At 39.9% G+C, this 118,001-nt stretch overlaps 1 protein-coding gene and 1 pseudogene across 2 annotated transcripts; both read right to left on the bottom strand.

Annotated features, from left to right (window-relative positions):
- Positions 1–31,327: 31,327 nt before the first annotated feature.
- On the bottom strand, positions 31,328–104,640 carry LOC119512376 (zinc finger protein 252-like). 2 transcript variants are annotated; one of them, XM_037807001.1, is made up of 6 exons: positions 104,370–104,640; positions 101,472–101,547; positions 100,961–101,087; positions 100,173–100,286; positions 61,764–61,852; positions 31,328–31,538 (listed from the first exon to the last, which is right to left on the bottom strand). In XM_037807001.1, the coding sequence occupies exons 2-6, from the start codon at positions 101,505–101,507 to the stop codon at positions 31,410–31,412; spliced, it is 495 nt and encodes a 164-aa protein (XP_037662929.1). In that variant the 5' UTR covers positions 101,508–101,547; positions 104,370–104,640; the 3' UTR covers positions 31,328–31,409. The 2 variants fall into 2 exon arrangements, with proteins under 2 accessions (XP_037662929.1, XP_037662928.1); XM_037807000.1 differs by lacking the exon at positions 104,370–104,640 and adding an exon at positions 103,939–103,965.
- LOC119512274 lies at positions 63,791–64,820 on the bottom strand (annotated as a pseudogene).
- Positions 104,641–118,001: the final 13,361 nt, after the last annotated feature.

Here is a 118,001-nt window from a genome sequence, read left to right as displayed (position 1 = left end):
CAATTATTCATCAAAAATCTGCCTACAAATAAAAGCCCAAGACCAGATGGCTTCAAAGGGGAATTTTATCAAACTTTACAAAAATAATTGTCACCATTCCTGCTCAAACTGTTTCAAAAAATTGAAGAAATAGGAACACTGCCTAATTCATTTTATGAAGATAATATCACTCTAATATGAAAACCAGATAAGACATTGTGAGAAAGGAAGACTACAGGCCAAAGTCCCTAATGAATATAGATGCAAAAATTCTCAACCAAATACTTGCAAATCAAATCCAAAGACACATTATAAAATTATACACCAAAACCAAGTGGGGTTAATTCCTGGCATGCAAGGGTGGTTTAACATAAGAAAAGGAATCAATGCAATAAAACACATTAATGAATCAAAAGGGAAAAATTAAGTGATCACCTCCATAGATGCTGAAAAAGCATTTGACAAAATTCAACATACTTTTTGATCAAAACACCTCAAAAGGTAGTAATTGAAAGAAACTTCCTTAATATGATAAAGAACATAATATAAATAACCCACAACCAGCATAGAACTCAATGGTGAGAGACCGAAAGCCTTCACCCTAAGATTGGGAATGAGACAAGGATGCCCACTGTCACCACTATTATTCAACAGTGTGCTACATGTTCTAGCCAGAGCAATTCACTAAGACAAAGAAATAAAAGTTATCCACATCAGAAAGGAAGAAGTAAAACTGACATTATTTGCAGATGATAGGGTCTCATACTAGGAAAATCCTGATAAATGGACAACACATCTACTTGACCTAATAAACTAATCAAGCAGAGAGGTGGGATACAAGACTAATGTGCAAAAGTCAGTAATGTCCTTGTACACTAGTAATGAGCAAACTGAAAAAGCAATAAAACAACTTCATTCACATAGAAAATTAAAAAAACCAAGTACCTAGGAATAAACTTAACCAAGGATAAAAAAAGACTTCTACACAAAACTTTACTAAAAGAAATCAAGGGAGACCTAATTAAGTGGAAGGATATTCCATGTTCATGGATGGGAATGCTAAACCTCATTAAGATGTCAATTCTACCCAAACTGATCCACACACGCAATATAAATCCAATCAAATTCCAACAACCTACTTTGCAGACTTGGAAAAGCTAGTTTCAAATTTATTTGGAAGGTAAAGGGGACTCAAATTGCCAAAAACATTCCAAAAAGGAAGGATGAAGTGGTAGGACTTACACTTCCTGATTTTAAAGCCTACTGTAAAGCCACAATGGTCAGAACAGCATGGTATTGACACAAAGATAGACACATTGATCAATGTAATCAAATCAAGGGTTTGGAAATAGACCCCAGATCTATTGTCAATGGATTTTTGATAAGGCACCCAAATCCACGGAACAGTCTCATCAACAAATGGGGCTGGGTGAATTGGATATCCATATCCAAAAGAATGAAAAAGAATGTCTACCTCACACCAAATACAATAATTAACCTAAAGTGGATTAAAGACCTCAATATAAGAGACAGCACCATAAAACTCTTAGAAGATAATATAGGGAAATTTCTTCAAGATAGTAATAGGAGGTAGCTTCTTAGACCTTAAACCCAAAGCACAAGCAATGAAAGAAAAAAAAATAGATAAATGGGAAGTCCTCAAAATCAAAAGTATCTGTGCTTCAAAAGACTTTGTCAAAGAGGCGAAGAGGCAACCATCTCAATGAGAAAATATATTTGGAAACCATATATTTGATAAGAGACTGATAATCTGTATATATAAAGAAATCCTACAACCAATGACAATAGTACAAACAGCCCAATTATAAAATGGGCAAAAGATATGAAAAGACATTTTTTTCCAAGAAGGAAATACAAACAGCTCAAAAACACATGAAAAAATGTTTATCTTCACTAGCTATTAGGGAAATGCAAATCAAAATCAAAATGAAATGTCATCTCATACCTATAAGAATGACTGCCATTAAACAAACAGAAAACTACAAATGCTGGAGAGGATGTGGAGAAATTGGAACTCTCATTCACTGATGGTGGAAATGTATAATGGTACCGTCATTGTGGAAGAGAGTTTGGTGGTTAATCAGAAAACTAAATATAAAGTTATCCTACTATCTGGCAATTCCACTTCATGGCATATAACCAGAAGATCTGAAAGCAGTGACATGAACAGACATTTGCACAGTGATGTTTACAGTGGATGTTGTTCAAAATTGCCAAGAGACGGAAATAATCTAAGTGTCCTTCAACAGACAAATAGATAAAAAAAATGTGGTATACTCTTATGATGGAATACCATGCAGCAGTAAGAAGGAACAAGGTCCTGACCTTAAGGCAACATGGATGAACTCTGAAGATATAATGCTGAGTGAAATAAGTCAGAAACAAAAGGAGAGAGTTTGTATGTTACCACTATTATGAACTCTCTAAACAATGTAAAATCAGTTTCTTATAATATAGAATATAGGGGACCTAGAGATTGACAGATGCTAGTGAAGGGGAATGATAACCTAATGTATTCAGATATGTTAATAATGGTGAATATAAAGGTGTGGGAATGGATAGGGGAGATGATTGTTCATTAATGAGATTGTAAGGGTCAGAGTTGCATTGAAGTTGAACATGATTGAAAGGGGATATTTAAAAGCTTGTATCCCACAGACTAGCAGAACAAATATAAATAAGTGCTTGCATGATATACTTATAAGGTATGACAGCCATACAAGAGTTAACAACAGAGTGATATATGAGAAAAACTACCTGTCACATACCGCAAACTATAATAAGAACACCTTACTAGTACCATACAAATACTGGTGATGAATAATTAAAGCTGATAAGAGCTTTAGGATGTTTGGGATCATGAGAATTGTTTGAAATGGAGAATGTTGATGACTGTACAACTAGGTGAAGATTATGAAGATTATGTAAGACATAGATTGTTTATCTTGGACAGAACATATGCTATGTGAAATTAGGAACCCCCTACTTAATAGTTCAAGCCCTTAATCTTGAGGCTTGCTGTTGTGAAACTGATGGCTGTGAAGGGGAGGCTAAGCCCACCTACAATTATGCCTAGGATTCACCAGAACCTCCTTTGTTGCTCAGATGTGGTCTTCCTCTCTCTAAGCCCAACTCTGCAAATAAATTCTTTACCCCCTCCCCCTTATGTGGAGCACAACTCCCAGGGGAGTGAATCTTCCTGATGATGTGGGACACAACTCCCAAGAATGAGCCTGGCCCCGGTATTGAGGGATTGAGAGTGTCTTTTTGACAAAATGGGGGGAAAGAATGTCAACAAAGTAATGTTTCAGTGGCTAAGAGATTTTAAATAGATTTGAGATGCTACCCTGGAGGTTGCTACTATGCAAGCTTTAGCTAGATACTATGCAAGCTTTAGCTAGATACTATGCAAGCTTTAGCTAGATATGCCAAATGGCCACAGTATGACAAACACAAATCAACATTAGTACTGAAAACCATAAATATTACCTTGGCTCCTACCTGAGATTCTATGAAAGTTTCTCTCACTAAGTTTATTTTTCAGAAACTTAAATCCTCCAGAGTTTTCCTATGCCAGATCAGTCCCAAAACCCAGATGTAACAGCCTTTTCAAGGACATCAACCAGATGTGTCCCCCTTTCCCATAATGCTGACACCCCTTTTTAACATGAACAAATTAGGGTGGTTGCATCCCTAAGGATTGGGGAAGTGAGTAAGCTACAGGAAGTGATAGCAGCAGACAAGATAGTATTTAACAAACATCATGAGTACTGAAACTTTATATAATTATTTTTCTTGGTGTAAATATGTATGCAGTCAACTATGCAATGCTCTTGAAAGAAACCAAAGAAAATCTAAATAAGTGAAGAGATATTCCTTGTTCATGATGGGAAGACTCAAAATTGTTAAGATGTCAAATCTTGCCAGCTTGGTCTACAGATTCAATGCAATCCCAATATATAAATCTCAGAAAACAGTTTTGTAGCTGTATAAAAGCTATTTCTAAACTTGGAAGAGCCTACACAACCACAAAGAATAACAAAGTGTTCTCACATTTCCTGATTCAAAAACTTGCTGTAAACATACAATAATCAAGACAGCATGATAATGGTGAAAGTATAGACCCATATGTAAGTGGAACAGAACAGACATCCCAAAAAATAGACCTATGCAAATTCAGTCAACTACTTTTGTCAAAGGAGCAAAGACAATTTAATGGAACAAGGATGCTCCTTTCAAACAATGGTGATGGAACATGTGGGTGACCATGTAGAAAAAATGAACACGGACATAAACTTGACTGATTATACAAACACGATTATCAAATTGTTTTTAGACTGAAATGTAAGTTGCAAAACTATAAAAACTTTTGAATAAAATATAGGGAAAAAATCGATGTGACCTTGGGATTGGTGACAACTTCTTGTATACAACCAAATATCACAATTCATGAAAGAAATTGATAAGGTGTCTTTATTAACATTAAAATTTTATTCTCTGCAAAAGATACTATTAATAAAATGAAAATATTAACCATATGCTTGGATACAAAATTCACCATATATCAGAAAAAGGCCTTTTATCCAAATACGAAAAATTAATCATAAAAATCTACAAGAAGAAATAAACCCAATTAAAATTTGGTAGCACAACATTGCACTGGTGGTTAATATAATTGAATTGTACACTAAAATGGTTAACATGGAATTTTTAAAATATATTACAACCATAAAAAGTTTTATAAAACACCTTGTCAAAGAAAACATACAAATGGATAATAGGCAAAGAAAAAATGCTTAACATCACTTAACATTGTGCAAAAGCAAACAAAACAAAGAATAAGAGGCAACCACACACCTATTCAAATGGCTAAAATAAAAAAAAAGAGAATACTAAGTGTGTTTGCAGGATATACTGCCACTTTAGTAGACCATTTGACATTTCTTTCAAAGCTAAATATGGTCTCACCATTGAATCCAGTAACCATATTTACACAACGGGTTGGAAAACTTGTTCACACTAAAATGGCATCTTAATATTTACAGAAGCTTTACTTATAAATGTCAAAAACTTGAAAGAATCATTTTATCATTCAATAGGTGAAAGAAAACTGTGGTACATCAATACATTGGGATACTATGCAGTGAGAAAAAGGAATGAGCTAGTGAGCCAAGCAAATGTAATGGATGAACGATAAATGCATATTGCCAAGTGAAAGAAGCCAGTTTGAAAATGCTACCTACTGAATGGTTCCAACAATATGACATTCTGTAAAGGCAAGTTGTAGAGACTATATAGGCACACTTTGTTTCATTGCACTTCACTTTATTGCACTTCATAGATATTTTTAAAAATTGACTGTTTCAATGGTGTTTCAAATGTTCTTTTTTAATTTAATTTTTATTATTTTTAGTTTTTGAGGGGTAATGAAAATGTTCAAGACTTGATTGTGGCAATGAATGCACAACTATATAATTCTATGTGAACAGTTGATTGTACACTTTTGATGACTGCATGGTATGTGAATACATCTCAATAAAATTAAGTTTAAAAAATTAAAGGTTTGTAATAACCCTAGGTCAAACAAGTCTATTGGAGTAAATTTTCCAACAGAATGTGCTCACTTCATCTCTGTGTCACATTTTGGTAGTTCTTGCAATATTTCAGCCATTTTCATTGTTTTGATATCTATATGGTGATCTGTGATCTTTTATGTTCCAGCTGTAATTAATATGGGGCACCATGAACCATTCCCATATAAGATGGTTAATTTAATTGGTAAATGAAATGTGCATTCTAACTCACCATCAACTGGTGTTTCCCATCTTTCTCCCTCTCTTCAGGTCTCCCTTTTCCCTGAAACACAACAATCATGAAATTAGGTCAATTAATAGCCCACAATGGCCACTACATGTTCAAGTGAAAGGAAGGGTCATGTTTCTCACTTAAAATCAAAAGCTAGAAATGATTAAGCTTAGTGAGAAAGACATGTCTAAATCCAAGGTAGGCTAAAATCTAGGCCTCTGGTACCAAACGGTTAGCCAAGTTGTGAGTGCAAAGTAAAAATTCTTCAAAGAAATCAAAATTGCTACACCAGTAGCACACACAAATGATACAAAACTGAAGTAAACTTATTGCTTATATGGAGAAAGTTTTATTGTTCTGTATATATGATCAAAACAGCCACAGCATTCCCTTAAACCAAAGCCTAATCCAGAGAAAGGTCCTAACTCTCTTCAATACAATGAAGGCTGAGAGAGGTGAGGAGGCTGAAGAAGAAAACTTTGGAACTAGTCTTGGTTCATGAAGTTTAAAGAAAGAAGCTGTCACCATAATATAAAAGAACAAGATGAACAAGCATGTGCTGATGCAGAAGCTGCAGCCAGCCATCAGAATATCTAGCCAAGGTAATTGATGAAGGTAGCTACACTAAAGAACAGATTTTCAATGTAGACAAAAGAGCCTTCTGTTGGAAGGAGATGCCATCTCGGGATTTCACAGATAAGAAGAGGAATCAGTGTCTGGCTTCAAAGCTTCAATAGATGGGTTGACCTTATTGTTAGGAGATAATGCAGCTGTTGACTTTAAGTTGAAGCCAGTGCTCACTTACTCCTCCCAAAGCCTTAGGAACATTAAGAATTATGCTATATTTACTCAGTCTGTACTCTATAAGTGGGACAGAAAAAGCCTGGGTGTCAGAACATAAGTTTACAACATGGTTTTAAGCCCACTGTTGAGAACTACTGCTCAGAATAAAAGAGTCCTTTCAAAATATTACTGCTCACTTACAATGAACCCGGTCACCAAAGAGCTCTGATGGAGTTGTACAATGAAATTCATGTTTTCCTACCTGCTGACACAACATCCATTCAACAGCCCATGGATCAAGAAGTAATTTCAACTTTCAAGTCTTATTATTTAAGAAATATATTTTGTAAGGGAATAGCTCCCATAGTGATTGTACTGATGGATCTGGGCAAAGTAAATTGAAAACCTGGAAAGTATTCACCATTTTAGATGGCATTAAGAACATTCATGATTCATGAAAGGAAGTCAAAATATCAACATTAACAGGGGTTTGGAAAAAGCTGATTACACCCCTCATGGATGACTTTGAGGGGTTCAAGACTTCAGCAGAGGAAGTAACTGCAGATATGGTGGAAGCAGCAAGAAAATGAGAATTAGAAGTGGAGCCCAAAGATGTGACTGAACTGCTCTAATTTCATGATATGGCTTTAACAGATGAGGAGTTGCTTCTTACGGATGACCAAAGAAAATGGTTTATTGAAATAGAATTTACTCCTGGTAAGGTTGCTGTGAACATTGTTACGACAACAAATGGTTTAGAATATTGCATAAATTTATTTGACAAAGCAGCAGCAGTTATTGTGAGGATTGGCTTCAATTTTGAAGGAAGTTCTACTGTAGTTAAAATGCAAATAAAACAGCATTGCATGCTACAGAGAAATCTTTCATGAAAGAAGAGTAGTTGATACAGCAAAATTCATTGTTGCCTTATTATAAGAAATTGCTGAAACACCTTAACCTTCAACAACCAATGTGCTGATCCATCAGCAGCGATCAACATTGAGGTAAGACCCTATGCCAGCAAAAAGATTATGAACTGCTGAAGACTCAGATGGTGTTTAGAATTTTAAGCAAATAAATTATTTTTGTGTGTAGAATGTAGTTTGTTTTTCAAACATTATTCTATTGCACACTTAGACTACAGTATATTATAAGCATAACTTTTATATGCACTGGGAAACCAAAAACTGTGTGATTTCTTTATTGCAATATTTGTTATATTGCAGTAACCTGGAATCAAACCCTCAATATATCAGTATATGCCTGTAGAAAGATTAGTGGTTGCCCAGGGTTTGGGGTAAGGGAGCGAGGGATGAATAAGTGAAGCCCACAGGATTTTTAGCAACTATGAGATTTTATCTGCTCTTCTCTTTCCTGATTTTGGTTACTCATTACATTTCTTTGTGTCCTCTGCTCTCTGATGGTTTTAGAACTATGGTGTTGCAATAAAAATATAAGTTGCTTGATGCTTTCTATATACTATCTGGAAGCAAAATTTCACCATCAGAAATTTTAAACCTAATAAAAAACCATTTATTGAACAGTGTTGCTTTTATCATATTATTTTAGCAACTACAGGAAGTTCATAAACTAAAACCTTCAGAATAATATGTAGATTGAGATAGCTTTCAATTGTGAATCCAATTTGTTTTTTGCCACAACTTTCAGAAGTACATCTATGAAATTTTTAAGTACAAAGAATCTCAGATTCAAAAATATGCTTCACTTAATATGAAAGAATATAGCCCATTAAGAAACATCAATGTGAGAAGGGGCATAGATTAAGAAGGTCTGCTCTGAGGTGGGAGTAAGTATACTCTGGTTGTGGAGCTCCTACAAGGTGGCTGTGGTAAAGTACTGTGTGTGTAGTACAAGATGAAAAAGATTATTTCTTGTAAGAGAAGATGGGCATCTCCCTTCACAGTTGTAACTGTATCAGTGTCAGTCTGAAAATTGTATTTTATTCAACATCTTGGATTATTCCCATGGACCAAGTTGAGTTCCATCCTCAGGCAAAGGCCAGATCTTTCCACTAGAAGAGGGGAAAGTGGGCATATTCGGAGAATTTCATGCTATTTGTTCAGTTTTTCCTCTGAAGGGCAGTGACCCTTTATCATTTCATTCCATTTCTCATTCAATTCCCTTGGTCTTTGTTACTCACTATTCACTAACAAATAGAAAATTTGTCAGAAGCTGAGGACTGGCCACTGATTGTGTTCCTCCACTGAAGCGTATTTGTTCCTGATGTGATATTTCATATTTCCATGCTACAACCTTGATCTCTTCAAAGCTCCAAATATAATCCCACTTGGGTTACCAGGAAATCACAGTTGTATAGGCAGCCACAGGTGAGCCTGAACATAAGCAGAAACAGCAGGTGAATCAGAGAGCAGAACCCAGCAGCCCAGCCCTGGGCTGAGAAGGATTAAGAAGGCCAGTGTGTTCAGGAAGCACAAGACAAGAGTCTATGCTTGAGATACTGGAGGATAATTCCCAGAGAAGAGTCTTCACCAGACTCAACATTGAAGAAAATAGAAAACAACAGAAGTATCAGGAGCCCAGGAGCCTCCTCTCCACTTCCAGACTCCTCTGTCCAGTATCAGACAATGGGCCCTGGAATTTATCTCAACTTCTCACCTGTCCAACCAATCCCCAGTTGAGGCTCTTGATACAACACAATGGGACACCTATGACATCATCCTCATCCCTCATTCCCTTTGGAGTGTTCTAGAACTACCCAATCCTTCTCCCTAACCCAGAGCCACTCTTCCAATGACCCTACAGCCCCCTACCAGCTTCCACCTCCATCTTCATTCATCCATAAGTTCTAGGTCCTCTATATAATCAGGAGATGTCCTACAATTCACAGAGAAATAATTGGGGCTTAAAGAAAATGACTTGTCATGATCCCAACATTTGTTAAAGAGAGTACTGTCCTCAAGTCAGGACACAAGGCTGTACAACCTCCTGGGGACTGCTGTTTCCTAAAAGCTCAGGGAACAAGGATGAGCCTCTGTCTGAAGCCAAGTGGAAGGGCTGATTGTACTCTGCACGTGAAGTCACAGACTCACCTCCTTCCAATACTGACCTTAACCTAGCTATTTCTAAGCCCTGCCAAAAGTTTTCAGACTGTAGTTTTCATGGTGATAGTAAACAAGCCTGACTACCACCTTTGCCATGACATCCATGTTTTTTCTCTCTTCATCCCCTCTTATAAGTTGATAAAGCATGAATGCATAGATTCCAGATGTAATGAACTGGAACAGGAAATGGAGCACAAGTGAGGGCCAGGGAGGGGGCTTTGGGATCCAGGACATAAAACAATGGAGCTCCCTTGTCAGGGGCTACAAACATCAGGAACAGGAAGCAGCAACTGGGAGGATGAGGAATTCGTGTGTAGGGAGTGAACTGTGCAGAGGGAACCCAGATATTCAGATCATCCCAGGCAGCAGAACTAGGGGAAGGCTTCAGTAGAAAGTGGGGCACATTCCAAGCAAAACTTTCTTGTATCCTTTTCCTGGAAAGGTGTAGTCAGCCTGGACCATATAGGCTTTCCCAGACAAGGGCAGTTGTGAACAGTGAATGGACTGAGTACTACTCCCAAGAACAAGGTCAAAAGGACTCAATCATTATAGTAGGACTGGAAAGAGGATCTTTCATTTTTATTCATTATCTTTAAATCAAATTATTCATCCACATAGTTTAGAGGGCTACATAGTTCCAGAATTTGTTATTAAGAAAACAGCACCTCCATGTCCTTCATCTTATGTCCTTCTTCCACAGGAAACCATTTTCATAGTTTGACCTTTCTTTTTTTCTGGGTGCTGCCACCTCCATTTCATCCCTGTTTGTGGTCTTGCTCTCTTCTGCCTCAGCCCTGGGATGTCTACATTTCTGTCATGTTTGTAGAGATTATGAGTTCATTACATTTAGTCATTTGGAGCCAAATTTTCATTTTGATCATATATTTCATTTATTCTGGTACATCATTTTCTCATAAGTGTTCTAGGTAAATGTGGGTTTTTTCTTTTCTTGTGCTCTTTCATTTCTAATATTTTTTTCTTTGTATTAAAGAGTTATCTTAAGCAGTTTTTTTTAAAGAAATGGTTATGTTTACCATAAAAAATGAAATATCAGACATAGTAGAGCTGTGCTTTCAAATGTGGTAGCCATTAGCTAAAATATATTGGCTTTTTCAATTTAAATTTCAGTTAATCTAAAAATTCAGTTCCACAGTCGCACTAGCAACATTTCAAGGAAATGTATAAGAAAATCTAAGATAATAGAATAATTGACTATCAAAGACCAGTTCATTCACAAACATATAAACAAATAGAATGGTATCAATAACTCTGATTCATTCTGTGCACCACATTCAGCATATTCTCTTCTCTCATCCCTAGACAAAGATTCTATCTTTAATTTCATGATTCTCAGTTATTTACTGTTCTTTAGAAGTTTATCATATTTGTAAATCCCCTAACAATGTATTGAATTTTAAACATACCATCTAACTTACACATAAATGATTTTATGCTTTATGTCATTTGGGCCTTATTTTTACTGCTGAATATTTCATTTATGATATTCTCCCATGTAGCTGTATATACCCATAATTTTTTTCTGTTCAGTTTTTTATAGTATTCCAAGGAGTTTTTGTGCCACAATCTCTTTCTCCATATTTTTAACATTTTGGTTGTTTTCAGGTTTTGGAAACACAATAGTAATTCAAACAATGCTTGTTTACAAGACCAGTTGATATATACCCTGGCACATTTGCAATAAAAGCACCAGCATGCATACTGAGGAGTGGAATTGATGGATCTCAGGGTATACCAACATAAAGCTGTACTAGATGAGAGCAAACTGAATTCCAACAGTGTTGCAGCAATGTACACCTTCAAACAGTTTAAGAAAGCACACTTTTTCTATAACCTTGAAAATACTTGCTATATCTAATGTTTTATTCTTTTCTTTTCAGTAGCCAATATCAACAGGATTTTCTCCATTTCCATGCATCATATGGTTTCCTGCATATAAGTCCTATTATCAGTAGATTGACAATGTGATTCCCATTTGTCTCTTGTTTTTATTTTTTTCTCAGGTACAAAGTCCAAAGACTCTCCCATTCAAACCTATGAAAATTTTTGCCACTCATTTAAGGAAGGAGTTTTGGCCATGTTACTCAGGATGTTGTCCACCTATTCAAAATGTAATTTGAGATTGTACTGATATCTGATTCCTCCTCCATTTTATCTCCACTTTCTCACTTTATGTTCAATTTTAAACACTTATCAATAGTGCAGAATTCCATATAAGTCTCTTAATTTAAGAAAGGTTTACCTTTTCACTTGTTTCCCAATTTTTTTCTGTTTGTTTTTGTTGATTTTGGAGAAAATAAATTGAAATGGCAAATTTATGTCACTATCTCCCAGCCTCAATATCCTGGGTAGCATTTTAACATTTTGAAAAACTAGACTTATCAGTCAAATACCAGACCTACCTATTATTGCAGTATTTCCAAATATGGCTCCCAAGCATCAATATTTTTCTATATTTTTAAAATGTCTCCAACTATTTGTGACATGCAGCCCCATGTAACAGCCAATGAACTAATGTCTGTTTGTTCTTAATTCAAATTATCCCTGTTATTTTTAATTGGGAAATCATTCTTTATTAGAAAACATAATGCTATTCTCAAGTATTTTTATGAGTTAGAGAATTTATTTACATTCTTAAATTCTACTCAAATCTTTTTGTAGGTATGTAAGCCTTGTTATTTATTTAATAATTCCTTAGAGGTTGTACTTTTCATTCTGTACTTGGAAGGTCTCTGTAATTTACTTTCTGGTACTCTCACTTCACTTGCCCAAATTGGACTTAGTGTGGGGCTCTATTCACAACTGTACTTGCAGTGGAGGATTCCCAAACCCACCCCTGTTTTCAGCTATCTCCCAGACAAGTATCAGGTCACCCACTGCTCTTTCCCTCCAGGTTGGGGGTGGCACCAGGACCCATGGCTGGAATTATAGTCTCTGTTCATGCTTCCTCAGACTCTTTGTCCCTCCCTGACCTAGGCCTTAAGATATCCTCCCCTGACCTCTGTGTGCCCAAACAGTTGATTTGCTCAGTTTCTGCCTGGTTACTTGCTGCTTTTGGGAAAGATTCTCCCATTCCCTTGCTAATCCCCCATTTTGGCTACTTCTCCTTGTTACCCTTTTATATTCCACACTCTCTAGTACTTAAGTCCTGCCCTTGGTTCCTGTGGGCTTGGGAGCTTGTGTCTTCATATAGGGCAGGATCTGTCTCATGACTGTGAGAGGTTGTATAGTCTATGTCCCCAGTGGGAGGTGGGAGGGACCTCAGCTGCTTCCTTTGGGCATTTTCCAAGCTGCATAGGACTGAGTGAGGAGGAGAGGAGAGGACTGGCTGGTCTGGGATGAAGATTTCCTACCCGATATTTTTCTGTTTTTTTGGATTCAGTGTTTGTGGGGTACTTCTTCAGACTCTACCTGCCTCCAGAGAACAAGTGAGAATTGTTCTTTTTTGATGAATCTCTGGGGAAAGGTTTTCATTAGCCATTTTGTTGCTGTGTTGATGACATCACCCCTGGTGATGTTTCTGAACAATGTCTTCCACTTATCTACCCCACGTGAATTCTGAGATATGCAAAGCAGAGAGCAGTCACCTTGATTCCTTAGATCTGGAACAGGGAAAAGGGTCCCATGCAGGGAGGATATGCTTCACAGTCTTCAAAACTGCTTCTGAGCCATGTAGGTACTGGATCAAAGGTTAATAAAAGCACTACAGAGTTTCCTTATCATCTTAAGGTTGTCTTCTCCCTAATTCAGTATTAGCTTGGTTGCTTTAAATCATTGACTGATTACCAGAGTTCTGGAAAAGCTGTTTCTGCCAACATATTTTTAAGTGTTTCTCTGGGGGAATGGGAGTTGGAGGTGCTTACTGTACCATTTTATTGATATCTGTCTGTACATATTTTGGTACCTGAAAATATAATTTGAAAAATCCATTCATTTTAGTTAATTTCCTGTGTCTTCTTAAAAAGTATCCTTGGAGGCAGGGCAAGATGGAGGACTGGTGAGCTGTATGTTTTAGTTACTCCTCCAGGAAAGTAGGTAGAAAGCCAGGAACTGCGTGGACTGGACACCACAGAGCAATCTGACTTTGGGCATACTTCATACAACACTCATGAAAACGTGGAACTGCTGAGATCAGTGAAATCTGTAAGTTTTTGTGGCCAGGGGACCCGCACCCCTCCCTACCAGGCTCAGTCCCGTGGGAGGAGGGGCTGTCAGCTCCGGGAAGGAGAAGGGAGAACTGCAGTGGCAGCCCTTATCAGAAACTCATTCTACTGATCCAAACTCCAACCATAGATAGACTGAGACCAGACACCAGAGAATCTGAGAGCAGCCAGCCCAGCAGAGAGGAGACAGACATAGAAAAAAACAACATGAAAAACTCCAAAATAAAAGCGGAGGATTTTTGGAGTTCTGGTGAACATAGAAAGGGGAAGGGCAGAGCTCAGGCCCTGAGGCTCATATGCAAATCCCGAAGAAAAGCTGATCTCTCTGCCCTGTGGACCTTTCCTTAATGGCCCTAATTGCTTTGTCTCTTAGCATTTCAATAGCCCATTAGATCTCTGAGGAGGGCCCATTTTTTTTAAATCCTTTTTTCTTTTTCTAAAACAATTATGCTAAGAAGCCCAATACAGAAAGCTTCAAAGACTTGCAATTTGGGCAGGTCAAGACAAGAACAGAACTAAGAGAGCTCTGAGACAAAAGGCAATAATCAAGTGGCTGAGAAAATTCACTAAACACCACAACTTCCCAAGAAAAGGGGGGTGTCCACTCACAGCAATCATCCTGGTGGTCAGGAAACACTCCTGCCCATCACCAGCCCCATAGCCCAGAGCTGCCCCAGACAACCCAGTGTGACGGAAGCGCGTCAAATAACAGGCACACACCACAAAACTGGGCATGGACATTAGTCTTCCCTTCAACCTCAGCTGATTATCCCAGAGTTGGGAAGGTGGAGCAGTGTGAATTAACAAAGCCCCATTCAGTCATCATTTCAGCAGACTGGGAGCCTCCCTACACAGCCCAGCAACCCAGGACTGCCCTGGGGGGATGGCACTCACCTGTGACATAGCACAGTCATCCCTCAACAGAGGACCAGGGGGTGCACGGCCTGGAAGAGGGACCCACTCACAAGTCTCAGGAGCCATACGCCAATACCAAGGACTTGTGGGTCAGTGGCAGAGACAAACTGTGGCAGGACTGAACTGAAGGATTAGACTATTGCAGCAGCTTTAAAACTCTAGGATCACCAGGGAGATTTGATTGTTAGAGCCACTCCCCCTCCCTGACTGCCCAGAAACATGCCCTATATACAGGGTGGGCAACACCAACTACACACGCAAGCTTGGTACACCAATTGGACCCCACAAGACTCACTCCCCCACTCACCAAAAAGGCTAAGCAGGGGAGAACTGGCTTGTGGAGCACAGGTGGCTCATGGACACCACCTGCTGGTTAGTTAGAGAAAGTGTACTCCACGAAGCTGTAGATCTGATAAATTAGAGATAAGGACTTCAATTGGTCTACAAATCCTAAAAGAACCCTATCAAGTTCAGCAAATGCCAAGAGGCCAAAAACAACAGAAAATTATAAAGCATATGGAAAAACCAGATGATATGGATAACCCAAGCCCAAGCACCCAAATCAAAAAATCAGAAGAGACACAGCACCTAGAGCAGCTACTCAAAGAACTAAAGATGAACAATGAGACCATAGTACGGGAGACAAAGGAAATCAAGAAGACCCTAGAAGAGCATAAAGAAGACATTGCAAGACTAAATAAAAAAATGGATGATCTTATGGAAATTAAAGAAACTGTTGACCAAATTAAAAAGATTCTGGACACTCATAGTACAAGACTAGAGGAAGTTGAACAACGAATCAGTGACCTGGAAGATGACAGAATGGAAAATGAAAGCATAAAAGAAAGAATTGGGAAAAAAATTGAAAAAATCATGGACCTCAGGGATATGATAGATAATATGAAACATCCGAATATAAGACTCATTGGTGTTCCAGAAGGGGAAGAAAAGGGTAAAGGTCTAGGAAGAGTATTCAAAGAAATTGTTGGGGAAAACTTCCCAAATCTTCTAAACAACATAAATACACAAATCATAAATGCTCAGCAAACTCCAAGTAGAATAAATCCAAATAAACCCACTCCAACACATATTCTGCTCACACTGTCAAACACAGAAGAGAATGAGCAAGTTCTGAAAGCAGCAAGAGAAAAGCAATTCACCACATACAAAAGAAACAGCATAAGACTAAGTAGTGACTACTCAGCAGCCACCATGGAGGCGAGAAGGCAGTGGCACGATATATTTAAAATTCTGAGTGAGAAAAATTTCCAGCCAAGAATACTTTATCCAGCAAAGCTCTCCTTCAAATTTGAGGGAGAGCTTAAATTTTTCACAAACAAATGCTGAGAGAATTTGCTAACAAGAGACCTGCCCTACTGGAGATACTAAAGGGAGCCCTACAGACAGAGAAACAAAGACAGGACAGAGAGACTTGGAGAAAGGTTCAGTACTAAAGAGATTTGGTATGGGTACAATAAAGGATATTAATAGAGAGAGGGGAAAAATATGACAAACATAAACCAAAGGATAAGATGGCTGATTCAAGAAATGCCTTCACGTTTATAACGTTGAATGTAAATGGATTAAAGTCCCCAATTAAAAGATATAGATTCGCAGAATGGATAAAAAAAAATGAACCATCAATATGTTGCATACAAGAGACTCATCTTAGACACAGGGACACAAAGAAACTGAAAGTGAAAGGATGGAAAAAATATTTCATGCAAGCTATAGCCAAAAGAAAGCAGGTGTAGCAATATTAATCACAGATAAAATAGACTTTAAATGCAGGGATGTTTTGAGAGACAAAGAAGGCCACTACATACTAACAAAAGGGGCAATTCAACAAGAAGAAATAACAATCGTAAATGTCTATGCACCCAATCAAGGTGCCACAAAATACATGAGAGAAACACTGGCAAAACTAAAGGAAGCAATTGATGTTTCCACAATAATTGTGGGAGACTTCAACACATCACTCTCTCCTATAGATAGATCAACCAGACAGAAGACCAATAAGGAAATTGAAAACCTAAACAATCTGATAAATTAATTAGATTTAACAGACATATACAGGACATTACATCCCAAATAACCAGGATACACATACTTTTCTAGTGCTCACGGAACTTTCTCCAGAATAGATCATATGCTGGGACATAAAACAAGCCTCAGTAAATTTAAAAAGATTGAAATTATTCAAAGCACATTCTCTGACCACAATGGAATACAATTAGAAGTCAATAACCATCAGAGACTTAGAAAATTCTCAAATACCTGGAGGTTAAACAACACACTCCTAAACAATCAGTGGGTTAATGAAAAAATAACAAGAGAAATTGCTAAATATATAGAGACAAATGAAAATGAGAACACAACATACCAAAACCTATGGGATGCAGCAAAAGCAGTGCTAAGGGGGAAATTTATAGCACTAAATGCATATATTAAAAAGGAAGAATGAGCCAAAATCAAAGAACTAATGGATCAACTGAAGAAGCTAGAAAATGAACAACAACCAATCCTAAACCAAGTAGAAGAAAAGAAATAACAAGGATTAAAGCAGAAATAAATGACATAGAGAACAAAAAAACAATAGAGAGGATAAATATCACCAAAAGTTGGTTCTTTGAGAAGATCAACAAGATTGACAAGCCCCTAGCTAGACTGACAAAATCAAAAAGAGAGAAGACCCATATAAACAAAATAATGTATGAAAAAGGTGACATAACTGCAGATCCTGAAGAAATTAAAAAAATTATAAGAGGATATTATGAACAACTGTATGGCAACAAACTGGATAATGTAGAAGAAATGGACAATTTCCTGGAAACATATGAACAACGTAGACTGACCAGAGAAGAAATAGACCTCAACCAACCCATCACAAGCAAAGAGATCCAATCAGTCATCAAAAATCTTCCCACAAATAAATGCCCAGGGCCAGATGGCTTCACAGGGGAATTCTACCAAACTTTTCAGAAAGAACTGACACCAATCTTACGCAAACTCCTTCAAAACATTGAAGAAAATGGAACACTACCGAACTCATTTTATGAAGCTAACATCAATCTAATACCAAAACCAGGCAAAGATGTTACAAAAAAAGGAAAACTACCGGCCAATATCCCTAATGAATATAGATGCAAAAATCCTCAACAAAATACTTGCAAATCGAATCCAAAGACACATTAAAAAAATCATACACTATGACTAACTGGGGTTCATTCCAGGCATGCAAGGATGGTTCAACATAAGAAAATCAATCAATGTATTACAACACATTAACAAGTCAAAAGGGAAAAATCAATTGATCATCTCAACAGATGCTGAAAAAGGATTTGACAAAATCTAACATCCATTTTTGATAAAAACACTTCAAAAGGTAGGAATTGAAGGAAACTTCCTCAACATGATAAAGAGCATATATGAAAAACCCACAGCCAGCATAGTACTCAATGGTGAGAGACTGAAAGCCTTCCCTCTAAGATCAGGAACAAGACAAGGATGCCTGCTGTCACCACTGTTATTCAACATTGTGCTGGAAGTGCTAGCCAGGGCAATCCGGCAAGACAAAGAAATAAAAGGCATCCAAATTGGAAAAGAAGAAGTAAAACTGTCATTGTTTGCAGATGATATGATCTTATATCTAGAAAACCTTGAGAAATCGATGATACAGCTACTAGAGCTAATAAACAAATTTAGCAAAGTAGCGGGATACAAAATTAATGCACATAAGTCAGTAATGTTTCTATATGCTAGAAATGAACAAACTGAAGAGACACTCAAGAAAAAGATACCATTTTCCATAGCAACTAAAAAAATCAAGTACCTAGGAATAAACTTAACCAAAGATGTAAAAGACCTATACAAAGAAAACTACATAACTCTACTAAAAGAAATAGAAGGGGACCTTAAAAGATGGAAAAATATTCCATGTTCATGGATAGGAAGACTAAATGTCATTAAGATGTCAATTCTACCCAAACTCATCTACAGATTCAATGCAATCCCAATCAAAATTCCAACAACCTACTTTGCAGACTTGGAAAAGCTAGTTATCAAATTTATTTGGAAAGGGAAGATGCCTCGAATTGCTAAAGACACTCTAAAAAAGAAAAACAAAGTGGGAGGACTTACACTCCCTGACTTTGAAGCTTATTATAAAGCCACAGTTGCCAAAACAGCGTGGTACTGGCACAAAGATAGACATATAGATCAATGGAATCGAATTGAGAATTCAGAGATAGACCCTCAGATCTATGGCCGACTGATCTCTGATAAGGCCCCCAAAGTCACTGAACTGAGTCATAATAGTCTTTTCAACAAATGGGGCTGGGAGAGTTGGATATCCATATTCAAAAGACTGAAAGAGGACCCCTACCTCACCCCTACACAAAAATTAACTCAAAATGGACGAAAGATCTCAATATAAAAGAAGGTATCATAAAACTCCTAGAAGATAATGTAGGAAAACATCTTCAAGACCTTGTATTAGGCGGCCACTTCCTAGACTTTACACCCAAAGCACAAGCAACAAAAGAAAAAATAGATAAATGGGAACTCCTCAAGCTTAGAAGTTTCTGCACCTCAAAGGAATTTCTCAAAAAGGTAAAGAGGCAGCCAACTCAATGGGAAAAAATTTTTGGAAACCATGTATCTGACAAAAGACTGATATCTCGCATATAGAAAGAAATCCTACAACTCAATGACAATAGTACAGACAGCCCAATTATAAAATGGGCAAAAGATATGAAAAGACAGTTCTCTGAAGAGGAAATACAAATGGCCAAGAAACACATGAAAAAAATGTTCAGCTTCACTAGCTATTAGAGGGATGCAAATTAAGACCACAATGAGATACCATCTAACACCGATTAGAATGGCTGCCATTAAACAAACAGGAAACTACAAATGCTGGAGGGGATGTGGAGAAATTGGAACTCTTATTCATTGTTGGTGGGACTGTATAATGGTTCAGCCACTCTGGAAGTCAGTCTGGCAGTTCCTTAGAAAACCAGATATAGAGTTACCATTCGATCCAGCGATTGCACTTCTCGGTATATACCCGGAAGATTGGAAAGCAGTGACACGAACAGATATCTGCACGCCAATGTTCATAGCAGCATTATTCACAATTGCCAAGAGATGGAAACAACCCAAATGTCCTTCAACAGATGAGTGGATAAATAAAATGTGGTATATACACACGATGGAATACTATGCGGCAGTAAGAAGGAACGATCTTGTGAAACATATGACAACATGGATGAACCTTGAAGACATAATGCTGAGCGAAATAAGCCAGGCACAAAAAGAGAAATATTATATGCTACCACTAATGTGAACTTTGAAAAATGTAAAACAAATGGTTTATAATGTAGAATGTAGGGGAACTAGCAATAGAGAGCAATTAAGGAAGGGGGAACAATAATCCAAGAAGAACAGATAAGCTATTTAACATTCTGGGGATGCCCAGGAATGACTATGGTCTATTAATTTCTGATGGATATAGTAGGAACAAGTTCACAGAAATGTTGCTATATTAGGTAACTTTCTTGGGGTAAAGTAGGAACATGTTGGAAGTAAAGCAGTTAGATTAGTTGTCTTTTTCTTACTCCCTTGTTATGGTCTCTTTGAAATGTTCTTTTATTGTATGTTTGTTTTCTTTTTCACTTTTTTTTCATACAGTTGATTTAAAAAGAAAGGAAAGTTAAAAAAAAAAAAGAAAAACAAGGAAAAAAATATGTAGTGCCCCCTTGAGGAGCCTGTGGAGAATGCAGGGGTATTTGCCTACCCCACCTCGATGGTTGCTAACATGACCACAGACATAGGGGACTGGTGGTTTGATGGGTTGAGCCCTCTACCATAGGTTTTACCCTTGGGAAGATGGTTGCTGCAAAGGAGAGGCTAGGCCTCCCTATGGTTGTGCCTAAGAGCCTCCTCCCGAATGCCTCTTTGTTGCTCAGATGTGGCCCTCTCTCTCTGGCTAAGCCAACTTGAAAGGTGAAATCACTGCCCTCCCCTCTACGTGGGATCAGACACCCAGGGCAGTGAATCTCCCTGGCAACGTGGAATATGACTCCCAGGGAGGAATGTAGACCTGGCATCGTGGGACAGAAAACATCTTCTTGACCAAAAGGGGGATGTGAAAGGAAATGAAATAAGCTTCAGTAGCAGAGAGATTCCAAAAGGAGCTGAGAGGTCACTCTGGTGGGCACTCTTACGCACACTTTAGACAACCCTTTTTAGGTTCTAAAGAATTGGGGTAGCTGGTGGTGGATACCTGAAACTATCAAACTACAACCCAGAACCCATGAATCTCGAAGACAGTTGTATAAAAATGTAGCTTATGAGGGGTGACAATGGGATTGGGAAAACCATAAGGACCACACTCCACTTTGTCTAGTTTATGGATGGATGAGTAGAAAAATAGGGGAAGGAAACAAACAGACAAAGGTACCCAGTGTTCTTTTTTACTTCAATTGCTCTTTTTCACTCTAATTATTATTCTTGTTATTTTTGTGTGTGTGCTAATGAAGGTGTCAGGGATTGATTTAGGTGATGAATGTACAACTATGTCATGGTACTGTGAACAATCGAAAGTACGATTTGTTTTGTATGACTGCGTGATATGTGAATATATCTCAATAAAATGAAGATAAAAAAAAGTATCCTTATGATTTGAGCACTTTTCTATTACTGTATTATACATTAGTGAAAAGTTAACTTAAATGACAAATAGCAGCTAAAATGTGTCATCACTCAAGCTTGAAGCTGATGGTAGTGGAGATAACAGGAGACTCACAGTTCAAATGACATCAAAGGTTTTATGACCTAAGACCTAAGAATAAGATTCAGAAGATCCTCAAAACTGACCCAGGCATAACACGCCATTGATACGTTCACACCTTGAAGACTTTGCACTTACAGTCAGCTCTAAGATACCATTTCTCAATTTAAGAAGAAAACTAAAGGTAGAAATATGTATGAATGGCCTCTATGAAAGATAGAGAACAGAAAAATAACACAATAATATGGCAAGAATTACTTGGTCTCAGAGATGTAACCCAAACCAAATAACTATGTTAGTAAGATGAGGGCAGATGAAAAGTTTGCAGAGGCATGGTGGGGTTGGGTTCCATGATAGATAAAAATGCATGCATGTTATTTAGAAATATGGAAATAAATGCCCCCATGAAACTGCCTTTTTAAGTTGGAAGTGGGTAATTATAGGGAAGGGAAAATGGTGGTGGGGAAGATAGAGACAGCACATTGCTCCGTGTCACCACAAACATATCTTAGTTTTATACTTTTTGCACAGATAATTTTGTTAAAATTTTAAAATAAATGAAGAAAAATGATACAAAATAGCATATGAAGTAGGTTGTTTGATTAATTATATTGATTTGTATCTGCAGCATTAGCAGGGAAAAGTGCAAAAATAAAGGAATACAATAACAGCCTGAATAAGTAAATTTTACTAATTGGTCCTCCACAACAATTTTTGTCCACTTTTATACTGATGAGAGTAGAGATAAATATAGAGCTAGAGATAACTATGGATAGCAGCACTGACTAGAAACACATATAAATAAGGTATGAAAAATTAGAGAAGGAAAAATAGTAAAAAAGTATCAATTAATTATTGGTATCTATGTTCTATAAGAAATAAACCACAACTATTAACAATAATATTATAGTTTTTTAACCTAATATTTCAACATGATTTTTTTAATTTGTTTTCATGTTTCACATATTTAATATACACCCATGTTTGCTGTGGTATATTTGTCATTATATATTATTATTTTTAATTTGAATCTGCCCATTCTAAGATAACTGCTTCCATGTCAGATATTTTCCAAATTTTTTTCCTCCTTGAGGTAGGTATGCCACTGTGTTGTTTCATATCTTGGCCCCTGAGCTCATTCCCTGCCAATCTCTTTATCATCATTTACCCTGTATGTGCTGGTTTGAATCTAATATGTAACCCAGAGAATTCATGTTATTTTAATCCAATCTTGTGCGTGCAGATTTATTGTGGGTGGTATCTTGTAATTATATTGTTTCCAAAGAGATATGACCCACCCAATTGAGGGTGAGACTTTTTGATTAGATTACTTCCATGGAGTTATAACTCCACCAATTCAAAGTGAGTCTTAATTAGTTCACTGGGGTCCTTACGAAAGCTGACACAGACCCAGATGCTTGGAGATGCAGACAGAAAGATGTTTGGAGATTCTAAGCTAAAAGATGAAGCCCACAGTTTGCCCCAGAGAAGCACAGACACTTAAGAGAAAGCCACTGGAATCAGAAACTAAAAGCAATGCAGCCTGGTTGCAAAGGACCAGCATCATGCTTACCCAGATGGCAGAGGTATTCTGGAGGAAATCAGACTTTTCCTCAGAGAAGGTATCTACATTTTCATACCTTAATTTAGACATTTGCATGACCCTTGAACTGTAACTTTGGGAAATAAAAACCCCCATTGTAAAAGCCAATCCATTTCTGGTATTTTGCATTCTGACAGCTTTAGCAAACCAGAACACTGTAGATGTATTTGGAGGTGATAGAAAGCAAACCCTAATCTGTGTCAGAATGTGGTGAGTTCAAGAGGGGGGAGGGAAGGGAATAGCAGTTGGGAAGAGAGCCTGCAGCATGCAAGACCCTAGCCACTCACATGTGGCTTCTTAGGCTTCAAGGAACACTTCAGGTCAGGGCTCCACTGGAAGCCACTGGGAATATATGACACTGGAATTGGACTGGAATCCACTAGTTCTGGGGGGAAGGGAGCATTGGCATGATTACCTGGGAACATAATTCCCCACCGATTGCTGTGATTCCTCATCCAACAGAATATGTGGCATTGGAATCAGAGTTTAAACTCTGATTTAGTTCCACCCAATAATGCATCACTGGATGTGAAAGCCTGGGAAATTGGGGAGAGATAAGGGATTATCTACTCTGAGCCCAGCAAATAGTTTAATAGCTTGCCTGGCTCTGCTCCTAGCTCTTTACCTCTGTTCCTGTGATCATTTACACAGGTATTTTTCCTGATGTCCAAGCAACCTAACTTTTCTGAAGTGGCTGCTCTGTCTCCCTCTTCCTGGTAGCACCTCTTTAGCTTCTCCATGGTGGTGAGGAACAGGATAGACTCAAACAGGATGGTAGGGTCTCAGTCTACACTGGTGTCTGGAGAGAGCAGAGGGGAGAGAGGACATCCCACCTTCAATTTAAACATCACATCCTTGATTCTCATGAGCCCATGATCATGGAGATAATCTCTTCATTTATGCATGGGGAAATTGAGGCTCAGAGAAGAAGGGATGTAACTATGTTCACATGCTGAGTCAGAAATTTCATCAAGTACCTCTCTTAGGTCTGTTAATAACCTAAGCACAGGGTAAAGGTGGAATAGGAAAACAAGTCCATTTTCTTCACCTTGCAGTAACTTGAGTGTTAATCTTTATGTTGCAAAAAGGATATGGGGAATAAGAAGGGAAGGGTTAAGGAAATCCAACAACCTTGACTCCATTTAAGCTATCATGAGGAGTAAGACCACAGCAGTGGCAAAAATCACTGATGTCAGATATGTTCCTGGATCTCCTTGGGCTTCTGTGACCATGGTAAATGTCCCACAATGGTCACTAGACACCCAATAAATAATGGAAATCATTTATCTCCAAATACTATGTGTAATAGTCAGGGTTCTCTAGGTAAATAGAACCATCAGAAGATATCTATAAATACAAGATTATCTAAAAGTGTCCCATGCAACTGTGGAGATGCATGAGTCCAAATTCCATAGGGCAGGATGCATGTGTCCTACTCTGTAGGGCAGGCTGAGAACTGGCAACTCTGATGAAGGTCCTTTATGAACTCCCCAAGAGAGACTGGCTGGCCAAAGAAGAAATGAAAGTTCTCTCCTCTCCCTTAAAAGTCTTCAACTGACTAGGTTAAATCCAACTGATTGGATTCTCTCATTCTGAAGACAATCCCTTATTTGACCATAGATGTAATCAGTCATAGATACAATCAATTGATGGATGATTCAATAAATCAGACCTCTGGCTTACTAATCAGTCATGAAATATCCTTGCAGTAATGGTTAGGCAAGTGCTTACTTGACCAGACAAATTGGCACCATCAGGTGGCCAAGTAAACATATGAACCTAACCATCATAATCCACTACTTGTCACCTTGGCAGCTATACAAATCACCTTAAATGATACTTAATCTCTAAATAGAATAAAATATCAGACATGTTTTGCCTAACAGTACTCAGCTATCCTGCATATAACCAGAAATGCACTAAATCTCTCCAGAACAGGGTACAAGTCCTTGGGTAACATTCACTCTTTAGTTGATATCCTATAACCTAAATACTATAAAAGGAACAATACAACTATGTCATATGATAAGGGGATAAGTTAGAGGAGAAAACAAAGATATTTGCTTTATGGACAAATACAAACATACTCATAACAAAGCAAGGAAGAAATATTCATACCATTTGTATCAGTTAGGGTTCTCTAGGGAAACAGAATCAACAGAATATATCTGTAAATATGAGATGTTATGAAACTCTCACACAACTGTGGGGATGCATGAGTCCAAATTCTGTAGGGCAGGCTGCACAAGTCCAAATTCCATAGGAAATGTAGCAAACTGGCAACTCCAATGAAGGTGCTCAATGAACTCCTCAGGAAACATTTCACTGGCTAGTGGAATAAGAAATGAAGGTCTTCTTTCTTTCTCCCTTAAAACTCTTCAACTGATTGGATTAAATCCAGCTGATTGAATTCTCTCATTGTAGAAGACATGTCCTTCATTGATGTAATCTTTCCCAGCTGCAATTGATTGATGATTTAATAAACCAGCCTTCTGCTTTATTAACCAGCCAAAAATGTCCTTGAAGTAATGGTTAGGTCAGTGCTTGCTTGACCAGACATCTGGCCAAGTTGACACATGAACCTAACCATCACAGCCCCTCCCTTGTCAACATGGCAGTTACACACATCACCTTAAACCATACTTTATATCTTAGTAGAGCACAATAATAGACATATATTTTACTTAGCAATACTCAGCTCTCCTGCATACAATAAGAAATGTACTAAATTTCTCCAGAATAGGGTACAAGTCCTTGGGTGACATTGACTCTTAAACTTGACTTCCTTTAACTTAAATACTGCTAAATGAACAATACAGCTTATGCCATTTGATAAAGGGATAATATAGAGAAGAAAACAAAGATATATGCTTTATGGAAAAATACAAACACACTCATAACAAAACAAGGAGGAAATATTCATTCCATCATAGTCCTCATTTCTGTAACTGGTCACGTGGCCATAGTTCATATTTATCACGACCTTCTTCCACTACCCATTCCATGTTCCCTTTACCCTCAGCAAGGACTTCAGCTGGCCGTGGTTCTTTCCATGGTGGGGTGACCCAAACCTTCATTCCTGAAGTTTCTTGGCCATTGGTAGTCCTGCCTGGATTGGGTTGTTGCAGTTTTCCATTGACTTTAATCACAGGTCATGGTAGTACTAAGAGGCATCCTAGTGAACATCCCATATTCAGGGAATCCCTTCTTTATCTCCATTATGTAGTTGCAGGCCTATTTACCATTGATAGTCAGGATCAATCAACCAAGTCAGTAGACTAAATCCCTTCCTTGCCTGTTGATTTAGAGCCATGAGAAGCCCAAAGTGGCCAGGTGGCAGTCCTAACTTCCAGTTCAATGGAATCATAGTTGTGTCTCCCAGTGAGAACACTCCTCCTTTTGGAAATAAGACTTGTAGACCAGCAGAGCATAATACTGCAGGGACAGGAAGCAGAAATTTTCCTAGTAGACAACTAACAGTGATAGCCACTCCCATTTCCACCCACTGATTCCTGGACCTGTGAATCCTGGCTATGGGAGAAAAAACACCATAAAGTAGATGCTGATTCAGAGCATACATAGCCTCATGGAGAACACTGCCCCAGCATTTCTGGATATTTCCAACTAGTTGACACCATAATTGAGTCTTTAAAAGGTCATTCCACTGTTCTATCAACCCAACTGCCTCTGGTTGATGGGGAAGATGGAAAGACCAAAAAATTTAATGAGCATGTGCCCATTCAGACACTTCTTTGGCTGTGGAGTAGGTCCCACCAGGAATATGGTATTGCTTCTGGTTTACTATTTTGCTAGGCAGAGGCAGTTCTAGTGGCTTCTACTTGGCCTTTCTTACCATAATAGCCCTCACTCCATGAGACAGGGAACCTATGTGAGGATTCTGTCAGTTGCTGAGTATTTCTATTCCAAATATGCATTCCAGAACTGGGGAAATAACCACAGAATGGGTTCAGAGACCCACTGGACCCACTGTGAGAATGACCTGAGCTAAAACTCCATCACTCACCTGACCTCCATAAGCCCCTACTCTGACTGGTGGAACAGAGTGATGTTTTGGGTCTCCTGGAATTACTGTCACTTCTGAACCAGTGTCTAATAATCCCTGAAGTATCTTATAATTTCCTTTTCTCCAGTGCAAAGTTACCCTGGCAAAGGGCCATAGGCCCCCTAGGGAAGTCTGGGAGGAAGGTTAACAGTATATATTTTTGGCAGTGTAACAGTATCCTTCCCCAGGAGTATTCAGACTTCCCCTCATTCAAGGGGCTCTAGGTCTGTAAACTGTCACAATTCTGGGAATTGATTAAAGGGCATGACTCTCTGTTTTTGTAATTCAAGGTAGAATTTTGTTCACTTGACCTAGAATTCTTCTACTTATACAGATCAAACAAGAATTTAGTAGACTCCCCATCAATTTTCCTTCTAGGTCCTCCATGATCTACTAGCTCAGGCCATAAGATGCTGTGAATCAGATTATTTTGACTGCTTCTTTGAGTCTCTTGTCCATTATGTAGCTGTACCCACTAGTCATTGGCAAATGACTGCTGCCACATGGCTTTTGCCAACTCAGGATCCAATTATCCCTATGTGTTTAAGGATTCCAGCTCAGTGACAGCAGTTCCCACAATAATATCTGAACTACAGAGAAGAGTACTATGGAGCTCTTCAGGGATGATGGAACTAGCCTCACAAATTTATTCCTCACAGTTCTGGTAAAAGGTTGCTGTCTGGACATTTCTGGGGTGTGTGAGCAGTCCTTCCAAGATAATCCACTGTAACATTTCAATCTTTCTAAGCCTTTGGATACCCTCCTCTACATTATCCCAGGGCAGTTCTGGCATTTCTATCTCAGGAAATGTTGGCCACCTTTTGATCCATGTTTCAGCCAACAAAAGAAAGAAACTCTTAATGACCTTTCTTACCCCTTGAGCTAAAGCATTGAATGCAGAATCTCTGCTTAGTGGGCCCATATAAAAAAAATTCAGACTGATACATCTTTATATTCCTTCCATTATCAGATACCATTGATATACATTCCCCCACATGTTCGCCTAATTTCTGTCTATATTAGTTGGAAAATTCATGCAGTTCTTTTGGAGTATAGTGTATTTACACATGGGTTATACTTTTTACCTCACCTTTTAGGCCTTTTGTGACTTCAGTCAAGTTATAAGTCTTGAAGAAAGGGGCAGTGATGGAGTGGACCAAGAAAAGTATTAGAGGTATCCTTCAAGCCAATTACTTCAGAGCATTCTGTTGCAGTTTCATCTGTTGAAACAGGATTAATTTCTCCAGCCAGAGGATTAAGTGTTGTTTCCCCAGGGGAGGTGATTATATGCTTAGCAGCACTGAGCTGTTAATTTCTTAAGTGGAGGTTGAATGGCAGGTTTCTCAGGGAAGGCTGGAGGTCAGGAAGCCATTTCCTCAAGGCAGGCTGGAGGTCAGGTGGCTGTCTCCTCAGGGTAGGCTGGAGATTGGGTGGCTCTTACCTCAGGGCAGGCTGGAGGTTGGGGGACTGTTTCCTTAGGGCAGACCATTAAATGTTTATCTAGCAAAGACTTAGCAGGATTGAGGGTTCCAAAATCCCCACTGCCATCATTATGAACCCATATGTCCCCATCCCAATTTTCAGGATCTCATTATTTTCCAATCAATGTCTTTGCCTTAACAGCAGACACCCTGTGAGATTGAGATTATAGTATTTGTTGTAAATCTGCTACTTGCACAATGAGATTATGGGTCTGGCTTTCAGAGGTCTGAAGTCTGCACCCACAGGAAACAAGATTTTTTCAGAATACATATAGAATCTTTCACATCTTTCATATGGCATTTAGGTTGTAAATGTGAAGCCTTCACCTCCTACCTTTCTCTTATAACTCTATCCAGTGTATCTAAGAACTAGCAGTCAACATCAACATGTCTCTTATGCCCACATACTTCTGTTGTCAAAAACACTGTCACTAGAGTATGATTAGGAGAATCAAATTGTGATATTTTGTGAATTTCCATTGCCAACTCATGCCATGGTCTTTCAGTGCCACCTTGATTACTGAAAATAGAGTCATTAGTGCTTTGAATCTAATCAGAGTAGGAAACCAATTGCACAAGCTCATTTTAAGATCCTGCTTCTCAAGAAGCACTCCCAGTACCAAGCTGTCTTAGTCAGGGCTCTCTAGAGAAATGGAACCAACAGGAGATATCTGTAAATATTTGAGTTTATAAAAGTGTCCCATGCAACTGTGGAAATGCACAATTTCAAATTCCAGAGGGCAGGATGCACAAGTCCAAAATCCATAGAGCAGTCCATGAGCTGGCAATTCCAATGAAGGTCCTCAATGAACTCCCCAGGAGAGGCTGGCTGACCAAAGAATAAATGAAATTTCTCTCTTCACCCTTAAAAGTCTTCAACTGATTGGATTAAAGCCAACTGATTGGATTGTCTCATTGTGGAAGATGCTCCCTTAGTTGATCATAGATATAATCAGCCATAGATGCAACAAATTGACTGATGGTTTAATAAACCAGCCTCCTGGTTTACTATCCAGCCATGAAGTGTTCTTGCAGTAAGGGTATTTGCTTGACCTAACCATCACACTATGAAAATCCTACAAAATATTATCTATAGATGTGTCATAACATATTTGTAAATATACCCAAACTGGAAAAATTCCAGGTTTTCAGCAATAGGAAAATACATAAACTACCTATGCTAATTTGTACAATTGGATAGTACTAAATTATAGAAAGAATGAACTACTATACATGAATGAAACAAGCTTAACCCAGCAGATTACATACTGTATGACTTCACCAATATTAAATTTTACAACATGCCAAAGTTTTTTATGGTGGTTAAAAAGTTGTCTTTGTAGCTGTCAGGTTTGACTGGGATAGAAATGAAGGGATTCCTTGAGTGAAATTCATATTTCATAACTATATATGTGTTTGGATTATATAGGCACATACATTTATTAAAACTCAACAGTTAAGATTTATATGCATTTCCTTTATGTAAATTTTAAGCAAAATCAATAAACTTTAGTAATATAAAACCTAATGATGTGCATTCTGAATTATTTGGGGAAATGTTATAGATAAGAACAACTTTCTTTGAAATGAATAAAAATATGATGGGTTGACATCATTTGCAGAGGTGGAGAGATATGATTAAAAAAACTGCCTGCCAATATTAATTATATGTTCAGTGATGTGGGATGATGTTCTTAGGTATAGGTATATTATTAATTCATTTTCCATTATTTTTTGAATTTTCTTAATTAAATTTTTTGGGAAAACTTCATTAGGACAATCCTACCTGTTTTACAGAACTTCTTGTGCAAATTGGATATAAAGGATCAGGGTGTTTTGATATGTTTGGATCAACATACAAATGGGGAAGAAAGCCTGTTAAAAGAATGACCAATCCAATAATGAATCATTCTTTGGTATTCCAAATTCCTTGAAGGCATGCCAGAAAACTCCTTCTTCCGATGTTCATTCACACTCCCACCCCTAGTTGCATGGACAGGTAGAGGCCTTCTTTACACAGATAAGAGGGAAGTACAGAGTACAAGGAGCATGTACATGACCATGTGATAGATGTATTTTCCTCTTATTTTTCCTGGTAAGGTAACTGTCAATCTCACAGGAGACAGAATTTTTGTTGATTAATCTCCCAAGAATATACTATTAGTGTGGACTCACATTTCCTTCATCTGCTTTGCTGGAGAAGGAAATGCATTAAATGATGCTGTGAATGTTGAACATACCTTTCTCTCTGTTATTGTCAGCAGAATCAGAACCACTGCAAGGACTCTGAGTTTTGTTCTAAGGTTTCACCTACATTTTCCCCAGTGGATGGTGTCCCATGCAGTGATCATGTGTCCAGATTTTTCAAGTGTTTATCAACTTCTTCCTGTCTGTCTGCTCAATTCTCTTTTTGGATTGAAAGAAGTCTGGCTTTGTTGACAGTTAAAGAATTGGTCTGAGAAATACCTGTTAACTTTCTCTTCTGAGGTTTCCTTGTCTACTCAGGTATTCCACATAATATTCTGCTGCACATTTCTGCCTTTCACATACACATTTCAGTAGCTCTTCTCAGCCAAAAGTCCCAGGGCTTTCTGTTGATTTCCTTTCTGATAAGGGTCACTGAGCTCTTGGTGTTGCTCATCTTGTTGTCCCTGCTCTATGATATGTAGATTATTTTATTTCCTTCCTAACCCCAAAGAGTCTCAGAGGTGTTTTTCTGCTTTTCCTTTAGCTGCCAAAGGGTAAAGAAGCAGTAGTTGTGAGTCTCTGTGTTCCTGAGATCCAGGAGAGTGGTGGGTCAGCTTCCTCAGCAGGGTCAGTGTTGATGTCATCTGGAAGTGGGGACAGGAGAAGGATATTAGGGGAGGGGAAGCTTACAATATGTGCTCAGACCTTATGTCCATATTGGGACCTTGGCCCCTGGCTTTTATGCTGACCCCAACCTTCAAGGCATTCTCCAGCTGAGGGTTAGGAGGTGTCACAATGGGTGTCTGTGACATCATGCTGGTCCTATCCCATGTGATTCCCTGCCTTACTCTCTGAACAGAGGTCTTTCCCATCCAGAGTCCTCCCCTTCTCCATCCCACTGATTCTATCATTTTCCAGTCTGGACATATCCACAATTCATTGGTGAATTTACTGGGGCTCAGGGAGAGTAACCTCTCTGGATCACACTGCCACCTGGAACCATGGCAGTTCCCAACCTCATATTCCCAGTCCAGATTGGAGAGAATAACAGGGGCCACAGAAGACCAGTAGAGATATGCTTAAGCTCTGGGGGTAATTGTGGCCCTTTCTCTAATGCCTTAGACTGTCCCATGCATGCTGTGGTTCTGTGGTAATGCAAACAAACCTCAACAAACAATTCTTTATTTTCAAAAAGTATGGATAAATTTTCATATTAGTTATTTGTTGGCCTTAGGTAATAAAATTGAAGGAGGGGAGAAAGAATATGGCAGTGTAGAGAGGAATGGAAGTTAGTCCCCCTGGAACAACTAATAAACAGCCAGGAACAACCAGAAAATAACCTGGAGTAAATGTGGGGGGACAAACATGACCATCCACTCATCATACACCAACATGAATTAGGAGGAATGCCCAAGATTGCAGCATAAAATCTGTAGTAAAAACTGCAGATCTGAGCTGGGAGACCACTCCCCCCATGGCCTGAACTGCAAAGTCTCTCTGCTCTAGAGAGCATCACTCTCACAAACTGCAAAGCCTTACTGTGCTAGAAAGCAGAACTCTCCAAGCAATTGAATACAGCTCAGCTGAGCTCCAACTGGGTTTTTAATTAGCACATGCTAAATACAAGTTATGAATCCCTAATAAACAGACAGAGGCTTTTGACAACTGACCTTGGAGAGCTTAAGGACCTCTCTGGGAGGGAGGGAGAGCCCAGAAGACTGGGTGCTGTCTCTGGTTGATGGGTGAAACTGAGGGGGACTGCAGACTGCTCCAGAAGGGGGTCTTTCTGTTCTTTATTTGGCTTAGTGGAGAAAACTTCAGCCATTTTCAATTCCAAGTGCTCTGACCCAGACAAGGGTGTAGATAACAGAGTCAGAATCTATTCAAATGCTAATGGACACCCCTCAGGGGGTGTATCTTCCCTAAGAGAAAAGAGGGGGTGCCAAGTTCTACTACCTGCCTTCCATTCAGAACAAGACCCTAGAGCCTAGGGAAAAGCAGCCACAGGCCCAACCTCCTTACACCAGTCTGGAGCTACAGGCAGACAGGTGCACCTGCTGGGCAGAAAAACACAGTGACTTGAGGCCTCATTGGGTGCATCAATATTCTAAGACACCCTCAGGGAGACCTGAAACTTTTGCCTCCTTCCAAGACCTGAACCTGTTCTGTTCTAGGAAAACCTGACTGGGGTAACCAAGGAGGCCAGATGCCTAGACAACAGAAAACTACAACCTACCCTAAGACAAATGAAGCTATGGCCCAGTCAAAGGAAAAAAAAAAATTATACTTCAACTGAGATACAGGAGTTTAAATAATTAGTGCTGAATCAGTTCAGAAAGTTTAAGGAAGATACGGCAAAAGAGATGAAGCATACAATGAAAAGACTGGGCATACATAAGGTAGAAATTGAAAGTTCAAAAAAACAACTGACAGAATCTATGGAGATAAAAGGTACAACACACAAGGTGAAGGACACAATGGATACATACAACAGCAGATCCCAAGAGGTAGAGGAAAACATTCAGGAACTGGAGAACAAGGCACCTGAAAGCCTACACAAAAAAGAACAGATAGAAAAATGAATGGAAAAATACGAGCAATGTCTTAGGGAACTTAAGGACAAAATGAAATGCAGAATGTACATGTCATTGATGTCCCAGAAGGAGAAGAGAAGGGAAAGGGGGCAGAAGCAATAATAGAGGAAATAATCAATGAAAATTTCCCATCTCTTATGAAAGACATAAAATTACAGATCCAAGAATCACAGCATACCCTGAACAGAACAGATCCAAATAGGCCTATGCCAAGACACTTAATCAGATTATCAAATGTCAAAGACAAAGAGGGAATCCTGAAAGCAGCAAGAGAAAAGTGATCCATCACATATGAAGGAAGCTTGATAAGACTACATGTGGATTTCTCAATAGAAATCAGGGAGGCAAGAAGGAAGTGGGGTGAAATATTTAAGATACTGAAAGAGAAAAAGCACCAACCAAGAATCCTATATCCAGCAAAACTGTCCTTCTAATATGAGAGCTTAAAATATTCTCTGACAAATAGACAATGACAGAGATTGTGAACAAGATACCTGCTCTACAGTAAACACTAAAGGGAATACTACAGACAGATAGGAAAAGAAAGGAGTAAAAGGTTTGGAACACAATTTTGGGAGACAGTAGCACAACAATGTAAGTACACTGAACAGAGATGACTGTGAGTATGGTTGAAAGAAGAAGGTTAGGAGCATGTGGGACACCAGAAGGGAAGAGGAAAGATAAAGCCTGGGACTGCATAACTCAGTGAAACCTGGGGTGCTCAATGATTTTGATAAAAGGTAAAAGTATGTTTTTACATGAGATATAACAAATGAATGTCAATATTGCAAGATGTTAGAAATGGGGTGGGATTGGGGGAAAAATACAATCAATGCAAACTGGAGACTACAGTTAACACAAACATTGCATTTTGCTTCCTTTAATGTAACAAAGGCAATACATCAAAGCTAAATGCATATGAGGGGGACAAAGGGCAAGGGTATGGGAATCTTGCCATTGGTGATGTTCTGAGTCTTTATTCTACTTTAGCTTAATGCTATCTTTCCTATTGTTGCTTCCTAGCTATCATATATTTTTTTCCTCTCTTTCTTTTTTTCTCAGATTTATTTTTTTAATTTAAAAATTTTTTATTTATTGAGATTGTTCACATACCATATAATTATCCAAAGATCTAAAGTTTACAATCAATCAATTGCCCCCAGTACCATCACACAGCTGTACATCCATCACCACAATTATTTTTTTTTAATTTTTAGAACATTTTCATTACTTCAGAAAGGAGATACAGACAAGAAAAGGAAACTCAAATCCTCCCATACCCCTAACTACCCCCCTTCCATTGTTGACTCATAGCATTAGTATAGTACATTTGTTACTGTTGATGAAAGAACATTAAAATAGTACTAATTGTAATTGGTTTGCAATAGGTATGTTTTTCTGTATATGCCCCTCTATTATTTTTTTAAATTTCAGAATAGTATTTAATTTTCAGATATTTATAGTCATCTTATTTGATATCACAAAATAGTGGCCATGTTATAAATTTTACAGATAAGGATATTGTTGCACTATTTTCACCATTACATAGGTTGCAGAATAAATCTGAATACAGATCAATACTTCCCCTTCTTCCTCTTTTGTATATTTACAAACATGCTGACACATAACCTTTGCTATTCAAATTATTTTTATCTGAACCAAGGAACTAAATGCATTGAGATAATTTTGTCTGGTTTACAGGAATTCTCACTGTAAACTGTACAAGCTTAGGGATAAGAGAGTAAATAGATTTTTTTTGCCAAATCCTCTATGTGGCAACCCATCGCCTGAGCAAATCAGGCCTGCAGAACTTTGGTGCACAGCAGTCTGCATGACCTAGGCAGCTAGATGTTTAACCTATTGTCTTTCTAAGCCAGTAAAGAGATGATAAAGGGTAAAGTGACTTTAAAATGTAACTTTATGCAAGGAGGCAGGAAGTGAGAGGCTCTTAGTCTCATAAAAAGAGCAAAATGTAATTGTTCAAATCTTATTCTAGTCCTTCCTGCACCACCCCTCAGGTCAGAATGACCTGTTCCTGCATCTATGCTCCCCCCACCCTTAGGAAAACCTTTGTCTTAAGCCCTTATAAAAGGCTTTCTGCCCTTTTTGGTTTGCTCAGTCATCTTCCTTGCAAATGTGATGACTGCCTGGCCTGAGAGAGCCGTCATGATCTCTCCATGACTTCTCACCCTATAAGTAAGCCCTGAATAAAAGTTCATGTATCAGAAAATTCTCACTGTCTCCTTTGGCCTTTGGACCGGCATGGGCCTCTTGGGCTGTGACACTCTATCTGAACTCAGAAGCTAACTCAGGAGTTTGCTGGGCTTTTATGCTTTGTGTATCAATGTTGTGTAGAACATTTGGAAAATTTCCCCCAACAATTTCTTTGAAAACTCTTTCTAGAGCTTTACATTTCTCTTCCCCTTTCTGGGACACCAATGAGTCTTATGTTCAGATATTTTATTTTATCTATCATATCCCAGAGGTCCATTTTGATTTTTTCAATTTTTTTTCCCTAATCTTTCTTTTGTTCTTTCATCTTCCATTTTGTCATACTCCAGGTCACTGATTTGTTGTTCAGCTTCCTCTAGCCTTATACTGTGAGTATCCAGAATCTTTTTAATTTGGTCAACAGTTTCTTTTATTTCTGTAAGATCATCTATTTTTTATTTACTCTTGCAATTTCTTCTTTACATTCTTCTAGGCTCTTCTTCATGTCCTTTATATCCTGTGCCATGCTCCTGTTGTTTATCTTTAGTTCTTTGATTAATTGCTCCAAGTACTGTATCTCCTCTGATCTTTTGATTTGGGTGTTTTGGTTTGGGTTATCCATATCATCTGGTTTTTTCATATGTCTTAAAATTTTTTGTTGTTTTTGTCATTTTGGCATTTGCTTAACTTGATAGGGTTCTTTTAAGATATGTATGCTAAGTCAAAGGCTTCTCTCTAATTTGTCAGATCTACAGCTTGGTGGCATACACTTTCTCTAACTAACCAGCAGGTGGCATTTGCAAGCCACCTATTCCCCTCAAGCCAGTTCTCCCCAACTTGTCTTCATGGTGTGTGGGGGTCTGATTCTTATGAGGTCCAATTGATGCACCAGTTTTGCATGTGTAGTTGGTGCTTTCTGCCCTGAATGTGGGGTGTGTGTCTGAGCAGTTAGGGAGTGAGGTTGGCTTTAACAATTAAACCAGGTGTTCCTGGAGATTTAAGGCTGTTCCAAGAGTCTAAATCTTCAGTCTTGCCACAGATTGTCTCTGCCACTGACCCACAAGTCCTTGGTATTGGAATATTGTCCCTGATATTTCTGAGTGGTTCCCTCTTCCAAGTCATGCCCTTCTAGGGCCTCTGCTGAGGGAAGGCTTGCTACATTACATGTGCATGATGATTCAAGGGAAGTTCTGGCCACAGGGACGTGCAGGGGTCTTCCCCACCTGCTTTCTTTGAAGGTGATGTTGAAAGTCATCCATAATAAAGAAAAAATTACCTTTGTAAACTATTTCCTTAGTTAAAATTTGCATAACACTTAAAAACTTCCATTTAGTTATATTGTCCTCTTCATTTACCTCTATGAATTGAATGATCCTGAAATAATCAATAATTTATGTTAAATATAAATCTACAATAGCTATTTTAGCTAGGTAGGTTAAATACTCATTCTTACATCTTAATTACATTCTGAGGAAGAAAATGTAGCCCAATAATTAAAAATATAATGAGAAAAACAGGTGATTAGACTACAAAATAATAGAATCAGGGAACTACCTGTTCTCACAGATAAAAATAAATTTGCATTTTGGGAAATGCTCTATGAAAATGCCCCTAGTGACAAGTACCAGAATCTGCTGAGAGACTAGCAGCACTGAAGGAGGATTTCAACCACAAAAAATGGCAACATAGAATCTTTGTCCACAAAAGGACTCTCCCAAAGTCTGGTACCAATATTACATCATGCTTGGGGAAAATTGTGGGGAGAGAGTAGGTCTGTACAGATCAAATAATACTGTTCTCTCTCCCCAGAACCTTGTTGCATATCTCCACTCTCCATGTTCTGATTGTATGATATGTAATTGTCACCTCTGTCCTCACCAGGAATTCAGTGTCAGAGTTAGGCTGCAGAAATAGATTCAAAAAAAGATGGATATAAGGGGGGCAAGATAGTGGAGTGGTTAGATGTGGAATCTAGTTACTCCTCTAGGGCAGCTGGTAAATAGCCAGGAACTGTTTGGAACAGCTGTGTTTTGGGGGAATTCTGTGACCAGTTATGTATCATACACTAATGTGGAATGGGTGGAACAGCTGAGGTGCCAGCAAAAAAACGTTTCCCTGGCCAGGGGGCCGGCACCCCTCTCCATGAGACATGGCAGACTGTCTTGGAGCTGGTTCCTTGTGGGAAAAAGAAACACTCTATGCTGGGAGAAAGGAGAGGGGCTCAATCTGGCCATAATTGCAGAATTAACAAATTCAGACTACTGAATAAAAGCTCCAAGCACAGGTAAACCAGGAGTGGGCAAGCAAGGAGCCAGAGGAATCCATCTCCCAGAGAGGAGGCAGAGCTGACAACAACAGCAAAACAAAACAAAAAGAAACTAGAGGCTTTTTGAATTGGAGATGTTCAGAATACTGGAAAATGGCTGGAATCCAAGAAAAATGGGCACATAGAAATGGGTACCAATCTGGGCTCTGTCTCCAAAACCCAGGGAGCTGGGGTCTGGCTCTGAAAGTTTTTTCCTTTCCTTTTCCTGTTCCTTTTCCTTTTCCTTTCCTTTCCTTTTCATTTTCCTTTCCTTTTTCCTTTGTGGCTCTCTGACTCTTTATCTTTTTATTTTTCAATAGCCCATGAGATCTCCTGCTTCAAAACTACCCCAGGCAAGGGTGGAATTAAGAATTAAAGTCTGAGAGTAATTATTCATGTAAAGGGTTAATAGATGAAAGGGCTTATGTTCAAATAGTCCAGACCAGGACTGACAAAACTTAGGGTCTGGGGAAAGGCCTTGAAAAGGGATTTCTTTATCCTTTTTTTTCTCACTTTCTTTTTTTTGAAATAAATATTCCAAGTAGCTCATTATAGAAAACCTCAGATATTTGCAGTTGGCCCCTGGACCCTGGCAAGGGCAGAGCTAAGATAGGTCTGAGAGACAAAGAAATTAGTCTCGTGGTGGAGACAATTCCTTAAAGGACATAACATCCCCCAGAAAATGGGGCAAGGCCCAGCTGAAGTGGCTGCCCTCCTTCAGAGAACTCAGACCCCAGGGACTGGAAAATGGAAATCAGCTTGAGTCAGCCACACCCTGGGAGGGACAGGGCTTGTGGAGAATTAAAGGCACCTGTGGCAACTCTTTACACTGGTGGGTAGCTGTGGGCTGACAAGTGCCACCTGCTGGACAGGATAGGAAAAGCACAGTCTAGAGGCTTCACAGGATGGTCTGTTCTCAGGGAAAATCCATACCATCCTCCTGAGACCTGGGCCTGCCTTGACTGGTAAATTCTGATTGGGATTGAACAGATCTGTGGAGACACTCCCACAAAAAGGTTACGCAGAGGCAGAGCAAGAACAGAAAAACAAGAGCTGAAAAATTCTGATCAATTAAACAGAAACTATGTTAGAGGTCAGGAATAAGTTGAACTAAATGCCAAATGATAGAGAACAAAGCTAACCAATAAGGAAACACTAGGTAAAAGAGAGAAAACAAGCTCCAGAATAAACTAAATAAGAAAATCAGATGCCTAGACAGCTAAAAATAATGAGCCATAGTAGGAAACATGAAGATACGGATCAAAGGAATAAACTAACACTTCAACTGAGATACAGTAATTGAAACAACTAATAAATCTAAATCAATTCAAACATCAAATCAATGAGTTGAGGGAAGATATGAGAAAAGAGATGAAGTATATAAAGAAGACATTGGGTGAACATGAGGAATTTGAAAGTATGAAGAAACAAATATGAGAATTTACAGGAATGAAAGGCAAAATAGAAGAGATGAAAAACACAATGGAGACTTACAACACCGGATTTGAAGAGGCAGAAGAAAGGAAAAGTGAACTAGAAAATAGGACATCTGAAATCCTATACACAAAGGAACAGACAGGGAAAAGAATGGAAAAATATTAGCAGGGGCTCAGGAAACTGAATGACAACATGAAGTGCAGGAATATATGTGCCCCAGAAGGAGAAGAGAAGGGAAAGGGGGCAGAAAGAGCAATAGAAGAAATAATCACTGAAAATTCCCCAACTCTTACGAAAGACTTAAAATTATGGATTCAAGAAGGGCAGCATACCCTAAACAGAACAGATATCAATAGACCTACCTCAAGACACTGATCAGACTGTCCAATGTCAAAGACAATAAGAAAATTCTGAAAGCAGCAAGAGGAAAGCAATGCATCACATACAAGAGAAACTTGATAAGACTATGTATACATTTCTTCACAGAAACAATGGAGGCAAGAAAATAGTGGTATGATATATTTAAGATATTGAAAGAGAAAAACTGCCAACCAATAATTCTATACCTGGCAAAATGCTCTTTCAAACTTGAGGGTGAGATTCAGATATTTTCAGACAAACACTGTGAGAGTTTTTGAATAAGAGACCTGTGCTTTAAGAAATAGTAAAGGGAGTGCTATAGGCTTATAAGAAAAGACAGGAGAGAGAGGTTTGGAGAACTGCATAGAAATGAAGATTTTCAGGAAGGGCAAAAGGAGAGAGAAAAAAAATAAGATGTGTCATGTAGAATCCAAAAGACAAAATGGTAGAAGAAAGTAAAGGCTTTACAATAATAATACTAAATATTAATGGATTAAAAATCCCAATAAGATATAGACTGGTAGAATGGATTAAAAAACAAGACTGAGCTATATGCTGTCTACAAGAAACTCATTTAGACAGAAGGATAAAAATAGGTTTAAAGTGAAAGGTTGGAAAAAGATATTTCTTGCAAAAAAGAACAGAAAAAAGCAGCAGTAGCTATATTATTATCAGGCAAATTAGACTTCAAGTGTAAAACAATTAACAGAGACAGAAGGACCCCATGTATTAATAAAAGGGACAATTCATCAGGAAAACATTACAATCATAAATATTTATGCATTGAGCCAGAGTGCCCCAAAATACATGAAGCAAATACTGAGAATGCTGAAGGCAGAAGTAGATACCTCTACAATAATAGTTAGAGGCTTCCATACACCACTCTCATCAATGGATAGAACATCAAGACTGATGATCAATAAGGAAACAGTTGTTGAATTGTATGATAAATGAGCTAGGCTGGATAGACATTTATAGAACACTACAACCCACATCATTAGGATACACATTTTTCTAAGTGCTCTTGGATCAGTTTTTAGGATAGGCCACATGATGAGTAAAAAAGCAAGTTTCAACAAATTTTTTTAAAAAATGATATTATACAAAGTACCTTCTTGGATCATAATGAAATGTTGGAAGTCAACAACAGGCAGAAGGTCAGAAAATTCACAAATATATGGCAGCTAAATAACACACTGGGGAAAGGAAAAAATTACAAGAAAAATTAGTAAATACATTGAGGCAAATGAAAATGAAAACACAACACATCAAACTTATAGGATGCAGCAAAGGTGGTGCTGAGAGAGAAATTTGCCCTAAATGCTTATATTAAAAGAGAAGAAAGAGCAAAAATTGAAGAATTAAATATTCACTTGGAGGAACTAGAGAAAGAAGAGCAAACTAACCCCAAATCAAACAGAAGGAAAGGAATAACAAAGGGTTGCACAGAATTAAATGACATTGAGACAAGCAAGACAATAGAGAGAATCAACAAAACCAGAAGTTGGTTCTTTGAGAAAATCAATAAAATCACTGGGCCCTTAGCTAGGCTAATGAAAAGAAAAAGAGTAGATGCAAATAAACACAAACAGAAATGGGAAAGGAGTCATAACTACTGAACCTGCAGAAATAAAGGAGATAATTAGAGGATACTATGAGCAACTGTGTACTAATATACTAGACAACTTAGATGAAAAGGACACTAAAAAAAGAAAAATAGAATGGATACAAATAAACACAATTAGAATGGGAAAGGGGACATAACTACTGACCCTGCAGAAACAAAGGTGATAATGAGAGGATACTATGAGCAACTACATGCTAATAAACTAGACAACTTAGATGAAATGGATAACTTCCAAGAAAAGTATGAACAACCACCATAGACTCAAGAAGAAATAGATGACCTCAACAAGCCAGTCACAGGTAGAGATTGAGTCAGACATCAATGAGCTTCCAAGAAAGAAAAGTCCAGGACCAGAAGGCATCCATATGAATTCTACCAGCATTCAAGAAAGAATTAGTACCAATCATGCCCAATCTCTTCAAAAAAAAATTCAAGAGGAGGAAAAGCTACCTAACTCATTTTGTGAAGCCAAGATCACTGAAACACCAAAGTCAAAGATACTGGAAAAAAAGGAAATTATAGATCAATCTCTTTAATGAAAATAGATGTAAGAATCCTCAAAAGAATACAATTTGAATCCAGCTGCACATTAAAAGAATTACACAGCAAGTGTGATTTATTTCAGGTATACAAGGCTGGTTCAACATAAGAAAATCAATTAATGCAGTAGAACAAATCATAAAGGTGGAAGAACCACATAATCATCTCAATCAATGCAGAAAAGCCATTTGACAAAATTCAACATCCTTTCTTGATGAAAACACTTCAAAGGATAGGAATAGAAGGGAATTTTCTCAATTTCATAAAGGCAATATATGAAAAACCCACAGCTAACACAATACTCAATGGGGAAAGACTGAAAGCTTTCGCTCTAAGAACAGGAACAAGAGAGGGATGCCCACTGTCACCATTATTATTCAACATTGTGCTGGAAGTTCTAGCTAGAGCAATTAGGCAAGAAAAAGAAATAAAAGGCATCCAAATTGGAGGAGAAGCAAAACTTTCACTGTTTGCAGATGATATGATCTTATATGCAGAAAATCCAGAAAAATCTACAGCAAAGCCACTAGAGCTAATCAGTGAATACAGCAAAGTGCCAGGCTACAAGATCAACATGCAAAAATCAGTAGTTTTCCTATACACAAGTAATGAGCAACAGGAGGAGGAAATCAAGAAAAAAGTTTCATTATCCAAGACCACAAAAGACCTATACAGAGAAAACTACAAGAAACTGCTAAAAGAAACCAAACAGGACCTAAAAAATGGAAGAACATATCATGTTTATGGATTAGAAGAATAAATATAATTAGGATGTCAATTCTACCTAAACTTATGTATAGTTTCAATGCAATACCAATTACAATCCCAACAACTTGCTTTGCAGAAATAGAAAAACCAATAACCAAAATTTTCAGCAGGGTGGGATGCCCAGAATAGCCAAAAATATCTTGAGAAAGAGGAATGAATTGGGAGGTCTCACACTACCTGACTTTGAAGCATATTACAAAGCTACAGGGGTCAAAACAGCATGGTACTTGCATAAAGATAGATATACCAACTAAAGGAATATAATTGAGTGTTCAGAAGTAGATCCTTGCATCTATAGACAATTGATCTTTGATAAGGCAGTCAAGCCAAAGCAACAGGGACAGAGCAGCCTCTTCAATAAATGGTGTTTGGAGAACTGCATATCCATATCCAAAAGAATGAAAGAGGACTCCTATCTCACACCTTATACAAAAACTAACTCAAAATGGATTAAAGACCTAACCATTAGAACTAAGACCATAAGACTTTTAGAAGACAATGTAGGGAACTATCTTAAAGATCTTGTGATAGGAGGTGGTTTCCTAGACCTTACACCCAAAGTGAGAGCAATCAAAGAAGAAATAGATAAATGGGATCTCCTCAAAATCATACACTTTAGGACATCAAAGGACTTTGTCAGAAAAGCTAAAAGGCAGCCTATGCAATGAGAGACAATATTTGGAAACCACATGTAAGATAAGGGTTTAATATCCAAAGAGATTCTACAACTCAACAAGAGAAAGACAACCCAATTAAAAAATGGGCAAAAGACATGGACAGACACTTTTCTGTGGAAGAAATACAAGTGGCTCAAAAACATATGAAAAGATGCTCAACTTCACTGGCTATTAGGGAAATGTAAATCAAAACCACAATGAGATATCATCTCATACCTATCAGAATGGCCATTAACAAAACTACAAGTACTGGAGAGGATGTGGAGAAAGAGGCACACTTATTCACTGTTGGGAATGTAGAATGGTCAGCCACTCTGGAAGGCAGTGTGGCAGTTCCTTGGGAAGCTAAGTATGGGATTACCATATGATCCAGCAATTCCATTACTAGGTATATACTCAGAGGAACTGAAAGCTAAGACACAATCAGACATTTGTATACCAATGCTTATAATGACATTATTCACAATTACCAAGAGATGGAAACAGCCCAAATGTCCATCAGTGGAGAAGTGGATAAGCAAACTGGTATATACACATGATGGAATATTATGCAACTATAAGACAGAACAAGTTCACAGAACATATATCCTGGAAGAACCTTGAGGATATGCTGAGCGAAGTTAGCCTGAAACAAAAGGAGAAATGCTGTATGGTCTCACTAATACGAATTAACATTAAAGAGCAAATGTTGCAAGTTAAAAGCTGAGAACACAGGTTATCAAGAGATAGAAAGAGGGTGGAGATCAGGCATTTGATGCTGAAGGACTGTAGAATGTTCAACATGATATGTATAGATCCAGAAATGGATAGTATAATACTGTATGATGGTAGCACAATATTGTAAATATACTGAACAAGATATCTGTGACTAAGCCTGAAAGAGGAGGGCTGGGAGCATGTATGACACCAGAAGGAGAGGAAGGCAATAAAGATTGGGACTGTATAACTTAGTGAAACCTAGAGTGGTAAATGATTGAGGCTAAATGTACAAATATAAAAATGTTTCTACATGTGGGAGAACAAATGAACATCAACCTTGCAAAGTGTTGAAAAAGGGATGGTATTCGGGAAAAATATAATGAAAGCAAATTGCAGTCTCGTTAATAGTAACATTGTAATATGCTTCCATTAAATGTAACAAAGGCAACATACAAAGCTAAATGTCTATGAGAGGGGGATTTAAGGAAGGGGTAAGTGATTCTTTGTAGTGTTGTTGTCTGACATGTTTTGTATGGTATTTTAATTTCTTAAACATTTTTTATTATTTAAACAAGTTTTTGGAGTAATGATTATGTTGAAGTGCTGACTGTGGTGATGAATGCACAACTACTTGATGATACTGTGAACAACTGTACACTGTGGATGATTGTATGGTATGTGAATATATCTGTAAAATTCAGGGAAAAATACAAACAGGGATACAAGTGCTGGAGAAAGCATGGAAAGAGGGATGCACCAAGGTACTGTTGCTGGGGAAGTAGAATGGTATAGCCTATCTGGAGGACAGTGTGTTGGTTCCACAAGAAACTAAATATGTGGGTGCCATAAAGTCCTGCAACTGTTTATGTGGTATATACTTGGAAGAGCTGAGAACAAGGACATGAATGGACATCGACACACTGGTGTTTATGGCAGCAATATTCACGATTTGCAATGTATGGAGGTGGCCTAAGGGTACATCACCTGATGAACAGAATGGTTAATCATGGTTTATGCATACAATAGAATATTGTGCAGCTACAAAAATGAATGAAGCTGTGGGACACACAACTAGGTGAATGGATCTTGAGTACAGGATTTTGAGTGAAGTATACCAGCAATGAAAATACAAACATAATAATGCCCCACTAATATGCACTATGTTTAAACTCTGAGAATTGAATCTTAGAGCACAGTTTAACAGAGGAATGCTTATTGTAATTGTCCCTAGATTGTAAGCTCCTACATCAGTCATATCTATTCCAAAGTTGTAATGCTTTTCTCCAAATTCTAAGATGCTGAGCCTTTGTATATAACTTGGTTGGTCTCTGGAACTTTGGCTATCTGTGTGAAACCTGAAAGTCAGAGCTAGAGCTTGGCAGCTCTGAATGTCAGTATTGCCTCACACAACAACTGTTAAAAAAACTGAAAGAGTTCAGACTTCAATTAGAATTATGAATGATGGAAATCTGGTTAGGATTAAGGTAAATAAGGCCAAAGGGTAAAGGACAATACTGTGTTTTAAAGCTTCAACTTCTGTGTGAGACCAAAAGAAGAGATTTTTATTTGGTGCAGGATCTATATTTTCTACAGCACACTAAATAATTTAACTTGTACAGTCAGTTTATTCAAACACCATAATTACATGGAACTTTGAATAGGACATGTGGTCTGGTAGGTTTTACAGGTTTGTGTGAAATCTCAATACATCCCAAAGCAATTTCAGCATAGAATAAAATATATTTTCTGGGCATCCCTGAAGAACTGGAGAAAAATGCAGAAATGTTGGACTTTCCCACCTGTGTTATTACTGATATTCACACAAATTTTGAGGACTAACAGTTTAGTAGGTTGAGCCCTCAATCTTAGGGCTTGCCTTTATGAAGCTTGTTACTGCAAAGGAGAGCCTAACCCTACCTATAATTGTGCCAAATACCTCCCCCAGAGAACCTCTTTGTTGCTTAGATGTGACCCTCTCTCTCTCTAAGCTCACACACCAGGTGAACTCATTGCCCTCCCCCTCTATGTGGGATATGACTCTGCGGGGTGGAAATCATCTATTTCTTCTTGAGTCAATGTTGGTTGTTTATGTTTTTTCTAGGAAGTTGTCCATTTCATCAAAGTTTTCTAGTTTATAAGCATATAGTTGCTCCTAGTATCTTCTCATTATCTCCTTTATTTCTGCATGATCAGTAGTTATTTCTCCTTTCCCATTTCTGATTGTATTTTTTATATCTGCTTTTTTTTGTTATCCTAGCTAGAAGTCTGTCAATTTTATTGATTTTCTCAAAGAACCAACTTCTGATTTTGTTGACTCTATTTTCCTGTTTTCAATTTCATTTATTTCTGCTCTGTTATTTCTTTCCTTCTGCTTGCTTTGGGGTTAGTTTGCTGTTCTTTCTCTAGTTCCTCTGGGTGAACAGATAATTCCTCGATTTATGCCCCCTCCTCTTTTAATATAGGCATTTGGGGCAATAAGTTGCCCTCTCAGCACTGCCTTTGCTGCATCCCGTAAGTTTTGATATGTTGTGTTTTCATTGTCATTTGCCTCAAGGTATTTACTAATTTCTCTTGCAATCTCTTCCTTTGCCCACTGGTTTTCTAAGAGTGTGTTGTTTAGCCTCCATATATTTGTGAATTTTACAACCTTTTATTTGTTATTTATTTCCAACTTCATTCCCTTATGGTCTGAGACAGTGTTTTGCATAATATCAATATTCTTAAATTTGTTGAGACTTGCTTTGTGGCCCAACATGTGGTCTATCTTAGAGAATGTTCCATAAGCACCTCAGAAAAAGGTGTATCCTGCTGTTGGTTGTAGTGTTCTATAAATGTCTGTCAAGTCTAGTTCATTTATCATACAATTCGACCTCTACATTCCTTTATTGATCCTCTGTCTAGATGTTCCATCCATTGATGAGAGTGGTGTATGGAAGTCTCCAGCTATTATTGTAGAGGTATCTACTTCTTTCGGTATTCTCAGTGTTTGCATCACGAATTTTGGGGCACTCTGGCTTGGTGCATAAATATTTATGAATGTTATGTTTTCTTGATGAATTGGCCCTTTTATTAATATATAGTGTCCCTCTTTGTCTCTTTTAACTGTTTTACTTTTGAAGCCTAATTTGTCTGACATTAATATAGGTACTCCTGCTTTCTTCTGGTTGTGTGAAATATCTTTTTCCAACCTTTCACTTTCAGGTGATTTTTGTCCTTGTGTCTGAAATGAGTTTCTTTTAGACAGAATATAGTTGGGTCCTGTTTTTTTTAACCCATTCTGCCAGTCTATGTCTTTTTATTGGGGAGTTTAATCCTTTAACATTCAGTGTTATTTCTATAATGGCAGTACTTTCTTTTACCATCTTCTCTTCTGGATTTTATATGTCATATCTTATTTTTTCCTTGCTCTCCTTTTACCCTTCCTGATAATCTTCTTTTCTATATTCTTCTGCAAACCTCTCTCTCCTGTCTTTTCCTATCAGCCTGTAGTATTTATTGTAGCACTGGTCTCTTATTCACAAACTCAGTGTCTGTTTGTTTGAATGTATTGTAATGTCCCCCTTATTTTTGAAGGACATTTTTGCTGGATACAGAATTCTTGGTTATCAATTTTTCTCTTTCAGTATGTTAAATATATCATACTACTGTCTTCTCACCTCCATGGTGTCTGCAGAGAAATTTGTACAGTCTTATTGAGCTTCCCTTGTATGTGACAGATTGCTTTTCTCTTGCTGCTTTCAGAATTCTCTCTTTGTCTTTGACATTGGAAAATCTGATCAAGTGTCTTGGAGTAGGTCTCTTGGGATCTATTCTGTTTGGGGTATGCTTTACTTCTTGAATCTGTAATTTTCTGTCTTTTATAAGAGTTGGGAAATTTTCAGTAAATATTTCTATTATTCTTTCTGCCCCTTTTCCCATCTCTCTTCTCCTTATGGGATACCCATAACACATATGTTTGTGTGCTTCATGTTGTCACTCAGCTCCTTAAGACCTTGCTCATATTTTTCCATTCATTTCAACATCTCTTCTTTTGTGTGTATGAATTCAAATACCTTGTACTCCAGTTCACTGATTCTTTCTTCTGCCTGTTAAAATCTACTGTTGTATCCCTCTATTGTGTTTTTCATCTCCTCCATTGTGCTCTTCATTCCCATAAGTTCTGCCACTTGCTTTTTTAAGTTTATGAATTCTTCTTTATGGTCATCCAATGTCTTCTTTATATCCTTCATCTCTTTTCCATATCTTCCCTCAGCTAACTGATTTGATTTTTGAATTGACTTAGGAGATCTATTTATTTGTTCCAGTTCCTGTATCTCAGTTGAAGTGTTTTGTTTTGTTTTTTTTCCTTTTGATGGTCCATAAGTTTGCATTTCCTAGTGTGACTCATTATCTTAAGTTTATTCTGGAGCTCACTTTCACTCTTTTACCTAGGTTTTTCTTGTTGTTTGGCTTTGTTCTCTATCCTTTGATGTTCTGTTCAACTTATTTTAGACCTCTAACTTAGGTTTTACTTAGTTGATCAGAATTTTTCACCTTTTGCTTTTCTGTTTCTTGCCCTGCCTCTATATAGCCTTTTTATCTGAGGAGATACGGTCAACCCTAGTCAGGTTTTCCCAGTCCAGAGAGGCCCAGGTCTCAGGAGGTGGGTATGGAGTTTCTCTGAAAATGAGACCCTCCTGTGAGGCCTTTAGTCTCCGTGCTTTTCTTATCCTGTCCAGCAGGTGTCACTTGCCAGCCCACAGCTCCCTCACCAGTGTAAGGATTTGTGGTGTCTTTAGTTCTCCTGCTGACTCTGACCCTGTTGGGGACATGGGTGACTGAAGCTGGTTCTGATTTCCAGCCCCTGGGGTCTGAGCTTCTTGGGGGAGGGCTGCCAATTGAGCTGGATGATGCTCCCCTCTTCTTAGGGAAGTTATATGCCCTTCAGGGAATTCTCTCCCCTGCTAGACTCCACTGCTTTGTCTGCCAGAAGTATTTCAGCTCTCCATTTCCTGGGTTCAGAGGCCAGTTGCAGATGTCAGAAAAGAGGTACTTATAATAGTTATTTTAAAAAGAAAGAAAGAAAAAAAGGAAAAAAAGAAAAGGAAAAAAAGAAGTCATTTTTAAAGACTTTCCCCAGCCTGGAAGTTTTGTCAGTGTCAGAATAGTGTATTTAAAGATGCACTTTGGGCTATTATCTGGATAACTACTCTCCAACAACTTTAATTCTGCCCTTGCCAGGGGGCTATTGAAATGTAAAAAGATAAGTCAGAGAGCAAGAATGGAGGGGCAAAATGTGGAAAAATAAAGCAGCCTTTTTGGATACAGTGAATGGGTGCCCCCTTGTAATGGCCCCCTTGCCAGAGTCCAGCCCTTCTCTAGCAACACCAGCTCAAAAAGTTAGTTTGTTAATTCTGCAGTTGAGGCTGGGTTGAGCCCTCCTTGCTCCCAGATTTTTTTTTTCCTTTCAGGGAGGCAGCTGTAAGACAGTCTGAGAGGTCTGGGCAGGGAGGGGCACCAGAACCCTGGTTGGGGGAACTTACTGATTTTGCTGTGATCTCAGCTTTTCCCTGCATCCCAGACTATGTATGATGTGTGACTGGTCACTGAAGACCCTGAAAACACTGTTCCACCTGTCTCTATACTCTTACTTGAGTGGGAGGTTGCTTGATGAAGCCCAAATCCATTGAATCATGACCTGATAAGGCTCAGGTCTTTTCTAATGGAGATTATAGGTTTGAGGTGTAAAGAGACAAACCCATGACAAAAGCAACCTGTTTCCATGTGTGCATTCCCAGGCCTGCACACATGATAAGGTGCTTTAATTGCAAATCTAGGAAAATGTATTGCATCTGAGGTCTCAAACACCACTGGGAGGGTGGTGATTCAAATTTGCAAAATGTGATTAAACTAAGTGCAAATTTCTCCCTATTAACTGCAGTTACACTCCGGGAAAACTGAAACATCTTAAAACCATGCCTCCCCCTCTCCCTCAAGTTCCAGATTCAAACACTTATAGAAGGCATTTCACCCACACAAAAGTCTTTGGGAATTACAGTTGTGCAAGAGGCAGAACCATGCTTTGTTGTGTGAGACCACAGAACCCCTGGCCCTGCACCCTGAAGACACCTATTGCGAACAATCAACTGGGGCCCACAAATTTTCTTATGCCCCTTTGGGGCAGGTTGCACCATTAGGAACCAGATATTTTATAGACTACATGATCTCAGTTAGAATCATCATATGCAGCTGAATAACAGGAAAAATAAAGGGACATTTCTGTTGGCCCAAGTGGGATCCCCATGAGCAGCGCACCTGCTGTCTGGGAGAGTGTGTGGGACGTGACTGTGCTCTGGCCCCAGGCTGCATGAAAAGCAATTGGGGAATATCCGGGGAGGGGGTCACCTAGAGATGAAGCCCTGTGAGACAAGGTGCCTACCACACATCTCCAGTTAAGGAAGTGGAGCTTGGAGCCTGGGAACCTAGAGGCAGAGGCCCAACCCCAGTCAGTGCTAGGAGTCTGCCACCTCCTTTGGGGCAAAGGAGGCCCACAGAGTGGGATATGTGGGCTATACAGGGGCAAGGCCAGAGTGGGGGGCACTGGGAGTTGCTGAATGCCAATGTCTGAGGACGTAGGGGAAGGTGAGTGTCTCCTAGGAGCCCTACAAGAGGGGAAAGGTGCATCTGGAACCCAAGGACAGATCTGACTCATGCCTCCCCTCTGCAACCTAACAGGAGACCCCCTACCATCCCTGCACTGCCTCCAGACCTACATGCACCCCCTTGTCCCCCACCCACCCCAGGTCTTGGTGCAAGCTACTCCTTCCACCAGGGAATGCCACTCCTTCCAGGTCTTGGACTAGACTTTGCATCACCCATAAGTCATCACCCCAACTTACATCCTTTAGCCTGAGTTCTGCCACCAGGCTATGTTCCTGATTAGAGATCAGATATATAGGCACTGACCAGGCAGCTTCCTCACCCCTCCTAGAAAATGCCCTGCCTTAGAGAAAAAATTTTGTTTAGTCTGCCTCTTCTCTGTTCCAGTCCCAACAGCTTTCTGAATAAGGTGTGATGGTGCTTTCCTGTTTCCTCTAAAGTGTGTGGAGGTCAGTCTGGAGCAGGTGCTCTTTTTTCTTTAAATTCTCCCAAATATTTAGTTATCTCTTCTGCCTTCAATACCACTTTTTTCTCTAAAAATATTAAAGTGTGTTCCCAAACATTTGTTTCCTTGTCTATCTTGTAAGGATTATGCTTACAAGATAAGGGGATTCCTGATAAAGAGGAAGATTAAATTGGAGCTGCTGGAGCCAGAGATAAATCACAAGGGCTTTATCCTTGAAATCTGAGGTAGAGCTTTGAGGAGGAAAGTCTTGTTTCTGCATACTCACACAGAAAAGTCAAGAAGTTTAGAAGGAATGGTTGTATTGACCAGCAGACCTTTTTTTCTGCCCCGTTCAGCATTTCCTGTTCCTCTCATTGGCAATTTCAGAACTTTGCAATGCTCAAAGCATAAATCCTGCCACTTCTAAGGTATTTTCTATCTTCCTATATCAATTGGAAAAAGGTCATCCTTTGTGAACCTCTTAACTTCATAACTTTCCCCTTTCAAAGACATCTATGTTTTAACTCATATCTGCTGGGTTTTCCCCCTGTCTCAGGGGGTATTTCCCCTGTCCTCAGCTAATTCCTATGCTTCCACTTTTTTTTTGAAGGCTAAGGTATAATTCACATACCATAAAATTCACCATTTTAGAGTGTACCATTCAGTGGATTTTAGTATATTCACAATGTCATACAACCATCACCACCATCTAATTCTAGAACATTTCCATCACCTCAAAATGAAACTTCATACCCATTAGCAGTCACTCCCAATTGCCACTTCCTGCATCCCCTGGCAACCATTAATCTATTGTCTGTCTCTATGGATTTCCCTATTCTGGATATTTCATAAAAATGGAATCATGCAAGGCATGGTCTTTGTGTCTGGCTTCTTTCACTTTGCGTATTGTTTTCAGATCATCCATGTTTTAGCATGTATCAGTACTTCATTCCTTTTTATGGTTGAATAATATTCCTTCATATGAATGTACTTTTAAAAATCCATTGACCAGTTAATTGTCATTTGGGTGTTTCCATATTTTGGCTATTATGAATAATGCTGCTTGAATATTCATGTGCAGGTTTTTTTGTGGACATATGTTTTCATTTATTTTGGGTAATACCTAGGAGTGGAATTTTGCTGGGTCATATGGTAAAATAACTTTAACTTTTTGAGGAACTGCCATACTGTTTTTCATGGTGGTTGTACCACTTCACATTCCACAATGTATGAGTGTCCCAATTTCTCCACATCATCACCAACATTTGTTATGGTCCTTTTTAAATTATTATAGGCATCCTAATGAATGGGAAGTGGTATCTTGTGGTTTTGATTATTTGCATTTCCCTGATGACCAATGATGTTTGAGCATCTTTTCATGTGTTTATTGACCATTTGAATATCTTCTTTGGAGAAATGTCTATTCAAGTCCTTTGTCCATTTTTTACTTTGGTTATTTGTCTTTTTATTGTTGAGTTCTAAGACTTCTTTATATATTCTGGATATCAGACCTTTATCAGATATATGATTTGCAAATAATTTCTCCCATTCTGTAGGTTGTCTTACTTTCTTGATGGTGCCTTTTGAAGCACAGGAGTTTTTGAATGTTGATAAAGTCTGATTTCTCTAATGTTTCTTTCTTTTATTGCTGGTCTTTTAGTGTTATAGCTAAGAAACCAAGGCCTAAGTCATACAGATGTACACCTATGTTTTCAACTCATATTTAGGTCTTTGATCCATTTTCAGTTAATTTTTGTATATGGTATTAAGTTGGAGTCCAAATTTATATGTGCCATGGCCATGAAGGCTTGCATCTTATGGACCCTCTTTCCATACACACCTTATGGTATCTCAGTATCTAACATAAATGCTTGGTGAAATGTGGAATGAATGAATGCATATTGGAATCACCAATAAATGAGACTTGTCTTGTTCTCCCAAGTGTGCAGAGGGCTGGGGAAGGAAAACCAAGCTCAGAACTCATTTAATGAAGGATAGCTAGAGGTCATGGTAATTGCTTCTCCTCACTTGTTGCCTACTACATTCCAGAACATGTCCCTCTACACCTTAATTCTCACCAAAGTCCTATGAGGACTATGGCGTTTTTCATTTTCCTCATTACAGTGACCTGATTTTCATTCATTAGATATTGTTTGGACAAGAACTATTCCTTGAAATTCATCCTACAAATACAAAATTTTCTCCCTTAGTCTGACTTAGGCATTCCCATACATTCCCTACTTCCTCTTTTAGCCTATTTCCCCTGCTACCTTCAATTTTCTGTTGACTCTTTTCCTTCTCTTGACTCAACTTACTCTGCATGGCCACCACCCCACTCACCACACTGGTTAACTCAGTTCTACTCTCCCTTACCTTCTACTTACCTCCTACTACTTAGGTTGTAACGATGATATTGAAAAAGACCTGCCAGCATCACATACTACTAAGACATCATTAAGAGAAATCAGGATCAAGCCTTGTTCATGCCAGGCAACTCAGGCCAAGTTTCAATCAAGCAACACAGTTCTGACCTAGTTTATATTTGGAATGCAAGGACATTAGAGGATTTGCTTTCTGAGATATGTAGTGGCTTAAATCACAAAACCAATGACATACACTAGGTAATATTTAAATGGTACACAAAATTTGACTATTTGATCTTTGTGCCTTTTAAAATTATTAAAAATTTTGTGAGACAGTGTTTCTGAAAGCTCAGACCTGTGTTGATTTTTCCTGCTCTCCCCAACAATGACTGGAGTCTTGGCCCATAAAAAAAATCATTTTTATACTTGGTTTCAAAATAAGCCCTGTGTTCATTCACAGCTGTTTATTTTTTCTTTCATTCAAACTTGGAATTTCTTGTTTTAAAGGCTGAAAAAACAGGTAATTAAGACTTTGTTCTGAGCAAAATGCTTTTGAAGAAATGGAGTCACAGGGAGTCATTTCAGAAAGACTCATAGAGCATATTTCCAAGAACCAGAGTTCAGAGGCATGTATGAGCTCCAGGACAGGTTAGAGAGACATTGCAAAAAACAGGCAGGCAATAGACCAAGGAAATATTTTTTTCCCAAAAAAATAGGGTTCAGGCCATTACAATGGTCCAAAAGAAAACTGACAAAAAAAAAAAATGCAGGAACGTAGTGAATTTAGGAGAAGCTTCAAATGAACCCTGTTAGATTCCAGATAATTCCTACACGAGAGAGACCTTATTAATGGGATAAATGCAATCAGAGTTTCAGCCAAGTGACTGGAGAGCAGAGGTTCTGATCCACAGCTGCAGAAATCTAAACCCTTCCCTAGGACTAGTCTCCCCAAAGCCAGAGAGGGTGGGGCAAGGGCAGGGGGGTGGAGGTATGAGTATGTGGAGAATGAGCAACTGATGATTGGCTTGTTATTGTCAGACTACAAAATTTTCCAATCTGGGGAATGTAAAATGGCATCCCATTGTGATGTAGTTTTGCATTTCCATGATTACTAATGAGCTTGACCACATTTTCATAAAGCTTGGCTATTGTTAGACCTCAGGAGGTTGAGAAGCTTTGGTAGGTTTTGTAGCAGAGGCCAGTGGTGAAAGCTGACCAGAGAGCTCTTTCCATCACAGGGCTTCAGGCACATGTGGTGGCAGAAACCCTTGGGGCCAGGTGCTGATACAGCCCCCACACTAGGGACAGGGCATGTCAGCAATTCAGGCCACTTCTTCAAGTGTTGGATTCCTACCATGAAAGGTGAACCCCAGTTCTTCTCCAGAGCCTGGTCCCCCATTTCAGGCAGCTGAGATCTGAGTTTAGATGCCCTCATCCAAGGATCTCCATGGACTGCAGTAAGACAGTAAGACACACACACCCACTTCCACTATACCTCTTCACTCACTCTTTCCAGGCTACTCCACCACTTGAGGCACCTAGCCCAATACTCTTTGAGATAAGACTTGGCCATGCCAGGGCTGATACTGCTGGGACCCTCATGTTCCTCCTGTACCCAGGCACCTGCTTTGTGCTCCCTGGAGGCCCGCAGCCTCCATGGGGTGGAACCTATCCCCCAGTTCTGGAACCTCATCCTCCTAGAGCTTTCCACTGGGTGTTCACAGTTCCTGCTGATGGAACAATGGGTTCCACTCTAGCCCTTTCCTGTTCCCAAGGCCCATCAGTCCTGTGGCTGTCTCCTCCCCAGGTCATCATCTATAGCATTTTCCAATTGCTCAATACTTCAAGGAATTGCTCTTCACCCACATGTTACAGTGACCCTGTATGGAGACAGCCAGCTGGATGGGGTTGATAACTTAGATGGACCAGAGTCCCTTCCAAACCTTGCATCCTTGGCCACGATATATACTGGAGTCCTGCAGGTTTATCAGCACATGAGTTGACACATGGCCAAAAATTGGCCAGGGTCCTTTCCTTAAAAAAGGAGTCAAACAATAATTTCCTGGGTTTATTCTGACAGGTCTCTCCAAAGAAGCAGATATGAACCTAGGAACTGTGGGTGGCCAGTTTTGGCCCACTGGACTGGGGAAAACATGTCTGCAGGGAAACAAATTACTGAGTAGGATGCAATCCAGGTGTGGTGAATTACAACATCTTTCCCATCCCTGACTCCAGTTGTTTAATGGCCTGGGGTTCCATGGGACATCCCAGAATACTTACAGAAAGTTCTCCCTTTTTTGCTTATTTAATAGGCTTCTGTTACTGAAAACTACAAGGCCTAATACTCACAAAACCCCTCCAACTTCAATCCTGCAGTGTTCCCTTGGACTCAACTTAGAATACATAGAAGAGGTTGCATATTTACAGCGTTAAACTGTAAAAACAATCCTGCTGTCTGGAGAGGTAGGACATCAGAAATTAGGATCAGAAGCAGGAACCTGAGTCCTAAATTTCTTATAGTTCCCCAGTGATACCAAATACCTCTGACTCCTACAAGAAAAAAGGCAATAATGGAATCCATCCATTACCATTTAATGCCTGTAAACATAAATATAAAACTCAATCCAACCTCAAGAATTGGTGACAAAATGAAATACCAGCTACACACGATAACCAGTAGGTTTGGCAACACAGAACTATGCACACAAATTAACACTGAAATGCAGAGGATCTTTGACAGCAGAAAAACCACATTTCAGTCTCTTTCTGAGACATCTTCAGTTCTGGGTCAAGAGCTAGGGGTGGAGGTTAAGGTCATGGATCAAACTAAAGAGTCCACCAAACAAAGGCATTAATAGAAGTGTCACAAAGCTGACAGATGGAGAAAAAAATGAAGTAACTCACAATCAGCACCTGCCTCCAGAGCACCCAGTGTCTGGGCCTTCAGAGATGGGGCATCCTTTCTCCTTACAGTAAATGCTGGTCCAAAGGCTCTTGAATCTTTATTTAATAGTCACATATGCTGGCAATACTCAAACACCAGAATTAAAATGAATTAAAACCACTGTGGAGTAAACATTTAACCTCCACCCCACAGACAGACTAGGGTCCTGCTGATCCCCATGACTCACCAGCTTCTTCTGTCCTGATGGTTGTCTGCTAGGACGATTTAGTGCTTGGTCAGCTCCTGCAGTACATGTCTAGAAAGGTAAGGGCCCTTTCCACACCCACAATATCTCTGGCTCTCACATCCAGTCATGTTACAAAAGTAAGTTCATGGATGGCTGACCATACAAACTGCTGTACTAGTTCAATGAGTAGCAAGTTAGTAACATCCAAGGCTCAAAGCACTAATCATCAGTTTTTTATAATAATCCCATGTAGCCTGTTGTGAGAATTACTGATACATAAAGATCTGATAGGAGACTTCATCTACCTGCTACATAGCACAGGTAAGAGAAAACTATATTACCTCATTAGAACAACATATCTATACCCAGAAGAACTCAAAGCAGGGACATGAACAGACATTTGCACACCAATGTTCATAGCAGCCTTATTCACAATTGCCAAAAGATTGAAACAATCCAAGTGTGTATCAACCAATGAATGGATAAAATAAATGTGATATATACATATGATGGAATACTATTCAGCAGTAAAAAGGAATGAAGTACTAAAACATACAACATGGATGAAATTTGAGGACATAATGCCAAGTGAAGTCAGACATAAAAGGGCAAATATTGTATGATTTCACTAATATAAACTAATTAGAATATGTAAACTCAGTCATAAAACTTAGACTACAGGTTACCAAGAAATAGAATAAGGTTAGAGGTAGGGGTTGCCTAATAGGTATGAGTTGAACTTAAATGTATGGAAATGGATAGAGGTGACAGTAGCCTGTTATTGGGATTATAAATAGCTGAATTGTAGGTGAATATAGTTGAAAGGGGTTGTTTAGTCATTTATGTCACCAGAAGGAAAACTAGAGGTTAAAATATGGGATTGTGTAGCAGTGAAATTTGTGGAAGACAATGTGTATGATTAACACTATACATATAAATAAGTTCTTTCATGAGCTAGTACAAATGTACACACTTGTACAAAGAGTTAATAACAGAGTGGTATATGGGGGTAAAGTACCTCTTGCAAACTATGGACTATAGTTAACAGCAGTATCTTAATATTACTTCAACAGTAACAAACGTACCACACCAATTCTAGGGGTCTATAATGGTGGGGAGGTGGTGTTGGTGGTGGTAAGGGGTATGGAGTGGTTTTGGATTCCTTTTTTACATCTGTTATATTTCTTTTTGGAGTAATGAAAGTGTTCTAAAATTGTGATGATTGTACAACTAGGTGATGATACTGTGAGACACAGATTGCATACTTTGGATGGATTACATGGGATGTGAATATATCTCAATAAAACTTGCAGTTAAAAAAGGAATAGAAAGTCCAAATCATGAAAAATTCATTACTTACTTACGCTAACCTGATTCTTATACACCAAGTACCATTCTTTATAACAACCCAGATTTTAACTGGCCCTCCTCTTCTGAGGTGTTTTGCATGCATGGCTTACAGCGTATTCATCAAAACACTCTACCACTTTCAAGTTGTCAGATTTCCATTTAGGGGTTCATATCTACAACTGTTCTTACAGATGGTTTTTGCTGAATTTATCATGTATATTACCCTGTTTCTGTCCATTTTGATGCTAACCTTTTTTCTGCCACTAAGAAGTGGAGGAAAATGCTGTAGAAGTTCTTGCAGAATGTGAGTTTTGAGGGTAATGAGGTGAAACACACACAAGTGAATTAGAGCAGAGGCACAGCAGGACAAGGGGCAGCAATTCTGCAGACTGTACTTGGGAGAACAGAGCTGAAACTGTGATACTTATCAACACCCCCAGGCATCTGGTGGGAGAATTAAAGGACACACTGGCTAATCAATATTGCTCCAGAGGACTAAAAATGCCTTTAAAGCATGTTGACAAGGAGTCACAAATTCAGAAATACCCTCCACAAAATACAAACATATCTATCTACAAAAAGCTGCTAAAAACTATGACCCTGTCTCATCTGGAGTCCTCTCCTTTGAGCGGAAGGACCTGCCCCTCCCTCACCATACTCTGCTTGGTGCTGGGTTGTCTAATAAGAGGAAACTTGGAGGTTACTATAGGTGCTACAATCCCTAACCTCTCCTTTAGAAACTGAAATTAAATACACTGACCTTGGTTTTAAGAACAGAACCTATATGTATTGTCCTATGTCACTACGTATCTCCTTAGTCCCTATTTCCCTCCAAATTCACAGGGGTTTATTTTTTTTCCAGATTATCTTTTAGAAAAATGAATTTTACATATGTCATCTCCTTAGTATGATCTCAATAGCTTGAATGTACATACCAGTCTTGACTCATTCTTTAACAAACTTTCACTTGTATTTCTAAGGTTTTTCTGCTGTGTGAATTATCTGATGTTGAAAGGGGTACTTTTTGGTGAAAGTTATCATACCCTTCACAACAGAACAAAAACATTTTGAAGAGGCCCAAACAAAAATAAAGAACAAAACAAAAATTTTAACTCCCTCACACTTGAAAGTGCAAGCCTATATGAGGTTAACAGAGATTATAAAAAAGGGAAGAAAAGGCAAGTAAGTGGTCAAATGAATTATGTAACTGCACTTTGAAGTTTGGTGCTATAAAAACATTATATAAATAGTTATATTTAAGTGGTACTTGTTTAAAGCACAAGCAGAGAGCAACCCTTGGAATGTTTACCACATAATTCAGAAGCCTACCTTAGCAGCTTATTGGGAAATGGTTAACTCCCTTAAGAGCTGATCATCCAAAATGAGTCATAAAGTGATTTCTTTGTCCCTCCCCAGTATAACTCTCATAATGTAAAGCAGTGAACAATTTATCCAATAAAGCACTCTCCCCTATGAACTTTATGTTGAATAAAAGCTGATTGTGCACTAAAGAGTTCCCCACATTTATTACATGCATATCACATGTGAATTTCATGAATTTTCTCATGGTTAATAAGAGTTATTCCCTGACTGAAAGTTTTTCCACATTCATTACATGTATAAGTTCACACTTCACTGTGAATTCTCTGATGCCGAATAAGGTGAGAGTTTGTCGAAAGGATTTCCCACATTCAGTGCATTCACAGGGTTTCTCTCCAGTGTGAATTCTCTTGTGTTGAATTAGGGATAGGCGGGCACTGAAGGACTTTTCACATTCATTGCACATGTAAGGCTTCTCTCCAGTGTGAATTCTCTGGTGCTGAATAAATTGTGAATGCTGACCGAATGCCTTGCCATACTCACTACATTCATAAGGTTTCTCACCAGTGTGAATTCTGTAATGTTGAATGAGAGAGGAATGAACATTGAAGGCTTTCCCACAATCACTACACTCATAGGGATTCTCTCCAGTGTGAATTCTTCGATGGCGGATAAGGTGTGCACTCTGGCTGAAAGCTTTCCCACAGTCACCACACTCATAGGGTTTCTCTCCATTATGTATTCTCTCATGCTTAATTAGGGTAGAAATTTGTCCAAAAATTTTCCCACACTCTTTACACTGATAAGGTTTCTCTCCAGTGTGACTCCTCTGATGCTGAATAAGGTGTGAGCCCTGGATAAAGGCTTTTCCACATTTATGACACTCATAGGGTTTCTCTCCATTATGTACGCACTGATGTTGAACCAGGGAAGAAAGCACACTGAAGGCTTTATCACATTCATTACATTCATAGGGCTTCTAACCATTGTGTGTTCTTTGATGATGAATAAGATTAAAACTCTGACTGAAAGCTTTTCCACACTCATTACATTTATAGGGTTTCTCTCCAGTGTGAATTCGTTGATGCTGAATAAGATGTCCTTTTTGACTGAAGGTCTTCCCACACTTATTACATCCATAAGGCTTCTCTCCAGTATGAATTCTCTGATGCTGGATAAGAGATAGTCGAGCACTGAATGATTTTCCACACTCATTGCAGAATATGGCTTCTCTCCAGTGTGAATTCTCTTATGCTGAGTAACTTGTGAGCGCTGCCAGAAGGATTTCCCACATTCATTACACCTATAGGGTTTTTCTCCAGTGTGAATTCTCTGATGCACAATAAGTGTCCGGTTCAGGCTAAAAGATTTTCCACATTCATTACATTCATAGGGTTTTTCTCCTGTATGAATTCTTTGATGTTGAATGAGAGATAATCGTGCACTGAAGGCTTTGTTACACTCATTACAACCATAAGGTTTCTCTCCAGAATGAATTCTCTGATGCTGAACAAGGTGTGACTGTCTACTGAAGGCTTTCCCACATTCACTACACTTGTATGCTTTTGTTCCACTATGAATTCTCTGATGATGAATCAGATTAGAACTATGGCTAAAAGTTTTCCCACACTGATTACACTCATGAGGTTTCTCTCCAGTATGAATTTTAAGATGCTGAATATAAGATGAGCATGTACTAAAAGCTTTCCCACATTCACTACACTCATGGGGTTTTTCTCCAGTGTGAATTTTACAATGCTGAGTAAAGTATGAATGAGCACTAAAAGCATTGCCACATTCATCATATTTGTGGGGTTTCTCACCAGTATGAATGCTTTGGTGTTTGCTAAGGATAGAGTGCTGATTGAAAATCTTCCCAGATTCTTTACACTCATAGGACTTCTCTCCAGTGTGAGCTCTATAATGCTGAGTAAGTGTTCTGTTCTGGTTGAAAATTTTTCTACACTCAGTGCACTTGAAGGGTCTCTCTGGACTATTAATCCTCTGATTCATACTAAGAATTGAACTCTGTCTAGACACTTTTGCAAAAGCATCTGTATGGCAGGCTCTTTCTCCTAGATGTATGCTTTGAAGGTTATTTGGGCATTTATTTTGTTGGACTTTTTCTACACATGATGCAATCTGATGGAGATTTTCCCCTCTAGATACACTAAGATGTTTGACAGGGTTTGAGTCTATAGTGCAGTTTTCCCCAACTGCACTGAATTTCTGGCCTTGAATTTCTATGAGGGTTTTCACATGTGTCACTGTCACTAGTCTGAAACTTCTCTTCTGGGAGGATCCCTTAACTCCTTCTGCTGCAAATTTTTCCCAGTAATTCTGTAACTTTCCTTCAGTTTTACTCATCTCTTCAAAATTAGGTTCCCTGGAAATATTCCTTACTTGTTTTGATTGTTCTCTCTGTAATTCCATTTCTTCAGAAATTTCCTGCTTTGGAGTTGAATCCTTTTTTTCTATCCTGGAATCATAACCTGAAAGAATGAAGATAATATGAGTCACTTATGCTTTATTTTGGGACACTTAGAGCAGAAATGGGAATATTTATATGAAACAAATATGTCCTGGATTCTTGGAATTAAAAAAAGAACACACTGGGAAGTGGAAATAGAAGAGAGGAAAGGGCAAGAAAAGTATGACACCAAAACAATGAAAGTTGTTGTGAGAAAGAAAGAAGGGAAGGAGGGAGGGAGAAAACCCAAGGTCAAAGGCTTACATCTGCAAATAAGATAACCAGGCACAGATGGAGCATGAACAGCAGAGCATAATCTGAGGGAGAAGAGCTCTCAGGGAGGTAAGGAGGTCAAGAAAGGAGTGGAAGAAGGGAGTGAACTTGGAAAACCAACACTTTGGCTATTCATGTCACTGCTGCATACCTTATAAACAAGGTATCTTTGTGTGGCTTATACATAATAGGTATTCAAATAATTGTTGAAAACTTATAAATGGCTCATGATGAATGAAGTGTAAAACAGAGTAATAGGTGATAGGAAAAATGAGCTGATCTGGACAACCTGGTTTCACAGGAGCAAATTAGGAAAAATAGAGAAAAACAGACACACAGAAGCAACCTACTCATTAGAATAGCAGAGATAGCACAAGGCAAAAAAGCCAAATGTGTCCAAAGTCCCACCCTATACATTACCAGTGAACAAAAATGCCTAGAAATTTGTGAAAACCATCATATATCTTGATTCTGAGAGACCTAATGGAAGTAAGTTTACCAAAAAATCACCAAGTAGCATGGTTTCAAAGATTGTGGGAAGGACAATCAAAGTCAGAACAATGAGAAGGTAGGTCTGTTTTGAGATATCAGGAAAGCAAAATGGAATCACCTTTTCTTAAATAGTGACATTACTAGAGCTGTAACAGGGGGCTACTTTTATAGGGTTTAGCCAGATCAGGGACACTGAGCTGAAAATGTTAGTTTTATGGGGTCTAAAATTGGACTAAGCAGTCTATTTTAATAGACTTCTGTGAACTACTCACATTACTTCACAGGAATTATTTTTATTATCCAAAGTAGGAAAAGGAAAAATAAATTTAATAATTCACTTTACAAACCCAGCAGCAACTTGAAGGGGCTGTTTCAGTGTGTTAGTCAGGGTTCTACAGAGAAACAAAACCAACAGAATGGAGATATATATGAGTATTATAGGAATCAGTTCATGCTACTTTGGGGAGTGGCAAATCCAGATTCCAAAGGGCAGGCTACAAGTTGGAAACTCAATGAAGGTGAAGCTGAATTCTCCAAGAGAAGCTGCAAGTTGGGAATGCCCATGAAGGAAAAGCTGCTATCTGGTGTACAGATGGAAAGTCTTCTTTCAAATTGCTGAAATTATCAGTTCTCCCTTTAAGGCCTTCAACTGAAGAAACTTCTCTCATTGCTGAAGTCAATCTCCTTTGTTGATTGTAGATGTGATCAACTGACAAATGATTTCAATCCACAAAATACTCCTACAGTAGCATTCAGGCTATTGCTTGCTTGACTAAACTACTGGACACCATAATCTAGTCAAGTTGACATGTAAAACTGGTCATCAAATTCTGGATGATTAAATCTGAATTTCTGTGGTTTGGACATCTGAGGAGTCAGCTTCCTTAAGGTCTCAGGACTAGAGTCTGAACAGACGATCCTTACCAAAGGTACAATTTACCAGGTAGGAAGCAGGATAAAGAATGTGAAGAAAACAAGAAGCCACAGAACAGAGTGAACTGCAAATCAAGAAGCAATGTCTCACACTCAGGTACAAAAGCCAAGCCTGCTAGAAATGGCTCATGTTGCACTTGAAGGCAATCTGGGACCCAGGAAGCTGAGAGAGTGGTCACTGTCATCTCTCTCCTGGTTTGCACTGATATAACTACTGGTGTTTTAATCAGTAACATTACATAACCAGACCTCTTTTGAGAACTCAAGATTTTTCCATCTCTTCATATAAGAAAAGATGCATAAGAAACTTAAAATAGGTATAATTATGTTTTTTGACCTTAAAAATTACCGTTCTAGCTCCAGCTCCAAAGAAGGCACCTTTAATTCCATACAGAGAAGGATGGGTAGCTCCACCTGTGCATCAGGATGTCATTCTTGCAGGTGTGCAGCAGCATCTTGGTGCCTATGTCCTTTGCATACTCTTCCATGTCAAAGTCAATGTTGTCATAGAGCCTAAGCTCTTTGTTAGTCATGGGGGCCACAGCTTCACTGATGCCAGAGATGAGGATTGTCCCCTTTTTATCTGAGAGCCCATCAAGGTAATGGGGTTTGTCATGGTTTTGTGCACTAAGCCCCCAAACAGATCAGAGTGGAGGTCCCTGTCACTGCGCTCCATTTCAATGAAAAAAGCCTATTTGGCACAGGGCTTCTTCTATCCCAGCCAGTAATTGTCAGAGATGCAGACATAGTCCTCATCCTGAAAGGTGTCCTTCCAAGCAAAAACCAAGTCATCCAGGCCTTAGGAACCAGATTCTTCTGTGCCTTCCAGGCAAAATCTGATGTTGACAGAAACTTCCTGATTTGTTTCTGAAAGACTTCCAGGGCGTTCATCCGGCCAGGGACTGGCCCCTTATCCATGGCTGAATCTCTTCCATACAATTTCCTATTTTGCTCCACCAAGGTGAAGGGCTTGCTGTTCCAGCCATCTTCTAGGGCTGTGGACTGCACATCCATGTGCCCATAAATACACATGGTCTTCTTTGCATCTGAGTCCAGTTTGCCAAGTTAAATGTAAGTGGGATCTCTGAGCCATTAGGCATCCCAATATTTATTAGCTCCCTCGTGCCACCCAATTTCTTGATGTTTGCAGCTGCAAGTTCTATCTTCCTTTTGAATTTACCTCTCTTCTCAGGCAATGCAGACACACTCTGGATGGCCACCCATTCAGCAAGTTTCTTAATGTAGCCAACCTGATTTTTATCAGTGTACTAAAACAGGCCAGTGAGGACCAACAGTTTGCAACCAGGATTCCATTACCACAGAGGAAATAGTCACTGCAAGGATCCCACAACGTCAGATCCCATTTCTAAGGCCATAAATCAACACAGCAAACAAGGCATGTGGGAGGAGAGATGATAAATTCAGCTTAATAAAATTGCTGATCTTAGTCCTCACTCAGACTCCCAGGAGGAAGCCCCACACAGGACTGAATGCTCTCTTCCTGTCATTAGCAGGATGGGGCTGCTGGACACTTACAGGATGAACTGGTTGAACAAGGGCCAGGCTCCTCCCACCCATAGAATCCCAACCAGGGCTGTCCCAGGGCACCACACTGTGGATCTCCAGGGCACAGGTGGGACCTTCAGGATTTGGTTCCCATTATGGAACCCAACCCTGACCTAACCCACCTGACCCACAGACCAAAGCACTGGCTCTGCCCCAATGACAGGTGTCCACTGACCCAGCCCAGTCATGGCCAGGAACACAGTGCCTTGGCCACTGCTCACAACCTCATGCACAGCATGACCCATGCCATCTCCTGGGACCCTTCCTGTGCAGAACTGCTCCCTGGCCCAGACAGACCCTGATATATATTTTTTTAAAAAAACAGCAAACATTTTATTGATTTAATTGCAAGAAAATATAAAATTCCATCTCTAAAAAGTAACAAATTCAAAAGCAACTGTGAAAACAAGTTTTGCTGGATGCCCATTGAATAGTTAATATGGTCAATAATTCTTACACATCAAAACTCCACAGGAGGAGAATCTAAGATGGTGGCTAAGACAGGGTACCTCCATGAAAAATACTAAATAAAAGCCATAAAGTGACCCAGAACACCAGTTCCAGCGATGCACCAGCCAGACAAGGTCTGCTAAATCCACAGGGACCTTGCATTTGGTGAAACCGGGAGTCTGCATTCTGAAGCGAGTAAGCTGGCGGAAAGTCCAGCAGCCACGCTGCGGTGTGCAGAAAATGCAGGTTGGCATTTGGAGACAGACTAGTTCTGTAAAAAAAAAAAAAAAAAAAAAAAAAAAAAACAACCTGGGAGCGGCTGCAGATATGGCAGTGAGAACTGCGCAGTGAAGCACTGCAGGAGCATGCTGTAGCCAATGCCTCAGTGTCTGGCATGGAGAATACCCCTCCCCACACCTGCTCCTGATTGTCTCCAGGCCAGGGAGATAGAGGGGAGTCAAAAGGAGAAAGAAACCATGCTCCTTGCAGATATCTCCCTGGGGGGCTTCAGACACTCCTGCCCAGGGACAGAGCCAAGTCCCAGAGACCCACCAAGAGTGTTTCCCACAATGCCATGCACATGCCACAATATCGGCTGTGGACAGTGGCCTTTAGTGAATGCATAGCTAATTGTCCCAGAGCTGGGAAGGTGGAGCTGTGCAAAAAGGGGGAAATTAACACACTCCATTCAACCATCTTTATAGCAGGCTGGGAATGCCCCTGCATGGCCCAGCAGCCCAGGGCTTCCCTGGAGGCTGGCATGCACTTGTGATGTGGCACAGCCTTCCCTCAGCAGAGGTCCTGGAAGAGCACAGCTTGGAAGGGGGACCCACTTGAAAATCCCAGGGACCCTACACCAATACCAAGGACTTCTGTGCCAGTGGCAGAGACAATCCATGGTGAGACTGAAATGAAGGCTTAGACTCTTGTAACAGCCTTAAATCTCTGGGAACACCTGGGAGGGTTGATTATTAAAGCTTCCCTGTCTCCCTAACCACCCAGACACATGCCCCACATTCAGGGCAGACAGCACCAACAACACACCCAAACTTAGTGCACCATTTGAACCCCACAAGAATCAGATCCCCACATACCACAAAGACAAAGTCAGGGAGAACTAACTTGAGGGGAATAGGTGACTCACAGATGCCATCTGCTGGCTAGAAAAAGTATATGCCAACAAGCTGTAGACCTGAAAAATTAGATATCGGTATTACATCCAGAAAGAAACCTATCAAGTAAAGCAAATTCCTAGAGGCCCAAAACAACAGAAAACCTTAAAGCATATGATAAAACCAGACAATATGGAGAACCAAACACCCAAATCAAAAGATCAGAAGAGACACAGTACTTGGCACAATTAATCAAAGGCCTAAAAGCAAACAAGAGCATGGCACAGGACATAAAGGAACTGAAGAAGAGCATGGCACAGGGTATAAAGGACATAAAGAAGACCCTAGAAAAGCATGAAGAAGATATTGCAAGAGTAAATAAAAAAATAGAAGATCTTACGGAAATAAACCATTAGCCAAATTAAAAAGACTGGATACTCATAATACAATATTAGAGGAAGCTGAACAACAACTCAGCATCCTTGACAACCACAGAATGGAAAATGAAAGAACAAAAGAAAGAATGGGGAAAAAATCAAAATGGATCTCAGGGATATGATAGATAAAATAAAATGTCCAAATTTAAGAATCATTGGTGTCCCAGAAGGGGAAGAGACGGGTAAAGTTCTTGAAAGAGTATTCAAATTAATTGTTGGGGAAAACTTCCCAAACCTTCTACACAATATAAATACACAAAGCATAAATGTCCAGCGAACTCCAAATAGAATAAATCCAAATAAACCCACTCCAAGACATATTCTGATCAGACTGCCAATACTAAAGAGAAGGAGCAAGTTCTGAAAGCAGCAAGAGAAAAGCAATTCACCACATACAAAGGAAACAACATAAGAGTAAGTAGTGACTACTCAGCAGCCACCATGGAGGCAAGAAGGCAGTGGCATGAAATTTTTAAAACTCTGAGAGAAAAATTTCCAACCAAGAATACTTTATCCAGCAAAACTCTCCTTCAAATTTGAGGGAGAGCTTAAATTTTTCACAAACAAATGCTGAGAGATTTTGCTAATAAAAGACCTGCTTTACTTCAGATACTAAAGGAAACCCTACCAACAGAGAAACAAAGAAAGGAGAGATATAGAAAAATTTAACAGACATATGTAGAACATTACATCCCAAATCACCAGAACACACATTTTTCTCTAGTGGTCACAGATCTTTCTCCAGAATAGACCATATGCTGGGACATAAAACAAGCCTCAATAAATTTACAAAAAAAAAATTGAATATATTCAAAGCACATTCTCTGACCACAAATGGAATACAAATAGAAGTCAATAATTTTTAATTTGTAACTCCACTATTTACTTCCTACAGGATATAAAATACATAAACTCTAATGACAAATCAGTGGCTTTGGACTCAATGTATAATATGTAATTTCTGACAAGAACTACATAAAGGTGGGGGAATGGAGTAGTATAGCAACATAGTTTGCATGTCCTATTGAAGTTAAGTTGGTATCAAAGAAAAACAAGATTGTTATAGATTTAAGAGGTTAAATTTAAGCCCCACAGTAAGCACAAATAAATTAACAGAGAATATGACCATAGAGATGAAAAGTAGAGTATGGGTTATGAGAAGTGGGGGAAGGGGCAATGGGGAGTTAAGAAATGAGTGTAGGTTTGCTGTTTGGGCTGAAGGGAAATTTCTGGTAATGGATGGTGGGAAGGTGATAGCATTACAACATTCTAAATGTAATTAATCCCACTAATGGAATGCTAGGGAGGGGTTGGAATGGGAAGATTTAGGCTGTATATATGTTTCCATGTTTGAGAAAAAAAAAAAAAGAAAAAGACAGCTTAAATAGGCAATGATAATTGAATGCCAAGGATGATCCTGGATGGGATCTGAGGATGGAGGAGAGGAGGCTCAAACGGACACAGTTTGGACGTAAGGAAAAAAAAAAGGAAATATAGAATGTAAGCTTTTTATCAATGTTGAATTTCTTGAACTTCTTAGCTGCGCTTAATGGGAATTCATACAAGAATGTTCTTGTTCATGGGAAATGTATATGTGAATTATACTGTTTGTTCAGGGGTGTGTGCAGCCTGCTTTCATATGTTCAGAATACAGAGCAATAGATGATGGATGATAGGGAGGGAGGGAAAGAAAGAAATGGTGATGTGACAGCATGTTGAAGTTGGTGGATCGAGGTATCGGGGGAGGGGGGTCAGGGTATGCTGGAGTTCTGTGTATGGGTTTTGTATTGTTTTTGCAACTGTTCAAGTAACTTTGAATTTATTTCAAAATAAAATTTAAAAAAAAAATCTCCACAGGAGTCTGTAGCATAAGCTGTCCTTGTATCTCACAGTTAGCATTTGCAGAACTTTTTGGTTCTAGTAGTTAGCTCAGGGCACCCAGTCTTCAGAACAGTCATTTTCCTCTTTATTATGTAACTAACTCCAGACCATTTAGAATTTCTGCCATTATGGAAACTTCTCTGATCGTGTCTATTGAGCTGAGTTTCTCATGGGCAGAGGCTCAAGGGGGTCACCGCTGTCACATTCTCCAGGCAGCTCAGGACAGAAGAATGGATGCAAAGGCTCCAAAGAGGAGAGCTATTTGTATAGACAAGGGCATCATTTCTAAGATCAAAAAACTTGGTATCTTCCATCTCTATATCTAGGAAAATTCCCAAGCGGTCAAGGTCAGGATTGCAGAAATTCTGGTCTGTGGGAAGGAACTAGGGTAGATAGCATTTCCCTTCATGCTGATGATCCAGAAGCCAAGCTCAGAGGATAAATTGCTTTTCTCCTTTCTGTTCAGATTCCTTGCAGATGCCTAAAGTCCACTCCTTTCTCTTCCCCAGTTCTACATCACAGTAATGGTGGCCAGAGGAGGAATGTGGACGTGCGCTGGACACAGGCCATATGGGTGAATCTCTCACGATGTTCCAGTAGGTTGTGGCAGATCTTCCCACACTGGACACTCCCTAGGTCATCAGAGAGGATGAGGAAGGAGTTGGTGGTGGCAGCATCTACGTATACTCTTGGGACTACAGGATTTCATCACTTAGGTGCAAACTTTGCACCAGTAGGGGGCCATGATGCATTATGAGAAGAGTCAAGGCTTGAATTTGCCATTTTTCCAGAGGGGGTCTCTCATTTACTTCTCGACACAGAGGGCAGGCTAATTTGGAATCCCCCCATCTAGCATCCAATTTTGAATGCACTTATAACAGAAGGTATGCACACAGGAGAGAGAAATGGGATTGGAGAAAAATTCCAGACAAACAGAACATGTTGCCTCCTCTTATATACTTTTAGACATGATTCTGAAGGTCACTTTTCAGCAGTACACAGAACCAAGCTGAAATTGCCCTTTATTAGCTTCTGGAAGTGATTGTGAGCCTTCTGTTTTTCAATTAACCATAATGTATCTTGTCTACAGACTACTAGGTGAGGTCTTGTCTGTATTGAGCACAGCTTCTCTCTGTGGAAGCTGACTGAACTTCATCTTTAATAGGCTCCAGGAACACAGTCTATGCCCCTTCCTTTTCACATCATCTACCATTCAAGGATCGATTTCCATGTCTTGAGCTGGAGACCTTCAACTGAGTTCCTGATGGTCCATTGTCTCTATTTTTCCAGATCTCTGCTCCTCTCAGCAATGAACTAGAGCTGGTACACTGACCTTTTTAAATGCCCAGGATGAATAATCCACCCCCAATCAATCCTGATTGTTAACTAAACCTAATCACATAAATGTAATCAATCCTACTCTTTTTAGTGCATGACAGTGGCATTAAAGCACTCAAAATATCATAGCACAGTTTTCCTCTTTGAGTTAGGCTAGCAAGCCTGAATATGAATGAGATTCTCTAAATTTAGAAGTGAACTTTATTTTTTTATATTTTCCCATTTTTTTATTGTGAATTTCAACATATATACATAACAGTGACAACTTTCAATGTATGATCTCACAAGTAGTTAGAGAGCAAATCTCAAAGAATGTCATGGTCACAGTTCCACAACTTCAGCCATTTACATTATTGTAAAATATAACATACATACAGAAGGGTGTCATCTCTTGATGTGTACCTCAACAAGCAGTCATACAGGTAATTTCAAAAATTGTTATGAGTTATAGTTCCACAATTTCAGTTCTTTCCTTGTTATGCAATACAAGGTATATACAAAAAGGTGAAGACCTTCAAGGCACAATTCAATGAGCAACTATAGAGCAAATCCCAAGGGATGCTATAGGCTACAGTTCCACCATGTCATTTACCTCCTTCCAGCCCTTCCAACACCCCAGCATCCATATATATATATATATATATATATATATATATAATTATATAATGTTTCAATATTCATAGACCTTTGTTCAATCTTATCTTGTTTGCTGCTACTCCCTCATTTCATTTAATCTCTTTCTCCATCTTCAGGGGTGTCTAGGCAGTGAGTACCCTAACTTGTTCATATTAAAAGGGAGTGTCAACAATATGGGGAAGGGGGCCACATCTGATAGTTGATCTTAAAGATGCTGTTGCCTATGGGTTTTAGGACTTGCCTGGTATAGGAACACTCTAGTGGATTTAAGTTTCTGAAAGATAAAACTTAATGACTGCATGTGAATATATCTCAATAAAACTGAATTTAAAAAGAAATTAAAAAATAAACATCTTTTATACAGTCTCAGGTAGGGACCTCGGTATTTGGGGACTACTTTTGGTAAGGGCATGGCATCCTGTGGTCAATTGGAAGGTCTAGCTGGAGCTTGCACAAAAAACCCCCAGGATAGCCTCTTTACTCTATATGGGATCTCTTGGCCACTGTGACTTCAGCGTGTTACCTCTTTTTCCCCCTATTGTTCATATATGCATTTTCAATCCCTCATTGCCAGGGCCAGGCTCATTCCTGAGACTCATGTCCCACATTGCCAGGCAGATTCATTAAGCTGGGAATCATGTCCCTCATGGTGGGGGGTGGGGTGGGAGTTAATGAATTTATTTGCTGAGTTGGGCTTAGAGAAAGGCCACATCTGAGCAACAAGGAGGTTGCCTGGAGATGCTTCTTAAGCATAATTATATGAGGGCTCAGCCTCCTATCTACAACCCTAAATTTCACAAGAGCAAGTCTCAAGTTAAGGGCTTGATTTATTAAGCAGTGGGTTCCTAACTTGACTTAATATATATTCTACCCCAAGAGAAGAAGTCATAGTACTCAACTTTAAAAAACAAAATGCTTTATCATACAAATACAGAAATGTGCCATTGAAACCTAATCAAATCATGGCCAATGTCATCAGTGGTGTTGATGTCTCTGATATGATTAAGAGTAAACAGAATCTTACCCAGCTTTCATATCCTTTGACTCAGCAATTCTATTCTTGGAGGTAGTTACAGGACAGGATAACAAAGATATTGGCCAGTTTAAGCCTGTTGTCCTAGAGTAATTATTAATAATACTCTCCTTTTATTCTCAAAAGTGTAATTTGGACAAGAAATTATATAGTATTGGCATTGGAAGTAGAAGGAACAGAAGTCATAAGAGAGGAAGGCTAAAACACAGTTACCAGAAAAGGGGGTTGACAGAGTGGTTTAGTATCATTTGTCCCCTAATATAGTTTTAACACACACTAAAAAGAATACAAGATAAAGGAAACTGATCAATCTCTTGCAAATGCTCCTGATACCAATATCAGAAAAGAGTCAATCTCAGTTTGCCTTCATGTGGGAAAGATCACAATTTACATGTACTATAATTACATAAGATCATTTGAATTCATTACCTTACAGTCATAGGTTGATTAGGAGGGATTTGAACTTGCTGCAGGTCTCAAATATAATAATACATTACACTGATGATATTGTATCAGAAATGGAAGAGCAAGCTAGGGCTGATTTAAATGCAATTGTGAGACACATGATCAAGAGGGACTGGTTGAAAGTCTTAGAGATAACCTTCACAGGAGTCATCCATGACGTTGTATGGGGAACTAAAAGTAAATTGCTATTGTCTCCCCCTGGAACTAAGAAGGAACAGCACCTGGTTGGGTTGTTTAGATTTTGGAAGACACATTCTACATCTGGCTGCTGTCCATAAAAGTATGTGGCCATATTTGAATGGGGGCTTGAACAATACCAGGCTCTGTTTACATTGCAAACAGCAGGGGCTCAGTCAGTGCCTCTGGGCCCTTATGAGCCACATTCAGATAGCATATTGGAAGCATCTGTAACTCATACTTTTGAAGACTGGAGCTTATGGTAAAAACTCATGGGTGTGGCAGAAGAAGATGGTGGCATAGAGAGGAGTAGAAGCTAGTTAGTCCCCCTGAAACAACTGATAAACCAGGAACAACTAGTAAATCTGGAATAACTGCTGGGGGACAAACATGACTGTCGACACATCATACACCAATCTGGATTGGGAGGAATGCCCGAGATCACAGCATAAAATCTGTAAGTAAAAACTGCAGACCTGAGCCAAGAGACCCTCCCCCATGACAGCCCAAACTGCAAAGCATTGCTATGCTAGAAAGCAGCACTCTCTGAACAAATGAATATGCCTCAGCTCAGCTTCAACTGAGCTTTTAATTAACAAATGTTGACTGCTCAATACAAGCTATGAATCCTCAACAAGCAGAGGCTTTTGATGACTGACTATAGAGAGCTGGAAGACCTTTCTGGGGGAGGGGGGAGCCCAGAGGACCAGGTGCTATCTCTGGATGATGTGTGAAAATGAGGGTGGCCATGGCCTGGCCCTGAAGGAGGGTTTTCTGTCCCTTTTTCGGCTCAGTGGAGAAAGCTTCAGCCATTTTCCATTTGCAGCTCTTTGACCCAGACAAGGGTGGAGATAGCAGAGTCAGAGAGACTATAAAAATGCAAATGATATCTCCCCAGGGGGTGTATCATCCCTGAGAGGAAAAAGGTGGTGCCAAGCTCTACTACCTGCCTTCCATTCAGAACCAGAGCCTGGGGGAAAACAACCATGGGCCACACCTCCTTATACCAGTCTGGAATGACAGGCTTGACAGGTGCCACCTGCTGGGCAGAAAAGCACAGTGGCCTGAGGCCTCAAAGAGTGTATCAGTCTTCTAAGATACACCCTCAGGGGGACCTGAAACTCAGTACTGCCCCCTTCTGAGATCTGAGCCTGTTCTGGTCTGGGAAAACCTGATTGGGGTAACCAAGGAAACCAGATGCTTAGACAACAGAAAACTAAACCAAAACCAAGAGAAATGAAGTCATGACCCAGTCAAAGGGACAAACTTACACTTCAACTGAGATACAGGAATTGAAACTACTAATGCTAAATCAATTCAAAAAGTTTAGGGAAGATATGGCAAAAGAGATGAAGTGTATAATGAAAACACTGGGCATACATGAGGTAGAAACTGAAAGTTTGAAAAAACAACTGGCAGAATTTATGGAAATGAAAGGCACAACATAAGAGATAAAAGACACAATGTAGACATACAGCAGAAGATCCAAAAGGCAGAAGAAAACACTCAGGAACTGGAGAACAAGGCACCTAAAAGCCTACACACAAAAGAACAGAGTCAGAAAAGAATGGGAAAATATATCCAATGTCTCTGGGAATTGAATGACAACATGAAATGAAGGAATATATGTGTCATTGGTGTCCCAGAAGGAGAAGAGAAGGGAAAAGGGGCAGAGGCAATAATAGAGGAAATAATGAAAATTTTTCATCTCTTATGAAAGACATAAAATTACAGATCCAAGAAGTGCAGCATACCCCAAACAGAACAGATCCGAATAGGCCTACACCAAGACACTTAATACTTAGATTATCAAACGTTAAAGATAAAGAGAATCCTGAATGCAGCAAAAGAAAAGCAATCCATCACATACAAAGAAAGCTTAATAAGACTATGTGCAGATTTCTCAGTAGAAACCATGGAGGCAAGACAGAAGTGGTGTGATATATTTAAGATACTGAAAGAGAAAAACCACCAACCCAGACTCCTATATCCAGCAAAACTGTCTTTCAAATATGGGGGAGAGCTTAAAATATTCTCTGACAGACGAGAGAGTTTGTGAACAAGATACCTGCTCTACAGGAAACACTAAAGGGAGCAGTACAGACAGAAAGAAAAAGAGAGGAGTGAGAGGTTTGGAACACAATTTTGGGAGACAGTAGCACACCAATGTAAGTACAGTGAACAAAGATGACTGTGAGTATGGTTGAAAGAGTAAGGCTAGGAGCATGTGGGACACCAGAAGGAAAGAGGAAAGATAAAGACTGGAACTGTATAACTCAGTGAAACATAGGGTGCTCAATGATTGTGATAAAAGGTACCAATATATTTTACATGAGGGAGAGCAAATGAATGTCAACAGTGCAAGGTGCTAAAAATAGAGTGGGATTGGGGGAAAAATACAATGCAAACTAGAACCTATAATTAACAGAAGCATTGTGTTATCCTTCCTTTAATGTAACAAAGGCAATCTACCAAAGCTAAATGCATATGGGGGTGACATGGGAGGGGTATGGGACTCTTGGCATTGGTGATGTTGTCTGACTCTTTATTCTACTTTGGCTTAATGCTATCTTTCCTTTTATCAGTTCCTAGCTGTCATGCTTTTTTTTTCTTTTTTTCTTTTGTCTCTCTACCTTCTTTGATTCTTCTTCCTTCTTTGTGGAAGAAATGGAGATGTCCTTATATATAGTGGTGCTGGTGCTGAATACATAAATACATGACTATACAGGGAACCATCAGTTGTTTACTCAGGATGGAATGTATGGTGTGTGAACAAAACCATCTTGAAAAAAATGGGTTGATGAAGAAGCCTTGAGGACACTACATTGAGTGAAATAAGACAGACACATAAAGACAAAGATTGCAGGGTCTCACTGATATGAACTAATTATAATATGTAAACTCATAGACATCAAACATAAGTTACAAGGATATAGAATAGGGCTGAACAATGGGGAGTGGTGGCTTATTATGAGCAGAATGTTCAACTAAGGTGAACTTAAACATTTGGAAGTGGACAGAGGTAATGGCAACACGTGAGAATAAAGAGTTATCTATATAGTGCATAAGAGTGTCCACCAGAGTGACCTCTCAACTCCATTTGAAATCACTCAGCCATTGAAGCTTTATTTCATTTCATTTCACATCCCCCTTTTGGTCAAGATGTTCTCAATCCTACAATGTCAGGTCCAGATTCATCCCTGGGAGTCATATTCTGTGTTGCCAGGGCGATTTACACCCCTGGGAGTCAGGTTCCATGTAGGGGGGAGGGCAGCGAGATCACCCACCAAGGTGACTTAGAGAGGGCCACATCTGAGCAACAGAGGCACTCAGGAGGAAACTCTTAGGCAAAATTATAAGCAGGTGTAGCCTCTTCTTGCAGCAACCAGCTTCACACAGACCAGCCCCAAGACACAGGGCTCAGCATATCAAGCTGTCAGTCCCCAATGTTTGTGAGAACACCAGCAACAATCCAGGTGAGGAAGTCCAACACCTCTGCATCCTCCCCCAGCTCTTCAGGGGAGGCCTGAATATATACTTTTATTCTCCACACAAATTACTTTAGGATGTGTTGCTATTTCATTCTAATGTATACAGACCTACCATAGCTCACTTCCTATTCAAAGTTCCATGTAATTGTAGTGTTTGAACAAACAGAAGGTCTATTGTTTAGAAAATACAGATCCTACACCAAATAAATATCTCTTCCCTTGGTCTCACATGGAAGTTGAAGTTTTAACACACAGTTTCCACCTTTACCCTTTGTCCCGATATGTTCTAGTCTCAACTGGATCTGCTTTATTCATATCTCTAATTGAAGTCTGGGCTCTATTCCAGCTTCTTTTTTAACAGTTGCTGTATGCATTAATACTGATATTCATAACTGCTGAGCTCCAGCTCTGAGTTTCAGCTGTAATACAGATACCCAATGTTCCAGAGACCAATCAGGTTATACACTAAGAGATCAACATTTCAGAGTTTGGAGATAGCCATTACAATTCAGGAATGGATTTTACTGCTGTAAGAGCTTACAATCTAGGGAACATTACAATAATCATTTCCCTGTTAGGTGTGCTTTAAGATTCAATTCTGAGTTACACATTGTAGTTAGTCCATACTGGTGAGGCATTATAGTGTTTGCCTTTGTTTCTGGTGTACTTCACTCAACATGCTATCTACAGGATCCATTCAACTTGTGTGTCTCACTACTTCACTCCTCTTAGTTGCTCAATATTCCATTGTATGCATACACCACAGTTCACCATTCTGTTCCTCAATCAATGTACCCTTAGGCCACCACCACCCATTGCAAATCATGAATACTGCCTCCATAAATACCAATGTGCAAATGTCCATTCATGTCTCTGCTCTAAGATATTCCAAATACATACCCATAATGATGTTGTAGGACCTTATGGCCCCAGATACTTAGCTTCTTGTGGAGCCACCACAGTGACCTCCAGAAAGGCTACACCATTCTGCCTCATCACCAGTAAATAGGTACATCCCTCTCTCCATGTTTTCTCCAGCACTTTTACCTCTATATGTTTTCCTATAATCTTATAGAGATACATTCACATAACACACAACCATCCACAGTGTAAAATCAGTTGTTCACAGCAACATCACATAGTTGTACATTTATCACCACAGTCAGCACTTGAACATATTATTATGGAAATTTTTTTTGGTGAATAATAAAAAAGATATTCAAAAGAAAAATAAAAGTGTCATGCAATACAATAGTAAGGACAGAAAACATCACCACCACCAAGAATCCCACATCCCTCCCCCATATCCCCACAAATACACATTTAATTTTGGTATATTGCCTTTGTTACATTTAATGTAAGCATATTGGAATGTTACTGTTGACCATAGACTCCAGTTTGCTTTGATTATGTTTTTTTTCCGAAATACCATCTGTGCCAGTTTGAATGTATTATGTCCCCCAAATGCCATTATCTTTGATGTAATCTTATCTGGGCAGACCTATCAGTGTTATTTAGATTGGAATTCTTTGAGTATTTCTATGGAGATGCGCCCCACCCAACTGTGGGTGATGACTCTGGATAATTTCCATGGAGATGTTGGCCTGCCCATCGGGCGGGTCTGAATTAAGTTACTGTTGCACTATATAAGATCAGACACAAGGAGCGAGCTTGCTACAGCCAAGAGGGACACTTTGAAGAAAGCACAGGAGCTGCAGATGAAAGACAGTTTGAGGATGGCCACTGAAAGCAGACTCTTGCTCCAGGGAAGCTGAGAGGACCAATATCCCAAGTGCAACTAAGAGTGACATTTTTGAGGAACTGCAGCCTAGAGAGGAATGTCCTCGGAGAAAGCCATTTTGAAACCAGAACTTTGGAGCAGACATCAGCCACATGCCTTCCCAGCTAACAGAGGTTTTCCGGACACCATTGGCCATCCTCCAGTGAAGGTACCTGATTGCTGATGTGTTACCTTGGACACTTTATGGTCTTAAGACTGTAACAGTATAACCAAATAAACCCCTTTTATAAAAGCCAATCCATCGCTGATATTTTGCATTCCAGCAGCATTAACAAACTTAGAACACCATCCCTTTTTCAATACTCTGCAAGTTTGACATTCACTTGTTCTCCCACATATAAGAACATTTTTATATTTGTACACTTAGCAACAGTCATTGGCCACTCCAGTTTTTACCAAGTTATACAGTCCCAGTCTTCATCTACCTTTACCTCTGGTGTCATACATTCCCCTATCCCACCTTTTTCAGCTTCACTCACAGACAGCTTTGTTCTATGTACTTACAATATTGTGCTGCCATTAATCAGTATATGCTATTTCTAGATCCAGACAATCCTGCTGAACATTTCTGTAGTCCTTCACCATCAAATACCTGATCTCTACCCTCTTTCTATCTCCTGGTAGCCTATGTTATCAGCTTTTAACTCTCATAGTTTGCTCATTATTGCTTTTTTAATTCATTTTTATTGAGATATATTCACATACATGCAGTCATACAAAGCGTACATTCAGTTGTTCACAGTACCAATATATAGTTGGGCATTTATCACCAAAATTAGTTTTTGAACATTTTCATTACCACACACAAAAAACATAATAATAAAAATTAAAGTGAAAAAGAACAATTAAAGTAAATAAACACTGGGTGCCTTTTTTCCCCCCATTTTTTTGCTCATCCATCTATACACTGGACAAAAGGGAGTGTGGTCCATATGGCTTTCCCAATGACATTGTCATCCTTCATAAGCTACATTTTTATACAATTGTCTTCAAGATTCATGGGCTCTGGGTTGTAGCTTGATAGTTTCAGGTATTTACTGCTAGCTATTCAAATTCATTAGAACCTAAAAAGGTTGTTGATATTGTGCATAAGAGTGCCCACCAGAGTGACTTCTTGGCTCCTTTTGGAATCTCTCAGCCACTGAAGCTTATTTCATTTCCTTTCACATTCCCCTTTTGGTCAATATGTTCTCCATCCCATGATGCTGGGTCTAGATTCCTCCCTGGAAGTCATATTCCATGTTGCCAGGGAGATTCACTCCCCTGGGTGTCAGATACCATGTAGGGGGAGGGCAGTGAATTCACCTGCCAAGTTGGCTTAGCTAGAGAGAGAGGGCCACATCTGAGCAACAAAGAGGCATTTGGGAGGAGGCTCTTAGGCACAATTATAGGCAGGCCTAGCCTCTCCTTTGCAGCAACCATCTTGCCAAGGGTAAGTCCCATCATAGAGGGCTCAGCCAATCAAACCACCAGTCCCCTATATCTGTGAGCACATCAGCAACCATTGAGGTGGGGAAGCCCTGCATTCTCCACCAGCTCCTCACGGGGGCTCTGCATATTTTTTTTTCATTTATTTAACTCTTTTTTTTTTTTAAATTAACTGTATCCAAAAAAAGTTTTAAAAAACATACCATAAAAAAAAAATTTCAAACAAACATAACATAACCAGGGAGTAAGAAAAAGACAACTCATAAATGTTAATTCATATTAGACCACACAGTATCTGTCTTTTGTTTCTGGCTAACTTCACTCAACATAATGTCCTCAAGGTTCATCCACATTATTATACGTTCCATGTCTTTGTTCTGTCTTACAGCTGCATAATATTCCATGCTGTGTATATACCATGGTTTGTTTATCCACTCATCCATTGATGGACATTTAGGCTGCTTCCATCTCGTGGCAATCATGAATACTGCTGCAATAAACATCAGTTTACAAATGTCCATTTGTGTCTTAACTTTCAGTTCCTTTGACTATATACCTAACAGTGGAAAAGCTGTGTCATACGGCAAATCTATACTTAGCTTCCTGAGGAATTGCCACACTGTCTTCCAGAGGGGGTACACCATTCTACATTCCCACCAGCAATGAATAAGTGTGCCTCTTTCTATGCATCTTCCAGCATTTGTAATTTTCTGTTTTTTGGATAATGGCTATTCTGGTAGATGTGAGATGATATCTCACTGTGGTTTTGATTTGCATTTCCCTCATAGCCAGTGAAGTTGAGCATTTTTTTCATATGCTTTTTGAGCCATTTTTATTTCCTCTGTCGAAAAGTGTCCATGTCTTTTGTCCATTTTTTAATTGGGCTGTTTGTCCTTTTGTTGAGTTGGAGCTCTACATATTCAGGATATTAAACCCTTATCTGATATGTGGTTTCCAAATATTATCTCCCATTGTGTAGGCTACCTTTTTACTTTTCTAACGAAGTCCTTTGATGTAAAAGCTAGGTTTTCTTGAGGAGGTCCCATTTGTCTCTGTTCTTTGGTTGCTCACCCTTTGGGTGTAAGGTCTAGGAAACCACCTCCTATCACAAGATCTTTATGATAGTGCCCTATGTCTTCTTCTAAGAGTCTTATGGTCTTAGCATTTATGTTTAGGTCTTTGATCCAATTAGAGTTAATTTTTGTATAAGATGTAAGGTAGGAGTCCTTTTTCATTGTTTTGGAAATGGATATCCAGTTCTACAAACACCATTTAGTGAAGAGGCTGCTCTGTCCCAGTTGATTTGGCTTGACTGCCTTATCAAAGATCAATGTCCACAGATACAAAAGTCTTTCTGAACACTCAATTCAATTCCATTGGTCGGTATCTCTGTCCTTATGCCAGTACCATGCTGTTTTGAGCACTGTAGCTTTATAATATGCTTCAAAATCAGGTAGTGTGAGACCTCCCACTTCGTACCTCTTTCTCAAGATATTTTTGGCTATTCAGGGCACTCTGCCCTTTAAAATAAATTTGATTACTCATTTTTCTATTTCTGCAAAGTAAGTTGTTGGGATTTTAATTGGTATAGCATTAAATCTATAAATCAGTTTAGGTAGAGTTGACATCTTAATTATATGCAGTCTTCCAATCCATGAACACAGTATGTTCTTCCATTTTTTTAGGCCTCTTTTGATTTCTTTTACAGTTTCTTGTAATTTTCTTTGTATAGGTCTTTTGTGGCCATTGTTAAGTTTATACCCAAATACTTGATTCTTTTGGTTGCTACTGTAAATGGATTTTTTTCATTTCTTCCTCTTGTTGCACATTACTTGTGTATAAGAACACTACAGATTTTTGCGTGTTGATCTTGTAGCCTGCCACTTTGCTGTATTCATTGATTAGCTCTAATAACTTTGCTATAGATTTTTCTGGATTTTCTATATATAGAATCTTGTCATCTGCAAACAGTGAAAGTTTCACTTCTTCCTCTCCAATTTGTGTGCCTTTTATTTCTTTTTCTTGCCTGATTGCTCTAGCCAAAACTTCCAGCAAAATTTTGAATAACAACAGTGCCAGTGGGCATCTCTGTCTCTTTCAAGATATTAGAGGGAAAGCTTTCAGTCTCTCCCCATTGAGTATGATGTTAGCTGTGGGTTTTTCATATATTGTCTTTATCATATTGAGAAAAGTCCATTCTATTCCTATCCCTTGAAGTGGTTTCATCAAGAAAGGATGTTGAATTTTGTCAAATGCCTTTTCTGATTCAATTGAGATCATGTGGTTCTTTTGCTTTGATTTATTGATGTGGTGTATCACCTTGATTTTCTTATGTTGAATCAGCCTTGCATACCTGGAATAAACCCCACTTGATGGTGGTGTATAATTCTTTTAATGTGCTGCTGGATTCGATTTGCAAGTATTTTGTTGAGGATTTTTCCACCTATATTCATTAAAGAAATCGGTCTATAATTTTTTTTGTAGTATCTTTGTCTGATTTTGGTATTAGGGTGATGTTGGCTTCACAGAACAAGTTGGGTAGCTTTCCCTCCTCTTCAATTTTTTGAAGAGTCTGAGCAGGATTGGTATTCTTTCTTGAATGCTTGGTAGAATTCACATGTGTAGCCATCTGGTCCTGGGCTTTTTTTTGGGGGGGTACTTTTTGATGACTGACTCAATCTCTTTGCTTCTGATTGGTTTGCTGAGGTCCTCTATTTCTTCTCAGGTCAATGTTGGTTGTTTATGCTTTTCTAGAAAGTTGTCCATTTCATGTGAGTTGTCCAGTTTATTAGCATATAGTTGCTTGTAGTATCTTCTCATTATCTCCTTTATTTTTTCAGGGTCAGTAGTTATGTTTCCTTTCCCATTTCTGATTGCATTTATTTGCATCCATTTTTTTTTTTCTTCAATTAGCCTAGCTAGGGTTCTATCAATTTTGTTGATTTTCCTGAAGAAATATCTTCTGGTTTTGTTGATCTTCTGTATTGTTTTCCTGTTCTGAGTTTCATTTATTTCTGCTCTGATCTTTGTTATTTCTTTCCTTCTGTTTGCTTTGGGATTTATTTGCTGTTGCTCCAGGTGGACAGTTAATTCAATTGTTGCTCTCTCTTCTTTTTTAATATAGGTATTTAAGGCAAAAAAATTCCCTCTCATCACTGCCTTTGCTGCATCCCGTAAGTTTTGATATGTTGTGTTTTCATTGTCATTTGCCTTGAGGTATTTACTAATTTCTCTTGTAATTTCTTCCTTTACCCACTGGTTTTGTAAGAGTGTGTTGTTTAGTCTCCATATATTTGTGAGTTTTACAATCTTCTGCCTGTTATTTATTTCCAACTTAATTCCATTATGATCTGATATAGTGTTTTTTATAATATCAATATTTTTCAATTTATTGAGACTTGCTTTGTGACCCAGCATGTGGTCTATCCTAGAGAATGTTCCAAGTGCACTCGAGAAGAATGTGTATCCTGCTGTAGTGGGGTGTAGTGTTCTACAAATATCTGTCAAGAGTAGTTCATTTATCATAAATTCAACATCTCCATTTCCTTGTTGATCCTCTGTCTAGATGTTCTAACCATCGATGAGAGTGGTGTATTGAAATCTCCAACTATTATTGTCAAGTTATCTATTTCTCCTTTCAGTGTATTCAGTGTCTGCCTCATGAATTTTGGGGCACTCTGGCTTGGTGCCTAAATATTTATGACTGCTATGTTTTCTTAATGAATTGACCCTTTTATTAATATATAGTGTCATTCTTTGTCTCTTTTAATGTTTTACTTTTGGAGTCTACTTTAATATAGCTACTCCTTTTTTCTGGTTGCTGTTTGCATGAAATATCTTTTTCCAACCTTTCACTTTCAGCCTATTTTTGTCCTTATGTCTAAGGTTAGTATCTTGCAGACAGCATACAGTTAGGTCCTGTTTTTTAATCCATTCTGCCAGTCTGTGTCTTTTTATTGGGTAGTTTAATCCATTAACATTTAGTGTTATTACTGTAAGGGCAGTACTTTATTCTACCATTTTGTCTTTTCAATTTTATATGTCACGTCTTATTTTTTCCTCTTTTTCCCCTTCCCAATAATCTTCATTTCTCCACTCATCTCCAAACCTCTCCTGTTTTTTTCTGTCAGCCTGTAGCACTCCCTTTAGTATTTCCTGTAGCACCGGTCTTGTATTCACAAATTCTCTCAGTGTCTGTTTGTCTGAAAATGTTTTAATCTTCCCCTCATTTTTGAAGGACAGTTTTGCTGGACATAGAATTCTTGGTTGGTAGTTCTTCTCTATTAGTATGTTAAATATATCATATCACTGTTTTCTCACCTCCATGATTTCTGTGGAGAAATCTGTACATAGTCTTATTGAGCTTCCCTTGTATGTAATGGATTGCTTTTCTCTTACTGCTTTCAGAATTTTCTCTTTGTCTTTGACATTGGACAATCTGATCAGTAAGTGTCTTGGAGTACATCTATTGGGGTCTGTTATGTTTGGGGTGCATCGTACTTCTTGAATCTCTAGTTTTCTTTCATAAGAGTTGGGAAATTTTCAGTGATTATTTCTTCTATTATTCTTTCTGCCCCATTCCCCCTCTCTTCTTCCTCTGGGTTTGTGTTGTTACTCAGCTCCCTAAGACCCTGCTCATATTTTTCCATTCTTTTCATCATCTATTCTTTCATGGGTATGATTTCAGATGTCTGGTCTTCCAATTCACTGATCCTTTCTTCTGCCTGTTCAAATCTATTGTTGTATCCCTCCATTGTCTTTTTCATCTCCTCCATTATGCCCTTCATTCCCATAAGGTCTGTCATTTGTTTTTTCAAGTTTATGAATTCTTCCTTATGGTCATCCAGTGTCCTTCTTATACTCTTCATCTCTTTTGCTATGTGTTCCCTAGTTCATTGACTTTTTGAATTGAGTTAGCTTTGTTTGAATATCTCCAATTAGTTCTTCCTTCAGCTCACTGAATTGATTTAGCAAAAAATTGCTTCAATTCCTGTATCTCAGTTGAACTATTAGTTTGTTCTTTTGGCTGGTCCATATTTTCATGTTTCCTAGTATGGTTCGTTATCTTTTCTAGGCACCTGACATTCTTGATTAGTTTATTCTGGAGCTTGTTTTCACTCTTTTACCTAGGATTTTCTGGTTGGTTGGCTTTGTTCTCTAACCTTTAGTGTTTAGTTCAGCTTATTCTAGACCTTTAACTTAGATTCTGTTTAGTTGATCAGAATTTTTCACCTCTTGTTTTTCTGTTTCTTGCCCTGCCTCTGTGTAGGCTTTTTTTGTGGTGATCTTCTCAGATATGGTCAGCCCCAGTCAGGTTTTCCTAGTCCAGAGAGGCCCAGGTCTCAGGAGGAGGGTATGGAGCTTCCTTGAAATGAGACCCTCCTGTGAGGCCTTTAGACTATGTGCTTCTCCTATGCTGTCCAGCAGGTGGTGCTTGCCAGCCCACAGATCTCCCACCACTGTAAGGAGGCAGGGAGCCTTTAGATCTCCAGGTGACCCTGACCCTGTCAGGTGCATGGCTGACTGAAGCTAGTTTCTGAATTCTAATCCCTGGGATCTAAGTTCCCAAAAGGGCTGGGAAGTTATGGTGTTTAGCGAATTTTCTCAACCACTAGACTTATTGCTTTGTCTCTCAGCTATCTTAGCTCTGCTCTTGCCTGGAGCCAAATTGCAAGTCTTTGAGGCTTTCTTTAGGGGACTTCTTAGAATAATTGTTTTAGAAAAAGAGAAAAAAAATAAAAAAAGGAAGGGCCCTGTATGGACTATTTACAGTCCTTGCAGATCTATGGGCTATTGAAATGCTAAAAGACCAGGTGTTGAGGATGGTGATTAAGGAAAAATCAAAGAAGCAGAGAAGCTGGCTTTCCAAACAAGGGCTCTCCCTCCCTGGATTTGCATACATGCCTGATTCTGTTTGAGCCCTGCCCATCTCCATATTATGCTCACCTGACTCAAAGTCTCTGTTTTTATTTTGTTTTCTATTTTTTTGCTGTTTGCTAGCCCTATCTCCTCTCCACTGGGCTGACTGCTCCCAGATTTTCCAGTGTCTGCTCTCAGTTAATCTATGCTTGTAGCTTTCCTTCTCCCTCCTGGTTCCCAGCACCAATGGCCCCTCCTCCCACAGGATTGTGCCTGGCAGGGAGGGGTGTGGGTCCCCTGGCCATGAGAACTTACAGATTTTGCTGATCTCAGCTGTTCCATGTGTTCATGAGTGTTGTGTGGAGTTTGTTCAATCTCAAATTCCTCTGCGGTGTCCAGTCCACATAATTCCTGGCTTTTCACCAACTCCCCATAGGAGTTGGTATAGGAGTTGGTAGTAGGAGTTACGTAGGAGTAACTACAACCTACACCTCACCACGCCATCATCTTGCCCCTACAGTTAGTATTTTAACATTCTTTCATCAATGGTAACAAACATACTATACCAAAACTATGAATCAATAATGGAGGGAGGGTGTTTAGGGGTATGGGAGGATTTGAGTTTCCTTTTTTTGTCTTTCTTTTCTGGAGTAATGAAAATGTTCTAAAAGTTGAAGAAAAAATAATTGTGGTGATGGATGCACAGCTGTATGATGGTACCATGGGCAATTGATTGTAAACTTTGGATCTTTGGGTAATTGTATGGTTTGTGAACAATCTCAATTTAAAAAAAAAAAAAAAAAAAAAAAAAAAAACTCATGGATGCCACCCAGCAATGACTGCTGGGATTTTGGACCAGAAAATTTCCAGGAGTGTTACAGTGCACACTGTTCAAGAGACATTATTGGCCTGCTATTGGGTACTGACTGAAATGACCCTGTAAAGGACCTAAAATAATCCTGAAACCTGAAATAACTTTAATGTCTTGGGCAATATCAGAGAAACACTCTAATAAGAAAGGCAGTGCCTAAGAGAGGCCCATAATAAAATGGAAATGGTTTATGTGAGAACATGCTTCTGGAGGAAGGCAAGGAAATACTCATTGTATTCAAGACTAGGGGGCCTCTTTTCCTCTACGACCAACTTTGGAACTACCTGAGGAGTGAAAGGATCCTATTGCCACATGGGCAATGCCACTGGACAGCTCTCTATGGATGGAAAAAGAGCTGCTTGGATTACAGATGGTAGTTCCAAGATGGACAGACAGCATCCTGTTTGAAAGGCTGCTGCACGATGATAGAAAAACTCTGATTGAAACAAGTAAGAACAATTCAGCTCACTGAGCTAAACTGGATACTGTTTTCCTTAAGGTGATGGAAAAATTGAACAAGAGCTTGAAAGTCTATGGCCTGGCCTTATGGTCAGGCAAATGTGCAGTGGAAATCTTGACTATTAATGGCATGCTTGTAGGCACATGGCCCTATGGCAGTCACTATGAAGTGTAAGGGATGCATCAAAGTAGCATATGTTGATGCCCATCAGAAGAATCCCCTTCCAGGACTAGAAGATGACTAGAATCAGCAAGGCAGTATCTTGGTGCATTCACTTGAGGTGGCCACCTGGGTCTATGAAATGAGGGAACATGGGGGAGCTGCATCCATACAGATGGGCTGATCATCAGCAATTCCTCTATCACCCTAGGAGGCACAAAATACCAACAAGAACTGTACTGTCTGCCAGCAAGACAGAGAAAGCAGATGGCTATAGGGCAGATCCCCTAAGGGAAAGGTCCTTTTCCAGTTTGCTAATGCTACTGTTTTGCAAAATACCAGAAATGATTGGCTTTTATAAAGAGGATTTATTAAATGTCCAAACTGAGGCACCAACAAGAGGATACCTTCACTGGGCCAATGGAGTCTAGAAAACCTCTGTTAGCTGGGAAGGCCCATGGCTGGCCTTTGTTGATCCCAGGTTTTGTTCCAGCTTCTCTCAGCTCCTGTGTGTTCTTGGTTCTTTCTCCCACAGCATTTCTAAGTGCCTGGGGGTCCTGTTTTAGCATATCCTGGAGCAAACTCTGAGCTTCATCTCAGCTAATGCCCTTCTGACTGCATCCCCAGCTGAAATGAGAGGAGAAAACCTTTGTGGCAGCCCTTTTTTCTCCAAATGCTGTGATGAGTGCTCCAACATATCCACACATTGGGGAAACCACCTTCCCAGCCGCACCCTTATCAAGAATCAGGGTGCCATGCAGACTCTGCCTCTCTGAAGCAGAGGCTCTCCCATCTCTGAATAGTGGGGTGGTGGCCAGGATCTCCCCAATCCCTGGGGAATGTGCTCCACCCTGAGGCCTGGGGTAGCAGCACTCTTCCTGAGCATTGAGGTGGAAGGCCCGCTCTCTGCCTCCAGAGCAAACTAACCCTTTCCACATGCAGGGGTTGCTCTGCTCTCCTTGCCTAAGATTTCCTGACTCCAGAACTCAACTTCCATGGTTCTGTCTTTGAAGAAATTTTTCCTTCAATTTGTTCCTTCTCTGTCCCCTCCAGTCCAGACCAGTAGTGGCTCCTTCTATACACATCTTGTAAAAATTTTGTAGGCTTGGCATGCAGTTTACAGGGGTCAAAATCATCAGCCAATAGGACTTTCCACAAATCCTTTCTGGATAATTCCATCTCCACTCCTGGCTTGTACTGAAACGGGAGTTGGGGTACATGTTTGGTTAAATCCTCACATGGGGCTGTAGCTTCTGGGGTCTCACTTCCTGGAAGCCCAGAGTTCTTTAAACCATCAATTTCTGGTTTCTTTGTGCCCAAGAGTTCAGTTCTTGGCTTATTTCTCTCTGCTTACATTTTATTATAAGCTGCAAGGAGAAACCAGGTTGCATTTTCAACTTTTAGTTTCAAAATCACCATCACCTCAGCTAAGTATCCTAACTCATTGCTTTCAAATTCTGCCTTCCATCCAACACCAGGACTCAACTCATGTGTGTTCTTGGTTCTTTCTCCGAGGATGTTTCTTAGTGCCTGGGGGTCCTGTTTTAGCATATCCCGGGGCAAACTCTGGGCTTCATCTCTTGCCTTAACATCTCCAAACATCTTTCTGTCTGCATCTCCATGTGTCTTCAAGTGTCAGCATCAGCAAGCATCTCAGTCTATCCAAAAGTTTCTCTCAGCTGCTTTCAGCTCCTTCTGCTTGTGAGTGCTTTTATAGGACACTAGTGATTAAATCAGGACCCACCCTGAATGGGCAGAATCCATATCTTCATGGTAATAATTTAACCAAATGGTTCACCCACAGTTGATTGAGTCACATCTCCATGGAAACACTCAATCAAAAGATTCCAACCTAATCAACACTAACACATCTGCCCCCACAAGACTGCATTAAAAAATATGGCTTTTTCTGGTGGACATAATATATACAAACCAACACAGGTTCCCTCCCCAATCAACACACACATATAGCTAGCAAGTAGACTACATCAGACCACTGCCAGCAGCCCTAGGAGGCTATCAATGTTTCCTGACAGGAAGACACTTACTTTGGACTGGGTTTTGCACACCTGATGGTAAATGAAAACACCCATACTATAAAAGGTCTGGAATAGAGAAACTACTAGTCTGAATCACTGAGTTACATTTCTTCAGACAAAGGAACACACTTTATTAAGCATACTGTCCAATACTGGGAAAAGAGATATTACATCAAATGGACTCACATGTTGCAAATCATTCTCAGAGTAGTGTGGTTTGACAGATAATTGGATGAGCAATTGAAACACTTGTGTAACAAGAGGGGCTATAAAGGCATGAATACATGGCTTATATGCCTTCAAAAAGTGTGTGTTCACCCTCAATATGAGAGGGACCAAGGAAGAGTCCCCACAAGGTTCCTCAACTTTTCTGGGAGAATCTTGGTGTGCCAGTTTGAATGTATTATGTCCCCCCAAATGCCATTATCTTTGATGCAGTCTTCTGGGGCAGACGTTTTGGTGCTGATTAGATTTGCATGGAAATGCACCCCACCCAACTTAGGTGATAACTCTGATGAGATATTTCCATGGAGGCATGGCTGCACCCATTCAGGGTGGGCCTTGATCAGTGGAGCCATATAAATGAGCTGACAGGCAGAGGGAACTCAGTGCAGCTGCAGCTGTAACGTTTTGAAGAGGAGCTACAGCCAAGAGGGACACTGAAGAAAGCACAGGAGGTGCAGATGAGAGACAGTTTGAAACCAGCCATTGAAAGCAGACTTGCTCCAGAGAAGCTAAGAGAGGACAAATATCCCAAGTGCAACTAAGAGTGACACTTTTGAGGAACTGCAGCCTAGAGAGGAACATCCTGGGAGAAAGCCATTTTGAAACCAGAACTTTGGAGCAGACGCCAGCTACATGCCTTCTTAGCTAACAGAGGTTTTCCAGACACCATTGGCCATCCTCCAGTGAAGGTACTTGATTGCTGATTTGTTACCTTGGACACTTTATGGCCTTAAGACTGTAACTGTGTAACCAATAAACCCCCTTTTATAAAAGCCAATCCATCTCTGGTGTTTTGCATTCCGGCAGCATTAGCAAACTAGAATAGATTTTGGTGCCATAGAAGTGGGGTGCTTTTGCCGCTGAGTTTGCAAATACCAAACATGTTGGAATGGCTTTTTAAATGGATAAGGGGAAGACTCTGGAAGAACTGTGGGGAGCTTGATAGAAAAGGCCTAAACTGCTTTGAAGAGACTGTTTGTGGAAATATGGACTCTAAAAATACTTCTGACAAGGCCTTGAATAGAAATGATGAATGTGTTGTTGCAAAGTGGAAGAAAGGTGATCCTTGTTTTAAAGTGGCAGAGAACTTGGCAAATTGAGTCCTGGTGTCAGATGGAGGGAAGAATTTGAAAGCAATAACCTGGAATACTTAGCTGATATCTCTAGAATACATGTGGAGGATGTACCCTGACTTCTCCTTGCAGCTTATAGTAAAATGAGAGCAGAGAGACATAAACTTATAACTGAACTCTTGGGATCAAAGAAACCAGAAGCTGATGGCTTGGAAAATTATGAGCTTCCAGGGGGTGGAATCCCAGAAGCTACAGCCCAACGTGAGGATGTAACCAAACATGGAACCCAGCCACCATTTCAGTACAAGCCAAGATTGGAAAAGGAGTTAAGCAGAAAGGATTTGTGGAAAGTCCTATTGTCTGATGGCTTTGACCCCTGTGCTTCATGCAAAGCCAACAGAATTTCTGCGAGATCTTTATAGACAGAGCCATTGCTGGATTGGACTGGAGGAGACAGATAAGGAACAAATTGAAGGAAAAATTTCTTCAAAAACAGAGCCATGGAGGTTGAGGTCTGGAGTCAAGAGGTCTTGGGCTGGGAGAGTGGAGCAGCCCACACGCATGGAAAGGGTGAGTTTGCCCTGGAGGTCAAGGGCAGGCCTTCTGCCTCAATGCTCAGGAAATGTTCTGCCACCCCAAGCCCCAAAGAGGGTGGAGCACATTCCCAGGGAATTGGGGAGAGCCTGGCTGCCACCACACCATTCTGTAGGGGTTGAGCATGTGCCCCAAAGATGGAAGGGAATCCAGGTGCTGCCCTGATATTTGAGGAGGGTGGAGCCGAGAAGGTGGTCTCCCCAATGTGTGGATATGTTGGAGCATTCACCCAAGCATTTGGAGAGGAAAGGGCTGCCATAAAGGCCCTTAGGAAGGGTGAGACTCCTGCTCTCTCAAGCCCCAAGGATGCAACATCATTCTGTAAGTGACTCTCAGACTTTGAAATCTAATGGAGTTTGTCCTACAGGTTTTAGGAACTGTTTTGGTCCTGTTAACTCTGTTTTCCTTACTCGTTCTCCTTATGGCAATGGGAATATTTATCCTATGAATGTCCCTCCTTTGTATATTGGAAGCACATAACTTGTTCTAAGTTCACAGATCCACAGCTAAAGGAGAATTATGCCTTAGGACTGACCATGCCTATAATTGATTTTGAAGGAATTTTGTACTTACCTATCGTTACTGAAATGATTTAAGTTTCTGTGATATTGCAGGATGAATGTATTTTGTATATGGAAAGATAATGTCATTTTGGGGTCCAGGGGGTGGAATGTGCCAGTTTGAATGTATTATGTCCCCCCAAATGCCATTATCTTTGATGCAGTCTTCTGGGGCAGACATTTTGTTGCTGATTAGATTTGCATGGAAATGTGCCCCACCCAACTGTAGGTGATAGCTCTGATGAGATATTTCCATGGAGGCATGGCCCCACCCATTCAGGGTGGGCCTTGATCAGTGGAGCCATATAAATGAGCTGGCAGGCAGAGGGAACTCAGTGCAGCTGCAGCTGTAACGTTTTAAAGAGGAGCTACAGCCAAGAGGGACACTTTGAAGAAAGCACAGGAGCTGCAGATGAGAGACAGTTTGAAACCAGCCATTGAAAGCAGACTTTTGCTCCAGAGAAGCTGAGAGAGGACCAATATCCCAAGTGCAACTAAGAGTGACACTTTTGAGGCACTGCAGCCTAGAGAGGAACATCCTGGGAGAAAGCCATTTCAAAACCAGAACTTTGGAGCAGACACCACCCACGTGCCTTCCCAGCTAACAGAGGTTTTCCGGACACCAATGGCCATCCTCCAGAGAAGGTACCCAATTGCTGATGTGTTACTTTGGATGCTTTATGGCCTTAAGACTGTAACTGTGTAACCAAATGTGCCGGTTTGAATGTATTGTGTCCCCCAAATGCCATTATCTTTGTGGTTTTGGGAGAAAGACGTTTTGGTGCTGGTTAGATTTGCTTGGAATGTGCCCCACCCAGCTGTGGGTAATGATTTTGATGAGATGTTCCCATGGAGGCATGGCCCTGCCCATTCAGGGTGGGCCTTGATCAGTGGAGCCATATAAATGAGCTGGCTCAGAGAGAGGGAACTAAGAGAGTGCAGCTGGGAGTGATGTTTTGAAGAGGAGGAAGCTTGCTAGAGAGGAGCATCCTGGGAGAAAGCCGTTTTGAGGCCGGAGCTTTGGAGCAGATGCCAGATGCCTTCCCAGCTAACAGAGGTTTTCCGGACACCATTGGCCATCCTCCGGTGAAGGTACACGATTGCTGACGTGTTACCTTGGACGCTTTGTGGCCTTAAGACTGTAACTGTGTAGCGAAATAAACCCCTGTTTTATAAAAGCCTATCCATCTCTGGTGTTTTGCATTCTGCAGCATTAGCAAACTAGAACACCAAATAAACCCCCTTTTATAAAAGCCAATCCTTCTCTGGTGTTTTGCATTCCAGCAGCATTAGGAAACTAGAACACCTGGGAAGAAGGAATGGGGATGCTGTTATGATTATACAATTTTCCCCCACATCATGTCAACTCCCCACTCCCCCACAACCCACACCTTAGTCCCAGGGCCAGGGCTGCAAAGTGAGGGTGCCAGAAACAACAATTCCTAAGCAAAAAACTTTTAACTATACTTTCATATCTTTATGTGAGAATTTCTAAGGGCTTGATGGGGTGGATTGTACCTTCACCACATCTGGCAAAATTAGGTACAGTGAATTCAGCTGTATGGCCTACTGCCAAATAGCCCACTAGTTCTGTACCTAAGTAACCCTATCCTGAATGGGGAGGTACTTGCTTGACTGGTATAGCTACTGGTAATCTGGACCATCACAGTGGCCAAACCAAATGCCCTCTCCAAAGGTGGAAAAGTTTGGGTAAAAATCAGTGACAAAGGGAGAGAAGAAGGAATAGTAGCCGAGGTAAAGGAATGAATAAATGATTATGCAGTAAGGGAAATTCAATATCACATTGGTGCCTTGAACAAGAGAATGATATATCCCTCAGCACAATTAAACCAGATGCCTGAAAGAGTGAAGCCATGCTTGCCAAGACCCAACCCCTGCTTCTGAACCCTAAAAAGGTTGAACAAAGTCTAGAAATCTGAGTGCCATTGCTCTGGGAGACATTTTAGTTATACAATCTTATTGTGAACTGGATCAACTGTTAGTGACTGAGTGGAACCCTAGTAACATGCCAGCAGTCAGTATACTGGGGCTTTTATTTCTCTGGTTATTTCTACTACAAAAGATATCTTTTGGGAAGGAATTTCCAGGAACTACTCTCTGCTGGACTATCAGACCATGTAGAGTAAAACTCCTGGCAGACTGACCACTTTGTTACTATAAATCTTGATGATCAAATACATAGAAAGGTCCCTGATTATAATGGACAATCACAGAAGCAACATCCCAGTGTGCCATGCACAAATACATGTCACACTTGGTTTTGTGGATGGTAACTTATTAAACAGAATAGAAATACAATGGGTTTCTAATGAGAATAAAGGAGTAGGTATCACATGGCAAGTCAGAATTCCTCTGAGGAACAGCCTCACCTGGAGATGCAGAAGGCAATGAAAGGCCTTACAGCAAACTAAACTAAATTACATCCACATCTAAATTACACTCATCCAATCCTAGTATGGGGAACTGAACATTTTTGGATACAAAACATGTATATTAACTGCACTCAGGCCATTAGTACACAATGGGAACGACACTCATGATGGATCAAACACTGGCCCACAAGAAAGAAAGGGGTGAGAGGAGACAAGTACTGGTCTAGCCATTGTGGGACATGTTGAATTTGCTTTCAATAAGGAAGGGCATTACGAGGGAGAAGATTTATTCAGTAGAATAAGCAGATTAGAGGGAATTCTCTTTCAGGAGGAAGGCAAGGGATGGATCAGCCTGGAAATATAATAGTGCTGTAAGGAAGTGGGTCAGGCAGACTCAACAAATAATGCTGGATAATGCTAGAACCCAGTGGGGAAAGGGCCTGTATCCTGACCCAACAGGGCCTTTTGACTATTTTAATACAAGCGCAGGCTGAAACAGCCACGGGACAACGGCCCTCCATCCTAGCCACTGAGGCTCAACGGGCACACCTATGGCAATCCTACGGCTCAGTTTTGTTTTTTGTATCCAAAGTAATTTTATTTCAGAGAAAACAGGGATGGACATCCATGAATGTTACATACCAGCATCCTTACTGTCCAGTAGAGCTCATGAACAGTCTCATTTTAAACTAAATTCTCAGTGTGACAAGAATGAACATAACTCATTTTAAAAGTAAAAAGTAAAAGCATATAAACTGCAGTATATTCAATATATCTTCCTTAGAAATGATCTGGTTAGCTAATAAATACACATTAATTCACTCAATGTCTTACCAGCCCAAGGTTTTAAGTTATCTAAGGGTCTTAGACATTATCTTCAAGTTGACATACCACAAACCATAATTATCTTTGAAATAAAACTGCCAGAATGAATACATTTTCTTAAACATAAACCAACATTTTTCATAACCTTAAGCTTTTTGATCAGTAAACTGTGTAAGTTTAGAAAGGATACACCCAAGTAGTCTATAAATCTACACTTATGTTATACTTAGCATGAATAGATCTGAGTAAATATAGATGCTTTTACTAAACCAAAATTACTTTATGAGTCTTGTTTGCCAAAGGCTTACCTAAGTTCTCTGAGGGTACTTGCAATTTTCATCAATGCACTAAGACTGCCCACGTACTAAGAATAGATCAGAATAAGACATATACTACAGTATAGGTGGCAGAGGTGGGAACTATTCTGAACAACACCATTTCCTAAAATGCCATAGAATCTAAAGGATTGTGACTCCAACCAAAAAGAGTAAAAACTGAAGACCCTGGAGAGCAGCCAATCCAACAGCTAAAAAGATGACTAGAACTGGAGTCAAATAATGGATCTGGGGGACAAGGGAGACAGTATTAACCATCCTAGAGAACTTAGGGAGATGATAAAACCAGACAGCACAGGAATAAATGTAATGAAACCACCCCTATAGAATTTAAGGACTGTAACATCTACCTATAGGTCCTTCTGGAAAAAAAAAATCCCCTGTTGATGAAAAGTCAACCAACCACTAATGAACCCAATATAAAGAATTCAAAAATGGAGACACTCTAGGTAAAAGGACTAGTGTAAACATGTACCTATTTGCACAAAGAATGAAGATAACTGTGGGAATTATGGCCATAAAATAGCATGTAAATGCTATAAACCTTGACAGGGTTAAAAGAGTAACAAAAAAGGAAAACTCATTATGAGAAAATACAGGTAAATATAAGTAAATATTAATTTTATCTTTCTTCACACTCAATCAAAACTGTCTACTGTTGAAATATTGATTATTTTTAAATTAATGATTCTGCACAACTCTGTGATTATACCAAGATCCTTTGATCGTACACTTTGGATGGACTGTATGTGCACGAACAAAACTGTTTAAAAATAATTTTAAAACAGTTAATGATTCTGCCCTCTTAATGTTTTATAATTCCCATATCTTTTTCCCTTATGCTTAGAGGGATCTTTCTAAACTAATCTCCCAGTGAACCAATACTTAACTGAAGCTTAGCAATTCCTTCAGTTTTACTTCAGCCTCAATTTTCTTTTGAATTCAAAAATTAAGACTTCCAAGTACATTTTCAGAATTATATAACAGAATCCCATTTTTATAAAAATGTTTTGCCTTTATAGTCTCTATTCTTTTATTTATGTGCATCTTCAGCTACCTAAAATGGCATTCACTATTTCAGAGACCTAGCTAACCAACAAAACTCACCATCCTTTTCCCAAAGGAAGAGAACTGTAATCTGGCTTGTAGCTAGCCAGCTGCATCACACTCTATCCCCATCTCCACTTTCCTTTAGGTGTGGCCACATAACTGAAAATTCTCACCAGCAGACATGAGTGGAAGCAAGGTGGGCTCCTTTAAGGCCAGAGCCAATAAGGAAGTAGATTTTCCTCCCTCACTTTCTTGCCCTTTCCCACAAGCCTAATCACAGATGTCCTTTGACCCAGCATTAACTATGGAGATAAGCAATCAAACCATTCTGTTCCAGGGCATGGCAGGGAAACAAGCTGGATGGAAGCCAGCCCCTGAGTGACCACCTTGAGCACAGAACTCACCACACTGGAACTCTGGTACACGAAACAAACTTCTATCTGATTGAGCCAATGGGATCTATGAAATACTATCACCCAATGGACATTTCTAGGTGGCAAGATTTGGGGTGATATATTATTCTCATCTTTATACTTCTCTACATTGCTCGGTTTTGTTGTTTTATTAAAATAATACGTGTTTACTGCATAAAAATTAGCTTTATTAAGAATATATTCCATGACTTTCTACTCCCCTTGGGATAAGAATGAAATATAATGCAGCCTGTGAGGCTTTGCCTTACTTGGCCATGCCTACTTCTGGTTTAACACTCTTTTGTCTCTGTTCAGGTCTCTCTTCCCCAGCACACTACTGGCTCTAAGAGACGTGAGGACAGCACCTTTCTTATTCCTCATAAGCCAGAGCCTAGCCAAGTGCTTGACACATGGTAAGTACTCAAATACATTGCAAGTCCAACTGACCAGCCCCATTCTTGATAAACCCTCCTGCAGGGGCTTCATCATCCCTACAAACTCCACTTACCTTCTGCTTCTAAAACTCTTGTCTCTATCTCTTTCTCAGGATCCTCTTCCTGCCTAGCATGAAGCCAAATACCTGCTCCATCCCAGGTCTCCTCTTCAGGCAATGGAGGCAAAACCACAGGATACCATGGGGCCATCAGAAGGAGGAGAAGCATGTCAAAATGCTCAGCTGCAGGAATGTGAATATCCCTGCAACTGGGTGGAAGGACAAAGCACACTGTTCTCAGGTTGTATCCAAGAAAGAATAGACATTAAAGCAAAACAGTCCTGACTCATAACTTAGCTGCTCCCCAGCTATCTGTTACTGACTTAATCTCCCTGATCCTATTTCCTCACCTGTGATATATGGAAAATAATTCCATGAAGTTTCGTCCTTGCAGATTATTTGAGGACTAGAAATAACTCATAAAAAGGACCTAGAACCCTAGCACAGACCCTGAGCCCTCAATATACGGTAATGGGAAGTTGCACCACAGGCCATTAGAAGTTACCTGGGAGATAAACAATTTCTTAGTCAAGATAAGAAAGAATGACAGGATAGAAAGTCACCAAGAGGACAATATGTAACAAATTATGTAATCCATGGAAGGTGATTCATGGCATGCAGGAAAGGTAAGAAGGACCCCAGAAGTTTGATTGCTTCAGTTGAATCAGGGAAAAAACAGATGAGAGACATACAGAGTCCATGTTATTACTAGCCATTTCATTTTACAGCATTTTTGCTGACCTGCACCTTGCCAGCATGGACCTACTCCTCTGCACTCCCATTGTGCCCATGCTGTGCAAGAGTCTGTGTACAGCACAGACATTAGGCAACTGGGCACTGCGATAGTGCAGGATTTAACAATATGGATAAAGCAATTGTCTTTCTATATACAAGCAATAAACAATTGGAAACTGAAATAAAAAATATCATTTACAATATTATCAAAAAATACGACATACTTGGGGATAAATCTTACAAAATATGTAAAAGACCTGTACTTGGAAAACTACAAAATATTACTGAGAAAAATTAAATAAAACCTAAATAATTGGAGAGAGAAGCTATGTTCTTGGGTCAAAAAACTCAACGCATGTCAATTCTCCCCAAATTGATCTACTGATTCAATGCAATCTCAATCAAAATCCTAGTAGGCTGTTTTGTAGAAATCAACAAGCTTATTGGAAATGCAAAGGACCTAGAAGAGCCAAAACAACTCTGAAAATGAAGAACAAAAATTGGAGAGCTAGCACTACCTCATTTCAAGACTTATTATAAAATTACATAAATTAAAAGGGCATGGTATTAGAGTAAAGATGGACAAACAGACCTACAGAAGAAAACAGAGTACAGAAACAACCTACACATATATGGACAACTGATTTTTTTATGAAGGTGCATAGGCAAAACAGTGAAGAAAGGATAGTCTTTTCAATAACCAGTGCTGGAAAAACTGGATATCTACAAGCAAAAAATAAATAATAATAATAAACTTGTATCCATACTTTACATCAGGTACAAAAACTAAATACAGATCAGAGATCTAAAAGTAACATTTATGATTATAAAACTTCTAGAAGAAGAAATTCTGTTACCCTGGCTTCACATAGTATGCAAAGAACTCTCAGATAGGATACCAAAAGCACAATCCAAAAGAGAACAAATTGATAAACTGGACTTCATCAATAATTAAAACTTCTGCTCTTCAATGACATTAAGAGAGTGAAAAGACAAACCATAGGATGGGAGGAAATCTACGTGAACACGTATCTGATAAAGGACGTGAATCAAAATATATAAAGAACTCTTAAAACTCAACAGTAAGGGAAAAAAATGGGCAAAGATTTGGAGCAACACTTCACCAGTGAAGTTATACAGATGGCAAGTAAGCACAAGAAAAAACACTCAACATCTTCTGCCATTAGGGGAATGCAATTTAAAACCACAATGAGATAACCACTGCACACCTATGAGAACAGCTAAAATTAAAAAGACTGACCATACCAATTGTTGGCAAGGATGCAGAGCAGCTGGAACTCTCCTGCACTGCTGGTGGGAATGTAAAAATTTTGAGAAACAGTTTGGCAGTTTCTTTAAAAGCTAAACATACACCTGTCATATGATCCAGTCATTCTACTCCTAGGTATTTGCCCAAGAGAAAAGGAAATGTATAGCCACACAGACTTATACATGAATGGTTATAGCAGCTTTATTTGTATTACAGAACTGAAAATAACCCAAACGTACATAAACAGAATGGACAAATGGAATACTCAAATAAAAAGATACAAATTAATATTCAATATGAATGAATCTCAAAATAATTATGTCACATAAAAGAAACCAAACAGAAAAAGAGGACATAATATATGACACCATTACATAAAACTGTAGAAATTCTAAAAACTGCAATCTATAGTGACAGAAAGCAAATCAGCAGTTGCCTGCGGATGGGGGCAGGAAGGGGCAGGAGGGAGGGATTACCAAAAGCATGAGAAAAGTTTTAGGGGTGATAGATATGCTCACTATCTTGAGGGTAGTGATAGTTTCACATATGTATACGTATGCCAAAATGTATCAAATCACATATTTAACTATGTACATCTTAATGTATGCCAATTATACCTCAATAAAGCTGTTTTTTAAAAAATGAAAGAAAAAATATTAAAAGAGGATATTCTCTAGAGCCATTGTGCCAAGGATCCAACCCTAGCTCTGTCCCTGGTCAGCCATATGCCCTTAGACAAGAGATTTAACCTCCCTGTACCTCAGTTTCCAGAGCACCAACTATGAGGTTTTTGAAGGACGGTATAAATTCATCATGCCAGCACAGCACCAGGCACATACTGAGCACAAATGCCCAATAAAGGTTAGTTGCTGTGGCAGAACAGAGCACTGGGACTATGCTCTGCTTAGCTGTAAACTCTGCTGTTTACATGCTCAGATCTTTCCCTACACTGAATAGTAGTTTGTGGAAGCAGGAAGAAACCCTGTCTAACTTGGCTGTTTCCCAAAGGCCCAGAATTAACCTGGGATGTTGTGGGTGCTTGATAGTGGATAATGGAAGGAATGAGAGACTCAGCAGGAGGTGGTCTTTCCAAGTGGTGTCTCCAAGCAGTGAAGGCAGAAGAGCTGGCCAGCAAGCCCTGAAGAGTAGGTAACATGGGAGTAAGGGGACTGGAAAACTGCCAGCACAGAGCCAGCTTCTGGGAAAGGCAACTGAGTTTTTTCAGGGATTGAAAGAGGGTTTTCTAGGGTAACGGAAACATCTACCCATTTATGACATAGGATAGAGGCTATTAATAGCAAAAAAGAAAGAAAGAAAAAAAAAAGAGGAAAGGATAGGATAGACAGAAGACAGATAAGAAGGAAGGTGACAAGAGATTTGGTCCAGAGCTTGCAGGGAAAGGGTCTGCCTGGCAAACCTGACAGCACCTGTCAGTAGGGGAAAGAGAGAAGGGAGGAGGCTTTCTGTAGACTTACCTTCACTCCTGTGCTTCCAGATCCTGTTCCCCTCAGTTCTGGGTGAGCACAGGGTCCACGGCTCTTCCCCATGCTCCAGCCTAGAAATGATGTCAGGTTTGGAACCTTGCAGACCTGCTCCAGAGAGAGGAAGCAAGAGATGAGGACTCTTCCCAGGGCAGGACAGTCCCTGTGGGCAGCACCTCTGTACCAGTCATGATCTCCCTGTCACCTTGACTCCAAACCTGGGAGACAGACTCAGGCCTCTGCCCAGCTGCAGAAGGGTCAAAACCCAGCTCTTCCAGGGCTATGGAAAAGGGACAGAGAGTTTGGGGACTGAGCACATCACAGCAGAAGACTCATGCCAGAGATGCTGATGCCTAACAGAGGACCTGGAAAGCAGCACATTCCAGTACAAGGAAGATGGGGCTCTGAAACCAAATGGATTCAAATCCAAGATCTAACACTGACTGCCTGTTTGAGCTTAAGAATGTGATGATATTTTTCAGCCTCAGGTTCATCTATAAACTGGGTACCCTACCACCTACCTGGAAGACAAATGAAGATGAACTCAGATGATACGAATCTATTCAATATGAATATGGATATGCTCAATGAATGATATTCTCCCCCATACTTCCTATAAAGAAATCAGGGAGGTTCCCAGCACTGCCTGTCCTCTTCTCTGCACAGACCACATTCAGAATCATCCATCTGGGAATAGGTATGGGAAGTCTCTGAACCCAGCTTCAGCTGAGCCTCAGTCACCAACGGTGTTTAGGGAGCTAAGTCCTGGAGAGGGGCCTTACCCAGAGAGAGCAGGTTCCTGTATGTCTCCAGCATCACATCCCTGTAGAGGCCCCGCTGAGTAGGGCCCAGATGGCCCCACTCCTCTTGGGAGAGGAGCACAGCCACGTCCTCGAAGGAATCCGAGACCTGAAATGACAGGATCCTGCTGGAACCCTAGGGTCAGGCCCAGTTGGGGTCCTGAAAGGAGGGGAGGAGGTCTAGGCTCAGAAGAGGCAAAATTCCTCTGAGCACCTGCACTGAATTTTTTTTCCCCACCAGAGCAATCACTCATCTTTTTTGCCCCTGATTCTACCTTGTAATTGAGCAAGTTCAGGGACTGAGAAAACACAGTGCGGAGCACATATTCCAGTGACTTGAACTCAGGGGCTAAAGACACTGGTGGAGACAGGGAGCCATCTCCCCTCTAGGACCAGTCCTCACAGATGGAGCCATGGAAGAGAATCCAGCCAACGAAGGACTAAGGCCACACTGAAGCCAAGGCAATGTTGGATCTCTGTGAGGACCACTCACCTGGGGCCCAACAGGAAGGAGCTGCTTGACTGCCATTGCTGGGTCTGTTGAGCTTGTCCCAAGGAGGCAGGCAGAGCTGCAGGAAGAGGGAAGAGTGTGATGGGGCCTGACCAACCTGCTCTCTTCAGCTTCCCTGAGACTTCCAAGCCCAGACCTCAAGAAGTCTGCATCAGATCTCGTGCCAGGTCAGTCTGATGGCCCCACATCAGTCCTCAGGGTGTCTGAGCAAGGTGGGATCCATGACCCAGCTGGTTGTCCTGCTGACCCCCCACAGTCAGGGAGATGGAGCTGCCCTGATCCCCACAGCCCTGGGCAGCCCCCTGGAAGGCTCCAGCAAACAGACTTTCATCACCAGCTCGGGCACTGCTTGCACTGACTTTGAAAGCCTTAATGCTTTGATTCAGGAGGGGTGGCTGAAGTGACCGTGGTCAGCAACTGAGGCCAGAGCAATGCTGTGGCCACTATAGCTCCACCCATATTCTCTTCTTCCTCCCAGCAAGAACTACCAAAGCAGACTTACTCCATCATTCAAGGAGGGACCCACTGGGCTTTGCTCTGCCCAGTATATTCCATACCAGATTAGTTGAAAGAAAGAAGGAAGGGAGGGAGGGAGGAAAGAAGGAACAAGTAACCAAAAGAAAAGTCATAGTAGAATTCTCTAAGAGGTCTGCTCTTAATGTTTTTAAGGACTGTTGTGGAACCCTTCTCCCTGCTGGGGAATAAGTTGTAATTTTTTAATCTGCAATAATTTTGAGACCACCTTTAAATCACCATGTTGAAACTGTTATAGAATCCGATTCGGGGTTTGAAAGACATTAAGTACATTAAGTAGTAGTGAATACATCTGTTTGTTTCCAACTTGATTTTCCTACTCTAATAATGATTTTTCCATTTAATTAAAAAAAAAAAAAAAGTCTGCGTCAACAGAGACCCAGTTTCAGGTTGCCTGAAAACAGCAGATGGAGTAAGCACTCCAGTGGTCTCTGAGGCCATATCCCACCCAGTCCCCAGACAGGCCTCCAGCAGCCCCTGCGATGACAGCATCCCAAGGCCACAATATGAAAGCCAGGTCCCAGCAGTGCCCCCTGGCTGAGGAGACAACAGGCTGCATTTCTCAGCCCCATCTACTCAGTAAGCACACAGCTGAGGATGAGCAGACCAGGTTCCTGTTCAAAGGCAATGTACAAGCAACTGGGGAGAAAGACAGACATGAAGTCTGTGTCAGGTGACGGCAAGGGTTAAAAAGAAGAATAAAGCAGGCTAAGGGGCGGCAACTGGTAAGTAGGGGATTTTAACACAGGACAGCCAGGGAAGGCATCTCTGATAAAGCGACATTGAAACAGAGATCTGTATGGAGCAGGCAGGCACCACGTCGATATCAGGGAAAGAATGCTCCAGGCCAGGGAAGGCACCAGTGTAAAGGCCCTGAGGTGCAAGCCTACTGGCATGTTCCTGGAAGGGCAAGGAGGCCAGAGGGGCTGAAGCAGAGCAGGAGAGGGGGAAGAGAGGAGGGCGCGGTGCCTTACAGGCTATGGAAAGGCTCTGAAACGGGAAGCATCTGGAATATCTGTGCAGAGTGATATGACCTGACACACGTGGCTTCTCTGGTTGCTGTTTTGAGAATAGAATGAATGGGGGTGGTAAGGGTAGAAGCACGAAAACAAGTTGGAAATCTTTAGCAATAATCCATCTAAAGACCAGAGGGATGTGATAGAGGTAATGAGAAGGTAATTCATCAGTAGGATTTGCTTATGAATTAGATGTGAGGTAAGATGCAAAGATGTTTGGTCTGAGCAACTTAAGTGATAGAATTTCCATTTATTCAGAAAGGTAAGACTGCAGGAGTATTTCTAAAGGGTAAAAATTAAGAGCTGTTTTGTAACATTACATTTAAGTTGCCTATTAAGCTTATAAGCAGAGAATAAGAGAATTTGGATACGTGGATCCAAAATTCAGAAGCAGTCAGGCTGCCTGAGTATACATTGGGAGTTGTCAGTATGCAGGTGACATTTAAAAGCATGGATCTGGTTTTATTTTAGGGCTGACAGGTGACACTCATGAGGTGTCACTTCCAGGGAAACCTTCCCGAATGGCCTCTGCAGACACAGCCAGTGGCTCCTCACTCAGCCATGCAAACAAATCCCTTAGTTCAGCTAGAAATGTCCCATTCCCCTGAGCCCAGCACTCTTAGCTCTATAGGCAACCAAGGCTCAGTTCCAGTCAATGTAATTTGCCAAGAAGCTTCTAGGAAAGGTTTTACCTCCATAATGAAAAGAAAATAAGGCTTAGGAGAATAGCTCCTTGCTCCCCTATCTGTAGTGACTATGAGGGTAAGAGAATCTCAGAGCCACATTCAAGACCCAGACTTCCTAAAACAAACCTTGGAACAAGACGGTCTACCCTGTTTTCATCACTTAAGCCACTGTTGGATGAGTCTTCTCTGGCTGGTAGCTGAACCCACACTTACTGATGCATATTCTATCCAACTCCTTTCTCCTGGGCCATCAGTCTCCAGCAGAGGCACAAGTGGGTCACATGCAGCCTCCAGGCCTCCAGCCTGGGCTTGCCTTTGACTCATCTCCTTTCTGTACAAGTGCTCCTTTCTAATGCACTCCACCTTCACTTCCAGACTCTTCCAGGAGGCAGCAGAACACTACTATGATTAGTCAGGCTCCAATAAAACTGAGCCCCAATCTGGGCTACATCACCTGCTGATGGTTTCAGGCAAGTGACTTGAGTGTCCCCACACACCAGAAAATGAGAATAACGCCACCACCTACTTTAAAGTGCCTATTTTGAAAATTAAATGACAGAATGTGTATAAAGGGCTTAGCATAGTGCTTGCAAACGAAAAACACTGAATCTTAACTGTTATTAAGTATTGACTCCGCACTTAACTGAAAAAACAAATGCTTAATGAACGCTGGGATGGAATCTCCTACAACCGAGGTCCCTCACTGCGAAGCTCGTTCAAAACTTCCTCTTCTTAGGAAAACACAATTCGGTTCATCCCCCGAAAACGGCCAAACTTCCCCTCCTGTGTGAGATCCGGCTGTCCCGAATCGCAGTGCGGAGTCTCCAAACCGGGTTGAAAGGGCCTTGGGGGCCCTCGCACCGCTCTCGCCGCTGCCCAACCCTCACACAGCACAAAGAGGGTGTCCTCCCGGGCCACCGAGGGCGCTGGCCACAGTTCCCGCCCGCCCCTGCGCCTCTCCTGTCCCTGATCCAGGCGCCCCGGGCCCGGGACTCACGCCACCTCAACAGCAGGAGGAGAGCAAGCGCGGCCCCCGGTCCCTGAACACCGTAGCAAGCCCGGGGCGGAAATGAACTCCGGAGCTCCCGCCCCTACAGTGCATCATCCAGTCTCGTCCAGGGCTCCGTCAAGCCGCTCCAGGCAGCTCAGCGGATTCTTCTGCTCCAGCGCCGGCGTCCTTTGGCGCGCCGTTAGCGCCCCGACGCAAGCGCGCAGCAGGGAGGGCGCCGGCCCGGGAGCAGGCTTCCGTCACCTGCCCTGCGGATGGGGCGAGAAGGAGAGGGGGGACGGGGAGGGGAGGAGGAAGGAGAAGGGGAGAGGGGAAGAGCAGGAGAGTGGAAGAGCGGAGAGCGGGAAGGGGGCCTCAAGATCCCGGCCGCCAGCTCTTTTCGGGCTCTGGACCCCGCCTTTCTTGTCCTAGGACATCTCGCCACCGTGTCCACCTTTCTCGGACAGCAGCTCCTTTTCATCCAGTTGCAAGTAATGTTAAGACTAGCTTCTGCCTTGCTACGTGCCTAGCGTTGATCTAAAAGTTTTACACATATTAAATCATTTATTCCTCCCAGCACCCCACGAGAGGGGTCCTATCATGATTTGCCCCGTTGTGAATGAGGAACCCGAGGCAAAGAGAGGTTGTATAACGGACCCAGGTGGAGCCTGAATGTACCAAGCCGCCTAGTGCCTGGTGCCTGAGATGAACCCTGATGCAGCATCTCGCTCCAGCCATCACAACCAAACTGCAGGTACAGACCGGATACCTGCCAGGAGAGCAGGGCACTGTGTGGGGGAGGAAAGGATGGAGGATGGGTCAGAGGTAAAATGGAGTGAGGGAAGAAGTCAGGTGGGACCCACGAATATGAGCCAGGTGAACGTGAACCTACTGAGAGTATGGTATTGTTCTGGTTTGCTAATGCCGCCGGAATGCAAAATAACAGAAATGGACTGGCTTTTTTAAAGGGGGTCTATCTGGTTAGACAGTTAAAGTCTTAAGGCCATAAAGTGTCCAAGGTAATGTATCAACAATTGAGTACCTTCACTGGAGGATGGCCAATGGCCTGTGAAAACCTCTGTTAGCTGGAAAGTCACATGGCTAGCATCTGCTAAGGAGTTCTGGTTTCAAAATGGCTTTCTCCCAGGACGATCCTCTCTAGGCCAGCTCCTCCTCAAAATGTCACTCTTAGTTGCTCTTGGGGCATTTGTCCTCTCTTACCTTCTCCCAAGCAAAAGTCTGTTTTCAACGGCCATCTTCAAACTGTCTCCTATCTACAGCTCCTCTCTCAGCTCCTGTGCATTCTTCAAAGTGTCCCTCTTGGCTGTAGCAAACTTGCTCATTCTGTCTGAGCTTATATAGTTCTCTAGTAGACTAATCAAGGCCCATGCTGAATGGGCGGGGCCACACCTCCATGGAAATTATCCAATGAAAGATCTTGCCCACAGTTCAGTGATCACATCTCCACGGAAACATAGAATCAAAAGTCTGCAACCCAATGGACACCAATAGTTTCTTGCCCACCCAAGACTGCATCAAAGATAATGGCATTTTGGGGGACATAATGCAACCAAACCAGCATAGGTATGATCAAGAGACAAGTTAAAGAAGAAATTGGAGGAAGGACAAAAAAGGGTGGAAAGGAAAGAAGGCAGCCTTCTTCATCTGGAAAGGTGGAACATTGAGATTTCAGAAGATGGGAACTGTGAGGGCTGTAAGACTAAATACAAACAACAACAACAAAAAATTTTTGAACTTTCTCTGATGCCCAGAAGGGAAGAGACAACTCTCTCCCTTTTCTTGGAGCATTTCCTTTAGTGGTTGCCATAGTTTGTAATATACATTTACCCATTGTAAGCAGGACCTTTTTTTTTTTTTAAGTTCATTTTTTGAGATACGTTCACATAACATACAATCATCCAAGGTGTACAATCAATTGTTCACAGTACCATCATATAGTTCTGAATTCTTCACCCCTATCTATTTTTTAAAGTTTCCTTGTACCAGAAAAACTGAAAAAAGGGAGAAATGAAAGTAAAACAGAACACCCAAATCATTGCCCCCACCCTATTTTTCATTTAGTTTTTTGTCACCATTTTTCTACTTGTCCATCCACACACTGTATAAAAGGACTGCGATCCACAAGTCTTTCACAATCACACTGTCACCCCTTGTAAGCTGCATTGCTATACAATTGTCTTCAAGAGTCAAGGCTACTGGGTTGAAGTTTGATAATTTCAGGTATTTATTTCTAGCTATTTCATTGCACAAAAACTTAAAAAGGGTAATCTATATAATTCATAAGAATGCCTGCCAGAGTGACCTCTCAACTCCATTTGGAATCTCTCTGCCACAGAAACAAAGTTTCATTTCATTTTGCATCCCCCTTTTGGTCAAGAAGATGTTCTCAATCTCATGGTGTTGGGTCCAGATTCATCCCCAGGAGTCATATCACATGTTGCCAGGGAGCTTTACACCCCTGGGAGTCAGATCCCACATAGTGGGGAGGGCAGTGAGTTCACCCGCTGAGTTGGCTTAGCTAGAGAGAGAAGGCCACATGTGAGCAACAAAGACGTACTCCGGGGGAGACTCTTAGGCACAATTATAAGCAGGTTTAGCTTCTCCTTTAAGCAGGACCTTTTGGTGAGGTTATTTCAGTTAAGGTGTATTCCACCTCATTCAGGGTGGGTCTTAATCCACTTACTGGAGTCCTTTATAAGAGAATGGAATTCAGACAAAAATAGGGAAAGCTATGGAAGCAAGGAAACCTGGAAGAGAAGGAGAGACCAGCAGTTGCAGCCATCTGCCTTGCCATGTGAAAGAGGGGTCCAGGAGTAATGGCAGCCGGTCTTCAGAAAGAAAGGACCTTCTTGATGATGCCTTGATTTGGACATTTTCTTGGACTCAAAACTCTAAGCTTGTATACTAAATAAATTCCTGTTCCAACCCAGCTCTTAAAAGGCTCAGATCAGTACAGCCTGAAGACCAAAGAACATGCTAGGCACTGAGTCAGACGTGAGTTTTATTAGGGCTTAGGAACAGGAGATTTTTTACCAGTTATGGCCATTCAGGAAGTCAGCACTCTGCAAAGGCAGGAGTGCGAGGGCAGCTTATAAGGGTTTAGGGCAAAGACATTCCATAGGGTATGAGAACAGAGTTTCAGCAGAGTCTCAAGACACAGGGGTCTGGAGATTTGTTATCAACAGTGTTGGGTATTAGTTAGGCAATGTAGGGATTCAGCCAGTTACTGAGTAGGTCTATTCAAAGCATGCATTCTGGAACTGGGGAAATAACCACAGAATGGGTCCAGGGACTCACTGGACCCACTGTGAGATGGACCTGAGCTAAAACTCCATCGATCACCTGACCTCCACAAACCCCTACTCTGATTGGTGGACAGAGTGATGTTTTGGGTCTCCTGGAATTAATGTCACTTCTGAACCCATGTCTAATAATCCTGAAATATCTGATTGTTTCCTTTTCCCCATGGCACAATTACTCTGGTAAAAGGCCATAGGTCCACTTGGGAAAGGCTGAGAGGAAGATTAAGAGTATAAGTTTTCGGCAGTGTGACAGGTTCTTCCCCAAGGGTACCCAGCCATCCCTTCATTCAAGGGGCTCTGGGTCTGTAAACTGTCTCAAGTCTGGGAATTGATTAAGGGCCATGACTCCCTGTTTTTGTAATTCAAGGTAGAGTTTTGCTCACTTGACCTAGAATACTTCTGCTTATACAGATCAAACAAGAATTTAGTAGACTGCCCATCTATTTCACTTCTAGGTACTCCATGATCTACTAGCCAACACCATAAGTCAATGCAATTCAGATTATTTTGACTGCTGCTTTGAGCCTACTGTCCACTATGCTAGCCAAACTCACCTTGTCTTTGGTGACTAACTGCTGCCATGTGACTTCTGCCAACTCAGGAATGATTATGCCTGTTGTGTTTAAGGATTTCTGCCCAGTGACAGCAGTTCCCACGATGATATCTGATGTACAGAGAAGGGCAACTACAGAGCTCTTCAGAGACAATGGAGCTAGTCTCACAAATTTATTCCTCCCAGTCCTGGTAAAAGCTGTGTCCTCTGGACATCCCTGTGGTATGTGAGCAGGTCTTCCATGATAAGTCCACTCTAACATTCCAATCTCTTTAAGCCTTTGGATTCTGTCCTCTACATTATACCAGAGCAGTTCTGGCATTTCAACCTCGAGTAATATCAGCTACCTTTTGATCCTTGTTTTGGTCAACCATCCAAACTGTAAATGCCCTTTCTAACCCCTTGAGCTACAACACAGAATGCAGAATCTCTGCTTAGTGGGCCCATATCAGTAAATTCTGCCTGATCCAACTTTATATTCCTTCCACCATTATCCCACACCCTTAATATCCATTCCCATACATAATCCCCCAATTTCTGTCTATATAAATTGAAAAACTCATACAGTTCTTTTGGAGTATAGCATACTTCTTCATGGGTCAGACTTTGTACCCCACCTTTCAGGGTTCTTTTGGGACCTTATTTATAAGTCTAGAAGAAAAGAATGGTGGGGGGTGGGTCGTGAAAAGAATTAGAGGTATCCTTCAATCAAATTACCTCAGGACATTCCATTGCAGTTTCATCTGCTGAAAGAGGATGAATCTCTCCAGAGAGAGGAGTGAGGGCTGCTTCCTCAGGGGAGGTGATCACAGGTTTAGCAAACACTGAAGGGTTAATCTCTTTAAGTGGAGTTTGGATGGCAGGCTCCTCAGGGCAGACTGGAGGATAGAAGCTGTTTCCTCAAGGCAGGTTGGAGATCAGGTAGCTGTCTCCTCAGGGCAGGCTGGAGATTGTGTGGCTCTTACCTCAGGGCAGACTGAAGGTGGGAGGGGGACACATTTCCTCAGGACAGAACACAACAAGTACATCTAGCAAAGATGCCCCAGAATCCAAGTTTCCAATGTTCCCACTGCCATCATTATCAACCCATATGCCACATTCCAATTTTCAGGATCCCATTATTTTTAAACCAATGCCTTTACTTTAACAACTGACACCCTGTGAGGTTGAGATTTTAGTTTATGTTGTAAATCTACTCACACAATGAGACTCTGGGTCTGGTTTTCAGAGACATCAAGTCTGTGGCCACAGAAAATAAGATTTTCTTTCAGGGCACACATAAAAACTTTTATATCTGTCATATGGTGTTTAAGTTTCAAATTTTAAGCCTTCAGCTCATCCCTTTCTCTTATAACTGTATCCAGAATTTCTAAGGTCAACCAGCCAACATCATTATACCTCTTAACTCCACAAACCTCTGTTAAGGTGTCAAAAACACTGTCACCCAGAGCCTTGTCTTGTACAAGAGATTGATTAGGAGAATCAAATTGTGATATTTTGTGTATCTCCATTGCCAACTCATGCCATGGGCTGTCAGTGCCATCTTGATTATTGGAAATAGAGTCATTAGTGCCTTGGAATCTAATCAGAGTAGAAAACCAATTGTAAAAGCCCATTTTAAGAGTCTGTTCCTCATGAGCCACTCCCAGCACCAAGCTGTATTAGTTAGCATTCTCTAAGGAAAAGAACCTAAAGGAGATATCTGTGAATATGAGGTTTTATAAAAGTGTCTCACACAACAGTGGGGGTGCATGAGTCCATATTCTGTAGGGCAGGATGCACAAGTCCAAATTCCATAGGACAGGAAGCAAGCTGGCATCTCCAATGAAGGTCTTTGATGAGCTCCCCAGGAGAGGCTGGATGGCTGAAGAAGAAATGAATGTTCTATCTCTTCTCCCTTAAAAGCCTTCAACTGATGTGGTTAAATCCAGCTGACTGAGTTCTGTCATTGTGTAAGACACTCCCTTCATTGAGTAATCAGCCACAGATACAATCAGTTTACTGACAATTTAATAAATCAGCCTTTGGGTTTCTTACCAGCCACAAAAGTCCTTGCAATAATGATTAGGCCAGTGTTTGCTTGACCAGATATCAGGGCACCATCACCTGGCCAAATTGACACTTGAATCTAACCATCACAAGCAGTGATTGCAGAGGGGAGTTTCAATGCTTTGCAAGATAAGTGATTTACAATACCATCTGTACATTCTTTCCTCCTTGAGGAGATCCGTTGACCTTTAGCTTTCTAACCAAGTCATGTAGGCAGCTACCTGCAGTGACTTACTGTCAATATGGAGGGGAACGCACAATTCCCATTGTTAAAGGCCAACCCATTTTTTGATATCTGCTTTCAGTGGCCTAGCAAACTAAAAAACCTACTCATCAAAACATTTTCTGGGTTTAAAAAAAAATGATAGCTGTATTAGTGGTTGTGAGGCAGTATGGCATACTTTTAATTTGCATTTCTTTAAAGGCTAATCACTGCCTTTTGGGAGTTTAATCCATTATATTTAAAATAATAACTTAGAAGGAAAGATACACTTCTGCCATTTAGCTATTTGTTTTCTGTATGTCTTGTATGTTTTTTCCTCAATTACTCAATTACTGCTCTTATTATTTTAGTTACTTTGTCATATGTACTACTTTGATTCACTTCTTTCCTTTCCTCTATATTTGTTTATTTTCTTAGTGGGTACTTTTGTAATTGAAATGAGCATCTTAAACTAATAACTACCTAATTTAACTAGTACCAACCTAGTTTCAGAAGCATACAAACTCCCTACTCATGTTTATCTCTATTCCTCCTACTTTAAATTATTTGTGTCTTAGATGACATCTTTATACATTGTATGATCTTTAATATAGATTTATGATATTATTTTATACATTTTCCTGTTAAGTCATATTGGGGGAAAAGTCATATTGGGGGAAAAGTCAGTTACAAACCCAAAGTGCAGGATTTTATATTTACCTATGTAGTTAGCTTTGCCTGTGTTCTTCATTTCTTCAAGTGACATTGAGTTACTCTCAGGTGTCCTTTATTTCAATTTGAATTATTCCCTTTAATATTTCTGGTAGGGCAGGTCTTCTCATAATGAACTCTTTCAGCTTTTGTTTATCTATAAGTGTCTTAATTTCTCCTTCATTTTTGAAATATAATTGTACAGATATAGAATTCTTGTTTGTCAGATTTTTTTCTTTAAGGACTAAAAAATGTCATCCCACTGTCTGCTGACCTCCATGGTTTCTGATGAGAAATCCACTGTTAATCTCATTGGGGATCCCTTGTTCATGAAAGTCGCTTCCCTTGTGCTGCTCTCAAAATCATCTTTTTGTCTTACAATTTTGTCTTACATCTATTTGCTATAATGTATATTGATGGAGAGCTCTTGGAGTCTATCTTGCTTGGAGTTCTTTGAAATTCTTGGGTGTGTAAATTCATGTCTTTCATCAGATGTGAGAAGTTTTCAGACATGGTTCTTCAAATATTTTTTCTGCCCCTTTCTATTTCTGTTGTCTTTTTGGGACTTCAGTGATGTGCCCCACAGATCCCTCTTGCTCTGTTCAATTTTCTTCATTATGTTTTCTTTCTGCTCCTCACACTGGATAATTTCAGTAGTCTAGTCTTCAAGTTAGCTGATACTTTCTTCTGCCTGTTCAAGCCTTCTGTAGAATCCATTTTGAGTTATTCATTACATTTTGTTGTTCCAAATTTTCTGTTTAATTTCTTTTTATAATTTTCATGTCTTTGTTTTGTTCAGTCATTTTATTGATTTCCTTTTAATCTTTGGTTGTGGAATATTTTAGCTCAATGAACATACTTAAGACAGTTGATTTAAAGTCTTTCCCTTATAGTTCCAATGTATAAGCTTCCTGAGGGATGATTTCTGGTTTCTGGCAAATTCTTTTTTCCTGTGAATGGGCCATACATTCCTACTTCTTTGTGTGTTTTTTAGAAAACTGGATATTCTGAGTTTATTCCTGCTGTAACTCTGGTAATCTAGGTCTCCTACTCATAAGGTATTGCTAGATTTTTTTGTTTGTTTTGAAGGTTAAAAACATCAACTTTTTTAATTTTCCAAACTACTTTTTCTCCCAAACAGGAAATGAAAACAAAAAAGAAAAAACAAAATACTGCTTCTTTAAGACTCCTCTGCTGCTTTTGCTTGAGGGAGGTTGGAACAATGGCTGCTCTCAGAGCCAGCTCCCCAGCAATCTGAAGTAGCAGAAAGCATAAGGAAGGCCTCTACATTTTGGCTTGGAGCTATTTTCTAAACTCTTATATGGATAAACTCTGAAGGAGAGCACTTGCACAGGAAAATCTTCAAAAACTGAGAAAGATGTTTTCTCGTTATCCTTTTTTTCCTGTTATGTTATGGCATTCAAAGAAAGCTCTGTGATAGCACTAGCTGGTTATAAACTTAAGGAACAGACACCTCTGGGTCTAATTTCTGGCAATAACACATTAAAATATGAAAACGTACAGGGTTCATCAAAATACTACAAAAAATACAAAGAAACAGGAAGCAATGGGCCAGGTAAAAGGGAAGATTAAGGCATTAGAATCCATCAATGAGGGTAACCAGCCCTGGCGCATACCAGACAAACATTTTTAAATGTAATTTTATTGAGATCTATTCACACACCATACAAACTATCCAAAGTATACAACCAATGGTTTACAGTATCATCACATATTTGTGTATTTATCACCATGATCATTTTTAGAACATTTGCATTAGTCCAGAACAATTAAAGAGAAAAGAAAAAAGAAAGATCCCAAACATCCCATACCTCTTACCCCTCCCTCTTACTGATCACTAGTATTGCACTCTACCCATTTTTTTTTACATTTTATTGTGAAATATAACATATATACAGAAAGGTGATAAATTTCAAAGTATGATTTAACAAGTAATTATAGAGAAAATTTCAAAGAATGTTATGGGTTACAGTCTCACAGTTTCAATTTTTTTCCTTATTGTGAAATATAACATATATGCACAAATATGAAAACTTTTAAAGTATAATTTAACAAGTAGCTATAGAGCAAATTTCAAAGCATGATATATGTTACACTTTAACAATGACAGTTATTTCCTTCTAGCTATTCTAGTACCTTAGAAACTATATATATATTTCTATAAAGATTTAGAATTTGTCATCCTTTGTTAAATCCTATCTTGTCCTATCTACCAGTGTTTGATCACTGTCTCAATCTTCAGGAATATCTTCTGGTCAGTGACCAACCTAACTGGTCCATATTGAAAAGGGGTGTCAACATGGGGAAGGGAGATGCACCTGGTTGATTTTCTTGGAGAGGCTTTTGCCTCTGAGTTTGGGGACTTATCTGGCATAGGAACAATCTAGGGGATTTAAGTTTCTTAAAAGTAAATAGTGAGTGAACTTATAGAGTCTCATACAGACACTTGAAGAATGCACAGGAGTTGAGAGAGGAGCTTCAGCTTACAGAGACATTTTGGAGACAGCCTTTCAAAGCAGACTTTTGCTCCAGAGAATCTCAGAGAGGTTAAACACCCCAAGAGCAACTGAGAGTGACATTTTGAAGAGAAGCTGAAACCTAGGGAGGAACATCCTGGGAGGAAGCCGTTTTGAAACCAGAACTTGGAGCAGATGCCAGCCAAGTACCTTTCCAGCTAACAGAGGTTTTCCAGATGCCATTGGCCATCCTCCAGTGAAGGTACCCCATTGTTGATGTGTTACCTTGGACACTTTATTATCTTAAGACTATAACTGTGTAACCAAATAAACCCACTTTATAAAAGCCAATCCATTTCTGGTGTTTTGCATCCCAGCAGCATTAGCAAACTGGACAGTGAGATACCTCATTGTGGTTTGGTTTGCATTTCCTTAATAGATAGTGATGATGAACTTTTTTCATGTGTTTTTAGCCATTTGTATTTCCTCTGTGGGAAAATGTCTTTTCATAACTTTTGACCATTTTATAATTGGCTGTTTTTACTATTGTCATTGAGTTGCAGGATTTCTTTACAAATGTAAGATATTAGTCTCTTATCAGATATGTGGTTTCCAAATATTTTCTCCCATTGAATTGGCTGCCTCTTCATCTTTTTGACAAAGTCCTTTGGGGTACAGAAGCTTTTTTATTTTGAGGAGTTCCCATTTATCTATTTTTTCTTTCATTGCTTGCACTTTGGGTTTAAGGTCTAAGAAGCTACCTCCTAACACTAAGTCTTGAAGATGTTTCCCTCCATTATCTTCTAGGAGTTTTATGGTACTTTCTCTTATATTGAGGTCTTTGATCAACTTAGAGTTAATTCTTGTATAGGGTGTGAGGTAGGGCTCCTCTTTCATTATTTTGAATATAAATATCCTGTTCTCCCAGCCCCATTTGTTGAAAAGACTGTTACATCCACATTCAGTGGATTCAGGGCCTTATAAAATATTGGTCAACCATAGATTTGGGAGTCTATTTCTGAACTCTTGATTTTATTCCATTAATCAATATGTCTATCTTTGTGCCAATACCATGCTGTTTTGGCAACTGTGGCTTTCTAGTAGGCTTTAAAGTCAGAAAGTATAAGTCCTCCAACTTTGTTATTTTTAGAAGGTTTTTGGCAATTAGAGGTCCTTTTCCTTCCAAATAAATTTGATAACTAACTTTGACAAGTCTGCAAAGTATTTTGTTGGAATTTGATTCAAATTGTGTTGAATCTGTAGATCAGTTTGGGTAGAATTGATATCTGAACAATATTTAGCCTTCCTATTCATGAACACAGAATATCTTTCCACCTATTTAGGTCCTCTTTGATTTCTTTTAGTAAAGTTTTTAATTATCTCTTTTACATCCTTGCTAAAGTTTATTCCTACATACTTGATTTTTAAAATTGCTATTGTGAATGGAATTTTTTTCTTAAGTGTCCCTTCAGTTAGGTCATTTCTAGTGTATAGGAACATTTCTGACTGTGCATTTATCTTGTATCCTGCCAATTTGCTGAATTTTATTTAATTAGTTCAAATAGCTTTGCCATCAATTTCTCAGGATTTTCCAAATATACCATCATATCATCTGTAAATAATGATAGTTTTACTTCTTCCTTACCAATCTGAATGCCTTTTATTTCTTTGTCCTGCTGGATTCTCTGGCTAGAACATCTAATACAATGTTGAATAACAGTGGTAACAGTGAGAATCCTTGTCTCATTCCCATCTTAAGGAAAAGGCTTTCAGTCTCTCACCATTGAGTACTATGAGTTTTTCACGTATACCCTTTATGATATAGAGTAAAATTCCTTCAATTCCTAACTATGGAAGTGATTTTACCAAAAAAAAAGGATGCAGCATTTTGTCAAAGGCTTTTTCAGCATCTATTGAGACAATTATTTCATCTTTCCTTTATGATTTGTTAATATGTTGTATTACATTGATTTTCTTATGTTGAACCACTCTTGCATGCCTGGGATGAACCCCACTTGGTTGTGGTGTATGATATTTCAATGTGTCTTTATATTCAATTTGCAAGTATTTTGTTGAGAATTTTTGCATCTATATTCATTAGGGAGATCAGCCTGTAGTTTTTCTTTCTTAGAGAATAATTATTTGGTTTTTGTGTTAGAGTGATGTTAGCTTTATAAAATGAGTAAGACAGTGTTCCTTTTTCTTCAGTTTTTTGAAAGAGTTTGAGCAGGAATGGTGTCAGTTCTTTTTGGAAACTTTGGTAAAAATTCCCCTGTGAAGCCATCTGGCCCTTGGATTTATTTTTGGAAACTTTCTAATGACTGATTGGGGCACTTTACTTGTCATTGGTTTGTCGAGGTATTCTATTTCTTCTCAGGTCTGTCTAGGTTGTTCATGTGTTTCAGGAAATTATCCATTTCCTCTAAATTGTCTAGTTTGTTGGCATACAGTTGTTCATAGTATCTTCTTTTTATTTTTTTAATTCCTTCAGGATCCACAGTAATGTCTTCCCTCTTGTATGATTTTCTTTATTTGGATCTTCTCTCTTTTCAACTTTTTCAGTCTAAGGGTTTCCCAATCTTGTTCATCTTCTCAAAGAACCAACTTTTCATTTTGTTTATTCACTCTATTTTTTGTTGTTGTTGCTGTTCTACAGCTCATTCACTTCTGCTTTAATCTTTGTTATTTCTTTTCTTCTACTTGTTTTAGGGTTAGCTTGCTGATCATTCTTGTTCCTAAAGGACGGTGGTGTGTGCCGGTTTGAATGTATTATGTCCCACAGAAAAAGCCATATTCTTTGATGCAATCTTGTGGGGCAGACATATTAGTGGGGATTAAGTTGGAGTATTTGGATTAGGTTGTTTGCATGGAAATGTACCCCACCCAACTGTGGGTGATGACTCTAATTGGATAATTTCCATGGAGGTGTTACCCCACTCATTCAGGGTGGGTGAGTCTAAATTAAATCACTGGGAACATATAAATGAGCTGACAAACAGAAGGAACTCAGTGCAGCTGTGAGTGACATTTTGAAGTGCAGCTGGGAGTGGCATTTTGAAGAGGAGCTACAGCCAAGAGGGACACTTTGAAGAATGCAAAGAAGCTTAGAGAGTAGTTTAAGATGAGAGACAATTTGAAGATGGCTGTTGAAAGTAGACTCTTGCTCCAGAGAAGCTAAGAGAGGACAAACACCCCAAGAGCAATTAAGAGTGACATTTTTGAGGAACTGCAGCCTAGAGAGGAACATCCTGGGAGAAAGCCATTTTGAAACCAGAACTTTGGAGCAGATGCCAGCCACATGCCTTCCCAGCTAATAGAGGTTTTCTGGACACTATTGGCCATCCTCCAATGAAAGTACCAAATTGCTGATGGGTTACCTTGGACACTTTATGGTCTTAAGACTGTAACTGTTTAACCAAATAAACCCCTTTTTTAAAAGCTGATCCATTTCTGGTGTTTTGCATTCCAGCAGCATTAGCAAACTAGAACATGGTGAGAGGAAATCCTCCCAGTGGGTGAAACTTCAAGCATTGTACCTGGTTGTTCATTTTGCTGGGAATGAGAACTGGCCAGAGGTGCATTTGTGTACTGATTCATGGTCCATTGCTAATGGTTTGGCTGGGTGGTCAGGAACTTGGAAGGAAAACGATTGGAAAATTGGTGACAAAGAAATCTGAGAAAGAGGTATGTGGATAGGCCTTTCTAGGTGGGCAAAAATCATGAAGGTATTTGTGACCCATGTGAATGCTTACCAGAGGGTGCCTTTTCAGCAGAGGAAGATTTCAGTAATCAAGAAGTTCAGATGACCCATTCTGTGGGTGCCAGTCAACCTCTTTCTCCAGCCACTCCTGACATTGCCTAATGGGCTCATGAACATCATGGTGGTAGAGATGGAGGTTATTCATAGGCTCAGCAATATGGACTTCCATTCACCAAGGCCAACCTGGTCATAGCCACTGCTGAGTGCCCAATC

The sequence above is a fragment of the Choloepus didactylus genome, chromosome 17 (assembly GCF_015220235.1).
Source record: "Choloepus didactylus isolate mChoDid1 chromosome 17, mChoDid1.pri, whole genome shotgun sequence".
Taxonomy (NCBI): domain Eukaryota; kingdom Metazoa; phylum Chordata; class Mammalia; order Pilosa; family Megalonychidae; genus Choloepus; species Choloepus didactylus.
Note: the sequence above shows the minus strand (reverse complement) of the source record. Positions and strands in the feature narration are given on the sequence as shown.

Bases quoted from the DNA above. Each gene is read 5' to 3' on its own strand.
- LOC119512376 (XM_037807000.1), bottom strand. The intron at 101,088-101,471 runs GTGAGTGGTCCT...CTGTCATTTCAG, and splicing joins TCCTTCCTGTTGGGCCCCAG to GTCTCGGATTCCTTCGAGGA. The intron at 61,853-100,172 runs GTAAGTCTACAG...TCATTCTTTCAG, and splicing joins CTGGAAGCACAGGAGTGAAG to GTTATGATTCCAGGATAGAA.